This window comes from Elgaria multicarinata, chromosome 3 (genome assembly GCF_023053635.1).
Source record: "Elgaria multicarinata webbii isolate HBS135686 ecotype San Diego chromosome 3, rElgMul1.1.pri, whole genome shotgun sequence".
Taxonomy (NCBI): domain Eukaryota; kingdom Metazoa; phylum Chordata; class Lepidosauria; order Squamata; family Anguidae; genus Elgaria; species Elgaria multicarinata.
In genome coordinates this window covers 74945049-75066944 of record NC_086173.1, presented here as the reverse complement: position 1 = coordinate 75066944, position 121896 = coordinate 74945049, and the positions used below count along the sequence as shown (strand labels likewise).

Sequence of the window (121896 nt, the reverse complement as noted above, 5' to 3'; positions counted from 1 at the left end):
CTCTATCACACACTGGCCCTTCATAAATAATGGCCTAGACCAGCCTTCCTCAAGCTGGTGCCCTCAATCCAACATTCATGCTGGCTGGGGATGATGGGGATTTTACTCCAATACATCTGGAAAGTTCCGGGTCAGGCTAGACAGACTCTTGACCCAGCCAAAGAGGGGTAGCAGTTATGTCCTGACCCTGAAGAGATGAAAATAACAGACTGAGTAGTCATTGAGTTAAAAGTTTTATTCATTCAACATCTCACATTACAAATATTTAAAAATTATATGCATACTGGTATAAATAGTCATTTGCAAACTATTTAATAACATTAATTTTCCACTAGCACTTCAACAAATGAACTCTCTTAAAAAAGAAACTTGTGTTATAACTTAGAGTAGAACATACAAAAATATGAACTTAAATTGTGAAAATGACTTTAATAAAAAATGAATTACCCTTATTTAAAATGCTATAATAAATACTACAACCTCCCCATACACAGTAAAAACTATATGGAAATTCAGCCAAGTAGTACAAGTAACTGACATACTTAAATAACTTTTCCTTCTGATAATATGAGCATTACATTGGGGGAAAACATATTAGGGATTAGTAAAAACTAGACACCCACTTGCTAAAAGTTTCACTTCCAAAAAATATAACAAAAGAATCTGATGAAAATTATAAAAACTAATTATACTTTAAAATTTAAAAATATAAAAAATAAAACAGTTGAATACAATATTGTCCCAATTCTTACAATGCTATCAATCACAGTAGCTTTAAAATAAGATAATAAAATAAAGCAAATGACCAAAACCTCTTTTATTCCTTTTTTTAAAAAATAATCTCAAATTTACATTAGTAGAAAGATTGATTTCTGATTCTTTTCTTTAGAAACACCAGCAAGAAAGAGGATTTACTAGAACAGTAGAAAATGACATTTTTAAATGTCTGCAATTAAAAACAAAGAATTACACTGCAAAGATCTTCCAGAAGTCTGAAATAAGTATTGCACATAACTTGAAGTTAACTTGCCACAATTCATCACATTCAAGTTTTAAATCACCTTTTAAAACAGAAGGCTTTAACTCTTCAAGAAACAAAAAGGGGTGAATTATCAAGTCTTTCCAACAGCATCCTTATAAAACACTAAAGTCATTCACTGCAAGTTTTAGATTTGCTTTCTGCAGAGGTCTGTGTATGGAGAAGTAGATACTATATACCAAAAAAGCACGGGGCAGTGGGGGTTCCTTTACATATAAAATAATCAGAAACACTTTATTTTACATTGCAAAAATAACCATGTAATTACTCTGTAACTACATTGTAAGTACATGGCCAGTGCCATGCTTGTGAGAGAAAATTACATGCTTGTTTACACCCCTTTAAAATAAAGTGATACCCTAAGATTTTTAAACTAATTACATGTTAGTTATGCTTGGAGTGACATAGCAACTCCACCTCCCATGTAATCAGAAGGACATATTATATTAACACTATTTCGAGTACAGAGTAATATAGATAATCATTTATGCCCTGTAAATTGAAGTGTAACCAAATAATTTGTAAACACGCTTTTCACACAATCACCACAAGTGAATATTAGTAGAATAACATTTTCTTTAATATTAGTCATGCATACTAACATTACATGCCCACCACTGGGCAGGCTTGGGTTTATTTCTTTAAATATGATTTAAAAGAGCAGACACATCTCTGCAAACACCTAACATCAATTTGTTAAGATTAAAAATGGCTAAACATTCACCAAAAAACATCTGCATTTGTGTATTACTTTTAAAAACCTATTAAGAAGCGGTAGACAATTTGGGATGTTACTTTTAAACTTCTACTCTATGCTTATGCATTAAATTTTCAAGGGTCTAAAGACAAACTCTCTCATTTGTCACTTTCATGCTTTTTAAAAATTTCTTTTTAAGTCTCAACTTTACATATAAGTATTTCTTAAATTATATGTACACCAAATACCTGGTGCTGGGCTAAAGATGTTTAAGCAACATGCTTTCTTTTCTCTGCAAATTCTAAAATAGCATTGCCAGTGCACAACATCCATAATTCAAAATGTATGCAGAGCACTGAAATGTATAAAAAGCAGAATATAAGAAAATAAAATTTATTAAAATTATTTATATTAAAAAATGAAGTATATGAAGATCTCTCAGTAATAAAAGTACAAAAAGCTACTCTTTGCAATATGAAAAATTGAGGTATTGCATAAAGAGATATCCCGTCAGTGAAAAGTGTGCCTAAAAATGCTCACTGTTGGAAAAACAAGATATACAAAAGTAGTGCATAACAAATATACATTATGTGCATGACAAAATAAGTTAGCTACAAAAACACTGTACCGAAATTCAGCAGGTCATGTACAAAGGGAAAAAATTATTATTCAAAGCTACTTCTCAAACAGTGTTATTTCTTGTAATGGTAACCCATCTCACCTGTTCACTGGGTAGGATCGGCACAATAAGACACCCCAAGCCACCTACAAGCATTTTAAAAAATTAAAAGGAATATTCCAACTATAATTATGTACTTCAGAGAAAAAGGTCCCTGACAGTCTACAAAAGAGCACTCTCCATTTGCATTTACTGTTGTCAATATTTGCAGGGATTTCATTAAAAGCAGCTCCCTTTCTCTACTTGACGAGTAGACAGCAAATGTCTCCATTTTGACCTTTGGAAAATAACAAGGTATGTTTTATGTATTGGAAATCAAAACTGCTCCTCAAAGATAATTGAGAGGAAAGGAATGGGGAGGGAGAGGGCTTACCGAAGAGTTGCTTTTCTGTAGCTGTGCTAAGGCAAGTCTTTGGTTTAAGAGTCTATGGTGGTACCATGCCAGTTCAGATTGCCAATGGAGTGGGTTGTTTTGCACAGTGCTACAAAGGCATTCATTAAGAGCTGAACACATTCACTCCTCTTCATTTCCTCAGATTTACAGAGCATCAAGTGACTATTTCAAGCCAACCAACCCCACCCCTGTGCCTCACCTTTAACCTGTACTGTGTCCCCACTTATAGTTTAAAGCACCCTATGCATGACTCAGCAACTGGGTACTTTAATGCCCTGTAATTCTTAATTTTCTTTGCTAAATTCCAAAACCAATTCTTTGTTAAGAGTCCCTATACTCACTTGTTCTCTGCTGAAAGACACACATGTTCTTCTTTGCGGATATGCAGACCAATTCATTCAGCCAACAGTGCAAAACATCCCTGGAAACAAACTTCACGTTGCCCTCTTACGCTTTCTATGATACAGCTTCATTAGCAGATTAAAACTCATTTCGCATTCCAGAGTAAGCCCAATAAGCAGCCAAATTTTGATTTGTGTTTTAAGAGTGGATTACTAGTGTTTTAGAGGGGGGAATCAAAATGATAATCTTGAGGTATATCTTTAGGTTCTTGTATTTCATGTCAAAATGGAGAGCAAAAGCTGGCCCCTGATTAACATTAGTACATTAGGATATAGAGTTCTATATAACCATCAAAAATAAAATCTATACATTTGTTCTTCAGGAGAGGACATGCCAGTTCACTAGTTGTCATTACTTTAGCTTTGGTAGGATTTCTAGGGCTGTATTCTGATAATGAAGTTTCTTCTTTAAAAACAACAACAACAAGAACAACAACAAAGAATAAGTGCACTCCCCACCCACCCCCCAGAAGTAAATTGACCCAGGATTTACATTCGGGAACTTTTAAAATGTGATTGCTTGGATGAAGAACACAGATTTAAGCTCTGCCTACTCAATTAGTAAAAGTTTGAATGTGGTGGGAAGTCGGAGGCACGGTGAGACACACAGACTGTGCTAAAAAATTTCGCTTCGGAACCCTTAAATAAAAAATTAACTTAATGCTGCTTTAAACCTTGCTCATGCATTTTTGTTGCTTTAAACATGCTCTTTCCTGTTACTAGGTTAACGGCTAACTGTTTCCATTGCTATAAAATCATAGGCGGCAAGAAAACAGGCTTCCCAGAGGTTTGGGCAGGGAAGGGGAGTCAGTGAGGGAAGGGCAGTTTGGGCAAAGTGTCAGAATAGATTCATAGTGTTCCTATCTCATGGTTACTTTAATAAAAGTATTCTATTGATTTTGTTATTAGCAATAATTTAATTTAAAAAACAAAATACTCTGTCATTTCATTTCTCTTCTCTTAATATTGTTCTCTCTTCCTTCAAGAAAAGATAGCAGGAAAGCAGTGTCCTCTGGATAACTAAAGATAAGAGAACCTGGCTTCCATGCACTGTGTTATCCATATGAAAAGGAGTTCCCAATACAGTTTAATGACAAGATTCTACAAAATACCTATATGGTTATAGGTCATTCTTTTGTTACACTATTGTTAAGTTACAGACTACAACAGTAGGACATGCTATCTTGAATAAGAGAGAAAAGAGGAAGGGAGGGCAAGGGAATCAGGATAACAGAAGAGTGCACTTATTTTGAGGCCTGCATATGAACACGCTGCAGTCTTCACTTAGTTCCAGCGGAATGAAATATGTCTCGGGCGATCTCCTCCCTCTTTCACCAGGGGCTTGTGGAATTCCCTGCCAGCGCGCGAATGGATAGCAGCCCAGCAATATTCACAGTAATACTGCAGACAGGTAACGTTAGCACAGAAAAATGGAGCAAACTTTCCACCACAACGGGCCCCCTGACATTCATCACACAGCTGATCATCCAAGACATATGGCTTAACTTCCACCTGTGTTGAAAGAAGGAGAGAAAGTTTACACTCCTAATGTTTTTTCCTCTTTAGATACCACTGCAACCCAAATGTTAATACAGATGCCTCAATGAATATTCCATTGTGCTATAAGAGCCCTACTGGATAAGTATCCTGCTTGTAACAGTGGCCAACCAGATGCCTCTGGAAAGTCTACAAGGAGGACATGGAAGTCCTGTCCAACATCCTCTGGTATTCAGAAGAACCTTGCCTTTGAACATGCAATGTGTTTAGTGCGACCTGGATTCATATCCCCATTTGGACACAAAGTTAACTGGGTATCCATGCACCAGTCATTATCTCTTAATCTACAGGGCTGCTGTGAAGATAAAATGGGAACGGAGTGTGGGGGAAAGAAAACTATACACTATCCTGAGCTCTATGGAACAACAGGATGAAGGAGAAAAAAGAATAAATTGAATTCCTTTTACTAATAGACACCAACAGACCTATGCTCCATGAATTTACCTAACCCTCTTACAAAACCTAGTTAGTTACTATTACCACATCCTGTGGAAGTGTGCTAGGAGGCACAATATATGCATATAGGACAGGGATGGGCAGCTTGTGGCCCTCCAGATATTTTGTCCTACAACTCCCATGATCCCTCACTATTCACTATAATGGCTAGGGCTGATGGGAGTTGTAGACCCAACATCTGAAAGGCCCCATGTTGCTCACAGGAGATACTTTCCTGGTACTTCTTAGAATGCTTGCAAGCATTACAAAATTGGCTTTTGGTTTCACAACACATACTGTGCAGTAACTGATGTCTAAGGCAGGCATTTGATGAGGGAGAGAGGAAAGAGGAACTCCCAATTATGCAGCATGAAATTTGATTGTGTCCAATTTTTAATCACAATAATAGGGGAGTGTTGATATGCTCCCTTGGATTGGCAACATGTCAAATCAATTTTGATCATGTGAAAGTATTATTAATTAAAGGAACTGAGATGCCCATAAAAACAGGAGGTTCAAATGTTTTGCTAAAATAAAACCTATTCTCATTTAAGACTGGCTTAATTCTCACTACTTGGAGGAGTCTGGAGCTGCAACCTGAATGTTTGTACACAGTTTGTATGCCGTCATCCTCTCTTTCTTTGTATGTTGATATACCGTATTTCTTCAATTCTAAGACGCCATCAATTGTAAGACACACACTAATTTCAGTACCACAAACAGAAAAAAAAGCTTTGATTCAAAGAAATAATAAACACACCCGCGATTCTAAGATGCACTCCATTTTTAGAGATGTTTATATGGGGGGGGGGGGGAGTGTGTCTTAGAATTGAAAAAATACGGTATATCTATATGATTCATGTGATGTACTATGTTGAGCGCAGTGGATATGTGAATTTATAAACATTATATATTGTTTTATAGATTGCCCTGAAGAAGGACCTGTGGGTCTGAAATGTGTTGAAATTATTTTCATTGATTTCATTGCAAATGCCAAATTGTGGATTTCCACACAGTTGAGTGGTATGTTCATAAATTTTGAATTTCAAGAAGATACATTTTCATGAGGGATCAGGGATTTTATAAATATCATGGCAGACAAGCCATATTATGCCCCAAACTGGAACTGTTCATCTAGAGGTTTTCATGTACTGCAGCATGACTGCTGCTATATGCAAGATTCTCTGCATGTGCAACTGCCAAACAGATGACTGGCACTGTTAGCTTTAATGTTAGCTAGATTCATCCTCTCCCCACCCCCCACCCCAGCTGCCAACCCTTCACCCTGTGATTAGTGACCATCATCTGTTCGACCCTGCATCTTTGGCTCCATTCTCCACGGGATAACACACACACAGGTTCTGGACACAGAGATCCAGTGAGGGGAATTGCCTATTCAGCAGACTTCTCTGCACAGGACATAAACTAGAAAGGATCTCCATATGGATCATCCTTACTGAAGGATATGTGCAGAAAGGTTTTTATTCCTCACACAGATTTCAAGCAAGTCCCGTTAGCACCAGTAGGTCTAACCTGCAGGCCAACATTATGCATCAAGAAGTAGAACACAACAGCTCTTCTGAGACTGGAGAAGGAGCAGTCACACAATTCAGTATTCACCCATTGTTTATCCTACCTAAAAAACCAATCAGTTACATCATGACATTCAAATTTTTGAGTCACAGAACCACTGAGGACAAGTTGCCAAATGGCTAGAAAAGAGTAGAACGATGTAACTGTAACGGAGCTCACTTGCAAGATCTTACACAGTGGCAAAATAATGCTACTACCTTATTCCAATTCCTTCCTACCCTGCAAATGAGTATGTCAGTGAACTAAAGGGAAAAGCGAACATTTGTGGCAAAAATATTCTTGCATTTGTTGGCTTAAGTTCCTAGAAATTGTTAAACAGCTAGTTTTAGCATCCACATAAAACTATTACAAAACAAAGTATCTATCTATCTATCTATCTATCTATCTATCTGACCTACACTGAATTAAAGCAGGACTTGTGCAAGAGACTCACAAATCTGGTCAAAATGAATGGAAACAGTGCAACAGTATGCCTTTCACTCTGATAAACCAGTTGACCATTCTACTTCTAAGCACATAGGCGGGGTGAAAGAGAGGCCAGCAGCAAGTCATGCATAGGTAACAGGATAACATTAGGAACACAGGCTTATGCTGTGTTACAGGAAATGTCTCTGGAGGGAACAACTGGTTTAGAAGGTGCCAGCAAAAAGCAAATGTTAAACTAGATATCCCAGTCTCTGGGATGACTGAGCTGTTTTTTAAGTGTTTATCCCAGGAATATCAGGAAGAAAAGATTCTTCATTTAATAAAGCTTTTTCTCCTGCCACACATGGGCACTTACAAGGAAATAAGCTAGCAAAAGAATGCTGAGTAATAAATAGAATGTGCTCCAGCCCTTACCCGTTTATCTATCTCTCCATGTTGCAGCTGAACAAAGCGGGCACTGATAGCAGCTATATAACTCTGTTGATTAGAAAATGCAACACGCCCAGCTCCTTTTGGGTACTTCAGCTCAGGGTCTGTGTCAATTCCAGCATAGCAAACTCCTCCGTACAGCCGGTCCATGATCATTGCAAGCTCCACTAAAATAAAGTAGTAACAAACAATTTACCTAGATATTTTACACACATAAATCCCCTCTCTTTTTAGGCCCCGAGCAAGCATGTTTATTTGTAGTCTTGTATCTGGAAATAACTGGAGTGTCAGCAAAAGTTAAATTTAGCAAGCACTGGCATATTTCTATAACAGAAATACGGACACAATGTTCCCTCACAGCAGTAAGGGAGCTTGGGCAGAATCAACAAGCCATTTTCCTTGATCTTTGCATACTGTACCTGCTCGTAGGGGCCGTGGAACTCCTCCGACAAAAATGGTTTTCCGTGGATCCAGAGGCTGTGAGCCATCCATCACAAAGTCACTATCACTAAGATTCCAAGGCCGGATCTGAACCTATAAGCAGAAAACAAGACTTTATATTCACAATTCAGTTGACAGTTGAAACTGATTATATACACACACATGCACATTATTAGCCACCACACAGTTTTCCCTGTAGTATAGAGACATTTTTTATTCCTGTCTGGTCAACCCATCCACTGGCTTTTAAAGCCTGTTTTATTAGAAGCCATTTTAATCAAGCCAAGCACTAGCACAGTCAGATTACCACATTATGAAACTTATAGCAGGAACACCAAAGGCTACTGCAATGGGTTGAGGGCATGCATGAAGCAACCAGCTTACAATGCCTGCAAAACTGTTTAAGAAAGTGTCATTTCCCCATGCTCCTTACCCCTAAGTAGCAAGAAAAGTACTGCAAGGGTCTTCAGAGCAATGCCTCTCACAATACTGATCAGCTGTTAGGCAAGGTGCGAGCAGAAGGAAAGGGGGTTCTTGGAATCAGCCCAGGAATTTTGTCCCACAATCGTAAATATAGGATCAGTGTGACGAGGTTGGCAATCAGAAGCTCCTTAAAAACCATTCTGTTAATTGGGAAGAGGGTCGCAAAGCTGAGTCCAAGTACTGCATTGGCCTTGCCCTGCAGGAGAACTGATCAAGGCTGTGCTGCTGTCCAGCCTAGACTATTCTGTAAGAATTGGAATGGCGATAGTGGAGATAAAGCCTCCTGTCATATATCAGTGTTAGTAGCTTCTAGGTTTGGCGCAAACACGAATTGTAAGGCTCAAAAATAACTGAGGACCATCTGAGCCAATCCCTGTGTGTGTTTTAAATCAGAATGGTTTATAACTAAATATGCATGTCTTCCTCTTCTTCCTCCAGCCCTGATTAAGTCACATTATCTTGATGAGTGCCCACTGCAAGCAAACAGAACAAACAAGATGCCTGCCCAATTTGAAGAATAATTTAAAATTAGAAAATGGTTGATCCAAATTGTTAGCTGCCTTGAATATTTATATATGACGGTAGAGTAAAAACCTTCTTTAAAACCCCTAGCAAAAATAATCTAATTTGGATGGCTCAGATGAGTTAAGCCACACAATACATGAAAAGACCAAAAATAAAACTAGTCACTAACTAATCTTACCAAGAAATCTCTTCCTCATGACCAACTATGGCAATCCATTAGACCTGAACAACAGCTAAGACCTGTCTGATATTCACTTCTCCCTTATTTGTATCGTATTTTTAAGCCACCTATTTTCCTAAAGGGTATTATCACAATCTACACAAGATTCTATGTCAGTGCCAGCATTATTCCACTATCTCAGCAACACATTTACTTTTATTAAGAAATCATAACTTGCTCCTGGTAAGCAGGGCCTTATCCAAACCTGCAAATCGCTCTTACAGTTACCACAGCATAAGCCTTTAATCCGTTATTGTAGCCTTCCTCAACCTGATGCCCTCCAGAAGTGCTGGACTACAACTCCCATCAGTCTTTGCCAGTATAGCCAGTGTTGAAGCCCAACACATCAGAAGGGCACTAGGTTGGGGAAGGATGCATTATTGCATGAAGCCTTCTGAGCACTGGTATGTCTCCAAGGAGATCAAGATAAATGCAAGGTTGGTGGCTGGTGCCTATTGGGACCAGTAAATTAGAGGGCAGGGTCACCGAAGATCACACCACCTATCCACACATATACACCCACACATTCCATATCCATCCACACACAGAGAGACACACCCATATGCTAAATAACCCAGAATGGCATGACCAGAAGTACTATTATGACAACAGAAGTGGTTCACATTAACCAATGGCATCCACTCAAGTGTGTGGAACCATAGTGGCATAGGAGGTCCCTGAACCTGTAATTGCTTATTGTCTTCTGTATAATATCTGGCATTCTATACTTTAGGGAAATAATCACATATCTCACACTGTCAATCCATAGCAAAAGGCATCCAAGTACACCTTTAGTGAAAAACAATAGAAATACGTGGTCACAGAGTATGAGAATAGTACTTAAGCAGCCATTTTCTATCTAGATTTTCTACCAAATTATTGATATACGACCATTCCACCTACCGGTTTGTCTTTAATTGTGGGACTGGAAACACACAGGTAGAGTTTTCCATCCTCTTCAATACATGCATCAATCAAAGCCTGTACAGAGCTTTCATCTTGAAACAGCAAAAATGCATATCCTAGATAAAAAATGCAAAAATTCAGTGGGATTCTAGGAGTTGACATTATCTATTCCTTTTATAAAAAAAATATGTGCAGTTGGGCTGTACATAACTACGAAAATCTAAAGGGAAGTGAGCAGATACTTAGGATATATGGAGTCTTTTTGGAGGAGAAGTAGGAAAAGGTCTGATCTAAGCAAAATGCTGCTATTAACAAGGTAGAGAGTAAACTACAAGAGTCAAGGCTTTCTCCATAATGGTGTTTAATCTGAATGCTGCTTTACTGGTGAACTCCCTATACAATATATGTTATAGCCCAGCCTTCACCAACCTGGCACCTTCCAGATGTATTGAACTACAACTCCCATCATCCCCAGCCATCATGGGAATTGTAGTCCAACATATCTGGAGGCTGCCAGGCTGGGGGAGGTTCTTGTAGCCCATGCACTTTATCATTCACTATGAAAGATGAAGTGAAACAAGGAACTGAAGAGAGTAAAATAAAAGGAAGTATTGAGAAGGACATAGGAAAGGAAACTTGATAAAACTATAGCTATAGAGATCACTTTATCTACAACTTAATTGCAATGCCTGAAGTATAACAGGTATTATGGTGAAAGCAGCAACGTAGAACAGTTTCAAACAAAAACAAAGGTGACAAATTAAAATGCAAAAAAGGCATTCTAATCTACAACACACTAAGATAATGCACGTATGGCAGTAAAATCAGTGTGTGTACAGGACAGTGTGCTGGATCTGGACCGGAAAGAGCTCGGTTCAAAACCAAGCTCATCCATGAAGCTCACTAAGTGAAGTGGAACAAGTCACCATCTCTCAGCCTGGCTCACAGAGGGTTCATTTATTGACTGAAAAAGGTGCAAGATATAAAAGGTGACCAACAAAATGATCATCCTTACCTTTGGGAGGAAAATAGGACTTGCTTTCAGCCTTGTGCGGCCAATCCACAATCAATGGACCAAAGCGACGAAAGCTAGCTGTGATCTCATCTGCAGATTTGGGGGGGGGGGGAAGAGAGAGAGAGAGAGAGAGAGAGAGAGAGAGAGAGAACAAGCGGAAAATACCTTAACACACTGATTCAAAAGCAAACCCTGCCCTAAGTAAAGCTATTTCAGGTAATATGGTAATAATAATATGGTCTAACCTACAAGTATTTTAGGCCACCCTAACAGATTGAGACAGCTGATATTGTCCAAAGGAATGGCTTGTCAAGTCAAAACATAGGTTTAATAATGAAGAAAACAGTGGAGATATCAAAGCTGTGCCTTTTCAGTTACAAAGAAAGTTTTGCAGCAGCCCACTCAAAGGAATGAAATCACTAAATCTAAACAGCTACCACATCCTAGCTCGAGGCATTCTCCCACAGATAGCGTGCAGAGTCTGAATCAGAGTGCTGAGCAGTATGCTCTGCAAGCTGCCTTCCAAAAGGCTGGGAGAAAGGGAAAAGAGTATCACACGGTCTAGTCATGCCTACTGCTCACATCACATGCTGAAGCCACATCTGGGCACATTATCTGAGCTTGACCTCAGACTAGCTTCAGCAGTGCTTGCAGAAAGCGGTTATGTAATCGCTAGAGAGACGAGGATGCAGGCGGTATTGTCCACAGCACATTAGCAGAAAAGCAAATGCTGCAGCCATTTCAAAGCCTCCTTCCATTTCAAAACTCAGCTCAGGTGACTTGCACACTGGCTAATGTTACAAAAATCTAACTGCTGCATGGGCTCTTTTTATGAGCAGAATGGAATTCTTCCACTCAGACTAAACATGAAAGGAAGCTCACGATTAAAGCTATTTCAAGAAAAGGGAAATGTAACGCTCATAATTAACACAGTATCTGGACAATAAAAAGTACTTGATCTGCCCTTCCTCCATTTATTTACTGTTTTACTTAAATCCACATCCCACACCCCAAGCTAATCTCTAGATTTTCACACACTCTGCATTACTTTCCCCAAAATACTTCCGTTGGAAGACAGTGATCTTTGACCTGATCACAAGCCTCCCAGATTCCTTCATCTGCATGCAAGCAATAGGGTTGCTCAATGTGGGGAAAAAGAGGGAAGAGATTGTGCATGATTGCAGTTAAACAGGAACTTGAAAATACCAGAACTTGAAAAAATAATATTTTAGGGGTAGATATGCCTAAGAAATTTCTTTAAACTATAACATTCCTTTAAAAAGAAAGCCTTGTTTGTTCTTCTAGCTAATTGCCACAAACAATGTAAGGATAATCCATTTACCTAGCATAGTTTCAAATTAAAACATACACTGCAGTCACTCTCAGCTACCGGTCACCCACGGTGTAGTGGTGAATTTTGAAGTGCAGGCACTTATCATGACAGCTCTCATAGCCCCACACCCCAGGACAGTCCAACAAATCAGTTCTAGCAGTTCTCATCTCCACCAGGAACTGATCTTTTGTAAAGCTCATGGGTCTTAACTGCCCATTCAAGACCAAGGCACCCAATAATATTTTGCATTACAACATGGAACAATATATTATTGCTGGGGAAATTCCTTTCCCTCCAGCTACTCTGAGGATTGCAACTAAGCTCAGAGGGAACAAGGGACTGAGGGGTGTGTGTGTGCGAGTGGCAGATGATGTCAGAGACACTGTTAATAATAAAAAAAGTGCTGGTATTGCATCCCTGGGAGCCCTAGCTCCACTACGCCACTGCTGGCCACATCCCCAGCAGTGTTCCCAGGGCCGGTGCTAACAGAGGCCACTCAGGCGGCCGCCTAGAGCGCCAAGCTAAGAGGGGCGCCGGGCAGAGTGCAGCACTCACGCGCGTTGGCTGTGAGCTGGACCAGCCTGAGGATTCAGCTGGGCCTGGGAGGGCGAGATGGCGCCCCGCCCCCGCCCAGCCGAAGCGAAGCCAGGGACGCTGGGGTGGGGGTGGGGCGGCTCCACGTTTGGACTTCTGGACCGCGTCCGGAAGAGAGAGAGAGAGAGAATGTATGGGTGAATGGGGTGCATGGGGTCTTTGAGTGAATGCATGTGTTCATGCGTGTGTTTGTTTGGAGTGAGTGATGCTGAGTGTGCGTGTGTTGTGGGGGATGTGAGTTGTGGGGGATGATTTGGAGGTGATATTCCTACTAAATAATGCATTTTAGACCCATAGACGTTCCTTTCCCATTTGTTTGCTATAACTGGCATGACGTATTTCCTGCGCTTTAAAATAAATTTAGCAGTTTCAAGTTTTGTGCTTCTTATTTTTTCTAGGAAACATATGTCCTTAAAATTCAAAGTTGGCATTTTGGGGTGGGGGGGGCGAAAGTAGCTCACCTTGCCTAGGGCGCAAAATAGTCTGGCACCAGCCCTGAGTGTTCCTTATATTTAAATGGGCTTTTAAATCATTCATCCCCCTCCCCTTGAAATATATAGTGGTTGCAAAGAGGTATTGCTTCCTTAAATACCTGAAGCATTGCATTCAACTTCTAAGTCAGACACTGACCTAAATGTGTACCAATATTAATGTCTTTAACATGAAGTCTTAAGCACAGCCAACTCCAAAATAAAAGACCTTCATAAAGAGTTTTATGATGTCATTCTGCATAATATCCAACTAACTGAAGTAGGTGGAGAGGAAACTTATCACATGAACTGCTCAGCTCATAACTCCTTATCCTCACAGTTCATAACCCAGCAGCTTGTGTGTTTGGCAGCTCATGCTTTAGGTAATTATTTCCACAGGCTAAAAAAACTGCACAGTCAGGAGATGCGAAGGCTGCAACCTGAGATACTTATTCTTCTCCCCTCCCCCATGTCACAATTAACTCTGGCACTTGTTTGGTGTGGGGTGTTCTTGGCTATATTGCTATCCAAGTATACCTTCGTCAATATCGGGTGGCAAACCACCTACAAACACCTTGCGGGAGTACCGTTCCACGCGCTCGCCATTCTGGTGGGAGAAGCAGTGTGGCGATCCCAAGCCACTATGGAGAGTCTGATCCCCACGTCCATCATCCAGAAACCCATCTTCCATTGGGAACAGTGAGGACTGACCTACAACGGAAAAGACAACAACAAAAAATTCAAAACATACAACAGAAGAACATTTTATTTTTTTCATATTTTTTCCAAATTGCAATAATTATTTGATTAATATCAATTGCTACATCAGCAGTGTCACTGCATTTCCCCACTAAAATCATGAATAAAAATAACATTGACAACATGTTTTTCCTATTCCTACAGCCTGACATCTTGGTACACAAAGACCCATTATTAATTACGCAGATGCACATTACCCAATACCAACTAAATTACACTGTACAGGAGAACAGAATTTTATTATTTTTAAGGGTAAACTATTCCAAACTCTCTATAGCCAAGAATCACTTAATTCTGTTCCAATCACAGAGACTAATCTTTTACTAAATATGTGCCTTAGAAATACTATAGAAAATGCATTAAAAATCACTCCCAGTGCCTTTCCCCAATGTCAAATAAAAAATAAATAAATGTGACATTACAAGTTGTGGATTTTTTGCCACATCCATAGGGCTGCATAGTTCAAATTAAATATCGTGCACCTAGTTTATATTTAGATCTCACAGCCACCGTCTGACAAAAGCAATAAAGATATTCTACCAAACAAAAAACCACTCAGCAATAAAATAAAATCCTAAAATAATTCAGCCTTACTTCTTACTGAGGTGGCAAACTAGTGATGTCGCAATACTTGTACTTCATACTTATTCATAAGTTTCATGGGTCTCATAATACTGGGTAGCCACTGTGGTGTAGTGGTTAGAGCAGCCCTCCCCAATCTGGTGACCTCCAGACGATTTGGATTTCAACTCCAATCAGCCCCAGCCAGCAATGCTGGGAGTTGTAGTCCAAAATATCTGGAAGATACCAGATTGGAAAAGGCTGGGTTAGTGTCTTGGACTTGCTGGAGAGACCCAGGTTCTAATCCCTAATCTGTGTGTCCTTGGACCAGTCACTAATGATTGCTCAGCTTCTTATACTTCACAGGGTCGTTGCAAGGATAAAATGGAGAGGGGTGGAAGAACTAAGTATACCTCCTCAAGCTCCTTGGAGCAAAGGTGGGACAGAGATGTAATACTTGCCTCAACCAATACCTTAATAATTTTATGAATATTTATCTCCATCTTGGATTTTAAATCTGATCAATTCCACTCACATCAAACCAGCCCCCAAACTCCCACCCACTCTTCCCTTTCTAACACACCAACTGATCCCCACATACCATTCCCTTCAACCCCTCTGATGGTGTCAGCAAGCTGTAGGGCAGGGATACAGAGCCTCCAGCGAGGGGGCCAAATCTAGTCCTCCATGGTTCCCCTGATGGCCACACCTCCTTTCTGTGACCACCAATTATTTGGTGGTTTTACAGCTTTTATGCAGTTTTTTCCCCATCCTCAAAAGTTGACATGCCTCTCCTAAGGCTTAGTTTCTGGCAATAAGAGCTTTAAGCTAAAATAAGTTGGTATTTTGGGCCCTGTCCTTTTGCTCTGGCTCCACCCATCATTGGAAGGCGGCTCCAGAGAGCTTCCTCTAAATAGAACTGTACCTTCAAGCTGAAAGAGGTTCAACACCCTTGCTGCAGGGTACGGCAAGGATGGAAGTCTCTCCCTTTCTCACTCTGGCACCTACACTGTTTAGCCACCCCAGAAAACAGGGTGTGTGGGTTTTGTTGTTATTGTTGCTGTTGTTTCAAGGGCTACCAACATTGCCCTTGGGAAATCGACATTTCCCACGAGCTACTTCAGCCTATCCAGGCATCAGAAAAGGAAAAAAATTGTAATGTCTCTCTGCTTTCCCTCTCCCTACAACTTGCCGCTGCTACTGCCAGAGCCTGACGACCACCAGAATCCTAAAAATGGGGGAGGGATTTGTGGGCTTCAAGGTGGAGGGAATTCAAGTTGGCTCAGAAATGAGCCAGGGAATCCCCAATGTTTGGGTAAGTAGCTCAGCTTATTTCCAGTCTAACCTCACATGAGCCAGTGGGGTTCACCCATCACTAGTCTGAACTGTGCCACTGCAGACTACAGATGAGGGTAAGGGTCATAATCGACCCTCTCTTGGAGTCTGAAGTGGTCAGGCCAGACCGAGATTTACCACCTCAGAGAGAACTGGGCCATGGGTGGCTTTGTCTTTTGACAGTAACTGTTACCCCTGACATTACACAAGCCTAGTTCATGGATTGTCTAGGAAAGTCATGTTGCCAGTACTCTTCCGCTGTTTATTCTGTAAGGTGCCCCTTGCTATGGTACTTATGTAAACTGCTAGAAAGATGTTTGTTTTACACCCAATTAACATATATATGGACAAAACTGATCACAGAGTAGAAACAACTTACATTTCCAGCTCGTTTCTACTTCAATTTAGATTAATGATCACAATGAAGAAAAAATGTGTTAAAATCCCTTAAAACTTTTTTAAGAATCACCACACTGTAGTTTTATTTAGAGTACATCAAGACAGTTGAAAATATATCAACTTAAGAGTTTTAAAATGTGGCTTTGCAAGTCACGCCGTATATATTTAATATGGAAAGCTGAACATGTCACCATTCTCTAGTAAAAGTAGGCACAAACAACTCTGAAATTCTGACACTATATATAGCATGGTGACACTTTCAGCGTGCACACTCAGTGTGAGCATTCAACAACAAGGGCAGCAACAAAAGTGCCACAGGCTCCTTTCCACATGCGAAGCGGCAATTTCAGGAAGTCATCTCCTGAAGTCATAGTGCTTGGCTGAAGAGCTAATGGGCAGTAAAGCAGAAGATCCCTCTCCTCCTGCACAAGCCCGTCTCTCTGAGAAAATAGCTAGGACTACGAAGGGCTGAGACATGTCTCCCCCCATCACATCTAACATGACAACATTCAAGTCTCTAATACAGACTTTACAATTTACCAGTTTAACCACAAACTACCAAAAACAACTTCTGCTTAGAAGACGAGCACAACAGTACCAACCACACTTTCATTATCTCCATTCTAGAACACTTGTGTTTTCCTCTAAAATAATGGTCTGAAAACCACTGAGAGGGATCAATCCTCAACAATATCAATATTTTGAACCAGAGCTCCACAGAACCCCCTTTTTTTAGTATTATCGCCCTTAACGATGCTCCCCTACTGTTGGAGAATTTTTTAAATAGCAATTTCCCCACCCCAAGCCAGGCAGTGTTGAGGAAGCTAGCAAAGTGGTATGTGTCTATGGTTATTGACTCTGCATGCATATTTACAGGATGCATTCCTAGCAATGTGGTTTTAGCATTCCATAGATATTAAAAAGCACCTAAGTGACTTAATTGTCAGGTTCTGTTTTCACAAATGACATAAAACTCCCCCAAACCTCAAATTATGATCCTGCTAGCACCCTCAAGACAGCTCCACGATGAAGAGCCCTTCAAAACAGACAGGTATAGTTCTAAGGCTCCAGGCACCACTCAGATGCAGAGAGCTGTAGCTCAATCACAGAAGAGAGCCAGATTAGTAATCCAACTCCACAGGAGCACACTACTTTGGCAGTATCAAACCGCCAATGTCAGAGTGCTCAACAACTCAACGAGTGTGAAAAACATGGCCTTCCCCAATAGCATGATGGAGCTTTGGAACAAAGCTAATGCTAACAATTGCAGTGGATCATGGAAAAAGTCACCTTTAGAGGTGAAAAAAAGACCTGGGAGTCCAAGTCATTTAGGTGCTTCTCTAGATAACACCACCACCACACACACTGTCAAACCTATCCTAAAGAAGAAGAAGTTCCAATCTACTTTGTAGAAAGACTGCTTGATAACCCCTTGCTCCCATGATGTGATATAATTATACCAGTTCTGCCTTGATGGTCTTATTTTGGGAGACACTACATTCAGTTATTAAAGGTTACCACAGCATGCAAATTGAGGAAGCCTGGCTTTTAAAAAAAATGCTTCTAGTATTCCTAACAGAAGCAGCTTGTGCATTAGCTGTGCCATGAGACATTTTAAACATCAGAAAATTAAAGAGGAATGTTGTTACCTCGCCTTCTCCCATATGTCCTTGCTGCATGTCAAATAAGAAGAAAAACAACCTTTCAAAACATTGTTAAAAGTATATATTGTTTCATCTCCTTCATGGTAGCTCAGTGGTAGCTCAAGCTTCAGTGCACTGCAGATCATGAAAAAACAAAAACAAAAAACCTTCCACCAATACCACATCTTTTGTTATTGGGTATACAACAATGTAATAGAAGCTAGCAAAGAGATCTAATATGGAAAACTCTATCTTTAGCTGCTTTGTGCTCAATAGTGCACCCTGTGGATCTGCAACTTTATTAGTAATTACTGTTTCTCTCACGTTGCTAAGACACTGCATCCGTTGACTCTGATCCTACCATTCTACATGTTTTCTAAGCATTGTGCATTTTCATTTCATGAACCAACCTCTTCAGTTAAAAATTTACACAGGGAAAACTATTACCATGAAGCCAAAGGTAGGAAGGTCAATGCCTAGGGGCCTACAACTCCTGGTTTAGCCAGCATCTAGCAAGTCCTTTTGTAAGCACATTATCCATAGGGCCATATCATTAAAGAGCTCTGTAAATTAGAAACAATGCATCAGAACTGGCTGTTTTCTAGCTACATCTCTGGGACTCCCCTTAGTTTGCTACTTCTAAGCTTTGACTGGCCATGGAGAATAAATTGCTCCTACTCTCTAGCTGATGCCCCTAACTAATGGGCACACACTCAATGATGCCAATTAAGAAAAGAAAGGGGAAAAAATACAGAGATGCTACAGCCTTGTTAAAAAGCTTTCAAACATCAGCACATGCTTCATGCACAAAGCAATACCCAACAATGGTTCTCTTTTACCTACGAAATTCACTAACAGGATTTCCCCTTCTAATTTGCAGAACAAGTGATTAGCACCTTATATCCTAACGTCCTCTCTAACTATGAGGAGCTATACAACAGAACTCACAATCTACTATTTAAGAATGACTTGCATGAACTTTGAGAAATTATAAGCATTTCAACAACAGAAAGAAAAAAGAATCCCCTCCAACATCTTTTCTTCAGATAGCTTGGGGCCAGGCTATCTGAAGGAACGCCTCCTCCCATATGTACAAGGTCATCCTCAGGGATCCTTCTCCATGAGCCCCTGCCAAAGGAAGTAAGGCAGGTGGCTACCAGGAGGACGGCCTTCTCTGCTGTGGCACCCCGGCTGTGAAATGAGCTCCCTAAGGAGGTTCGCTTGGCATCTACACCATATTCTTTCAGACGCCAGTTGAAGACCTTTTTATTCTCACAACATTTTAACAGTCTATAAATTCAATTATAACTTTGCTGTTTAAAATTTGTATTTAAAATTTGTATTTCTACACTGCTGCTGATTTTATCCTGGTTGTATTTTTATATTGTATTTTATATCATGTTTTATACTGTTTGTTTTATACTTTATAATGTTTTTAATTTTTATGAACTGCCCAGGTAGCTTTGGCTATTGGGCGGTATAAAAATGCAATAAATAATTATGTAAATAAATAAAACATGTGTTGCCTTCATTCCAAACATCACTGCTCCAAAAAATTTATTTGTCCACCTCTCCACCTTTCTCTTTCTTTCCACAGACCTTCAGACAAAGTGGGATGCCCCTCAGCCTGTGATGTCTGATTGTACAATCAGGGGCAAAACAGCAGTGTACACAGAGGGGCTGGAGCCAGAGAACTATGAACATTTTGGCTGATAGGAGAGTTTAAACCTCAGGATTGACCTATTGGAAGGAAGGTTCTTAACAACAATTCCTGTTTCACATCAAGTAATCCATTGTTTAGAGATGCAGAAAGGCCTAGGGTTTTTCTGTAATTCCTGAACAAAAAAAACTAGCTACACTACTCTGCCTTGTGTGTGCCTGACAGAGCCTCAAGTGTTTTCAGAGTGTTCCCTGCCTAAAAAGCTATAAAATCCTGCTTGTGGTCTATAACTGGCTAACAAAACCAAATATACAACACAACTTGCCTTGTTTGGTGCACTGACAAGCTGGTCAACATAGCTGCAATTCCTATTGAGGCCCACGAGGGTGATGTTAAATTGGCAAACTCCCTGTTCTGTCACTGGTGTGTCACTACAAGTTTGCTTTTGACAGAAACAGTACCAAAAATACAGCCTTGTGGTTGCTTTTCCTCCGGCAGATTTCCAAGCTGCCTCAAAACGAGAGTTCTCAGAGAAACTGCAGCCAAACACCAGAACTTTAAACACTTTATTAAATATATTCTGAACTATTTATCTGCTTGTTGAAAATACAGTGACATCTACGTCATCCACATTTATATAACCTAGACACGCTACATGCAGTTTTCAAAGCATTCCTGAGATTGGAGGGGAGTGTGTGTCATCCCAGTTTGAAATACTCAAAAAGTTTTAAGCATTTCCAATTCAAATACAGGTTGAAGTTTCAACTGCTTGGCTGGGCTCAAAGGCAATCTTGCCCCACCGGTATTCTTTGTAGGATGTTAACAAAAGATTTGAACAGACTAGGAGAATACCCATCATATTTATTGAAACATTTTTAGTATTTTCATTATTTACCAGAGAGATGTTTACTATTTTAAAAGTGCCCTAGTTCAGATTACATTAAAGAATGCGTTTCTTCAAAGAAGTGGTCTACAAGTAGGGAGGGAGGGATTCTAAAATCCTTGCAGAAAAGAAAATCCTGTCTGGACAAAAATGAAGCCATTTTAGTGCCTCTTTCTACAGCATCCTTTGTTGATAAGCCCAGCTTTCATTTCTAAATTTCTCTCAATCCTAATTTGAAACTACATGAATCACTTACAACTGAGAAAATGGCCTGTAATGTCATCCTTCCCTATTCATTGTGCCAAAAAATTGCAAACCTGTTCTACTGAATGTTAAAAAGCCACCGCTCTGAATCTTCCCAACAAAAAAACATTTCATTATCTGCACACTGTGTAAGCAGATCTACCATGAGAAACATTTTTTGACAAAATTCAGATCTACGGGGTTTTGTTTGAGTTTTAATAAAATCTTTCATTTTAGAAAGTCCTTATGTAAAAAAATACAAATACAAAACAACTGCATTTCTACAGAATGCCACATTAAATCAGGAGGTTTCAGAAAGGAGGGCTTTGTAGTCTTCAACTTATACATGTTTGGTTATCCCTTTCCCTCCACTGGGCAGAGCAATTCCACTTGTACTGCGAAGACCTCCAATGCCAGAGTTTCCAAGGAATCCAAATCCTGCTGGTGTGAGCCTGGCAGGACAGGACAAAAGGAATCGCGGCATCAGGGTAGTCCCTCCCCATTTCCTCTGACTGAAACCAATGGGAGGGAATGATCTATACCAGCTCCAGGGTTGATATAGATCAGCAGCTGAGCCAAGAGAGATCTGGATACTGCAGACCCACAGACTTTTCCAGCATGCCCACTGCCCACCCCTCATGCCTCCCTCGCCCTGATTCATCTCCAACTCTTGAAACGTAAAGGCTGTGGAGCTCTCCCCCTTAAGAGTGGATCTATTTCTCCAGAGCTTCCAAGAAATCACAAGACTACAACCTAAGACATTTAAATTATTTTAATTTTAAGTCTACACTAAGCCTTGAACATGTAAATATCCACTCACATAATACATTTCCAGAGAGTCTCTTCTCATTTATTAGTCCCCTCAGTAAGTCAATAGGGTGACATTAGCATATTTATACTTTGCTTGTAAGTCCTGGTAGCCGCCATTCCAAAAGAAAAGGTGTCACTTGCACAAAGATAGGCTAAAAATAATGGATGTCAAAACTTAGAAACCCAAGTCTATAATAAGGGGAACTTTTAAGAAAATTATTTCAAATGACATTAGCTATGTGTGATTGATAGGCCTGGGTAGTAACTGAAACTTGTCCAGAGTGTAAAGATGGATTTTGAAAAAAATATTTTTACTACTGAGCATTTTACCACTAGTGATAACACCTGCTCCACCTGCTACTTTTCATTTATTTAAGATCAGCTATTAAAGTACGGTGCAGAAGGAAGTGGTGACTTGAACCCTGTTTATATGACATATAACCTGAAAAAGACAGACAGGCCAGAGCTGAAATAAGTGAACAGAATTTGAATCAACAACTAAAGAGAGATGGAACCGCCCAGAGGAATGTGCCTAATGGGAGGTATAGAAATGTAATAAATTAATTAAATAGTAAGGTGGTGGTCGGTGAGGTTATGATGGTCCAAGAAAAGCTGTGTAGGAGGAGGAGGAGGAGGAGGAGGAGGAGGAGGAGAGATCTTGCATAAAAGAGAGGGGCTGTAGCAGGCAGCTGGAACTCACTTCCTTCATTACCCAATGTAATACTCTGCCCACTTATGCCTTTGAACAGTTCCACACTTAACACAACACTTGCACTTGCCAGGAATACACCAGTCTTACATCAACATTTCCTGCAGCAAACACAAAGTGTGAATCACAGACATGCATCATAAAACACCTGTATACACACGCCGGGGCTCCTGATTAGAGCACAGTTCCCCAAGACATGGAGAGCAAATCTTCCGCATGCCAAGTTCCCAGGTTAAATCCCTAGCATAAGATCCCACACAGCAGAGCTGGAGGGAGGGGAGGAAACCTTCTGTCTGAGACCTCAGAAAGCCAATGCTGTCAGCGTAGCAAATACCCACCTCAACTGACCAGGGATTGGACTAAGAAGTCAGTTTGGTTTGTTAGCAAACATTTAAAGCTGTGTGTCAGTCCTTCAGAGTTTATTTTTACATTGGGGAAACCTTCGAGTACCATAGCAAAGGCGGCTGCTGTGTAAAATGGGGAGCAGACTGTGTCCTGGGTCAAGAGCATGCTGTTTAAACTGATAGAAGAAACTATAAAGCACGGAGCTCCATTCAATCTATGTAACATTTAAAGGTGAGTCCACCCACCACAATCTTTCTCTATTTAAAGTTGACTGAGTATTGTTAACTTTCAGATATTCAACAATGTCTGTGGGACAGTGGCTCAGTGGTAGACTACATGTTTTGCATGTAGAAGGTGCCAGGTTCAATTCCCAACATCTCCAGCAAGGGCTGGAAATTTTCCTGCCTGAAACTTTTGAGAACTTTACTGGCAATCAGTGTCAACAATGCTAGACTAGATGGAGAAGTGGCCTGGATAAGGCAGTGTCCTATGTTCCTATGTGACAAGCAATACATTTGTTCTTACAACAAAAAAATCAAGTATAGCTAAAAGGTTGTAGTTCCCCCCCCCCTTTGTTTTACAGGTTTTATAGAAACAAGTTTCCCAACTGGATCTACTAGAATGTGAGAAAGTAGGAAGGAGTTAACTAGATCACAGCAGATCCATCTAATCCAGCTTTTTTGGTCAGATGCCATAAGAAAGTTCACAAACTGGGCATAATAAAGGCAGCCATCCCCTGTTCGTTATTATGTCAGGTTTCATTAGTAATTATGACTAATAGTCACTGACAGGTCTAATCTCCATGAATTTGTTTTGTGTTTTTTTTTCTTTTTAAAAGCCATCTAAACTAGTGGCCTTTGCCACATATTGAAACAAAGAATGCTCTGAGATGGAACATGTGTTAAGAAATACTTTCTCTGGTTTTCTCCGAAGCTTCTGGTAATTTAACTGGACAATCAAGTTCTAACAGCTAGTGTAGCATGTTTGCAGTAAAAGCTAATAGATGTAGAGCAAAGTTTTTAGATACTATTGGTGTGAGTTATAAAGATTCAGAGATATAAATGAAATGTCACTGAGAAGTAATTAAAGTTTTCTGTATGTCTGCTGTGCTCCTATTTTACTATCATTTCAGTAATACATGTTATGTATTTGATAGCTCTGTAATTTTAACCATATGTAATTTTTACCATATGTAGTATAGTAAAACGTCAAGTTTGTATGTGCTGCAACGATCTGTGGATTGACTAATAAATGTATTGTTGTTGTTAGTGTAGCATGGTGGTTAAGAGACTAAGCTATGAACCTACTTCTTATCTCACCTCTACCATATACTCATTAGGTAGCCTAGGAAAGCCACTTTCCCAGGGCCAAAGTAGACAATATGTTTTCGTGTCTGGTGTACCCACTCAACTTATCTGGTTTTTCTTATTTAAACAGCAGCCAAGGGAGAAGGGTGATCATGACTGAGGCCATGGCATGGGAAAATCTCTCTCCCCCTTTTCCTTCCTAAAACAAATAGCAACTTTGGGAGAGGGGAGTGATTTTCATCCAGACCAAGGTGTAGGTGAAAATGTTAAGAAAACACTTCCCCATGTGTTAAAATTCAGATTCTGATCAGGTATCTATGCGGTTTCTATCTCAGTAACAAACATCAGATCTATTAAATTACATACATTTAACATATCTAGTTTGAATATTTAATCTGGTTTGGCCCTCAGATTCAGCCCAACAACCATCTTCAATATGAAGACAGAAATTGTCCTACCTTACAGGATCATTGTATTTATTAAAACATTTATTTTCTGCCTTTTTAACTAGAAAGATCGACAGTGTGGGTCACAAATTTAAAACTAAGTCATTTTTAAAATGACAATCAAGTAGCACACTATAAGCAAAACAGCAGAACAGAAGCAAAACTAGTAGCTTCTTATTAAAGTAGCAGAAAAAAACAAAATTAAAAACAACAGAAACAACCAGATAAAGCAATCTTCTCAAACTCAGAGGGACCCAAAGGCCCTCAGGAAAAACTTGCAGGCTTTTTTTACATGAGGCTGTTAAACTGTTGCTGTTTTCAGTTTCATCAAAGAACTAAGATACAAGCACTACATGAGCAGCACTTCTTTTCCTGGTTCTGTGCTATATAACTTCTAGGTGGCACTGTGGTATAGCAGAATAGTGCAAATACCCAAATGGAAATAGTGTTTTCTTTCACTTTCAGATATAATACACCATTTTTCCTGCTCTAAAAAACTAGCAGAAAGTGCTGTTGACAAACAGAAGTGAAACTGGAGGGTCATGGCATCGTTTAAAGAACTCATAAATAACTATGAGAAAGGGAATAACAAGTGCACAATGAATGCCATCTGTAGAAAAGCTTTGTTTGGAATCCAAAATCCAACAGAGAGGTGGGACAGAATTCCCAGGCAGGAAGTTACAGGGCCCTCGTGCCACTGTTGAGAAGGTCCAGTCCCAAATAAGTCTTCATCACCATTGTACCCCAGGAGGATCCAGAGCACACCATCTGAGGAAGATCTTAAATTACAGACAGCATAATATGAAAGTAGCCCTTAAGCTACCATAGACCAAGACAGTTTAAGCTTCTAAAGGTCAAGACCTGCACTTTTAATTAAGTCCGGAAACCCACTGAAAGATTATCGATCTTTTAAAATTGGCATCCTATGATCTCTGTGCCTGATTTTCCCATTTTCATTGGCACAGTATATTGAACTGACACTTTCAATCAGCTTTTTACTGAAGGGAATGCCATATGTTTAGGCCATGCTGTACTGGAATTACAGCATGGCCTGGTTACAAATTTGGCCAATGATCAAGTGGAAGTACTGAGAAGTATGTCTGAACTGAATTAGCTTCTGAGCTCTGTTTGCAAAATATTTGCTGCTGGTAAAGTTGGAATGACTGAATTTACAGAATAACACAAACAATGAGGTATTTGTTAGCATCATTGGTTTGACTTTTCCCACTATCCCTCTTTTTCCACCAACCTCCATTTTGAAAACAATGTTTTCAACGTATATACTAGAAAGTATATAGGCCCTAAAATAAATACTAATAATAAATATAATAGATACTAATGTGAAAGAAAATAAAACACAAAAATCAAAAAGGTAACTCGTAAAGAAAACAAAGGGAAAGGACAGCCTGATAGAAAACAATCCCACACTCAGCAATATATCCTGAAGTGGGGTTCAAGGAGGAGAAAGTTCTTCATGAGGCTACCAACATGGCAGTCAAAGAAGAACTGAACAGGAATGGGAAGAGAGTCAGTCCTGAGCATGCATGTGGGGGTGCACTTCCTGGCAAAACTTCCCAGCTATAGACTGTTCCCAAACCTGGCTCTGTACAGGCACAGGGTCTGTCTGTGTAATGCACAGACACCATGAAGAACCACAACTTTGCGTAACAGCCAATGAAGTTCTAACCCCTTGGATGCAGGCATATGCTTGCTTATTGCACAAAGACTATGATGTTAGACAATCCTCTTCTTTATGGTTACAGTATCACAAGGAGAATATGAAAAAGGGCAAACACCAGGTGGAGCGGCAATATTTTAAGCATAGGCTGAAAGATTAAAAAAAACAAAAACAAAACAAAAATAGAGCCAGTGCTTCTGCAACTTTCATTAACAACTTTTGGTAATCATTGGGTAGCAGTCTGATAATGAACTTTACTCAGATGAGCAATAAATGTATTCAAGATGGATGTAAAAAGGTACTTAGACATTCTTCAAACCCACTCATCAACAGGCCAGGGGCAAGAAAGCTCAAGGAGGGAAGCTGCATTACAGAAGCTAAATTAAGTTACCAGGAAAGGTTTTTTTTCCCCAGAGTATGTCTGTGTTCCCTAGTTCTGAATGGCATTGACAAAGGTTTCTTCCCTTTCCCTCCCTTCCCTGGGGATACTGCAAATCTGATTGATTGTTGGGTGGGTGAGGAAAGGTAGCTGGTTACACCATTTGCAATCTCTGATGCTGTTCAATATTGTTCCAGTCTCTCTTCCACTCCAAGTCCAAACCTGCTAGCCCCTCTTTTGCTTCCTTCCCCCAGTACTATCTTCCACCTTTGTAGTACCAGTCTCCACCCCTCACACTGAGAATCCCCCCCCCGTAAATACCTTCCAGTCAACAAGATCCTGCCACTTCATTCCAATTGTAGGTGTTGTTTTTTAAAAGAAGTTGATCAAATTACTCGATGGGCGAAGACAGGGAATTTCACATCTTTATTCCCCCCCCCCATTACCCTCAATAGTTCTGCTTCTACAACCTTTCTCCATTCCCCAATTCCACTTAATTCTCATTCCCCCTTTTCACACCAGAAAGGGGGGAAAGGACCAATTAAGCTAAGAAACAAACAAAATTGAGTTGTGAAGAGAAGCTGCTGTAGGGAAAGAAGAAAAGTCTGGAGTAGATTTCTCTTGGAGTGAAAGAAGGATGGTGTTTCCCAGTCTTTTACACCCCAGTTTCAAAAACAGATGGTTGCTGGGCTGGAGTTTGACAGGAAATGGGAAAGGCGTGGCAATATTTAATGTTCAGAAAGCTGCTAGGGAATTCAGACTTCTGGGAACAATACCATTTGCACTCTTAGCCCTTTGGGCAGTCACTTTCTGGGCAATAAGGGAAAGGCACTCTACATGTTTTCAGGGGTGATTACTATATTCTTGCAGGTTAGTAGAAAATGTGTTGGGTACTAAGCCATGACATTATTTGTGAGTCCATTTATTTTAAAAAAAATAAAGCTTGTATACACATAAGCCAGGGTTTGGATGTTGCATTCTAACTTGTGTAGACTTCCACAATATGGATTAGATGGAAACCATAGTTAGTAATAACTAGATTAAATCACATTTATTTCAGTGGGTCTACTCTAAGCTGAGGAGCCTTATGATGAAGGTGAAAGAAGAAAGTGCAAAAGCTGGGTTGCAGTTAAACCTCAAAAAAACCAAGATTATGGCAACTAGCTTGATTGATAACTGGCAAATAGAGGGAGAAAACGTGGAGGCAGTGACAGACTTTGTATTTCTGGGCGCAAAGATAACTGCAGACGCTGACTGTAGCCAGGAAATCAGAAGACGTTTACTTCTTGGGAGGAGAGCAATGACAAATCTTGATAAAATAGTTAAGAGCAGAGACACCACACTGACAACAAAGGTCCGCATAGTTAAAGCAATGGTATTCCCCGTAGTAACCTATGGCTGCGAGAGCTGGACCATAAGGAAAGCTGAGCGAAGGAAGATAGATGCTTTTGAACTGTGGTGTTGGAGGAAAATTCTGAGAGTGCCGTGGACTGCAAGAAGATCAAACCAGTCCATACTCCAGGAAAAAAAGCCAGACTGCTCACTTGAGGGAATGGTATTAAAGGCAAAACTAAAGTACTTTGGCCACATAATGAGAAGACAGGATACCCTGGAGAAGGGGCTGATGCTAGGGAAAGTGGAAAGCAAAAGGAAGAGGGGCCGACCAAGGGCAAGATTGATGGATGATATTCGGGAGGTGACAGACTTGACCTTGCGGGAGCTAGGGGTGGCGACGGCCGACAGAAAGCTCTGGCGTGGGCTGGTCCATGAAGTCACGAAGAGTCGGAAGCGACTGAACGAATAAACAACAACAAAACTCTAACCATGACAAAGGGGACAGTCCTATGCATGATTAGACAGGAAAAATGTCCTACAACCCCTAGTATTCCACAGCCAGATGGCTTGGGAATGTATGACATGATAGATTTTTAAGGTGACTGGTTCTCAATTTTATCATGTCATAATGCAGTAAGAAAATACAATAACAGATTTTTTTTTAAAAGGAGACCTAAGGAATTTGGTTGAAAATTTGAATTTATTTCCTCCCCCCTTCCTCCCTTCCAATCCCCTTTCCTATTGTGTCATGTTTTTTAGGTTGTAAGCCTGTGGGCAGGGACTGTCTTAAGAAATATTTTTGTAAGCCGCCTTGAGAGCCTTTTTGGCTAAAGGGTGGAATAAAAGTGCTCAAATAAATAAATAAAAATTTCCTCTTCGTGCCAGCATTTAACACCCAAGGTTCAATGTATGTATATAAAATATCCTGAGCTCATGGGATAGGGCAGAATAGAAATTTAATAATTTCTTGGATATTTAATTGGGCTTTTGTGTGTATCTGTGTGTGACGCTTATAGCTTTTTACCCAACATAAACCCTTGATTGGGGTAAGGCAGAAACCAAACTGAATAAATTATTGCATGGTAATAAATAAATTTATTTTTACTTTTTATATAATCATTTCTATCCCAACTTTTGGGCCCACGTGAAATTGTAGAACTGAGGATACAAGAAAGAGATAAAATGCCGTTTATAAAGAAATATAGGCATATTTCTGTGGCAGAAAATACCTAGAGCAAATGTAGTTATTAAATGTTTGGAATATCTGTTAGACCTTCAGGGCATATAATATAATTAACCCCAGAAGTAAGTTTTATGTAACTCCTATTCTAAACACAAGTCAGTCTGCCAATGATACCTTGATTCTGTGTATAATACCAGAAAACACATGAATTAAGCTTCACCCTACCCAGTGCCTGTTTACACTTCCCTGTGCCTGTTTGCATTCTCTTTCCCTCCTTATTGTTTACTACAACTTTATTAGATTGTAAGCCTATGCGGCAGGGTTTTGCTATTTACTGTGTAATCTGTACAGCACCATGTACATTGATGGTGCTATATAAATAATAATAATAATAATAATAATAATAATAATAATAATAATTGGTGTGATGCTCTCACTCTTGTAGATGGTAACTTGGACAGAGTCCAATAAAAAGTTCACATTGTATTTACACTTTACACCCTGTTTGGCAAATCTGAGGATTAAGATATTAAGAATATTTTCCCCAGGGAATGACTGCACTTCCAGCTAATTAAATGAATTTTCTGTAACACATGGCACATCTCACCTACAACACTCCCCATCCATAAGGAAGCAAATGTCATATGCTTATTTCACAAATATTTCAAAGATGCACATTTCTGAACAGAGTACCTTTCTGGAGCTGTTAAGATTTCAGTTTTAACTTTTCATTTCTCTTGAGATACAACTAGAAAAGACTGATAATCCTATGGGGTTTTTACAGCACCACTAATTAGTGTTATTGCATTGCAGGTTGGAAAAAAGCTTCCTGCAATAGGAAGCCCCATCTGCTACTCATGACCTAACAGGGCAATCATGTTCATGTCTACTAAAAAGGAAGTCCCATTACATTCAATGGGATTTAATCCCAAGGAAGTGTGCACAGTATTGCAGCCTAAGAATGTATTAGCTAGCTTGGATTCTCTTAATTCCCCCATGCCATTGCAGCCCCATGTCCCATCCCACACTGTTCCAGAGGGACTCTAGAAGGTGCAGTGGCCTGCAGCAAGGAGGGGGCAGAAAAGCCAAGTTGCACAAGCAGAGTTTTGCTTGCACTTCTCTGAATCCAACCCATTATTTCCCTACTGTATATTATATCTAAATTTCTGAACCTAGCTGATATGCTATATAGAATGGAGACAACTTTTTATTATTTGAATATCATGAAATGTAGCTATTGAATGTGAACAATGTGGTGGACATTATCTTGTTCTTGTGAGCAGAACATGGTCTTAAAAGACAAGATTATTGCCAGAAGAGCTCTCTAGCAGATACGGTGCAACACTATCTGGATCCTCCCACAATGCAAAAGGTGGATGTGGCAAAAGAGTGCGTGTGAAAATAGTAACATCTGGAAATGAACAACACATGTCCATGTGACATTAGGGAAATACTGTTTAAATCTCTCTTGAAAGTGGCCAATAACTTTTCCTACCTGATTAAAATTGCTGCTTCATTCTTTACCTTACCTGTTGCTGTAGTCATGTGTCTTGAATCCCCCTATCCTTAGTACATTGCCACATTAATTTAATGATCAAAAAGTTAAGGAATCAAGGGGGTTCATCTTTCACAGCCAGTACAATTCTGTTTTCAATTTGGTGGCTTTTTTTGTTTTTGTTTTTTGCAATTTATCCTTTTAAATGTCACATCTTTGCTTGAAGGTAAGGCATCAGAATGAATTTAATGGATTGCTGCACTGAACTGAATGCTACTTTTTCTTTTCACTGTGGAACTTTCTTTACACAAAATAACCAGTCCTACATTCAATTCACTAAAGAAAACTCTCCAACAGACATGAAGACATTTAATAAGCATCAAAGCGAACACTGCTAAAGGTAGATAGGTAGTTTCAACAACTAATCCCATCATATACCTTAATACTTTACAATTTCTCTAGAATGCAAACATAAATTTCCTTATTTGTATATATGAAGCAAGCATACGAGGTCTTGTAAGAAACACTTTGAGAATTAATAGAAACTGTCATTGTGAAATATTTTAAACATTAAATTTTCCAAGATTTTCAACCCTTTATCTTTGTGAGGACCTAAGTTAGCCCTTCACAATGAATTCTCATCAATCCAATTACTTCTAAGTAATCCAATAGAAGCCAGTGTTTGAGATGCAATTCTGGGCTACTTGCTTGCATCTCAACTATTAACCACTAATAGTCAATTATTTCATATTCATATTGTGAATCGCCCAGAGAGCTCCGGCTATTGGGCAGTATAGAAATGTAATAAATAAATAAAATAAATAAATAATATTCCTATAGACTGGAGTGACACATCAGTAATTTCTAGCACCTAGATGAATAAGTATATTCCACATAGTGATACGGGCATGCCAGTGCACCCCTTGTGAATAATTGTTCACAATAAGGTTTTAAGGCAACGATTATGGACAAACCAGGTATTCCCACTGATTTTAGGACACTACTGTGGAATAAACTGGTCATGGATTGGAATCACTTAAGGCAGGTAGACTGGGGAGAAAAGCTATAACTTAATGGTGGAGACATGCTTTCCATGAGTAAAATCTCAGGTTCAATTCTTTAAAACCTTCAATTAAAGGGTCTTAGATAGCAAAATTGCTGCCAGAGCATACAATGCTAGATGGATCGATAGTCAGACTCTATACAAGCAAGCGTCATATGTTCACAATGCTTCCAAAAAAGAGAAGAGATTTCCCTAAATTCACCACCCATCTATGCTCTATCTTGGTCAAAGGACATTAAAGGTTCTTCAAGTATTCCATTCCCAGTGGAAAAAGAAGGATAAACATACTAGTAAAAACTGCATTTTAAAAATTGGATGATTTCAACTCAATATAAACCAGATCCTGACCAGAAATTAAATTTTGGCAACACCTCAATAGGTGATCCGGGGGCGGGGGTGAGAGGAGTAAAGCTTTGAAATACAATTGTAAAGTCAATTTCCAGTCAGCTAGCTTTAATTCAACGCGGCAACTCAGCCTGGCACGTTTGGAGAGCCTAAGAAAATGAATTTGGAAAAACTTTCAGGTTGGTTTACAAAACCTTACATTCAGCATGATGTACAACTAAATGCTTAATCCTCAACACTTTATAAGAGTATTTCCCCTCCAGCAGGTACTGGCCTCTTCCCATACTCAACAATTTAAATGCATGGGAAGACTATGTTCTTCAAAAGCATTTGATAATAACTGCAAACTCAGTTCCTACACATGATTCATTCACAAAGCCTGTTGCAAGATTTATACTGGCATGTACAAGCATGCCACAAGATTTAAGGTAGTGTGAATTTCTTTTGGAAAATACTAATATATTCAAGGGACACTTGTTTTTTCACTTGTTAACAGCATGATCTCACAGCAATCAGGTCTTTTGACCCACTTGCTTTGAAAGCAAGCATTCTCTCATATTGAAAGCAACAAGAAAAAAGAGTATCAGAATTAAATGCTCACCAATTTGCAGCTAAAGCTCCTGATTAATGACCTAAACATGGTTATTATATCATTATGGGAACCCATAATGATATAATAAAGGCCATGAAACACCCTCATTCAAAGAAAAAAATAATTGTTAATGTTAATTTGGTGATCTAATCTGAATTCAGTTTTATACCTTTGCAACCCAGTAGGTCAGAGGGATGGGCAATTTGTAAGGTTAAAACATCTGGAGAGCCACAACTACCAACAGGCCTAGACAGGATAGCCAATGTGAAAGTTGTAGGCCAAAACCATCTGGAGGGCCACAAATCGCCCACTCATGACAAGAGTAAATTTATGTTATTTTATTGATTGCTTTCGTATGCCATTCTCTGTCCATTTCAATATTATCTAAGTATTACTGCTATCATTAATTATAAAATTTCATAATATTATCTTCTCTAAGAAGGTAATTTTTAGGCATTATATATCAATATATTATCCGTTTCAGTTAAAATCTTATTGTAAGTCTGTGGTCTTTGACACTGGTTATGTATTAACTTCTGACCCACTGGATTGCAAAGGAGCAAATTCAAACCCAGATTAGACCTCCAAATTAACAAATAAGAATTTCAGTAGCTTCATGCAAGAACAGTATTCCTATATACGAAAAGTCTAGTGTTTTAAGATTCGATTTTGCTGGTTTTCTGCAACAGCTCTAAAATACAGATCTCAAGCTGTTATTGAGGGCCAAACAACTCAAAGTTAGAACCCATGGTTTCTTGTGTTGTTGTGTTAAAACTCTACGTGGTTTGGCCCTCAACAACCCAGAGTTCCACAAGACCCCACTAATTCATTGGTTGCTTAACCCATGAATTGGACTTATGTAAGAACCAGGGCTCGGTGTAAAATCTGAATACATCCACCAAGGTTCGATAGATGGCACATCTTCCAACTAACATAAGCAGAGGTTTCAGCAGAATCTTTTTAAATACTCTCTCCATGCCTCTCTCCATGTAATAGTTCCACCTTAGACCACTCCCCATGTCTAAACACAGGGGCATGTCAGCAGGGATTAGAAAGCATACATATGGCTTTTGGCCTAATATTAGTACATTATTATCAGGAAACTTTGCTGAGTTTGCCCTTAGAAGACCTATGCTGATACAACTCCAGGGATTAGATAAAAAGCTGGAAAACTTACTTTAATTTTCATATGATTTGCTTAGTTGTTGGATGAAAGGAACTTCCTCCTCAAACATGTACATTCCAACATGAAAACTGACAGACTGTAAACTTGACTCAGCTCAATGGTACACATGTAGCCTTAATACAACCAGATTGCTAGAAAAATCTGGAATATGCTTACATATTCTTACATATGGTTGAATCCAGCCTTAGTCATGCTTAGAACAGACCCATTGAAATCAACGGGACAGCGGTTAGTCATGACTAACATGTCCCATTGATTTCAATGAGTCTACTCTAAGCATTTTTAAAAATGATTTTAATGTAAAATCTCAACAAAAGAAAAGAAAAAATGTGGCTACATACATTTGAATATATTGATTGCAATGCTTGCATATGAAGAGTGTGTATGCATAGATATGAAAATACAGGGTTGTAGGAACTATACATAAATTTCAACAAAAGCAGACTACATATCCGAATGAGTATCCATTCGCAGGTGGCATCTATACACCAGCCATTGAAATGTTGAAGCATTGTAAGATCTTCAATCCATTGTATTACAGAAAGTGAGAAATCCTTCTAATGTTGCAATATCAGTCTTTTACCTAACAGAAGGACATGGAGAATGCATTTGTGGTGACCATGTGTTAACTTCCAGGAAGCAGGAAGATGACTTAAGACGGCATGTACTTTGGTATATATTAAAGAGTGTTCCAATACAAAATGTATCCATATAATAACTTGCTCCCAAAAAAGGGGTAACTACAGGACATTGCCAAAACACATGCTTAACAGAAGCATTAGCTGTGTTACACCTCCAACTTAGGCAAACCCTTATTAAAGAGACGTTGTGATGTCCAACAGATGGGAAACAAAACTCTATGCTAAGTGAGACGCAACCCCAAATCCACAGAATTATCAGATACAGGCACCAATGTAGCAATCCATTGATTATGCAAAATGGAACAATCCAGTTCCGTATTCTATTCCTGAGTAAGACCCTCTATATCATATTTATTCACTAATAAGTATTCATAGACATAGATTGTAGGTCAATTGGCATGATCAGCCTTAATAAGTGCTTCTAATAGCAAGTGATATGCTAAAGCTATAAAATCAGCAAGGCCAAACCTAGATACATACAAATGTTGCAGCTGCAACTATTGCTATTCAGCCATAGCCGGCAAATCATATTTGGCTGCAAAATAGATGACAAAAACTCATCAGCAGCACCCATCAGTTGTTTCAAGGTAAAAATCGCCTTATCCGTCTAAGCATGACTAAGTCTGGATCCAACTCATTATCTTTTTGCACTCCTTACAATAAACCTGTATGGTAGAGCGAGTATTATTATCCAGATACTGCAGAGGTGGCTGAAGCTAAGAAACAGTTGGTTGCCAAGGCCACGCAAGATTGTAGTTCAGTCTCTTCACCATTACACTATATCTCTTCCTGCTCCAACTAGGTTCAGCTCTTTACTATGCAAACACAAAATTGATTACAATAGAGAAGTCAAGAAAGCAAACGTCAAATTTGCCAGGCAAGCATGGATTTTTCAGAGAGAAGTCAAAGGAGTAGCCAAAGTCAAACACATGAGATATCAGTCAAGTAGAATCAGAGTCTAAAAGGCAGCATCAGGCAGTCAAAATATTGATAACTGGAGGTCCAAACTTGAGTAAAATCAGGGTACAAAATACTAGAGCGGAAGAATGGCATTATTTCCAGCAAAGGCTAGAATGAAAATAGAAAAGCTTCTATAACCAGAGCTTTCTGAGCCCCACCCAAGGCTCAGCTGCAGTATATTACAAGCCTTGTTCCCAAGAAGTTCCCTCCTCTTCATCAGTTCTTTGGAGTTGGGTACTCCTTCTCAAAGAAGCCATACAGATTTGCCTCTTAAGGCAACAGCATTCTCCAAGGTGGTGGTAACTCATCCTCTGTCTCTGAAGCAGAACTCCCTTCTTCCTGTCGGGATGGACCCATGGTCCTCTCCCCTGATAGGGGTAATTCCATGTCACCATCTGTCTCTGGGAGTTCTAGCTCCTCAGATGATTCCTCCAGCAGGGGCAGCACTCCAGCAGAAACTAAGTCAAACCTCACCATGGATGAAGGATTTGGGGGGGGGGTATTTTCCCCTTCACACACTTGCACCAGTCTCAAACTGGGCAGAACTTTATAGCATCCTAACTTCATCCTATTCCAGTAAAGATGAACAAAGGTAAGTTTGGAGAGTTGAAGTAAATAGATACACGGCTTAAAACTAAACTGAAAAATAAAGAGAAAACACACATCAATGAGTGACACATTCAACAATGTGTATAAGGGTTGCTTGACAATTATGGAGATAATAAAAGGCCATTTGTTTACTATTTGAGCAGGAGGAACATAGTGTTTGAAGAAACCTACTATGTAGCTAGACAGAAGAATCACCCTTACTAACTCTGGAAAATGTTATTTATGATTAATGAGATGCAAGTACCATGACTCAGATCAGAAATGGAGTGTCTAGAAAGATGGAAATATTTCTTTTTTGATGTTTGTTTCTCATTTTCTTTGTTCATCCTCCTACACAAAGGCTGCTGCAGGGCAATGCTGGCAGAAGATGGCACACAATATAGTGCTCACAATATGCAGCTGAACAATACCTTGGTGGAATGGCTGACATTACTCTCCAGCAGCAGTGTTGCCAGAAAAGACAGATGGATAGAGCGACCAGCAGGCTTTGTAGCAGTCCTTGGCTTCTTGATAGGTTTGTGTCTGTAGGATGATCCAGGATCACAGCACTAAATTCCAAGACCTTCGCCTGGGTTCCTGTAAACTCCTACTGCAATAAAGTGCATCTTGCAATACCCAGCTTCTTCTACCAAACCATAGTAAAATGTACAGAAAGCAATAAGTGAACAGGAACAATAAATAAACTAAACACTTTGTTCATTTTCTAACGACAAAGCAGCCAAAATCACTCACCAGACAAAGGGGGGAGGGCTCTGGTGAGGGCCTCTAGTGAGGCGAGCGCTAAGTCCCCTCCTGCAGTTCACTTCTCCATGTTCCTATCTCAGTTTCCACCTTCTGCACTGTATTCACCCAATACTTGCTCATGTTGAGGTCATTAGCATGGCCAGTAGAAAACAAGGTGGCGCCAGAGTGAGAAGAGGGTGGGAGTAGAGTTGCCACTACAAACACTATGCTTGCCCAGCACCCACAGCTTCAGGCTGAGCATTCATGGCTCAGCACTGATGGCACCTGTATGCCTGAAGGCACAGGGACATATTATACCAAATAAATCCCTTCAAGATTATGTATACTGATTCATTTTTGTTTTCAAGACTTCAGTGTTGACTATCTGTAAAACTAAACTTTGGATGGAATGTTCAGTATACAGCTTTGCTTTGCCAGTAATCAGCTTACACTATGATTTATTTCATAAACGAATGCCTATTTAATATGTTTTATTTTACTTAATGCCTATTTAATAAAAACAATCCAGACAGGATCTATCAGGAATTGAAATGCATTTATAGCTTTGGAATGCAAATGAACCCTGTCATCCTAAATCTGATACTTGGCTTAAAAGGGGAATAAACTGAGTTTGTATTCAGAACATTCCAAACTTGATTTTCGAAGTTTGATCTTGATTTGCATACCTAAGGAAAGGAACCTCGCGTGCAAGCACTTGAGTCATTGCTGACTCTTAGAGGGACGCCTGCTTTCATTGATGTTTTCTTGGCAGACTTTGTAGCGGGGTGGTTTGCCATTGCCTTCCCCAGTTGCAGTTACATTTCCCCCAGCTAGCTGGGTACTCATTTTACCAACCTTGGAAGGGACCTGAGCCGGCTGCCTGAGAAGCAGCTTCCGCTTACCACTCTGTGCCACACGAGGCTGTTTTTGCATACCTAACCAACATGAAAATTATATATATATATACACATACACACACACACATACAGGTTAGAAACATAAGAACTGTGCTAGATCAGACCAACAGCTGATCTAATCTAGTATTCTGTTTGCACAGTGGCCAACCAGATGCCTATGGGAAACGACAAATAGGGCATGAGTACAATATCATCCTCCCACTCATATTCCTCAGCAAGTTGTATTCAGAGCCATGCTTTCTCCAATACCAGAGATAATATATAGTCAGCATGATTTGTAGGCACTTATAGCTTTATCCTCCATGAATTTGTCTAATCCCCTTCTAAAACTATCTAAAATGCTAGCCATCTCTACAACTTGTGGTAGCGAATAGTGTGCAGTACTTCCTTTTATCTGCTCTGAATCTCCCACCATTCAACTCCACTTTCTCCACACCATACCTAATTTTATATATCTGTATCATGTCTCCCCTTACTTGCCTTTTTTCTAAACTAAAGAGTTCCCAATGTGGAAATTGCTCCAGCCTTCTTTCTGATCACTTTGGTTGCCTTTTTCTGAACCTTTCCAGCTCTATATACCCTTTTTGAGGTGCAGTAACCAGAAGTGTGCACAGTATTCCAAGTGAGGTTCCACCATAGATTTGTATAAAGTTTTATTACATTGGCAGCTTTATTTTTTTATTTGTTTCCCAACATGGAATTTGCCCCTTTCACAGTTGCCACACACTGGGCTGACATTTTCATCAAGTCCCACAACTCCAAGATTCGTTATCAGCTTAATTAGAACAGAACCATGAGCTCTCCAAGTAGGGCAAGTTAAAACATGGACTTACAATTTACAAATTCATTTACAGTAAACTCAAATTGTAATTCAGGTTAGAACAGAAATCTAGAGAGAATTTCAAGTCTATGTCAGGGAACACTACTGAATGCAGCAGCTGAAATTTTATTTCTCCATCTAGAGGGCTCTAGTCATTTTCAGGGCAGCTCCTGCCATTTGTCTAGTGCCTGTAGTACTGCCGAGCAACTGATTCCAGGTTTAGTGCTTAAGGTAGGAACTTGGTATTCAGCCAGAAAGAAAGAGAAAGAAAAGGCTCAAAGTACTCATCAGGTGGATTTGGGGTTTTCAGAACATTTCTACTCATAAGCAGTGACACAGTGGTCAAATATGTATGCTATGTGAGATAGAGATTCTGGAGAATTTCATTTGGTCTGCGTTTTAAAACAACCCGACCTAATTCACACTTCCCAGACTATTACGTGGATTGGAATGCATTATCCTTCGGACTGTACACTTCTCCAAATGTTACAATGCAGTTCTTGGCTTAAAAATGCATATTTTAGGGGGAAATGCATACAAAATATGTATTTTAGGAGGAAATGCATATGATTTAAATGGATTTTTTGTGCAATTACTTTTTTAAAAAAAACGCAGAAAATGGAATGGACTTGTGATTGAACACATGCAAAATTGACATGGACTGGTATAGACTGATACACTCATCCCTAATGCGAGAGTAGGCATTTTCAAAGAGGATGCTGGGTAGGTTAAAGACACCCCAAAAAGCCAGTAGAGTGGTAACCATTTATTTTGGTAAACTAAAATGGCTGACAACATCACTCAAACCTCTTCTAGAAAAACATATGTTACATGACTGATTCATTACCTTTCCTATCACTTAAAGATATACTATAAAAGCAAAGTGTTCAAACATTGTTACTGACATCTCAGCAGAGAAAAACTGGTTATACATCCCAAAATTCTCTAAATTCAATTTCTTGGAATTGGGTTTTGACAAGATCTGTAATCCCATAAAATGTCTCCCTTATAATGAAAAACATTTCTGAGGAACTTTTTTTGCCACAGTCCAATAGCAACAACACTTACATTCAACCACAGTCTAATTCTATGACAGGGTCCCGGTGAGGAATTTACTTGATTCAACTCACAGAATGTCTTATTTTGATGGTGCATATGGAAAGAGTTTGTATTAATAATGCAACTATTTCTAGCATACATGTGTCATGAAGTTCTTCAGTGAGACAAGGAAGTTTAAAGAAATACTGAGGAGCTGTGGAATTTTACACAGTTCAAGATGAAGCCTCTAGTTCTGTTTCCCACAAACCTGAGCCAATGACAGTTGTTTCCAAAGTGTGTATCAGCCAGGCAGATAACAGAGAGGGGAGAGGTACTTCTAGTGCCTTCATCTCACATTTCCCCCACTGTTTGCTTTAAACAAACAGTTCCCTCTGTTTATTCTCAATGGAAAGTTCCCTTACCAGCTATTCTTCCACACTTTTTTCAGAAGTTGGACCAGAAAGATCAAGGTGTTGAACATCAAGGTCTCTCCACATCATCCAAATAAATAAATGTGCTTTAATTTAGTTTCATATTTACTATGCTGTACCCATAAGACTTGGTTAAGTAATTATACTGCAGTACCTTGTCTTCATGCAATGGATGGAATAACCTTGCTTTGGGAAAAGAGGGGAATACCCTGCTATGGTTTATGTTTTAAATTATTTTCTCTCTGGCTTTGGATAACAATAGCTGATATTTAAAAAGTTAAAACTAAAGGTCCCTCAGCTTCAAATAATGTAGGAAAAAGGGTCGCTGATTTTTCTGTCTTTCCTTCAAATACAGAGGCACCACTGAACAGATAATGAATGAGAGACTTGCTCTGGTGCTGTTGAAAATCGTTAAAATCTTTAATAATTCTTATCCGTATGCAAAATGCTCAACGTTTCGTATTAGTTGTAATCCTTCCTCAGGAGCTACAATTAATGAAAGTAATACAGTTTAAAATATATTTGAAAAAACAAACAGGCATGGAACACAACACCTTTACCAATCCAAACTTTTAAACAGCGGTTTGTTGCTATAGATAAATTTCTATAGATAAAGTTTAATACCCAAACAAAAACCATTTGCTGCAAATTCCAAAAAAATCAAATCTTGATTATATAAGCAACAAACCTCTGACACCCACACAAACATAATCCACCTGGCCATTGCAACAGCAATAAATGCAGCTATATAAAGCCAATACATCACATTCAAAATCAGTTGTGAGAAAAGGAAACGCCCCTGAAATAGAAGAGTCACCAGGAAGAAACAAGTAAGAACCGCCCAGAGAGCTTCGGCTATTGGGCGGTATAAAAATGTAATAAATAAATAAATAAATAAATAAATAAGAACTGCTCTCCAAATTCACCTAACGAATCATTTAGAATGACAAACATCCTCTAAAACTTCCTGTACCAGGCACTCGGGCAGGTACTGGAGAAAACGCCACTTGAAACAGATTGTTTTACCTTACCACATGACAGCCCTGGCTTTCACTTCTCTAGTTGGAAATGGTAAGATTCCAGGTTATAGTTATTACAAAAATAGCAATCTTTAAAAGCCCTGGAGCTTAAAGTATCGAGCCGCCTTCTCCCACACGGTGCTCTTCAGTTTTTGGACTACAACTCCCATTATTCTTGACCATTGGCCATGCTGGGTGGAGCTGATGGGAAATGTAATCCAAAATATCTGGTGGGCACCAGGTTGGGTTGAACTGATATACAGGGTCTGCAGAGCTTGCTTTAAAGTGATATTCCTTATCAGGATTACTTCGTTTAATTGTCTCAGTTTCCATTAAGATCTTTGTTGTTGTTGTTTTCCTGTTTGAGGACCTTTTCAACAGACCTAAAGTGGCAAAACACAAGGTTTTTTATAGAAAGGAACAACTACAACTGCCACACACAAACATCAAATCATACCAAACCAAACAAGGAAACCACCGGCAGAAACACAATCACATTCATTTTAGCTAGCTTGAATTGCTATCCAGAAAGGTAAAGCAGACCAGCATGAAAAACTAAATGAAATTAATTTTGAAAAACAGACGCTGTTCTTAATTCTGTCATTTCCCACCCACCATTTCTAATGGCCTTATATGAATATTGTTACACGGGGAATTCCTTTCTTCAGACAGGAGCATCCTCTGGCAGGGACACGAAAATTCAGAAGTAGGTTTCATCATAGCAGCAGTTCGTTAGCTCACAGGCAATTGCACAGCGGTTATTGCTCAATGAACTTGGGAGGATTCTTGGTTTTGTTCGTTTTTCTGAGAAATGCCACTTTTGAAAATGAGATACATTTTCTGGTTTCACCAAAGTGAAATATTATAGAGCACCTCCTATGTCCCTTCATCGAGAGTCCTCTAGACAGGCAATGTTGAACAGAACTTACAAAACTACATTTGTAGCCAAGTGAGAATTCAACAGGAACATTGACTAAACATTATCCAAGCTACTGAAAATATACTACCATTATGTAGCAATCCCATTTATAACAGCAAATCACCATTTCACAGGTGCTATCTCAGAGTTAAAGTGAAGCTTCACCTAGAAGATTCAGTGTAAGGGCCAATTGTTACACAAGCACTTTGACTCTGGTTTTTTTTTCACTGTTTCTGAAAACAATCATCATCAATTATACTACATATTGTAATTATAATTATTATTACGACTATTATTAGTATTAAAATCTATTGTAAATCTCTTGAGTCTTTGTTTTGAGTAAGGTGTATATGAATTATTGTTGTTATTGTTATTATTATTCCTGACACCTTTCTCAAAACGAGGACTCAAGGGACTTACAATAGAATTAAAACATACAAAGTTTAAAACAGTGATAACAATCATCCATAAAATACAGCCAGCCCATAAACATATTCTGCTTAGCTGTGACTAAACAATTGCAGACTGAAACTAGAACAATTACAATCACAAAGAAGTTGAAGAAGAGTATAAATGCTAGTGTATGCAAAAATTATGTAGACATCAGTTATGCTATATACACACACTATTTCATGAATAATAGTAGCCATTGTTCAAAGTTCTGCCCTTCATATTAGAAGTTTGATATCAGAAACTGAAATTGAATAGCTTGTTTCAAGATGATATGAAGAACGAAGCTTCAGATGATTTCATTTAATTTAATGACGATAATTGTTTTGAAACCCCAAGGTTTGTTAAGACAGACATTTTTCAACTTACAATAACCAGTAATCGTTCTAGTTCCAACTAGAGATGGGAAGGCTGGGGGGCAGGGTTGGACCTGCTACATAGTAGGGCAAAGTGATCCAGTTCAGATGGTACCGTTGTGTGTGTGGGATGCGTGTGCATGTGGGATAGATGAAGGCAAGGATGAATGTCTGAATGTTGGAGCAAGATTTCAAGTGTTGGCCTGTGAAAGGTATTTGGAACTGTGCTTCTGGCAGCAAAATGTCTTGGATCAGCACTGCAGGGTCAAAGTAAGAAAACCTCACCACCACAACCTCATGCTCCCTGCAAGTCCTTAAATAGACAAATTAGATACTTTGGGGGTGGGGAGGGGTTGAAAGAATGTCTTAAGTATTTTATCTTCCACAGTGAGTGAAATACCTTTAAAAACAATGTTTTAAAGAAATATTATTACAATTCACACTCCTGCAAATGTCTTAGATCTAAGATTCAAAGTTAGCGCTGATAGAGATGAGAACATTGATACTGCTTTTGACTGGATTACCAAACAAGGAACAGTTTTAGGATGATATTGGATGAGTACTTTCAAATACTGCAGAATACAGAACATCTTCAGGTATTTGGTGAGATCTGCAGCTGGTGGCAATGTCTTTATAAAACCTATCTTGCTTCTCACTTACCATAGATTCCTCCATCTTCTGCTTCTGCATCGATAGAATGTTTGAGAATACACACAATCAGTCATGAGACAAAGATGTGAAAGAATTGGGAAATTTATTTTAAATTCATGCTAATCTTCCATTTTCTGGAGTCCATGAATATCACAGTGTAAGTTCAGAATCAGAAGCTATAGTTTTTTAAAACACTGATTCTGATGAGAGACGCTTGAGTTAACCTCAGATGTTCAAAAATATATTATTTACTGGGGGGAAGACAAAGAAGTAATATATAAACAGAGGATAAGGATAACTCATTTGTTGCTTTGACACTTGCACCCCAACCTTATCATTTTACTCAGAAACAAGCCCCACTATGTTCAATGGGGCTTACTCCCAGGTAAGTGCACATAAATTTGCAGCCTGTATGTGATGATATATTACAGAAGAGTACAATGTTGTTACAGAGTCTAACTGAATATCCAAATTTACTGCTACACCTCTGATTACATTCTAAGGATGTTTATTTTCTCAGCTTTTCCTCTAAAAATAGAGTATGCTCTGTTTCCTCATGATAATGCTGAGGCCTACATACTGGCCAGGATCCAAAGAACTACTTTAGGTATTCCCAAAGGCTTTAGTGTGCAACATGGGATCCCCCCACTCCCCACTCCTTTAAAATGGCAGGTTGCAATGCCATATCACAAACTGCTTTTACAACTCCTCTGGTTCGAAAGACATTTGCCACAAGACAAGTGGGGTGGGTGGGTGCTGCTGCTTGAGAACAACAAGCCCAAAGCTTCTTTGGTATGCAGAACAAATCACACAGTTCTTTGGATCCAAGCCACCCTCGCTAAGCCCAGATAATAAAACCTTCCTTTTGTTTACTGTTTTCTATTTTCAACTTTTATTTTATTTTTCATTTCCCAGCTGACTAAACCAAAGACATACATTTAATTAATTTATTTAAACCATTTATATCCCGCCCTATATCATTAAGATCTCAGAGCGGCGTACAGATAAAAGCATACAGTATAAAACAATAAATATGCACAGTTAAAAACGAGTTAAACCATGAACCAAGTTAAAACAATATATAATTTAAAAGCAGTGTTTTTAAGGGGCAGGGCAAGCAGGTTGCAACTCCAACACAGAGTATGTTTTTAATTGTTGTTGAAAAGCATAAATGTCTTTAGTTTTATTCAAAACAGTATAGTTTTATGTGCTAAATATAATATATTTCATGTTCTTACAAGTGGTAAAATAAGTTGAGTTTGAGAGATATTACATATATTCCCATTGTTCTCTGGAGGACAGGCCACGGTTTCACAAATTTCCAAATTAGTACATCTCTGTTTCTGACAGCTGTAACCACAGGTGTCAATTCCACAATCAAGCTGCTTCTTCACTCTCCTGAAGTTCTTGAGAGTTTATCCCCTGCCAAACCCTTCTTCTAGCTCAACCCCCTAATCCAGTTTGCACCAATGTGCAAGACATGCTATGCCATCCACCTCCCTCAAGCCACAACGGTCTTCTAGTTCAGCCATTGCCAAAGCCATTTTTCTTGTTTCTCTGCTCACACATTGCAGAATCTACCCAGTACTCTTCTTTGTCCCTGCAAAACATATACCTCTGACTTGAACTCTGACACATGTACCCAAGTCATCTGTGCTCTCCCAGAGAAGCCACCTTCCACTGAAGAAGGTTAAGATGGGCAGAAGATACAGAGGAAATTACATTCCAGAAACATCGTCAAGAAACAGTAGTGAGGATGGGGAGCTCCAAAATACTCAGTTATCTTCTACTGCCTGAAAATGCGCAAACCTAGGAACTGATTATCAGTCAGGTTGCTTAGATTTTTCCTGGGCATTGGGTTTTTAATTTAAATTATCTGTAGTTTTTGATACTTAGTCTATTGTTGTAAAATTTCTAATGTAATGCATGCTTAGTTTAACTTTAATCCCTGAGGTGTAGAAATATCTTGAGAAACACATTTAATGCTATTAGTTAATAGTTAATGTTAATAGACAAGATCAATTTGAAACTTTAAGAATTTGGCTTCCTCATGTTAAGCAAACAATGGGGAAGTTCACAACCTTTCCTGCAGTAGAGGTCACTTGCCTCTCCTTCATCTCTGAAAACACGTTCTCAAAGAATAATCAGCTAAAGAAAGCAAAGTATTGTGTCTTATTTATGTCACTTTAGAACAGGGGTAGGTGACCAATTGCCCTCCAGATATTTTGGACAATAACACGTGTAGTCACTGACCACTGGCCATACTGGCTGGGGCGATGGGAGTGGTTGTCCAAATCATCTGGGAAGCACACCATGCTTCCAAACCCTGTTTTAGAAAAAACACCTGTAGATAAGGTTGTATCTTTAAGCAGAGTTTCGGTGAGCTGTTGAATAAGCCAGGCATTTGCCTTTCACGTCACACACAGGTGGCTGTGGCTTTCGAAAAGCCTGGCGAAAGGATGTCAATTGGTCTGTGGTTGCTGTTTTGCTATAAAGCCTGCAAATGGACACATAGTTCCCCAACTGCAAGAGAGAAGTTATTCGACCACACAACATCTATACACAGATAAGACTGCTGCAAGTATAATAGACACCACAGGGAAACAGCAGCAACTCAAAACATCACAGAAACATCACGGTAGTAGTTAAAGCATTCCTTTACTCCAACCACACTACTCCAAATATCAGGATTTAAAGTCTAAATTTCTTCATATTACAAAATTATTACAAGGTGCACATGCTGCAATAGTTGCAACAGCCTCCCTCATTCACATAGAAATTCCAGAAATATAGGCTGGGAAAGCATGACACATCTTGGAGCTCAGAAGTTCCCTCAATCTTTTCTGCAAGGCAACCTTGTTGTCACCAAAACTGCTCTTCCCAGGGCAGGAAAGATGGACCAAGAAAAAAACTAAACACAAGTACAGCATTTCTGCATCCCTCTGCCCCCAAAACCATTTAAGGATTTGCTTGCTGATCCATGAAATCTACCACTGTTATTTAGTCTGTTGTTGTACTCTGTTCTTTCCCTAGATTGATGCCCTTTCAGCGTTCATGTACAAGTGGCAATCTTTTTACTTTCATGCTGGAAGAGAAAGTAAGGTTGAAGGTAATTTTGTGCTTGATGAGAAATTAACGTACACCAATGCACTTTCTTGCATTTTATCAGTTTAATATGATACAACTGATGGGGCTTAAATGATATATTAACAGTGTGATTCTGTTCATATCTACTCAGAAGTAAGTCCCACCTGTAAATTCCATTGAATTCAGTAAGGGTAAAAAGCCATTGCAAGTAAGCATACAAGTGATCACAGCCAACATGTGTCTCCCCCAATAGCCTAATCTGCTCTCATTAATTCCTTGACCTCAAATGCACATCTTTCAGGATAAATAGAAAAGGATAACCGAAGTGCCAACTGAGCATATATGAAAATAAAATAATTTCATCTATAATGGAATTGCAATATTTTATTCCTCAGCAAATGGTTGGAACACCTTCCCTGCAGGGAATGGAGAAAATGTTTTTGGGGGGGAGGGTATCAGTTTAGAAACACAAAAAAGCAAAGAAGGGTCTTTATGGAAGAGGATTATAAAATTATGCATGGTCTGAGAAAGTGGATAGAGAGAACTGTTCCTCCCTCTCATAATGCTAGAACTTGAAGACACCCAATGAAACTAAGTGGCAAGACATTTAGGACAGACAAAAGTGTCTATCCAAACAGAGGCATGTGGTATGTCTTTATGAAACACATAATTTCAAGAAGATGTGATTATGGCTAGTAGCTTAGATGGATTTAAAAGGAGATTACCTAAAATCATTCAAGATAGGTCTCACAGCAGCTATAGGGAGGGAGAAGCAAGGGAGGGCTATTTCAGTGCTTTCTGAAGGCATCCGATTGGCCACTGTGAGAAACAGGATGCTGGACAAGACAAGCTTTTGGTCTGATCCAGCAGGGCTCTTCTTATTACTCTACATCCTCCTCCTTCAATTAATCACTTTCTTCCAGCACTACTTTCAGGTGACTGATGTTCATTTCAAGGCCACTGTGCAACATATTTTATTCTAGAGAAATAAGCAAGCATATGGCCTAGTTCATCATTAACTTGGCAATGCTGAAAGTGCCATCTCAAATAACTTGAGTCAGGAGGAGGGGAAGCAGGTCCCTCTGTGTTAAACTCAGCCCATGAAAGTCAAACTTCTCATAAAGGAAATGCAATTAAGTCTCTAGAGAAAGACTTACGCAGAAACTCTTGTAGATATAAATATCATAGTGAAAATGACAGCTGCTCAAACCAGGCAAATGAGAGGGTTCAGGAAGATGGTCAACAAAAACAAAGTCCATAACAATTGACAGTGGTTTAGTGGACTATTGTTGGGGCATTGTATGTCTTCTGCCTCTGCCAAAATAGAAAATGGCCATATTTAACAAAATAGTACAGTGCAGAAAAAAAAGCAAAGGAAACTAGCTTGTTTACACTATCAAGAATACATGAGATTGTTTATGCAGGGTTATCCTGAAATAAAACCCATCTACGCAAACCAAAGGTCTGAGATATCCTGGAGTTATCATGCTACCAATGCTGGAGTTTAAAGACACAAGAGTTTAAAGCAAATCACTCCCAATGCTCTTCAAAAGCCACCACTCAGACACAGCCTGGATCCTTAACTCCACTTTCCTCTGCAAGATGACTCTTTAGCTACTGTCACTTACAGCACACATATGGGAAACCAGCAGCCTCTAAGCCACATGCAGCCATCAATGGCTCTTCCTGCAGCCAGTCAATTTCAGAGACCCCATCTCCCCAAATTCTCCTTTTCACACCTTGCTCACTGTACCTCTGTCCCCAAGACAGATTCTCTTGCCGCTATAGCCCACTATAATCCAATTTCTCTCTTAAGAATATTCTTGAGAGGAGAATTACCGAGTATTCTTGAGGGAGAAACCACGGACTAGGATGGGCTTTCAGAGCGGGGGAGAAAATAGTGTTTCCTGAGCAGGGAAGGAGAATCACAGAAGCAGCTAAGAACATAAGACGAGTGAATAGTTGTATGGTTGTATTTGAAAATCTTGATTAATCCTAAGCATCATGACCAAGATTTGAAGCACTTCTGCAACCCCAACATACAATGGGAACTTTGGTTAGTAGTGCACGTGTAGTCCTTAACCATTGATTGTTAAGGGACAAGGAGGAGAGAATTCAAGAAAGACACAGTCTGTAGCCCACTCCCCATCTCTTACTGTGGTGGTATAGTAAGAGAGTTACACCTGAAGCAAACCCTAAAGTTTACCATGCTTTAAAACCAGGGACTAAAACAACATGCAAGTACTTAACACTGCTCAAACATCATGCAGCCATTGTTACAGCAATCATACCAGCAATTAGTGTGTGCTCATATTCTGCCTGGTTCTTACTAGCCAATTGCCAAGTCAGCAAAAGCCAGTCAACTAACCTGCGATGGCTAGGCTGATCACAAAAGTTCAATGGCACATCCACTGCATGCATGCAGAGAGAGAGAGAGAGAGAACTTTGAAGCTATTTTCTAGGATGTGTCTCATTGTCCACCCTCCACTCCACCCCCTGCACTAAAATATTAAAGTAACCATATACTTTCAGTTTTCCAGGAATCCATTCAAGCTCTTAAAGGGCACAGACTACAATTATTGCTTGCAAACTGCAAAATCTTTCTTTTTGCACAACAAACTATTCCGAGGAAATCATTCATTTCGGGTAAGTTTTCCCATCACTAGTCAAAAGTAGCCACATGTTGAATTCACCTGTTGAATTCTGAAGTCCCATCAAGAGAAGCAAAAGAAGCTTGAGGGAGTGGGGGGAGTTGTAGGGACACACACAGGGGAGCAGGAATATCTTTGCTTATCTATCTCTTTAGTGGCTAGTTTATTACTCCCCTCCCAACCTCTAGCATCAATAGTTGTGAAAGGAAAATGATAAGATCAGATAAAATTAGAAAGGCAGCCACTGTCTCCTGCTTTCCTCTGTTTGCCTACAATCCCCACTAGGGAGGTTCAGAATTCTGACTTTACAGGTGCCTACTGTTGATGTGATGAATGTAACACATAGCCAGGCACTCTGGCCTTAGCTAGACCTAGGTTTATCCCGGGATCGTCCCGGGGTCATCCCTGTTCATGTAAATGACACACAGCATATCCTGGGAGCAGGCAGGGACAATCCCGGGATAAACCTTAGGTCTAGCTAAGGCCTCAGTCAGATGTTAACTGTGCTACTTTTATCCAGTGTGCCAATCCTATTTTAAAGGATTTAGAATGTTTTTTAGGGTTACAGTGTAATCAATTTTTTAAAAACTCACAAACAATAATGTCTTCTAACAATTGTCTCAGATTATTTTAAGGGAAACACCATCTTGAAAAAATCAGTTGTAGTATATGGAATGTAGTATTTCTATTACTGTTTACCCACTAATTAATTGATTAACTAATAAATAAATACCTTTACAGAGCCATATCCTACATCTCTTTGGAATGGCTTTTTTAAAAATTTACGCCTGAACTACAGTAAATGTAATTTTACATTTACAGTAAAAGCTTGCAATGGCAAAATAGCAATAGCACAACTGAAGTATAATGTACTTTTCACATTAAATAGCTAACACACATGCACGGAGCCTATATGGTTAAGAACCTTGACAGCAATTCCATTTTAGATTAGATTTATTTGGAAGGCTATTAACCTAGATTGCTTGTTTATGAAAGGAAATCATGTCCATTTTCTTGAGCTCTTTTGAGGATAAAGCAACCACCAAAAAATACATGGGTTTTTTTCTTAGGCTAAGCAGTTCTGATTAATGTGACCAGCCATCCACAAATCCATTCCCCACCTCAGGAGAGCTGACTGCTCCTGGTCCTTTGGAGAGCACGATGCTCAACAGCACACAGACCCCTTTCCCAGAACTTTCATTGGTGCTATACATCAAAGAAGGTAGGAAATAATCTCTTCTGAGCAGTGGAGTAGACTCCTCCTAATTCTTACCTTCTTTATATTGCCAGTGCAAATGAGAAAAGATTCTGCCTCACTCTCAAGTACTCTGATGATGCCAGGAGACTCAAGGGTAGGAGGAGAAGAGGGTCAATGGCAGCCACTGAGAGCTTCAGCTATATGGCAATTCATAAATTGAATAAATAACAATGGCAACCACCACAAGTAATGGCAGACTAGTAATATGGGTGACCTTGCATGTGGCTATATTCTAGACTGTTGTTTCCCAAACTGTTGTCTGCAGAACTCTGTTGTTCTACATGGCATGAATAAGGACTGTGTGAGAAAATTCCAATGCCAGCAATATTTTCCCCTCTAAAATACTATGAAATTATGTATGTAGCAAAAAATACTTAGATGAATAGCATTGAGATTGTAATAGCTGCGTCTCGGACATGGCAGTCACAAAGCCTCCTGGAGCCAATGAGGAAGTCAGAGCAATCTGCACCCCTCCTCAGGCCATTTTGAGTGACCTTAAGACAGGATGGCCCTATCAGATCACAGCATCTGCATCACAAAGCTGGTGTACACAGCTAGAGCGAGGACTCTGGATAACATCTCATAGAGCCCTGGACTACAACTCCCAGCATTCCAGACTATTTGCCATGCTGGCTGAGGCTGATGGGAACTGGTCCAACACATCTGAAGGCACCAGATGGGGGAAAACTCCATAGATAGTGATCTAACTTAGAATGTTTATTTTACTTGTATTTAGTAAACAAAGCTAAAAAAAACAACACTCACCCTCATGTTATTTTTTTGGTTCCAAAACACCACAAGTACTTGACGTGAAATTCTTGAGGGGGGAAAACTACAGCGCATTTAATCAGCCTGTTCACCCATCATGACACTCTACCACTGTCACATCAATGCTGGGCACCTGCGGGTGCCATTTTTGCCTTGCCCCCATGGTGGCTGACTTGCTGTGGCTTGTTATGTCTGCAAATAATACCCAGGGGTATCCAGCACAACATGACAGCCCCCACAGGCAAATGAAGCTATGGTGGGCTGCTGTGTTGTGCAAACCACACTGATGTGATTTAAGTGTTATATTATGCAGAATTTTTTTATTACAATACTTGTACAAATTTAAAGACAATAGGTTGCACTTCCTTTTCATTGCTTAAATTTAAGAAAAAATACAAAGGTATTGAAAATGATTGTCCCAAAGGATATGCTACAAGTTTGAAACTGCCAATCTTGTCTAATAATTGTATTTCTAACTGCCATCTTTTCATTTTCTCCAGAAAAATAAAGCACTGGAAAACATTCTGCCCCACATTCCTGATCAGAACCAAGCTTCAGTTGACCAGTCAGATTAATCTATTTAAAAAGTCTCCCTCCCCAAATAGCCAGGCAGCAGATCTTAAAAACAGGTTTAATACACATATACACACCAATCATGAATGCCAGAGGCACCACCTGACACATGAGGGAATGCCTTCAAGGTGGCTCCTGCTGTGACACAGATGGGCATTGTCCAAGAAACAAATTATACTTTTCTCATCAGCACTGTTATTTATTCCTATATAAATTCAGTTAAAACACTGATTACAGTCAAGTGATAAACTAAGATTTCCTTTAATCAAGTGACAGCTATACCTTTAATGTGCACAGAGTTGGCCTTCCAGTTGAAGATACAGACATAAAGATATAAATATTAGCCTAACACTATATCAAGTGGAAAAGCAAGATGTCATTTCTCATTTGTAGAAGGGGAAGAGCTGGGCATAACTGACACCTTTGCATACCCTAAAATTCTGCCTGTCTAGAAAGCCACACATTGGCCTGGAATTCCTCCCCACTGATCCCAGATGCATGGGTGCTAAATGTGGGTATTCAGTGACGAGGGGTGAATAATCTGCACATGCTTAGAGGTACTTCCCAAAAAGAAAACTAACACACAATATGGGACAGTAGAGTTCAGGACCTTGCATCTCCTGAAAAGTTCAAGGACTCAACGCCAGGAATATCCAGCTGAAAACAAAGGTATCTTATGCTCAGTTATTATTCAATCATGGAAATTGCCTGGTTACAACACACAACTCGATTATGCTGGGTGGAATCAGGTTCTGGAAATATTAAGTTATATTCTTGATTTCAGTATATGTCTGATAAAGGAAGTATATGCCTGATATACAAGGCAACATGGTAATATTATTATGAGTATTCCATCTCACATGTTTTAAAGGTCATGGTACAAGAAGCCAGCTGAGCTTCCTTGTAGAAAGCAAATGCCTGCTAGTCAGGTCTCCCCATAAGTTTCACGTGAATAATTGATTCCCCACCTTAAATCGTTATATGGGATGGTAACAATAATATCTATTGCTTTTCACTCCAGAACTTCAGTCTGTCACGCATTTTGGAATTCTTGGAGACAAGGAGCACTATTAAAGTGTTACATTTATTCCATTACTACCAGCAACCTTGACAACAGAAGAAATGTACTTTCAAGGAAGACCATAAATCTGTTCTAGCCACCCCAAGGTCAGTAACGAGCAAGACCAAAAGCCTTGGGCAAACTGGATAAATAAAGAGTCAGACACATGAAACCCTGGGACATGTAAGCTAAGATTATTACTTAAGCACTGACCCCAAACAAGACAAATGACTTGCATAACATGCTGTTTCTAGGGAGTTGAACATTAGAATCTTGCAGGTATGTTTTGATTTCAAACCATTTTCAGGGCAGAAAAAATGGTTATTTATGTGGCTTTATAAATCCCTCAAGCTGTTAAATTTTCAGTTATTCATTTTGTGAGATGGCAGACATTAACTCATTCTCTGCATTAAGAGTAAAGAACAAATGCACCCACTAAGATTTTTCTGTCACATTTTCTGTAGGAATGGTGCCAATGTCAGGGTTTACCAGAGTTCAGTACTGGGGGGGGGGGGGGGGGGCTAGGAGGCCATTGTCCATTTTGGATCAGACCTGGATCTAATGGAGCTAGCAGGAATATGAACCAGCCAAAAGGTTACTAATGGGAATCAGCATTGCCATTACATGTGCCAAGGCCTAAGAAACAACTACTGAGCAGGTCCAGACTGATGAATGGGGAATCAGACCCTCTGTTACCACCTCCAAACCTCAAATGACTAAATAACAGTGGTATGGATTTCCACTGTTCAGGCTTCAGCCTACTCTGGGGCTTGGGTGCTGCTGGGCTACTCAACATTATCGGAAATGCAGTTTCCAGGAGCAAAGAGGAGTTACCCCACTCCCAGGCCTTGGAGTAGGGATGCCTCTGGGCACGAACTATATTTCCCATAATGCCAAGAAACACTCAAAACAAGTTAATTTATGGAGTGGCACCAATATGTTTCCCCTATCCCTAGTTATTTGAAACTCAGACTTCCATTCAGTGGCAGATTCTGCATCATATTGTACCTCAAGCTATGTCACTGAATACAGAAGAGCCACAATATATTACAACATTAACTAGAATCTTCATCCAAGCCAAAGTTGGTGACCTCTATAAGAGATATATGCCTGGCCCACTTCTTCCTCCAGTTTACAAGACAGACATAACCAACATAGCCCAAGGGCTAACTCACTTGGTTCTCTTATATTCTAACAAAACCGCTAGCATTCTAAAACTCTTGTAAGTTTAACTGTAAGTTTGGTAAGTTTTACCAAAAAGGAAAAAATTGTCCAATGTATAATAATTGTATACATAGTATTTTAAGAAAAATATGTCAACTGGATAGGAAAATTGCATGTAACAGCCTCAATTTTAAATCTTATACTTTAAAATTTACTCATTTGGAAAATACGTCTTGAGTTTTTAAATTGTATTATTCCAAGGAAGATATTAGGCATACACAAATGTGTGATAGCTTCCTCTTAAGGTAAATGAAAAAAGAGGCCTGGAATCTGGGGGAAAGCAACTGTTTTAGCTATTCTATAAATACTCGAACTTCATACTCTGTGCAACTATGTCAGCCTAATTATTTACTGCAGCAAAATAGTAATCCAAGTTTACCTTTCAGTGAATCACTTTCAGCTCTCATTATGTCAATTAGCGAGTTCTCCAGTGAATGCATGTCAAAGGTTCTCGTGCGATCCTGCAAGTAAACATAAATACGAGTTTAGAAGATTTTTGAATTAGATTTCCAAGAAGAAGCAATAACTATATATTAAAAAACAAGACTTTGAAGCAATAATTAATTAAAGCAAACTATTCAGGGCTCAGGGAATGGCTGAGGAGCACTAGAGACTGCAGCAAGTTTAAGTGGGTACATGCCTGAGTCTCCTTGGACAGGAGACCACTGGTAGCCCCATGACAAAATAAGATTATAAATATGAAATGTTTTATAAAAACCAAAGTGCCAGCGAAGTAAAGGTATCTCATTTTCAAAAAAGTGTTTCATGTTTCGGATAATTATTATTCATATGCAGCATGAGGCTCACTACAGTTCAATTTAGTTTGTTCACTAATTAAGGCAAATCAGGACCAAATAAAAAGTACTACAATATATACTAACACAAGACGGATGAACTTGCATGTATGTATTACGTATTTTGGAGAAATCCTTCTCCAAAATGAACACCACATATTTGAAATCTATTCAAGAGGCTACCCTTCCAAGGAAAATTAGGTATATACAATAGCCCGATTAGCACGGAATGACAACCCAGTATTTATTTAAACACTGTATAAGAACGAGCAAGTGTGCTGGTAAATGCTGCTTAGTCATTCCTGTTCCAAGCAGGAATCGTTAAACAACCCAAGGATGGAGCATTTGTTTGCCATGATGTGCAAACCAGGAACTATGTTTTGCCTCTCCCCCGACTGGCTTTTCAGGGGAGAGACAAGGCGGAGTTCCTGGTTCACACATCACACTAAACGTCACAGAGCATCCATGGGTTGTTTAGTCAAGCAGCATACACCAGCCCACTTGCTTATTCTCAATACCCCAGGACTTTATACAATTCTAGGTGGCTCTGATGTGTGAATCAGGCCTGTGTGTGACTTTTTGCAAGGCCAGCTGGGCTTCATCTTATGGCTTTAAATGCCAAGTAAAACATATTCATTGTAGAAAACACTTTACTTCCCCATTTCTAATAAGGATAGGTTTATTGTCATTCTATATAGTTTATATATTGATATTGTGTACGTCTCCTGTCTTATGCTAGTTTGGTGGACTACTGCGACAACACAGACCTCACTTTGAATCCTACAAACGCTACCACCAAATATGCGATGATACCAACCTCACACAGAAGGCCTTGCCTAGCACACCCTTCTCAAGCCAAGTGCCACCTCTTGAAAAACTTGAGGAAAGGGTAAAAACAACACAACCTTTCCCCTATATGTGAGGGAACAAGGTAAAGGGTTTTGGAAAATAGGTTCTATTGTTGAGGTACTGAACTGCAGGTGTATTGTTAGATGTTTTTACACTGTGTAATATAGCAGATAATAAATCCGTGCTGACACATGGTTTGTGGTAACAGAACACAAAGTAAAGTTTATTGAAATTTAACAGATCTTTGATATTTCAATTTAGATCAAACTGCTTATTTTTATATTTAAAACAATATTAAAATCCTATCTCTTCTCACTCCTCACACACACCAAACTCATGAAGCACAAGCCATACTAAAAAACCCAGACTAAAACCAAAATCAAACTAACTCACAATCCCCTCAGCCAACTACTTACACTCCTCCCTCCCCCTCTCTCATCGCATCACTAGCCACACCCACTCAGTCAAACATTCCGCACTCGCTAGACATACAAACTCAGACATACCTAAGGGACAGAAAGGTGGGTATCGCCACAACTACCTTATGCATATTAAGCTTAGAAATGCAGTTTAGAATTTTTTTAACATATATTTTGGAACAAATGAATGACACTTAAGAGCCACAGCACAAGCATATGTCCTCCAAAGTCTCATTTGCCAAATGCAATCAGTTTGAGCCATCAAATCTTGATTTAAAATCAGACCTCAAGCTTTAGTGTAAGTTGTTTCATACAAAATTAAACACAATTATTAATATAGGAATGCATAATTATATGAGGGCATGAAAATGATATATTTTCATGCTCTCATATATTTATATACACTGTGATATATCCCAAGCGAAGTGAGTAAGGTATTCACCAAGTTAAGCTTCTACTTCATTCCTGATCTTGCTGACTGATGTCTCTTTTTTATTCTAAATATATTGTGTTTTTCCCCACAGTATACACAAATAAAAATAATCCTTTTAAAATTTGAAGCATTTTAAAATCATACACAAAACAATTCTTTATGGTAGTAAACACAAAGCTACCTCACTCAAAGCCGAAAGAGCTCATCTATTTACTTTGCCTAAATAGTGACTAAACCTTTATTACAGAATTGCAGTACAAAATGCCATTTGCTCTGTGCTATACTGTTATCAGTAATTTCAGATGCTACACAATAAAAATGGCAAATCTTGGAATTCTATTTCCTGCAAATATTGGTATTCCAAATTGCCTAGTGTTCCAGATAACAAGATTACATTGCACCCTGTGAAATTTCATTCAGGGTAGTGAGACCAACGTTACAATTTACATAAACATTTAACTGAGACAGGATGACTTGCATTTCCGAAAGTAGCATCTAAGTCCATCTGTAACACACTTACTAAGAATTTCTCACATATAGTAGTTAACAACACCTTTTAGAACATACTTTCATGGTTTACCCTTCCTTGAGCAAAACAGGAAATGCTCAATCAAAGAAAAAAATCAAGGGGTACATATATCTTCCAGATTTATCAAGGCATACACATATCTTCCAAATTTATCCAAGTGTTTTACCTTTCATTATTGCAATGTAGCTTGGGTTGAGAATTAACACTAAGTATTACCAAAGAGTTGTTATATTTAGATTATTTTAATTCAATAATGTATATTTACATCAATACATTTTTTTCAGAATGTTAGCACTTAGTCACTCCTAAAATCAACTCCCCACATGGGAAGAACACATCTCTAAGATGCATTTAACAATTTTAGATTTAATGCTGTTGTTGTGTTTTGTTTAAAATGAGAGTAATATTAGTCCCAGATATTCTACTTAGCTTACCTATCTAAAATTAAAAGAAGCTTGGTTTTGCCCTCAAGGTAAGAATTATGAGCTTACTCAGGACATTGGATTAGCAGTAAGGCTTTGTTTAACTATATACACACAAGTCTTGCCTGAAATTCTTGACTCTCTACACTTGAGGTCAACTTGTAATTTTCCAAGGTAAGTAGAGAAATGCTTGTTTGTTAATTGACTAAGAAATAACTTTTACAAGAAGGTCGTATAGGGAATACTGTTTGTAGTTGAATACAAAAATCTTCTCTGCTACACACAGGGGTGTGGGTGACTGATACTACTAAAGATGCAGTCTTTATTAGCTACAAAGTATGTTTGCATTTAAATTAGTTATAACATTTTTAAAATAAGGCTTCAGTTTAGAGAATTACTTCGAGTTACAAAATTTAATTGTGTTTTTATGACTGTACTATGCATTGTCTGAGTTTTTAATGTAAGTTGCCATGAGAAAAACTATAGAACAGGATATAAATAAATTACTAATTATTTACTATTACTTCCCTACTGGTACTAGTCTTTACTATACCAAAATGGGATTTAGTATATCATTTCCTATATGGCATGGATGAAACAACTTCAAGATCAGGTAGGACACAAACAATCCTTGGAAATATCAAAGCAAGTTCAAAAGTAGTAGTACTGTAGATTTCCAGTCAGAATAAAATAATTGCCGAAAAAAATGGAAAAAACAACAACACAGTAGCATATGTTGGTTCTCGGTTTCAGTGTGAATTCTCTATCCATTTGTTAGCTGGAAGACCCAATGTGCAACATGATCCTAAGCACATTTACTAAGAAAAAAGTTCCACTGAGCTCCATGGGACTTGCTTCCTAGTAGCCATGCTTAGGATAGATAGCAGCCTTGGACATTTATCAGAATCAGGGGGTGGATCTAGACTTCAGCTTCACGGAGTTCCATTCACAATGGAGGAAAGGGGGTGGGGTGGCAATTTTTGCCAACTTCTACTTTCATTGGAGTCCTGTGCCTCCTGAAACGCTGCTCTAGAGTGATGTAGCGCTGGGAGCTTCTCCTGCAAATCACCTAAAAAAACCCGGCCCCTTCCTCCAATAGGAAGCCTCTGCTGGATCCTGATTCCATCTGCAAACAGAAAAAGACCTTCTGTTCATGGAGGGGCATGTCTGGATCCAATCCAGGCAGTTTAGTGGGTGTTGGAATCAGCTCTTATTGCATGGGCAAGTATTACCTTTTAAATTTTTAGTTTCATTATTTGTTTTACTATTCCTACTGATCCACGGCATTTCTGGTACTAAATGTTCTCTTAAGTGAAGTATGAATTGCTTAAGTCACCTTGGCATATATATTTATGTACAATCAAAAAAGGCACCTTCACTGATGCCATCCATGCACCAAGTCTGAGTACTTGACAATTATGGAACTCTCTTCCCCTAGAGATTCTCCAAATGCCACACATCTTTCTGAAATGACACATAGCTCTATCCAGAATAACTTGTGACAAGAGTTATCAATATGGGCCAAAGATGATTTGACCAAACAAAGGGAAGCATTTGATTTCGTTACCCAACTAGCATTCCATTTGTTTGTTTATAACATGCTAACTCTTGAACACTGAAATATCAGAATAAAATTTAATGCATACTGTTTGGGACATCATTCTACCTGTTTGGGACATCCAATTCAACTTCCACACCTGCTTTCAGGGGCCAGGTAAGCTACTAAAAACATTGCAATCCAATACCTGCCTTGAGAACCGAGATACAGAAATGAGATCTGACTTATACGTTTATGACATACATCTCAATATGATATTGAAAACCTGCTTGATGCCCACAAGACAAGGAGGATGAAAAGTAAATTGTAAGCTGTCAGCTGAAGCAAGACCTCTCCAATGCTGAGCTTTACTAGTGTATTCAGTTTTAAGTTTGAAATGTATATTCATAAATGTTTACCCCCAGTATGCTAACAATCCAAATAAAATCTATTCTAACAATTAAACATGATTCCTACCATTCTAGTTTGTATACTAATAAATATTTATATGTGCCAAAGTATCGACACAGGTCTAGAATCCCAATTTAGGCCTTCCTGTTATTTCTCTCTAGCCTGTCAACACTTCACAATAGCCTGATTTGCACATAATGCTAACCCATGGGTTTTTTAATTCATGAGTTGCCAAATTCTGGTTTGTCATGATGTGCAAACCCGGCCATGCTAACAAACCATTGTTTATTCACTATGCACCCTGAAAGAGAATCCATGGTTTGTTAACTTGCAAACTCTTGGTTGTTTAAACCATGGGTTGTGGTTATGAGCAAACCCAGAAGCATGAGTTATTCCTGGGTTGTTTCCCCAGGATACAAGTGCAGCAGTCAAGAGTGGTAAAATCAATACTGGCTGTTCTACCTGCCAGTACTATAGTGCTGCAAAGGCATTTGCAATACAGAGACGGAGAAGGCAAAGTAAGAGGGAAACAAACAACCCAGAGACTGAGATAACAATTGTTTCTTCAATCATCTGCCAGACAAACCCCGGGTAAGCTAACAAACCCTGCATTAAATAAACCATGGGTTAGCATTATGTATGAACCAGGTCTATATCAAATCTAATCTCCCCTATGTTCAAATGCAGTAGCTGAATAGTCAGTACCGTGAACCTCACCTACAGACGTCTTTGGTTGCCAACTTCTACCAATATGATATTGAAGAATGACTTCTGTGCCCAACAGCTTGGCTGAGAGATTTTACTGTTTCTTGATAGTATGATGGTATTCTTTAAAAGAATATTTGCATGGCCAAGCATAGCAGTAATTATCAGCAGTTGTTGTTGTGTATGAAGAATTTCCATAGCTACAAATATAAATCCTTAATGCAGCATTTTAGCACCTTGTATACTATCTTACTAATACAAACTTATTTATACCCTAATCTAATAGTGAAAAGGAGGAGCCCTGAATCTGGAATTGCTTGGTTGAAGCCTAAAAGTCGTCACAAACAGATTGGCAGGGTTTTACCAACCCGCTTCACATCTGCAATAAGGATTTAACCATATTGCCCTACCATATAAAGTTGCTTTAAGCACTTAGAAAAATAGCTACATAAATATCAAACCTGGCCTTGAAGGGTGCTTGAGTGTCCTTCCTATAAGGGAGAAAGTTACCAAACAAGCCTGATTCTATCACTGCAGTCTCCTGTGACAAAAGAAGCCACACCTACTTAGTATCCCCTGACCACACAACTATGAACAGCACAACAGACTTCTCCTGGGGGGAGAAGCTGACACACTGAAGTCTGGAGTTCAGTCTGCAACTACCTTACTACCTTGCATGAAAAACTGCATAAAACTGTGACAACCCTTGATGTGATATCTTTAAAGGTTAGGTGATCTCAGCTTCCATGGTCCTGCAGGCTATTTGAGGAATAGTGTGCCTTTGAGTAGAACATCAAAACTCTTAACAAAGCAGACCCAAAGCTTCTCATCTGTTGAATGGTATCACATTAAATATTGGAGTATGGATATGCACCCTTTCAGAACCTACTTGCCACCTCAAGAATTGTCCAACTGCTCTTTAGAAAATTCCCGAGCTCAAAAAGCAGTTTGGGACTGGGCACAAAAACATACTACTGTTAAAGGCATGTTATTTTCTCTGTATCCTCTTTTTACACCAGCATTTTGTACCCTTAAGTACTGTGAACAGTTCTGGAGGCACCGACTGAAATCTAGTAGGCACATGACTGTGCATGTTTGCTCCTCAAAATTGCATCCTATATGTAAACAAATGTAAAGAAATTTTAGAATGTTTTTTAGGATGTTTTAATCATGTATGCTATGTTTTTAATCAGTTTTTAATGTGTTTTATATTCATTGTTGTTCACCGCCTTGATCCAAATGGAGAGGTGGGTAAAAAATATATTAGTAGTAGTATTACGCCATTTTCATCCAAAACAAAAGCACAGGAAAGATAAGCAGGCACAAAGGCCTACCTTAAATTAATAAGGCATTGTCCTATTTTATATTCACTTTTCTCTTGTTCTCATGATCTCATCAGTTATATACAGGGATTAAGTTGTGTTTTGCACACACTTGAGGTCTTTATGGTAACTTCACAATGATGCCAAATGCTTTTATGGCCATCGAAAGAAAGTACACATGGGGCAATATACTGCAATTGCATATCAGTAAAGATTTTAAAAAGTCCAAGGGTGAACACAGCTAAACATATTTTGAGGATTACACAATCCTAACAGAATGATGAGGGGGCTGTTTCCCATAGAGTTCTTCATAATTAAAGGTGAATTCATAGCTGGAAAGCAAGTCAGTGGAACTCAGCTCTCACATTTCCATTAGAAAAGGTAATGTGGCCATTTTAGACTGACTAGAATGCAATCAATCCAAAGGAGTAAAAAAGAAGAAACAGTCAAACGTTTGCGAAAAGCAGAAAGTCCAATTAGTCCCCAAGTAGGGAACACTACATAGCAGGGGTGGGCAACTTGTGGCCCTCCAGATATATTAGCGTACAACTCCCATAATCTCTCACCATTGACTAGGGCTCACAGCTATGGTTGATAGAAATTATAGTACAGGCCAAAAAAACATGAAGGGTCACACGTTGCCCAACCCTGGTATAGAGGTTCCATCCTCTTCCTCAGCCACAGACTTAACAGGAGGCCTTAGGCAAGACACTTTCTCCCAGTCTCTTCAGTTCCCCAATCAAAATGGAAACAAGTTTCTATCTGACAGAGTTATTGCAAGGATTAACAAAGAAGAGACTGTAAAAGAATGGTGCACATTAGAAGTGCAGTGTGTAATTAAGTTTTAGTGTATTCCAAGAATGATCATTTTGCCCTCCATTTTGGTAAGAATTCTACTTCTCACAGTATTGCAAAGTATTGGTAAAGAACTCCAATTAATCCTATGGGCTATTAGACTCATTACGTGCTACTACTGATAGGCATTATCATTTTCCTATTTAGCAGAAGATAGGTGCCAACAATTCTATTCAACCTAACAAGATTTGCAACAACATAGCCATTTTAGACAGGAAGGGAAAAAACCCAAACCCCACATACAATTGAGAAAGAAAAGCCTATTTAATTTTAGGTGCATCAGGACATGAAGGAAAGGTTTTGAAACTCTTTGGAATTAGTCATCCAAGACGTCATAATTAAGGAGATGTTGGCATGGAGTCAGTGCAGTGCCAGTTTTAGCCCTGCCACATCTGCAAAGGATGCTAACGGATAGCATTCAGTAGGTGTCTAGAGACAAAAGGAGACCAGGGACAGCTGAAGACCCATTTTTTACATCCTATTAACTGCAAACATATTCTTAAAAGCCATGGGACTCATGAAAGAGTCTGACCACTCTGAGGAAACTCCAGTAATTCTTAACAAATATAACCACCCTTTCTCCAAACTTAGCTCACATATGCACACACTGGCTGGGTCAGAAGATGGAGGTTGTGAAAGTTCTCTTTATCTGACTGGGAACAATAAATTATTCCTCAATTTCTTTACATAATTCTTTTACAGGGTTTTGATTTCACACAGATCCTTCTTTCTGAATTTAGGGCACAACAAGCCCAAGCAGATCTCTTCCCATTCCTTTTCTTTCTTTTAATCTCCTCATATCCAAAGCTTTTATTATGGCATCACCATCTATGGAAACAAATAGCCCATTTTCTTTTCTTGGCATAGTGAGGCTAACCAAACTAGAGTTATTCCATAATGATTCCACCCTTCCATAATGCTTTCTAAACATTATTCATAGACAAAATGTATCTTCTCAGGTGGATCCTTCATATTTTAAAAAATATCCTGAAATTAAAACCTACATAGGTTTACTAGGAAAATCATTAAACTGCCATTTGCAAAGTTCTGGAGTAACATACATCTTACTGCCAGGAAGTAATGTGTGTTCTTCCTACTCCAGTTCACTAAGAACTGCTTCACACACGCAGAGAATGGGCCCATGCATTTCCAGCACAGGTCTTCATACTTTCTGTAAAATCAGAAGTGAATTCATATGTCAAAAGAAACACAGTCAACATGCAGCCTGGAGCTTAAGCCAACTGCCACTCCCTAGGCTGTGTTTACTGCATATTTCAAGAGTTAGAGCAAGTTGTAGTGGTAGAAACCTGGGCACCTAGGTTTGGCATAACATGTGAAGTGGCTTTTAGAGGTCAGCAAACCTGGTTAATAATACCAATGATATACCTTTAATTCCCAAAGCAATTTGTATTTTGGCCAACAGAAACTTAGCCATAGGAACCCGATATCAAGTAGGTTCACTGCAGGAGCAATTAAGGAACACAGGAATCAAATCAACCTCTTCAACAGAAGTAGATTTCCTCTTTGGGGGAAATTTACCTTGTGCCAGTTACAAACCATTCTCATAAAATTGGGTGACCTGTAGCAGGACATTACAATATGCAGCAAAAAAAAAAAAGATGTGCAAGTCAGTTGCAATTCTGTTTTTGTTTCATGTTTTAACATTCAAAAAGGGAACCTGCTTATCTATGTGAAACAAATGTTTGCTTCATTGTGGGAGGGACAACAGCACGTGCCTTGCTGGGAGATGGAGCACCTTTCTTCCATTCTCAGCATCTGTGGTTTTAAAAATAAATATCAGATACTGCCAAAGGACAACTTGGAGAGCTGCTGCTAGCTGGAATAGAGAGAACTGAGCTTGGGGGCTCTATAGTCTGATCCAGTATAATGTAGTGGAACAATCACTTTCTTGACCACACAATACCTACACAAATGAACCCAGTTTGAAAATAAGTAAACTGATGCCCAACATCACAATAAAGTACGAGTACTTGGGATTTACTTCAGTTTGCTAGAGCATATCTGAAGTTTTGCTTTAACAGATGATTCAAAGGAGAATGAATTGGAAAGCCTACAAAGTACAAACAAGTAGTTGTGCTAACAACAGCCTGGCTAATAAAGATTATATTAATAAATAACCACATTCTCCCATTAAAGAATAGAAGACTACCAACAGATAAGAAAATGGCAGCTGTTTTTTTGGAGACGTACAGGGATCACCACACTATTTTGTACATTTAGTCAAGATACAAGAAGCGTATAAGAAATTAATTAAACTGCACAGTTCTTAAAGAATTTTTGTAAAAGAAAACACTGTTGGTGGTAATAAAGAAATATTTATGTAATATATAGCAAAAGGCTTCAATTATTCTGCATCTTTCTACTTGAAAGAGAAATGAAATTGTTGTTTTTCTTCTCAAGTCTGCTAAGAAATCATTTTGAAACATGTAACATTGCTTATCACAGATCCCAGAAGTGCAAGAAGACATCTATTTTAACTCACGGATTTCACAACTAATTCTGCCTCCAATTTCCATGAGTTCATTTCCATTGGTACCAAACCATAATATAACTTTATTTTTATATTCAATGTAGTTGCATTAAAAAGAGACAGACAAATCAGTTAGGAATCATAAAGACTCTTTTCAAAAGAGAAAAAAAGGAAGTACTGTTCAAGACTGCACAGACCAAAGATTCGCTGCATACAGAGCATGCATTGCAATATTCGTGAATGCATCAGAAATGAGAGGCACAAACAATTAGGCCACATCTTCCACTTTCAAAAGCTTTGTTGTAAATACAACTTTGCAGCATAAGCAGCCAAATATCCTTGTTCTGGATACAGCCAGAGTTCCTGCAAATTGCACATATTCCCACTGTACTAACAAAACTGTAAGCTTTTCATCTGCTTCAAAAGCATACAAAATTTAAAATGGAAGAACTAGTGCTTAAATTATGGTGGGAGGATAAGGTGGGGGAGAGGCTTCATAAAATCCACAAGCCTCGCCCTCTGACCACCCCATTTTAGCCAAATTATCTCCTCATAGCTTTTAAAAGCAATCACTAAGAGGCTGTCACAGTGTTTGGGCCCCTGTAAATTGAGAACTGAACACATGCCCTTTGACAGTATAGCAAAGAAGCAGATCAGGAGCACTGGCACTGGATTTTGGAGTTGTTCAAAAATTCAGTGTTGTGCAAAAGAGCATAAAATTATGACATCGACCTTTTGCATAACCTCTTGCACCACAATAGGTTCCTAAGCTTGTGTTTCACCTTACTCTTAACCTAGGAAAAGCATACATACACTCAATCTATAGGCCAAGGGTGTACAAACCCATACAGACTGAGCAATAACTGCTGAAAGTTTCCACTGAAAGTTTCTATATTATGTTACCATAAGGTGAGGCAATCTCATCCCTAAGTGCAACAAGAACACCAAGCACTGTAGAATCAAAAGCCTATCTGGGTGTGACAAACTTGCTTGTAGCGAAGGCTGGGGTGCATCTTTTAAACTGGGAAGTCTTTGAAGATTAAGGCATCAGTAATGAAGTTGACTGATGATGCAAGCAATTTAACTGAACCATTGTTTATAGGACAGACACATTATGTTCACACACCATGTTTTATGAACTGCATCACATAGTAATCTTATATAAAGTAACACCTAAATATTAAAGAATGACCTTTAGAGTTCTGAAATGGTCACCTTAAAGCTATTATTTAAAGAACCCTCAGAGTTGCAGCTGAAAAAATATTTCCAATGTATAGATGTCAATTTATAGGACAACCAAGGAGCCAAGAGTTTTCAAAACGTACTTTTGCATTAAGAATGTACTTATTATGTTGATCCACCTCTTTAATCCCTGGTTCTAACAAAATATAAGCACCATTTATTGCAGTTTTAGACACAAACGAGAAGATTCCATACTTTCCCCATTCTGAGATAGAATTATTTGCTTTCTTCATTAACCCAACTGGACACATTAGGATGTAGACAGGTGTAGCACTACAGAACTGGGACTACAGGATCTTCTTTCGTAGTTTGATTCTAGAGTCACAACTTCCATAAATACGTTGTTGTTGTAAACGCACATGCATCACTGGAAAACCAAACAATAAATTGGCCACCAGGCAGGCTATATGCACTTCCTTTAAAACAGAAAAGATTGTACATCCACATTTATGCGCAGTTACTTTAAGCCTTACAAAAGATGTTGTAAAACAGCACTTCTCAACCCCCACCTCCTTGCATTGCTTGGAGTTTCAGCAACATACTTAAACTGTTTTTGCTCTACAAATCACAGCCCAGATATAACTCATAATTTAATCACCGTAGTCTTGCCTTTCTAATGTGATGGATGTGCCTGTTTTTGTGAGCAGAGTTCCATAAAGCTAGATGTCATGTTTGCCAGTTTTCACCTTAGGCCAGGCTCAGCATTCATCCTGCTTCTGTTTTAGGGCTTGAGCATGGCAAGAGATGAAAAGCCACTCACAGTTATACGCCCTGATCAGCACAGTCTCAACCTCCATTAACAGAAAAAACAAAGCAATGGCAGGGCCAAGTACAGATATTCCCAACTGCAACCTTTCTACAGCCCATCTGAACGGAGTTCATGGATTACCAGTGGCTCACACACTACGAGTTGAGAATCCCTCCTCTAAAATGCTCAGGGAATTGGAGGCAGGGAGGCTCTCGTGAAATCTGAGCCAACATCTAACAGGCTCCTGTCACAAGTGAATCATCCCCATACAAGCTTCACCATGCTAAAAATCTGCAGGACTGGGGCAGGAGGATTCAGAGTGATGGGGGTCAGAGGACAGAATATGTATGGCTGTTTACAGAGAAACAAAACTGCCTCAGCCACTCTCTCCCAATGATTCATGATTTTAAAGAGAGGTTCTTAACTCCGCTATCAATTTTGGTTACATAAAAATGAGGGAGTGCAAAAGAAATGCCACAAAGGCCCAAGTGAAAACTTGGTGCTACAGGTCTAAGCAGTCATGATTCAGTTCTAGAACACTTGACAGTTGTACCACCAGTTTGTTTGTTTTTTTAAATGTGCTGAATATCATCTGGGTCCAATTGGGCAGCATAAAATACTGCTCATAGCTCCATGCTATCCCTTTAATGGGTAGGGTTTTTTTTATAGCCTTACAAGGTATCCTTCAAAAAGCTTCCTAGCAAAGGGGATTTTAAACCCTAGAGTCCAGGGCCATAGTCAAGGGCAGAATCAGATCAGATTTAAAAAATTCTAAAACAGCTGCCACAACTCCTAATCCAAATTATAGTATTTTATTATCACAGATAGAGCAGGAGAAAAATATCAAGCGGAACAAAGTCTGCTTTTAAGGCAAGACCCTCTCCAGGTAAGATTTCCTAATATTGGGAGAAATAGGCCTACTGGAAAAGTCCAAAAGAAATTATTTTCTCCAGCTACCCCCTGCTTATTATTTTCATAATCGATGTCACACCCCACATATCTCTAAAAAATATAGCTCAATTTTGAATTTCCTTGAAAGCATGGCACTAAGGGCATGAGGCAAATGAAAATAGATGTTGAAAACAGTTTTTAACACGTCCAGTTAAAATGCAATTCTTTAATGCACCGAAATTATTAAAATCCCTTCAAGCAGCTTCCAATAGCACCATTAATGCTTTGGCTTGTTATGGAGAAGCTACTTATGTACAAGTATTCTTTATTGCAGAACAGGCAAGGTGTTCCACTTCTATACAATACACAGCATGAAGCAATGCTTTGCAAACGCATCAGCAAACACCAATCGCTATGAGAAAGCCCAATATATGCTGCTGGTCTCAAACACTGCTGCTATGAAAAATAAGGCAATGGAGTATTTCAGAAAGAAAAATAATTCTGGGCAGTATCCAACGCTGCCCTTGCGCTACGGGGGAATGACCGCTAGGACAATGGAAAGTTAGTACTTCATAATGCAACAGGAAACTAGCCCAAACTAGCACTTACAGAATGGAACAAACAGCCAAGTTTGCAGAAAGAAGCTCCACCAACTTTCCCCACCCTGGAAGTACTAGTTTGGGTTAATTTCCAGGGTTGTGCTATGAAGCACTAGCCTCCCATTGTGCTAGCAGTTGTTCCCCCTAGCATAACGCCCCCTCTTTTTAAGAGCAGTTTTCTTCATAGAATGATTAGCTGGATACGGCACTCTGATCTGGAAAATAAACAGTATCATTGTTTGCTGATAAAAAGATTTACAAATGGACTTTTTTAAAAAACAAAACAGATGTGAAGTGAGACTAATCTGTAGTTGCAGCACTACGCCTTCATTTTCTCTGATCTGATTTGACCTCATGTGCCTTTTAAGAAAGGACTTTTTTTTTAAAAAAAACCTAGCATTTACATTATAATTTCTATCCTGCTTTTCCACATAGCCAGATACATCGGAGGTAGTACAGGTGGGGAAACCTGCCAAACTGGATGGAGGTGCAAGACCGAAGTTGGATGAGACTGCACTCCCCTGGAAGGACCAAGTGCACAGGTGGGGGTTCTCCTGGACTCAGTGCTATCCATGGATGTGCAAGCGGTGCTGGTTACTTGGGGTGCCTTTTTATTAGCTTTAACTGATTTGCAGGTGATTTGCAATGGAGAAAACTGACCTTGTTACAGTCATCCATGCTCTGGTTACGTGCAGACTGTAATATACTCTATGTGGGGCTGCGTTTAAAGAGGATTCAGAAGCGTCAGCTAAGACAGAATGTAGCTGCCCCATTACTTGCTGTAGATAGGTGATCAGATTTTGCACCAACTGTCATTGCCTTTCTAGGCCCAATTTAAAGTACTGATGGTCACCTTTAAAGCCCCCAATAGCTTGGGCCATGTTATTGGACTCAATGGCCTTACAGGCCCCTTCCAACTCTACTATTCTGTGATTCGAAGGACAACCAGCATCTATATGATTCTGTCAGAGCTCTAAGATCAGTCAGTCACACGCACACTGTTAAGTTGTTTTAGGTTGATGGGCACAAAAATAGGGTCTTTTCTGTGGTGGTCCCATCCTTTCTGCGAGATATATGCATGGCTCCTTCACTAACCATTTTAAATGGGCCTTAATAACCTGAATGTTTCAGTTGGGTTTTAAATGCACAGATTCCCAGTTTTATTTTATAAACTGGAATATATCATTGTTGTTATTTTAAATGTTTTCCACTACTGTTTAAGATAATTACATACTATCTTGTAAACCATTATCTCGAAAGGCAGCATAAAAATAGTTTAAATAAGTAAATCATGTTTCTTCAGCACTTTAAAGTATTCAAAGCAGTTTGCAAACACTTCCTCAGTAAAAACATAATACAAAAACATAGTATTTTGAGAATGACAAGCAGATCATCTCAAAAATAAAGCCAATGTGAATATAACTTAAATGTATCAGGCATTATTCCTACAATAGTAAAATTATTTTTGCTTTTACAGTAGCCCTTGCAAACAACTATGGAGTGATCACCTTCCTCTCCAACTACTAGGCCAGAAGTATCATGTACTGCCATGCCAGATGCATGCATGCTCTCTGTATCTTTAAAGACTACTGGCCCTTTAAGGCAAAAGGGTGCATGAGCCACATACATAGCTCTCATAGATCTACACTGTTTCAGTATTGGAACTGCACTGCAGGTTACATTGGCTCTGCATGTACTTTCTTCTCTCTTTAGTATCTTAATAATAGCAGCTTCATTAAGGCAGGAGGTGAACAGAAAGAGCTACAAGCACAGCTCATACTCCATTACTTTGTATTGTATTTCCGGTTGGGAAACCATGGCAGGACAATTCAGGCTGCTATGCCTGCCTTTAAACAGATGCCATGTGGGTAAATGAACAATAAGGAAAACAAACCGGTGTGCAACTGCCGTTTTCCCCTTATTTTTTCACTAGGGGGCAACTGCTTATGGTCACAGATAAGTAATCCGCATAGCCGTTCTACAAAATAATGTGTGTGTGTGTGTGTGTGTGTGTGTGTGTGTGATGTACAATCAAAGCCTATAGATCTGATTCAATTGCAGCAGTCCAGCCACTGGTTTGCACTACTGCAGCGAAATGGTGCCCTACTGTAACAATCTTGCCCTAGCCCTTTACCAGGGATACCTTTAAGCACCTTAATTAGTAGCATGCATTGTGCTAGCATACATAACTCCAAGGACCCCCAAAGGATCCAGAAAATGCTGTATAATAGAGCTGGTGGGGCTGGTATCTCCTTCCCAACAGCACAGGACAAAAACTCTCATGCAGCACTGCAGTGGTGCAGCAGTCCCAACAGCTAGGGACAGGACTGGGTTCTGCCATTGGACATACATTTTGGCATCACATCAACATCCGCTGTCAAGCATTTGGTCCAATGTACTGCCAAGCCAAGTTACAGTGTGTAGCATTTGTTTTATCCTCAGCTATCCTTAAGCATAAAATTACAATAGAGGAGCTGAGGCATTTGCACAAGGACCAACTAATAAGCCCCTAATTCTGAGATCCAAGTTCACCCCTCTAGCCCACTGGACTTTTAGTGAGAGTTCATCTACGCAATCAATTACTATACTCTTTTTAACAAGTCACAGTTTATGCATCACATCGTAATGAACAGAAGTATTGTGGTATAATTACATTTAAAGTCAGTTCTTATTAGTTATGTATATAGACATTAGGCAATGTCCTCAAAAAACCCAAAAACACACACAAAAACAAAAAACACACAAACCAGTTCTGTATCTCGAGCAGTAGATTTTGATTATAAGATGCAACCCCTCAAGGATATTTTAAAGAAGCCTAGCTTCTCTAAAAGGAGATCCTGTGATGAATACATTTACATAAAGACTGCAAAACCCCTCTTTACAAAAGGGCCAACTACTTTTACATTAGCTACTTGTACAAGGATGTGTTAAGATAGTAAACGGTCAGTCAGTGAAGGGGATTAATCAGGAGCAAGCAATATTGCTATCTACTTGAGCATTCTGTTTGTTACAGCTGCCAAGTGCAGTGATGCTAAACATGGACCCAAGTAGGTTCTAGCAAATTAAAGACTTCCAGAGACAGACTTGAAATGCTGCATTTAGGGTCCTTCATTTCTGTAAAGCGTCATAAACAAATTTATACAAATTTTGCTTTGAACTACATATATACTTTGCATATTCACTTGAACAATAAGGGCCAACTCATTTGTTTTTAGGTAATTTTAAAGCAACTATTTCCAAAGTATTCTATGTGAAAGTGGGGTGGGGGAGCATTGTGGATTTCATATTGTCAAAGGCAAATACCCAGATTATTTTGAAATACACAGAAGAATTTTCTGGAACTGCAATGCTGAGCTCTTCTTTTGATGCAGAACACAAGCAATACCAAAAACTACGAAGTATTTCACTAAACTATTTCCCTTTTGCTAGGCACACAGTTGTTCATACAGCCTTCAGTTTACTGCTTAGGTAAACAGACATCAATGTACTGCCCACCCTTTTTTTGAACAATGATAAAATATCAGAGAAGCATATGTCAAGATTGGGAACATAATTCAAAATGTACGAACCAAGAAATTTTGTGCCATGAGAAAATACCCACTTTCGACATGAGGCCTTAACTATAGGATCAAGGACACAGTTTTATTCTATCACAGTGTAGCTCCTCTATAAGGCACAGAATGAATTAAGCAGGGAACCAAGTCTTGCTGCAGTGAGGTTTAATGCATGTACACCCACCCCCGCCAGGGACTACAGCTGATTCCTAGTGCTAATGGTTTCTGAGGTTAAATTTGGTCTTCTGTATGAACCTTTATATTGCTTCCAGACTTGAAAATTATTTCAAGACTCCTGACTATGTAGCATGAACTAAAAAAGCCTCACTAATGAAAGTGGTCTAACTAGAAAGCTGCATAGGCCGGACAAGCAAGATAATACAAGAAATGTCAGTTCTCTGTGCAGTATAACTAGATTATAAAATGTATTTAGAACTTTAAGACTGTATTTAATACAAGTATGGGTTTCTTCTGATCTACTAGTTTTTTCATTCCGAATTACAAGAAAACTAGGTCACAACCTTGCCTAAAAATACAGCAATAATTTTGCCATTTTTGCTTCTTCTTTTTAACACCCCACCCACAAATCCTAAGCTTTCAAGATCCCATCTATAAAATAATTAAACCCACCGTGGTTAATCACAGATAACACAAACACACACGTTTTCCAGGTTTTCACTGTTACTACCTGGTTGGCAATTTTTAATGGCAATTAATCTATACAAAATGGAGAATAATTCCCAATACATTTGACAGCCCATTTCCTGACAGCATATGGACACATTTGAACAGAACAGGCCAATGCCTCAAATGAGTCCACATCTATTTTTAGTAATGGCTTACAATCTACTACTAAAATCTGTTGCCCTTGCTGGAGGAGACCAGCTCAACATTTTATAAGAAACCTGTAATTTCAAATGGATTAAAAATGGTACATCATTCTAATTAAATGAATGATAAATTTTGCAATACAAAGCTTTAGACATATATTCTAACAGACCAGTTTTAAGGTCTAATAATTGTTTGCTGCACACAGAACACTATATTGCCATATATGCCATAAGGCCTCAGACTTTCAGCTGTTCCGGCATTTTAGGACTTATTTCTTTTAACCCACTGATTTTTTCAATAATTGCTCTTGCAACTCGTTTATTCATCAGGTGGACAAATTTGACAGCAAGCAAACTATATAATAGATGTGCTATTTGGCTATAGCTATTTCTCTGACAAACACTAAACAAAACAACCAAGATTCAGAGATGATCAGTCATAATGCTTGAAATGAACTCTGTAGATGTGTATTTTAAAATTAGAAGTCCTAAATTGTGCAGCTCTAATCATAGAAGCAATACAAACAAGATATAGCCTTGTTGTTCATGCAACCTTTCAGCACCTTTATGTATAGTCATCTAGGTATTAGTAAAATAATCTCACCTGAAAAGGAAAGATATTGTCAGCTCTGTTCAAACTGTCTTCCATCCAAGACTTTGGAGCAAACGCAGAGCTGGGCCGTGCATACTTCTGCAACTGGATATGATTACTTGGGAAATTCTTCTTCAGGGGCGAGATGGAGTTCAGGGGTGGTATTCCTCCATTCAGTCCCCTGCGGTGGTCTCGCCCTTGGGACCCACCCCACCCACCATATCCACCACCGCCACCGGGACTCCATGAAGAAGATGGTGTAGGTGATGGGCTTTGGTAGCTACTCCATGGAGAAGGTGGTTTGTTAAGATTATTAGCAAGATGAGGCAGTTGATTAAAAGCAGCATTTCTATGTGTAAATGGAGGTGGATGAGGGCTTGCAGGAGACCTCCTCTGTTGTTGATGCTGATTGTGATGATGCTGAAAATGGGGGTGATGAGGGTGGTGCTGGGAGAGGGGTCCAATCTGAGGGGAAAAACTACCCCCAAAACCAGGACTGACATGATGTGGAAAATTCTGAAACAGCAGAGCACCATTATTAGCCGAAGCAGGAGGGACTCCTCCCTGGTGGAAGAAACTCGCATCTTCATTGATTATTGTTGACGAAGAAGGAGCTATAGCTGCTGACCAGTTACTGAAACCAGTCAGAGAAGATGCAGTAGATGTCAAGGGCTGGTTTGACGTACCTAGCCCTGTAGCCTCTTGATAATCAAATCCTGTTAACACTGGAGATTCTATTCTTATTTTCTCCTTCCCATTGCCATTCTCAGAAGAATTATCCCCCTGGTTTTCTTCAGATTTAGCTTTCTCGGATTCAGGCAGCATGCCTGCTTCCTGACTTTGACTAGGGGAAAGCTGCTGTTTTTCTAGGGAGTCTTGTTTTTCCTGTTGCTGAGTTTTAGATTTTTCTGACCCCAGAATCTCATCCTGAATGTTATGGGCAGCTGGAGCAGGAAAGAGCCAAGCTGACCCAGCACTACTGCCATTGGCAGCTGTGTTATTTATAAAAGCAGCAGGGCTGGGGGTTGCATTTTGATGGTGGTGTGGAGGCTGCAGATGTGGATGAAATCTGACTGGAAAAGCTGACTTATTCCCAGTGTTGTTTTGCACTAACACGCCAAACCCGTAATCCCCCATTTATTTTATTTAGGATTTGAATTCCGCCTGGAAAGAAAAAACAAACAAACCTTAAAATATTTTTCTTCCTCTACTAAAGCAAGAGAATAGAAAAATATCTTTTATCAGAGATCTTCCACCCCTTTCTTTTCCACCTACCCACTTGAGATATCTGATTTGGATATTATTCCTGGATTCTTCTAAGTGAGATCACTTAAAATATTGACATGGGTCAATTGGTGTTAACTTCCTTCCGATAGCCAGAAGGAATAGAAAGTAAATCTTTGGTTAACAAAATAAGAGGTTTCCTTTTCCTAAAAGGAAATGCACAAGAATGAAGTGGGGATGAAAGAAAGCTCCTGGAAACAAAACAAAAAAGAGATATTTTTTTAAAAAAAACTTCTTGCCTTATCAACCGCTTCAACCTGCCTACGTACACTTTAATGCAAAAAAAGATACCATGACATCTGGCACTCCTCACTCTTTCACAGCTCCAAAAATATATTTAAATCTGGAATAATTTAATAAATTCTATATAATCTAATATATATCTGTGTTCTATTCTAACAGTCTTTGCTGTTGAAAATGTAAAGATTTTACCTCAGGATTTCAATGGGGTGCAGGTTTTACAGGAGAGCTTCCCCCCACCCCAATCTGTGCTGCTACTGCCTTTGCCTTGTTGGACTCTATGAATAATATGCTCTATGCGGATGCCCTTCTAACAAGGCCTTTCTACATGAAGGGGGGAGGGGGGAGGATTTTTTTCCCCCTTTTTTAATCTCTAGACATCGGCATTCAGTGCGCGTTGCGCGTATGTGTATAGAGTGAGTTGTGCAGAGAAGGGTGGATTCTTGCTGCTGCTGCCGGTTGGGTGGTTCCTGCTTTTCCAAGCTCGCCTCCTATTATGATCCGATATTTGCGTGTCCTTCAGATGAATCCTGGCTGCCTGCAGAGGAAAATTTTCACCTCAGAAAATCAGCAGTCAAGTGTTTGGAGGGGGGGTTGGAGGAAGAAGACCAGGGGAGTAGAGGTTAGACATGGGGTGGTGTGTGTTTTTAGACCCATCAGCAAATAATTTATTGTGCGACAGCGAGGGAGGGAGACAGGGCTCAGATCCTTGTACTGCGAATATTTAGGAGAGGGACAGCTTCTTCAAATGAGCCCCTTTCGAAGGGGGAGGGAGGGAAATGAGGGTCTAATGCCGCCCTTGCTCTCTCAGAGGACTGGGCGGTGGGGAGCATGGAACAGAGCAGGGATTTCACCCCCACCCGCTCAGAGGGAAGGACTTTACCTCAGGAGGGAAGCAGTCTCCGTCGGGGAGGGGACGGCGCTGGCAGGGAGCCGGGCTCCTCTCTCCCCCATGGGAGCCGGTTTCTCAAGGGAGGAGGGTCACGAGGATCGCTGAGTGGCGAAAGAGCAGGGAGGGGCGGTATCAAGCCTGCTGGCTCTTGAGGAGGAGAAGGAGGCGGAGATGGTGGCGGTAGCGGCTCCCAGGGGTCCTGCTTTTCCTCCCGCTGCCGATGCTCCGGGGCTGCTGCTGCTGGGGCTGCTTCTCCTCCGCCTTGGCTCCTCCCGGCGTCGTTCTTTGCCCCTCATGTAAAACAATCGTTGATCGGGCGGGAGGCGGAGGAGGGGGGGCTCCTATCAAATCGTGGGGCGCTGGGCACTCCTGTCAATCCGCCGGTTCGCCACTCCGGCCCGGACGCCTCAGCCGCCACCGCAGCCGTCGTCTCTACAGGACCAAGCCTCCGATCGAAATGACAACCAGCTGGAGAGAGGCAGCACGGCACTTCCGGTTCAGAAAAGCCACGCCTACCGCTCTCTTCCTTGTCTGGCAGAGGCCACGCCCCCTTCTCTGTCCCCCGGCCGCGGGCAGAACGGTGATGGCCTCTCACTGTCGATCCTGAGGGTTCTGCTTAGCCCCGCCCCTCTCTTCTCTTTCTAGACTGTACTGGTGCAATGGAGCCCAGCGCTGTCCGCTGCCTATCATTTCCATACACCCACCCACCTCGCTACCGCGATTGGACTGCCGTCCCCAGCAGCTCCCGCATGCGCACTGCAGGGGCACGTGAGCGGGAGTTGCCGGGCGAGGTAGAGCGTCATGAGGCAGAACATGTCGTTTGCTTAGGGCCGTTGTGCGTTCGTTGACTGGCTAGCTGGGGGGAGGGGAATGAGGCCTCCGGTTGCTGTGGTGAGGAGAGGCTCACTGGGTCAGCGGTGTGGCTGCTGATTCGAAAGAAAGGTACGGGGAGGGGGATTCTTAGTGGAGGCCATTTTCTTGGGATATAACCCTGCAGGGTGCGTTGCCTTGGTTTGATTTGCTGGGCTGCTTCTAAAAGTTATTATTCGAAAAAAATTAAAATTATTATGTAAGTGGTGTGCCTGGCCTGTCAAGCTGCTGCTTTGGTCCTTGCAGGTTGGTTGGCTGGGATGGAGGAACAGGTCGAGATTGGGGCGTGTGCCTGGTCTGGTGTTAGTTAAACTGCTGCTGTGGTCAGGTTCACTTTGGAGGAGGCATCCAGACTGGGGTGGAATGGGGACAATTGACCCATGAGCCATAATTTCCAAATTCCCAGCTCTCATTAAAAAGAAAACGTAGGCTGCTCCTGCCTTTAACTGTTTTTAGCTGATGAATAAAGCTGTAGTGATGATTGACATACTACTGTCTCCAAAAGAAATTTCCTGCTTTTTTTCTTTCTAACTCCCTTTCCCACCCCCCTTGGTGGGTAGTAAATGCTGTCTCATTGAGAAATCTGGTGTTTTAGTGTAGTTGTAACTGGCCAGCTGTGACCAGTTTGGACAACACCCTGTGTCTGGTCATGGATTATTTAACTCACAGTGAGTTGGTTGCATACACAACCCATGCTAAACCAGACCACAGGTTATGTGAGACTTGTTTAACCCTCACATAACCCATGCTCGCCTGGTAGAATTTTGAGTGCAGGGACGCTGAAAATTGTGTCCTTGCATGCGCCCCAGCCTCACCAAAGCCCCAGTGAAAACAAAGTAGCAGCAGAGGCAGGCCAGTGTGGTGTAGTGGCTAGAGTGTTGGATTGGGAGTCGGGAGATCCTGGTTCTAGTCCCCACTCAACCATGGAAGCTCACTGGGTGACTTTGGGCCAGTCACAGACTCTCAGCCCAACCTACTTCACAGGGTTGTTGTGAGGTTAAAAAGGGAGAGGAGGATTAGGTACACCACCTTGGAGTTCCTTGAACGAAAAAAGGCGGGATATAAATGCAATAAATAAATAAATGTGTCTGTGATCTATATATTTCTTCTGAGTTTGTAAACATTTTTAAAATGGGCAAGAGTACCAACACAGAAGAGTGTCAGGTAGTTGGCACAGTGGAAAATCCTGCACTTTCCCCAACCTAGTGCCCTCAAGATGTATGCTGGGACAAAGCATGCAGACATAATCCATCGTTATTATACCCTGTGGGTGGGTCTCCTGGTAGGCGAACATCAAATACACCTTGTCCATATTTTCCATAATCACATAGACCAACAAGTTAATAAATAGGTCTAGTATTACAGGTTTTCCTCTAAGTTATGTCACTGAATGGGTCTTGACTCTTTAAGGTAGGAATTATGCTTCCCGCCCAAGGTTCTCTCAATCTCAGGACTTTGGATAGCTTTTGCCCCTCCTTCTCACCTCATGCTTCTCTTTGTGGAAGTCCAGTTTCTATTAGTATGCAGTCTTCACCTCATCCGCTCTCTATTGGTAAATCTTTCCTCAGGGTACATTGTCTTACTCTAGGGACATAGGTGCAGGGTAAGTCAGCTATTGGAACATCTCTGGCTCTGCAGAAAAGAAGAGACCAATCTCACCCAACCTGATGCCCTCCAGATGTTTTGGACTTCAATTCTCATCAGTCCCAGCCAGCATGACCAAGGATTAGTAATGCTGGGATCTGTACATCTTGAGGGCACTAGATTGGGGGAAGTGGGGGATTTTCCACTGTGCTAACTACCTTGCACTCTTCTGGGTTGGTATTCCTGCCCAGTTTCACCTTAAGGTGGTGAATGCACCCTGAGTTCTTTATGCCTGGAGCCCTTGCCAGGGTTGAGCAATCTAGTATCCAAGTGCATATTATATTATTGTGATTTGTGAAATATCCAGGCCTGAAACTATATTTTTTCAGCCCTTTTCAGAACCCAAGAAGAAAGAAGGGAAAAGATGAGCAATGAGGCAGTATGCAGAGCAAAAGCCTAATCTGTGAGTTGGGTCTTCTTTGGCTTCCTAATGAATTTGCTTTGTCAGGGTTCCTAAGTGCATTGGCTCCCATTGAACAGTATCGGACCATGCACGCAATCCACCCATTCACACATACATACAAATACATGCACACCTATTCACATTCTCACATACTCGTAGATCCTGCAGTTCAAACCACTGGGAAACAGGGTGCACAGGGATGGCTCTCCCCTGGGGGGAGGGGGTTGCTTCAGTTTGCCATGTCATCCAAATCCGGGTGGCAGGGATTGTTGGAAGGAGAGGCAACCCACCATTGTAGGGTTACTGGAGGGTTGCTTCCTCCTTCAACAATCCCCGTTGCCTGGGTTTGGATGACATGGCAACCCCTTGCCTCTGTGTTTTATGGCACTGGTATTTTTCACCTAATGATAATTCCAGTATTGATGAAGTGGCAATATATTTGGATTCATTTAAATAACTTTTTACACAAAGTAGCTAAATTCACGTAGAAATCAACCAATATAGAATCAAGCCTTCACTTTGTTGCAGCAGATAACTGTGTTCCAAGCAGTATGTTGTGTAGGAGTGTTGTGTAAGAAACTGATTCTCATATGCTCTGGATTCTAAAAATTATAAAACCAGACCACAGAGCACCCCCTGAATCTAGAAACATTGGCGCAATAAACTTATTTTGCCTATAACAAGTGGCTCTGTAATGCAATCCTGTGCACATTTCCATGGGAGTAAGTCCCACTGACCTTAGTGGTATTTACTTCCAAAAAATTTGAATAAAAGGTGCATTGGATTGGATTGCACATCATTGCCATCAATAGCAGTTACCTGTTGATGTCCAGCATATGCAGCCCTTCATATTAAGCGTAACAAATGAGAGAATGTAAGCCTATGCGGCAGGGTTTTGCTATTTTATTGTTTTACTCTGTACAGCACCATGTACATTGATGGTGCTATATAAATAAATAAATAAATATAATAATAATAATAATAATAATAATAATAATAGTAATAGTAATAGTAATAATAGTGAATGTAAGACATCATGTCCAACATCATTTCTATGTTTTGCATGCAACCATCTTGCACTAAGCAGTCCCACTTTCCCCACACACTACCTGCAATGTGCAATTTATTACTGATCCATTTTTCAAAGGTCTTAGTTTGTATAGAATTGCCACAACATAAGTAGATTTTAAAATAAATCATATTTAGAATTGGGTCATAATTCTCATTTCATTTTTTCAGAACAAGGTTGGTGATAGAAGGGAATAGGATTAGATGTTTATGAATCTCAGTGTGTATTTTTGCCCCACCCCCGAAATTCCTTTTCACCGTCTCAGCCACTGCTAAAAATCTATTATTATACATTGAATTGGTCTAGCACAGGAGTGGGCAACATGGTACGTTCCAGATGCTTTGGTCTTCCAACTATCATCAGCCCCCAGCATGGTCAGTGATCTGGGATTATGGGAGTTGTAGTCCAGAATATCTGGAGGGCACCACATTGTCTTCCCCTGGTCTACCACTATGGTTTTACCTGAAGTGTTTGAATTTGGTGAAGAGTGAGCTGAGGTTTGGCTGGAATTGGTTAAACTGAGGTGCACTCTTAAGGGAGGGAATGGAACAGCTGCTCTCTGGAAATCTGATCCTGCCTGCTAGAGAAGTGCATGCCCTCTACTTACGCTCTGTGTCTTTGTAAATCAAATATTACAACTGTGGTATAAGTCTACAGCACTCTTCCTTTTCCAAAGTATTGTGCAAATACCCAGGTTTTACAACTAGAATAAATGAGGAACACTATGTAAATCTATGGAAATGTGGGTGTTCTAGTTGAAGATTTGATTTGGTTTCAGTGCAGAAATCTAGAGCCCTATAAATTGAGCAGGGGGTTGCACTCGATGGCCTTACAGGCCCCTTCCCACTCTGCTATTCTGTGAAATACTAGTGCTAAAGAGACAAAGAAACTTCCGTGGCAATTTTGAAAACAACCAGAAAAAAGAAAGAAATACACAACCATAACCGATAATCCTTCAAGACTTTTCTCAGGCCCTTCCCAAAAAGCTTGCAAGTGTAGGTGATATTGCAATATGCCTGGAAGATTAGTAAACAAGAGTTCTATTATGCAAAGTGAATTTGCAAAGCTGAAGCAAACCACTGCTACACCTTGACACTATGCTAGATGCATTTTTAATCCCTTTTCCTATAAAACCTGCTACCCCGTTCCACTTCTCCTCATTCCTACCTGCTCCAGCCCACTCCAGCTTCCTTTTATTCTCCGTTCCCACTCCCACCAGCATATAAATCTTTCAAACTACTCTGCAAATTTTCTGTTCATAGTTCTGCAAGCACACAAATGAGACATACACGCAAATATGATTTGTTTTGTTGGCCAGGAATGCTAGATCCAATTCTTGAATGTTTATTCAAACCAGATACCCTGCAACATTTCTGAAGTACAGTGTTGAAAAGGATGGATTATGTACCTTGGGAAATGCAGCATCTACTAAAAATAACATTCAGTGGTCAATATTCATTGAATATTGTTAACACTTTTCTGGATTCATACTCTTTCTTCACTCCCTCTGAAGTAAATCTTTGAGCCAACCTTTTTGGGCTGATGCGCACATGTGAAATTTCCTACACACACACACATATATATATATATAATTTCCATCTAGGAAATTGTGTACTCCATTTTCACTGTCACATCTCAAGTGCACTCACATCAGGACACCCTGATTATGAAGGAGATATGTACGCACACTGTATTATGCCCATTGTTATTCACATGTGTTTATTTCATGTAATTTCCCACACAGAAGTAATACCCATATAAGAAATGCATTATACATAAAATTGCCCTGCAAATTTTAAGATGGAAGTGGAATGCTGGCTGGAGAGAAGAACAGATGGTCCCAGGCTTCTCCCAGAAACATAAAAAGCACAATTATATCAGGTCACACCACTGGTCCATCTAGCCCACTACTGTCTACTCTGACTGGCAGTGGCATCCCAGGGTCTCAGGCAGAGGTCTTTCACATTGCCTGGTAGGTGATTTTTTTAAAAAAAAAACCTGGTGATTTTAGGGAGGAATTGCACCTAGGACCTTCCACAAGCAAAACACTTGCCACTGAACCTGGACCTTTTTCCTATATGGCCATTATGTTCTTATTAGAAGGAGAGTTAGCAGAAGCCTCAAGAAAACTACTCCAACATCTATTTGTTACATGTGTACACCACCTTTCCTCCAAGGCATTCAGAGTAGTGTTTTGGCTTCCTGGGAGCATAGGAAGCAGCCTTTTGTGAGACAGTAGACCTTCGTTTAGTATGAGGGGGACATCTATGAATGGGTTAACTTTCCCTTCCCAGCTACCCACACAAAGCAAGGATCACATTATTTATTATTTATTTATTTATTAAGTTTTTATACCGCCCAATAGCCGAAGCTCTCGGGGCGGTTCACAAAAATTAAAACCATAATAAAACAACCAACAGTTTAAAAACACAAATACAAAATACAGTATAAAAAGCACAACCAGGATAAAATCATGACGATAAATCTGCATGAGCCTCAGCATCACTCCCAGCTTGTTCCCTGCTTTTTGCCCAGGATAGAGTCTTCCTTCTGCTCTAGTCATTCAGTGAGTTAATCAGAATTTCAACCTGAATTTCCCATATCCAGAACCTATATTTCCACAGCACCACTAGCTGCACCACACTGTCTCTCACATATGACAACTCCCCAGAAGCAGTCAGCCTAAATAAGTGCTTAGGCTTTTGACTTCAACATGAGTGGGCTGACCCGTCTTATGTGGCCTCCATTTTGTTTGTTTTTAAACAGAATCTAGGGTTTTTAATAGAAAAGGCAAGAGTGCATAGAAAGGATCTTAAGCATCATGTAACCTGCTTTAAGAGATCCTAGATATGTACTTTTGGTTAAGAACATAGGAAGTGCTTTGCTGAAACAGACCACGGTCCATCAAGAATTCCTTGCAAGAATCTCAACAGAAATTGGCTAGTGGAACATGACCGTCTTCCTTCTGAACTGGTGGCAAGCTCTAGGGAGGAGTGGAAACTTATGGCCCCTCCAGATATTTTGGTCTACAATGGTGAAGGATGATGGGAAGCTGTAGGTCAAAACATCTCGAGGGCCACAAGTTGCCCACCCCTGATCTAGGAGCCCATCTCCCCTCTATGTTCCTCTGTTTTGAAGAAAGTCAATCTCTGGATCTAACACATTATGAAGCAAGAAGTTTTATTAGAATAAAATACTATTTCTGCTCCCTTTTGAATGTTCCACAACAGGAGGATATTTTATAAGAAGCAAATATTCCTTTCCTTGCGAAGCCACAGGGCAAACTCCGCTGCTTTACTGAACTCATCCAGCAAAAGACCCGCTACTACTACAACCCCCTGCCCTGCCAAACTAGGAGTCATGACACATGCTCATCAGGCACCATTTGGTGCCAATGCAACGGGTTTATATTTTCCTAGCAGACAGCTACTATGAGTGGGATAAAAGGCAGAGCATATACAGTTCAGTGATGTCTGACACGTTACCTCAGTTTCAAACAAAATAAAATATAAAGCACACCCACTGAAATCCACTTTACAAATATATTACTTACTCAGACATTTCCCACATCTCTGTTTCAATGACCATACCTGTCATTGTTCTACTAATACCTGTAGGTTTCCACTAAAATTTTCTAATACCATCTATTTCCAAAAGGGAAGGGCTGTAGCTCAGTGGTATAGTGCTTGCTGTGCATGTGAGAAGTCCCAGGTTCAATCCCTGGCATCTCCAGTTAGGGCTGGAAAACTGCCTGTAAGCCTAGAAAGCTTGTTGCCAGTCAGTGTTGACAATGCTGGTTTGATTCAATATATAGTACGATTCAGTATAAGGCAGTTAAATATGCTCCTATGTTAGAATCATGAATATGATTTCCTGCAAGGTGTTTTTCTTTTAAGACAATGTACAGGCAACAAAAGTACCTTTTGTCAATTACAACTGTCAGAGTATCATCTGGCCAGAAGAAAGCCAAGCCCTCAGCCTTGTCAGCCAGCACACAGCATTTTAAACAACCCCCTGACTTCTTAATTGCTGATAATGGATAGGGGGAGAGAGCTGTCAGCCACATATGCTTATTTATCATGGTTGAGATACTATTTTACTGAAACTGTTTTACTTGTTTTTATTGATGTTTTTATCTGATTTGTTTTTAATTTTTGTATTGTTATTCTGCCTTTCACTTTCTTTGCTATCAGCTGCCTTCAGCACTATTTGGTGGAATGTTGGGATGCAAATTCAGCAAATAAATAAATGAAATTGAGGAATAGCCATAGCACATTCTTTAGTCCAACATCAACCCTTTGGTCCTGCAGCATCTATTTATAGTCACTGAAACTAAATTAGCAGCTTCAAATAGACTGAATTGCTGTGAGTGGGGAGGATAGATAATTAGAATAGAAGTCATACAGTGCAGCTTGGACTAGGAGGCCAGTAGGGTCAGAGGGCCAGTGATGTATATTTCTGACATTTACAACATGTCACATACAAGGGGTGGGTGCATGGGTTTTTCATGTAGATTGGTAGAAAGGACTACTGATGGAAGAAAAGAGTCTGTTAAACATCACTAAAGTATAAAGTCAAAACAGTATGGGTCATTGCTTATTTTGGTCCACTCCTCCCATCCCCTTGTTTTATCCAAGATCTATTTGCTACGATTGAGTGAAATGGGAGGCTTCCATGGAATTAATTGCCAGGCTTTTATGTACATTGGTGTGAGTACTACCACTCTTAAAATGCTACCTATTTCTGATTCTCAATTATTTATACATTTGTTATATATTACATGAGCCGTTAAACCTGGGGCAGTTTTGCAGCGTCAGGTCATTCTCAAGAAGCACATTATGTACAATGAATCTCTTCCACCACATTAAAGGCCTTGCAAATACAACTGCATGTGATACCGTTCATTAATATTACATAATTACTACATCTGAAATAGTTCTTTGGGCAGTGATGTCTTAAAAGAGAGATAGAGAAGGCTCCAAGGCAGTGAATTCTATTAAAAGCTTGTTTAACATATGAGAGTATGTCAATATGTAGTACCTTAATGCAATCATAGGAAAATAGCAAAAGTGGCTTTATTAAATGGCACTATTAACACATATAAATGTGCCTTGTGCACAATTTAAATGGTTTACTGAGCTTATAGAACTAGCCTTTGGTGTTGCAGTGGCTGATCAGAGAAATAACACAATGCAGGAAACAGGAACTGCAGTTGCAGCTTGCTTCAGACAAAGACTGTGTGTGTGTACAAAAGAGCTTGCATCCTGTTGTTTGGGGTCTAAAGCTGCAGTCCTATACAAACGTACCTGGGAGTAAGCCCCACTGAACACCCTATCTCCAAGTAGACATGTATAAGCTTGTTCTGTAAAATTTCCCATGGGTGGCATCTGAAACAAAGGTACTCTCTAAATTTGGTCTATTCTGTATTAACTGCTGCCTGGTTGCCTGGAGATAACTCAGTTAGGGATGGCTGAAGAAGACCAAGAAAATATATGTGTGTGTATATGTTGCTGCTGCTGCATTTACATCCCTCCTTTTTTCCTCCAAAGAACGCAATGCAGCGTACATAGGGCTCCATCACACCAGCATTTTATCACACTCTTGTCATGCCTGTTTTGCAGCGCAGTACTCAAATGTCACCATGCCTATCCTGCAGTCACCCCGCCTCTTCCCTTCCATTTTTCATGTTTCCTAGAGCGGGGAAAGTCCAGTTTATTTCCTCCATGCGGGATTAAAGTGCTCTTCTGCCCCCTGTGTATTGCCTTTCTCGTGCCATGTCCTTTGTTGGGTGTGTGTGCCAAATTTGAACGAGATCCTTGCAGTTGATTTTTTACATTTTTTTTTAAAAAAAAATGCTTTCAAACCATTCACTCACATAAACACACCCACACACCTCTCTGATTCTGTGTTAATCCACTCCAGCACGTTCATGAAGGATAAAAGCTCCCTCCATAAATGCACTGGGGTGGATTAAAGCAGAATCAGAGGTGTGTAGGTATTCATATGGGTGAATGGCTTGAGGGGGGGGGATTTAAAAAATCGTTTAAAAAATCCCGATGAAGTGATCCCATTCAAACTTGGCATGCCTAAAGCCTTGCGTAAGAGCTATCATGGTGCAAGTTTCATCTCTTTAACTTTAAAAATGTGGGACCTATAAGCATTTTGGTTACATCCATCACTTTGGCTGATGAGCCTGGGATTTTTCACGGTTACCTACAAAGTTGTTGATTGTTTTGTTGGGACTTTGGCTGAGAAGAACAGGTGCAGTGATCCTATGTTAAATATTATTAATTGGGATTGGGAGAGGTGGGATAAAATAACTGGGTTGTGGAGCGTGAAAATGGACACTGCGCTGAGATCTTAAAACACCAAAGAAGGGGCAGGGGGCAGCTTTGGTGATGCTTTTCCAACAAGGCATGGGGAAAGGAATGTGTGAAAGTTGGGAAGCTGGGCTTGACATTAAGCAAAGAAGTGGTGAAGAAAGTCACCCCTGTGCTGTCAGGAGGACTGTACGCATGGCTTAAAGTCCTCCTCGCTCCCCCCCACCCCTCCCAGCACTTCCCACTTTGGGGACTTTTGTGACATAAGGAAGTCCTGCATGTGACTCCCCAAACTTTAACGGTTGTGATCACTCTGATGTATAAATAAATAAATCAGGTCCTGAGTGGAGGCACCCACGTCCATCACCAAACAAGAACCAATGAAATGGAGGTGGAAGGAGAAGGGGCGGGTGCAATAGCGAGAGAGCAAACAAGTGAAAGTAGAGTCCCCCAATATAGCTACAATTGTGAAAGGGACCAGTGCTTGCCGTGCTAATGAAACAGAGGTCAAAATCACGGGTACATAACGGGGAAAAAGTAGGTGTGATGGAGCTCATAATCTTCCTCCTCTCCATTTTAATTCATTTCATTTATATCCCACCTTTCTTCCTCCTTAAGGAACCCAAGGCGCCATACATAATCCTCCTCCTCTCCAATTTAACCTCACAACAACCCTGTGAGGCAGGTTGGGCTGAGAGTCTGTGACTGGCCCAAAGTCACCCAGTGGGTTTCCATGGCCAAGTGGGGACTAGAACCCAGATCTCCCGGTTCCCAGTACAGCACTTTAGCCACTACACACACGCATGCATATGTAATTCACATGATCAAATAAACCACAGTGACATATGCCAGTGGCCATTTGAATGTTACAGGCAATGTTACAGCAGGCATGGCTTGTCTAAACATGGGCATTGGAGGTTCTGTGAAGGTTAAACAACCTTCACATAACCCATTGACTGTTCAGATAGCATGACAAGCCACAGCTATAGCTTGAATATCCAAAAAAAAAAAAAATGCCTGACGTATGCCGTAGCTTACTGTGGCTTAAACAAGTGATGGTGGGCCACCATGATCTTGTGAACCGGGTCAGTGTAATCCTATGCATGTCTGCTCAGAAGTAAGTCTCATGGAGTTCAATGGCAGTTACTCGTACATAAGTATATATAAGATTGTACCCTACATAGACCTGTTTGGGGGGGGGGTATAGGGAATGATAATTTTCTGCAAATGTGCAGCAAATGAAACAGCAAACAAATATAATGTTGCATTTTTCTCAAAGTACATTGTGGTGCGACGTAGGAGACAATTGATTTCATCTCTTGCAATGAATTAAGGTCCCATAAATTCCAAATGTATTATGACCTATTTAGCCCCATGTTTTTCAACAAAGACTTTAAAGAGACTCCAATGTCAGATTTCAGGGCTGGAGTATTCAGAGGCTATGTGTATGAAACCCCTAGATTCTCTTGATCATATTGAGGCGGCTGCTCTGATGAAGATGGATAATTGCTTGTTGGGACGGGTAGTCTCTAGGCTGTATTTCTGCATTAACAACAAGAGCATCTGCAATCTGCTATGTTTTATGCAGATCAGGTGCAGATTTTTCAACTCCTGGCACGTTCCCATTGCAGATTTTGATCTAGTATAAATTCGCAAAAACCAGAGAATTCAAATTATAGTTTACATTTTGTAATCACCTATTGCCATGCCTTGCAAAATACCAGAGAGCTGTAGTTCAGGAATGGGACAAAGCCTTATAAAATTGCATAATATTGGTATATAATAGTACATAATGCCCTGTAAGCAGCAATTCTTCATTATAATTTGGAAGGACAAAATGAAAATCTTACGTTTAAGATTCTGTATATTATGGCTTGCAGGATTTGCTTCATGCAACAAAGGCTACGCTGTGGAAAAGAGATGTTGCATATTTGATATTCCACTTTCTCCTTCATTGCAATGGGGGAAAAGGAGTTGGGGCATCTGCTGGGGTGGTAGAAAGAGCACATGCATACTAGTTTTTCCCCATGCTAGGAAACGAAGCCTGTCTCATTACTGGCGACAGCACATATTGGTAGGTCATAGAGCAAGGGGACAGCCCTACACAGAACAGCTGGGGCCCAGAGCCAGCAATCTCATTAAAGTAAGCTGCTGCTATTTCCAGCCTGTAATAGAGCTTTGCAGCTTGATTATATTAAGTGAAAGCAGGTCATTACAAACACAGTGCTTTTTTGCATATTATCTAAATTGAAATAATAATATGTTCTCTCCTTTCATGTGCTATATTGATAAATCCCAACTTATGAATGAAACATGTTGATTAGTTAGTTAAAAGGAATTAGTTCCGCATTACACTTCCAAGTTTAAAGCTTGATGAGTGCAAACAAATAACTTTTCTTGATAATAAGTCATTTACAGATTCTTCTTTTAAATGGAACATGCAAGCATCAAAATGATCTAGAGAGACAAGTTAGAGTGCCATGGGATTCTCCCCACCCCACCCTGACTTCCCAGCCTCTTTACTGTTTGAGATTAAATTTAACATTATTTTTAGAACCTGGTAAAATGAAGCAAATCTACATAGTACCAGATCTTCTTCCTTTTATACAGCAATACAAAACAGTGGAAATCCATTAATAGCAATCTACTTGGGACCAAAATATGACTGATAGAGGACAAATCTAACCTCATAAATTATTTTTTGTAGTAAAGAGATGGGAATATGCCCATCAAATGCTGTAGCTGGTTGACAATAGATTTTTCTGTAACTGCTTCCTCCTTAATTAGCAAATAAACAGCCAGGCTTATGGCGTGATCTCAAGACTTGCTATGCCAGTTTATGCATATTTAGAATAGGGCGTGCCTACCTCTGCGCAAAACAGCACGCAACTATTGCAAGAATGTGGTGCAAACCATTTTTGTAGATACGTCAGCAAAGTCATTGAAGATTGGGAGGAATCAGAACCTGTATGTCTTTTACTTATTATTATTTATTAATTACATTTCTATACCGCCCAATAGCCGGAGCTCTCTGGGCGGTTCACTTATATGATTAACTTATTTGAAGGGCACTTTTATACCTGCATAATCCCAGGTTGTATTGCTGCAAGAAACCTTAGTCCCAATTGTAGCATCTGAACCTCTTTAAGTCACTTTGGGGCATGCTGGGATGCTAGTTGTTTTGCTGTAGAAGGATTGATAGTTAACCACAAGGAATGACAGATTTAATGCAAAAAAAAATCCCTTAATTCCCCATTGTGAAACAACAGTAAAGGTGGCATACCTATCTGGCGGAAGGGGGAAGAGGAAATTAACAATGCTAAAAGTGTTTCCTTGACCTGTCAATGGCATGTGTATATGAGATCATCTGATTCTAGTTAGTGGCTGAAAATCTGGTTTGTATATGAAATATTTTGTTACTGTAATGCAGGAGATCACCTCTTAATTTGTCACTTGGAGAAAAAATTCAATGCCTCTGTTGAAGAATGAATGGGTTTAGGACAACGTTTGCTTAACACACAGCAAAGTTTCTAGAATTTTAATCTGTGATTTAAAACCATTTAGTGTTTGAAATAGGACTTTAAATTTATACTTTATTACACCCCAATCCTATGCATATTTTAGTCTAAACCAACTTTTACTGAGCTCAATGGGTCTCATTCCCAAGTAAAGGTGCCAAGAAGTACAGCCTTATGCTATGGCCCTAAACACAGTTACTACAGAGTAAAGCCCAATGCAACCAGTGGGACTTACTTTCGCCCACAGTATTGCACTGTGAATTAGTTACACTAGTCAAGTTCTACATGGCTTCCATTAAATATGAAGCCTGGCATTATAAAATAGACTTCAGTAATTTTAGACCTAGTAAATAATAGAACATTGCTGATAAGTATTTTTGACAACAGGTAAGTAAACCTGGAGGACCACAGATGTCTCCATGATAAGAAATTACAATAGATGATAATGGGCAGATGCAGAGGAATTCTGCCTTGACTCTCACTGCCTTGGCTCTCACAATTTTCCAGTGGTCATTCATACACTCCACATTGTGCATAAGGTTGGCTTTTAACAAATGAACTGGAGTACAAAATCCTTGTCATCATCCTGTATTTCTCTGCCTCCCCTGCCCTCTCTTGTAAAGGGAAACAGGAAGGAGAGAGTAGTGTAAGTTTCAATCCTCCTGGGACTTATTAAAGTGAGCCTTTTCCTCTTCTATGTCCTTTCTGGGGCTTCTGATGGATCCTAAGTTTAAATGCCTGATCCTGAGTCTAAAAGCCTTAGAGGTCCTGTGTAGCAACTGGTAGAAGAAGGCTCTCAGTACCTAGGATGGCATATCCTGTCTGGTAGGTCTGGTCTTGAGCACAAGGTATGAGTGGCAAAGATGGGAGGGGGAGTTAAGCACTTCTACATCAGGCTTGGTTACTAAGAACATACGAAGAGCCATGCTGGATCAGACCGAGGGTCCATCTAGTCCAGCACTCTATTCACATAGTGGCCAGCCAGCTGTCGACCAGGGACCCACAATCAGGACACATGCAACAGCACCTTCGCACCAATGTTCCTCAGCAACTGGTGTATATAGGTTTACTGCCTCTGATACTGGAGGTAGCACATAGCCATCAGGACTAGTAGCCGTTGATAGCCTTCTCCAGGAATTTCTCCACCCCCTTTCAAAGCCATCCAAATTGGTGGCCATCACCACAGCTTGTGGTAGTGAATTCCATAGTTTAACTATGCACTGTGTGAAGACGTACTTGCTTTTATCTGTCCTGAATCTCCTACCAATCAGCTTCATGGGATGACCCAGGGTCCTAGTATTTTGAGAGAGGGAGAAAAAAGTTTCCCTATCCACATTCTCCACACCATGCATAATTTTGTACACTTCTATCAAGTCTCCCCTTAGCCTCTTTTTTTTCTAAGCTTAACAGTCCCTAATCTTCCCTCATAGGGGAGATGCTCCAGTCCCTTGATCATTTTAGTTGCCCTTTTCTGCACCTTTTCCAGTTATGCAATATCTGTTTTTAGGTGTGGTGACCAAAACTGTACAAGACTGTACTGGAATGAGCTCCCCAGAGAGGTCCGCCTGGTGCCTACACTGTACTCCTTTCGTCGCCAGCTGAAGACCTTTTTATTCTCTCAGTATTTTAACACTTAATTTTAACTTAGATTTAAATTTTACTGTTCTAACTCTGTATTTTAATCTTATATCAATTTTGCTGCGTGGTTTTATCCTGGTTGTGCTTTTTATACTGTATTTTGTATTTGTGCTTTTAACATGTTGGTTGTTTTATTATGGTTTTAATTTTTGTGAACCGCCCAGAGAGCTTTGGCTATTGGGCGGTATAAAAATGTAATAAATAAATAAATAAATAAATAAATATAAATAAGTCACACCATAGATTTGTATAAAGGCAGTATGATACTGGCAGTTTTATTCCCATTTCCTTTTCTAATTATGCCTAACATGGAGTTTGCCTTCTTTACAGTGGCTGCACACTAAGTTGACATTTTCATTGAGCTGTCCACCACAACCCCATGATCTCTTTCTTGGTTGGTTACTCCCAGCTCAGATCCCATCAGGTTTTATTTGAAGTTGGGATTTTGTCCCAACATGCATCACTTTACACTTGCTTACGTTGAACTGCATCTGCTATTTGGATGGCCACTCCCAGCTTAGAGAGATCCCTTTAGAGCTCTTCATAATCCCTTTTTTGTTTTAACCACCTTAAATAATTTGGTGTCATCAGCAAACTTGACCACTTCACTGCTCACTTCTAATTCCAGATCATTTATGAACAAGTTGAAAAGAATTGATCCCAATACCAATTCCTGTGGGAACTGCCTTGTGTCTAAAGACGAAGATGGCAGAGACAACCCAGCTAATGTTCCCACTCAAAAAGGACCTTGGTTGGGTTGGCCAACTGGTGTACAAAGCCAGCAGTTGAAATCATATTTTGCTGCATCAGTGAAGGACAGAGTCTTTTGAGCTCTTAAACATTTGGAGATGGACGTGACTAGGGTTCCTTGGCCACATCCCTATCTTTCAATCAAAGTCCCTTTCTGTTGCATCTACAGTTGTCTGTAGCTAGAGGATTTGGATTGAAGAGGGACTCTGGGTACAAGGTTTGTTTCCTATTCTAGGCAGTCATTAATAACTGGACTCCGTTCTAGAGATACCTTGAGATCAATAGAAAGTGAGGGTTAGGGTTAGGGTTAGGAACCCTAATGGAGTCCTTTGATTCAGTATCAGAAATACCCTGCATGTCCATAAGAATTCTCAGGGTTCAAGACTGTCAAGATCAAAATCCCCTGAAACGCTTCTCCTCTCCCTCCTGAGATCAAGACACTCCAGCTGCAGTCTTCTAATGGGGGGGAGGAGGAGGAGGAAGGGATGAAAGCCATTTGTACTCTGCTTTGTTTCAGAAACGTCTGCATCTAATAATAACTACAAAAAGTACTTGCCTGAGCACCATGCTCCACTTCCAGGAGCTGCATGCATCATTTGTGTAATAAACAATCCACTTAAGTTTTGTAGTTCTTATTAGATGCAGACATTTCTGAAGCAAACTGTAGTCCTTGAATGTGAAAGAACTCATTTATTGAATATTCCTTCCCTTCTCCTGCCCCCAATACACTTTCTTAGCTCTTTAACTATCCTAACTGCTATTCAAGTCATCAAAATATTAGTAAGAAAATTCTTGTTCAAATCACAGATGACAGATAAGGAATATGAAAATCATAATTAAAACCCAGGTTCCCAAAATTATGGAACTTTGCTGCCTCTCTACTATCAAAGTATTCAGATCCTAAACATTTTTATTTAATTATTAATAATTATATATTGCTTAATATAATGAAATCCTGAGTGGTTTACAGATGACACGTGTGCCTGCAATATTGGTGAAATGTGAAATACAACCAGAAGCCTTAGGATCTGACTATTAGTTTTCCTTCTCCCTTCATTGTTTCATTCATTTATTTAGGAACATAAGAAATTGCCTTATACTGAGTCAGACCATTGATCCACCTAGTTTAATGACTACACTGGCAGCACCTCTCCAGGGTTTTAAACAGGAGTCATCCCAGCCCTACTTGGAGATGGATGGAGATTGAACCTGGAACTTCTGCTAGCTAAGCATTTGCTCTGCCACTGATCTATGATCCTCCCCATTTTTTTTGGTGTTTCTATCTTATTTCTCTTTGAAAAAAAGATAACTTATACCAACATTAAAAAAATATTTTTCAAAAATATATGTCACATTAATTACATTTCTAAGTGCTCCATTGCTAAAGCTATATGGATGGTGAAAAAATACAGGGCACTTCCAGACAAGACTTTTATTGTGCCATTGGCCTGCCTCATTCACAGAACTTTACTGTGGGGACCTGAGGGAGTCCAGATGACATTGTCTTCAATTTGTAACCCTCCGTCCTTGTACTTACCAGGAAAAAAAACCCTTAAGGAGAAAGAGGTAGTGCTAGGACCGTTTGGTCTCAAAGAACCCTCAAAATATTAAGATAATACTATGGTTCCATCCACTGATTAAGTTAGGTTCCATTTTAAATTAAGATTACTTTTAAAGTGACAAAATACTTAAGCAAATGGAAATTGAGTGAGTCTGAAGGAGCCTGTGTGACTTTAGAGGTCAGAATGCTGTTGTCAGATGTTCAATGAGTATAGGAAACAAATCAGTTTAAAGTGCAAATGGTACAGGTCAGGTGTGGGAAGAAACTGTTGCTGAAATCACCAGACCAGATGTACTTGAAAAGCAACATTATTCACTTCAACAACAGCACTGCTGCCAGAGGCTAAAAACTGGTTTGGATCCTGTTTTATTAGTGAGGTAAACAATAGATGTTTTATAATTTCTACCATATTCCTCCCACATCTCCTACCCCACCTTTGCAATTAACTATAGACAAAATGTCATGGTGTACCTCTCACCTTGTAGGAAAAAAATGTGTCTGGCCATGTATATATGTAAAAAAAGAAAAAAAAGTGCATATGTCAGTTTTGTGGTGTAATATTTGTTTGGAAGCCACACAACACCAAGCAAGTTCCAAACACATGTAATCTGAGCATAATTTAGATGCTCACATGATTTTCACACATGATGGTGGCCATAGGCATAGACATTTTTCTTGCATTCATATGAAAAATATATGTGAAGAGGTTCTGTAGGAATGATTTGGAATCTGAATTCAGTGAGATTACTTGGTTTCTATGTTAGATCAGAATGCAGCTTCACTGGCCTACAGTTATTATGAAAATGTGTATATGTCTATTAGAAGTGTACACTGATCACAAAATTCAACTCGGTACTTTGGCAAATGTCCCAATTTTGCTCAAACCAATTTAGAAGCCATCTGTTTTAACTTGGGTATCAAACCCACATCAAGATTCAGAAATCCAACCAGTTGATGAAATTTGCAGGAATAATAGCTCTTCAGGAGGGGATTGTGTCTGCCAAATGTCAGGAACAGGTGCAGTGAGGTGTGTGTGTGTGTGTGTGTGTGTGTGTGTGTGTGTTAAAGAAACTTCCAATAACTTTTTTATTTCTTGGCAGGACTAGATGAAATTTCCAGGGCTAGTTGCCCCTTCTGAGGGGATCGAGTCTGCCAAGTTTTCAGATGAATATGTACAGGACTTTTGTGCAAGAGCAGAATTTATGTTTTGAAGGTATCCAAAAAAGAACACGCTTATCTCTTTATGTTTCTTGTGGGCATAGAGATGGCCCTAATTTAAAAAACCTGCAAAATTTCAGAAGGATAGGTGCAGTAGTTTATGTGGAAGGGGAGTCCTCAGATTGAGAAGGGGTGAATGACTCATATTTCCTCCCTCTTGTTTTTTTTTTGGGGGGGGTAGTTTGTATGAAAATGACAGTTTCCTTGCTTCCAAGCAAGGAAACTGCAATGTTTCAGAAGGATAAGTGCAGGGGCTAGTGGGTTATAATGATTGATGTCTGGTTGCATTGGAATGGCCACCTCACAATCCCATCCTTGCCTTCCCCCAAAGCACAGAGAGTGGAAAGCCCCTGGTTAAACATGTCCTATGATTAGAAGGTGGACCTGTCAGTCACTCAACCTCACTACCTCGCCCTCGTTATCAGCATTTAAAGAAAGAAAGAGCAAAAGGCACTATTTTTGGAGACTCAAAAGGGCCTGATTTGGCTTGGAAAGGCAGCCAAATCCAATGCACATTCCTAACATCTATGGGTTTGAGCTGCTCGTGAAGCAAAAATAATAATGAGGTGTTAGCTTCCCTTTTGAACATATTGGCTGGCTCTGCTGGTTTGTCATAATTTGTAGCCTTTCAGACTCTGCCTACACATTCAATAGGGTGTGCCTTCAAAATCTCGGGTGGTGCAGATTGCAGTAGACGGGTTATAATTGCCCATCTTGATCCAACTAGGCTCTGCATTTGCTCAAATGACTAAATAAATATTCCTTACACTTGGTTTACTGTAAAACAATGAAAGAGAAAGAAAGAAAGAAAGAAAGAAAGAAAGAAAGAAAGAAAGCATGCATCAGGAAGGTTTCTGCAACTGTCATTATGTGTCAACAAGAATGTCACACAAGATCTAATTTGGAGAACCTCTTCCGTGTATTCCTTCTAGATTTGTCAGGTTTCAGTTCTAATCACTCTACATAGGAACATTTCTCAGATTGGTAAAGGATAAGGATTTTCAGAACTAGGATTTATAGAACAGCAGGCAAGTCTACATCTAGTTCTAAGGGGAAAATAAGGGTGGCTTAATAGTAAGGTACTCGTGACCATTTCTCACTGCAAATGCAAGCTATATTGTTCTCTGATCCTGTATTCATTCATTAATGTTGGTCTTAAACCCTTTGCCAAGGCACAATTTATATTCACGTAGGAGCCTAAGGAAGAGGTGCAATCATTGGAGCTAGCATTCTGTCAAAGTTTCCAAGTAGATTTGTTTTTGTTTTGTCTTGTCTTTGGAAATGCAATGGTCAGGAACAGAAATTGGTGGTGGAAGCAGAGAGGTAGGAAGGAGAGGCACTGGAACCACTAAGTCCCTGCCTTCGGGCTTAACTTGACCAGGAACTCAGGGCTCATTTTTGAAAGATGTCAATAAGTCAAGACAGTATCTCTGAGTATGTGTAAAATACCTCCTCAAGAGCATGGAGTGGGCAACATGTGGGCCACATACACCTTTTTTGCAGCCCCTGCCATCCCCAAATCACCTTGCTACCAAATTGCCACAGTTTTTGGTGGCATGCAGCAACAATGAGAAAAGTGGTACATTTTCCCTTTAAAGAAAGTCATGTATGGAGCGTGCACCAAGCTGGCTAGAGAATGCTAGGAATTGTAGGACTTTTTCTGTCTAAACATGCATAGGATTGTGCCCTTTGTTATTCTTTTCTTTATCAAAATGCCAAGCAGTCTGAAAGTGGAATTGAGACAATTGGCAAGAGCAATCCCCTCGCTTGACAGCATCAAGCATATTGGCATCAGCAACATGCTGACCCTTACAACGTGCATTTATTTATTTATTATTTATTTACAATATTTATATACCGCTCCCCATTGAAAATTTCGTGTGAGTGTACAAGATAAAATAAAAATAAAAACAATAAAACACTTAAAACAGATTTTAAAAGAAGCAAATACAGTGACTCATGGCTGGACATTAAGGAAAGGCTTCCTGGAATAATGATGTCTTCAGGACGCACCGAAAGGAGTACAAAGTTGGCGCCTGCCTGACCTCCAGAGGCGGAATTCCACAGGACAGAGCCACCACACTGAAGGCTCTTCCCCGGTGGACTCCAATCGGAGGATGGGTCTATGTGGAACCACCAGGAGCAGACCCTCGGATGATCTCAGTGACCGGGCAGGTTGGTAGGGGAGAAGGCGCTCTCTCAGGTATCCTGGTCCCAAGTTGTTTAGGGCTTTGTACACAAGTACAAGAACCTTAAACCTGGCCCGGTAGCGAATAGGCAGCCAGTGCAGTTCCCTCAGCAGAGGAGTTACATGCTGGAAAGGAGCAGCTCCAGACAACAGCCGAGCTGCAGCATTCTGCACTAGCCCCAGCTTCCGGAGCAGCTGTTATGGCTGCTTTTGCTCCACGGCACAGCTAGATAAACTTAGACTCTGGACTTCATGGTCTTATGGGAAGGGGGCTTTTAGAAAAGCCCTGTGAATTACTTCAGTTGTGAAAAGCCCAACTCATGTTTCTCTTCTCCCCATGCCCTGCCCCAACCAACTGCTTCTACATTCCTGATACGCTAGAGGGTGGGGAAACCCACTTGACCCTGATATCAGAAACCTGAAAGAAAGAAATACCCCTCGAGCATGTGTGTGTTTTAAACTTTCTTATTACATAGCACTATCACAGGAATAAAATTTAGTTTGCTTCAGCTGCTTTGGTGCTAAACACCTCTATGTGGGAATAAGCACTATTTCATTGTAGAAAAGGAGAGAGAGAAAGCGAGCATCTGTACATTTTTGCACATACCTGGCTGGCTGCCCCAACTATATTTGGTTTTTTAAAAAATATTTATTTATTCATTTATTTATTGTTTGTTTGTTACATTTATATCCTGCCTTTCCTCTGAGGAGCCCGTGACAGCAAGCATGATCCTTCTCCATTTTATCTTCAGAATAACCCTGTGAGATAGGTTACGACTGAGCATCATGGCTGAGTAGGGACTAGAATCTGAGTCTCTTCAGACCCAGTCCAACACTACTGCACCATACTGATTCTCAAAATAAGAAAGCAAGCAGCATTACCCCTGGTAGGTCTTTGCATGTCTATGCTGCCCAAGGTGTTGATGTTAGGCCAGTTTCCCAGGGCTCCCATTATCTGCCACTCTCTTCTGGTCATTTGAGTGTCCCGTGGGCTTTAGGGCCCTGGACTTTTGTCCCAAAGTCCAGCTCTAGCTGCTTCTACTTCCATAGCCACTGACTCCACCTGTGTTAGCTCCATTTTGATTTACTAGTGTAAACAAGGCACATATGATAACAACCAGAGAAGAATGCATCATAACATAATGTCATCATGCACAGAAGAGATGGCAGACATCATACTGTGCACATTACATTACAAAAGTGTCCGTTCCACATTGTTGACATACATGTGCTAATATTTTCTTTAGCTGTCCCACAAGCATATGCATGCTATAATAAGAATTATAACAGGAAAGTTCATTTCTTTAGTGATCTTGTTGGATTATTATGTTTGTTCTTTTTTATTGCCTTTATTTTTAACTTTATTTCAAAATAAAATAAAATTCCATAGGGAAAAAAGAAATAAATATCCATAATAGAACTGATCTTGCAAATGGGTGCTAATATTGAAATATAAGGGTGACTAATTGAATATTAACTTGGTCAATATGGGGCGTTGCTAGACCTACCGGGTGTTCCGTCGTTGAGGAGCGGTGAAAGCGGCTTTTCCCGTTTAGCCGTGACGCCTCATGATCCACACCTGCCTTCGATTTGTGGCGGAAGTTTGCGCCGGTTGTGCTGCTGCCGCCGCGAGCACGGTTGCGCAGCCACACCGGCCTGATTGCCGCGGCTTTTTTTTTTCGCTCGCTGCACAGTTTGCGCACGTCCGAAAGACCGCAAACTTGCGCAGCCGTCAGCGATGCCGCCGCCGGCCCTGGCGGCGGCAGCGGCGGCAGTGCCAGTGCCAGCTGAAGTGCTGCTGGTGCTGTTGAGGGTCAACATTGATGCGCTCACTTCCTGATGGGGGTCGTGGCGGGTGTCATATGACCCGAGGTCAATCGTCTGCATGGCCACTCTGTGCCTACATCTCCCATCATGCCTCTGAGGTGTCGCCGCCGATGACCGCCTCTGTGCCCTGTGCCCCATCCCAAGGAGCCAACCCACATCTGGCCGTAGCCATGGCAGCAGCCCACAAACAGCTCTGCCCTCTGCCAGCCTGGTACCCACACTAACAGGCAGCGTACAGCACCGCCATTATGCGGCCACGGTAGCTGCCCACCGCAAGGAGTCACCAGCCACTTTTCCGGTCCTCCAGTCCTGCGCAAACTGTCACTGGGGAAATAAAAAAAAACCACTAGAACAGGCGCACATCCCCCACCCATCCCCCACACACCCCAGCAGCACACTAGCCACTTTTCCGTTCCTCCGTTCCTGCGCAAACTGTCACTGGGGGAATAAAAAAAAAAAAGACGCTCCGCCGCGCTGCCCCAGCTGGCGGACTGCGCGCAAATGGCGGAGGCGGCTTGACCGAAGCCGCTGACCACTCCCCCTTAGCACGCCTTTTCCTGCCCAGTGCGGACCGCAGTGACCTCACATCCTCCCACACGTACTCCAAATTACCGCGGGACGGCAGGAAAAGGCGCCCTAAAACTCACTTTTTTAAAGTCGGGAGAAAGAGGCTTCACCGCAGGATAACGGCGGATCCTCGTGAACGTCATCTGGAAGCCTCGACGTGACTGCGGAAGGTAACGCGCGCTAGAGCCTCGTCTAGTAACGCCCATGGTTAGGCTTTGATACACATTACAAAGTTGGGATATGCTTGCTACTTAATTATAGCACAACTCGCCCCCTTCTCTGCAAACTCTTTTTTCTTATTTATGTGTGATAACCCACAGAGTAACACCAGAGAACTTTTTTCTGTGTTCATAACGTTGGATTTGTAATTTGGCAAACCAATTACGAATTATGACAGGGTCCATTCAACCATCACTAGTTTTGACCCATTTGCATCTCAAATACAAGAGGATCTTAGTGACAGGAGTCTCATTGCTGAATATCTCATATAACACAGCTTCAGCATAGGAAGCTCCCCTCAGAAAGAAGTTCTTCCCTCCCTACACACCCCAAAGTCTACCATGCTGTTTGTTGTCCTCTTGGGTTTAGTAATTTATTTTTCTTGGCAATATCGAACATGGTAATTTTTTTAAAAAAAAACCTGTACAAATGATCACATTGGCACTAAAAACCACAGCTTTTGCTCTTCCTTCAGTTTTATATTCTCAGTGACCAGCGTATGCAAACAATAACGCACATCTGTAATGAATGCTATATGCAATTATCTGCAACGCCACCTCTGCTAATGCCAGAAGTGGCTCTTTCAGCAGTGCTCTAAATTTGCTGTTTTCTGCTGCATTCATTATCTTGTGTATTTTTGTGCACATCAAGCTAGGTTTTCCAATTTAACTGCAACTATCTACAGATTAGTCTTGGTGGGAATTATTTTCATAGCATTCTGCATGTGCTGCAGCATGGTTATATCCTCTAAAGCAAAACAAATACCAAAAAATAAATAAAAATCAGATTCTGTCTGAGGGATCAGAGTTCAAGGGGAAGTGGCTAGCACTGATACATGCCGGTCAAGTTCTAAAGTACTGCAGGCTTTCAGGTATACAGCTATCACTGAACAATCCGATACATGTCTAGTCAGAAGAAATGGCCATTGTGATCAGTGGGGCTCACTCTCATGTATGTGAGTGGCCCAACCTCAGGTGGTGAATTTTGAGTCTAAGAGCTAATAAAATTGGACACATTTTTTTTTTTTACCCCCAACCCACCCATTCAACCAATCTCATCAGCCAGGCTTCTTGCAGTGCTAGCAGTAGCAGCAAGGGAAAGTGCTTTCAGGATGGCTGGCACATTGCTCAGAGGCTGGGGACTAGATCCACCGAACAGCCAGGGTGCATTCAAATTCAGTGTTGCCTTCCTTTTGACTACAGTCCAAAAAGGGATGTGTAGGTCTTTCAATCTTGCTAGGATTGCATGGAAATTACTGCAGCAGGCTTTTTAATGCCATCTCTTCAACAACAGTATGGGCTTTATATACTATGCTGTGTCCAGATGGCAGTTTGAATCCTTTCAGCTTTGTATCCACAGCATTCTATCCTTAGTAGCCATGTCTAGTATTTTACTCTGTGGGTTATCAAACATACATAAGGAAAAAACAGTTTGCGGAGAAGGGAGTGGGTTGTACTATAAATAAGTAGCAAGCATATGCCAACTTTGTAATGCGTATCAAAGCCTAACCATATTGACTGAGTTAATATTCAATTAGTAATCCTTACATTTACAAGATCATTTCTATTACGGATATTTATTTCTTTTTTCCCTATGGAATTTTATTTTATTTTGAAATAAAGTTAAAAATAAAGGCAACAAAAAAGAACACACACAACAATCCAACAAGATCTCTAAAGAAATAAAGACATTTTCCTGTTACAATTTTTAGTATAGCATGGATATGATTATGGGACAGCTAAAGGAAAACAGTCTAAGTAGAAGCTAACTATCTAATCAAAGACTGGATAAATTAGTCATAAGGAGTGTGTGTTTATAATGGATTCAGACTTACTTAGAGTAGACCCACTGAAATTCATATGATTTAAATTAGTCAAATCTGTTTATGTCATTTATTAAAAACAATTATTAGGCTGTTTTTAAGGGTAGAACATTACACTAATTTAACTTCGGTCCCATTAGCCAGAAAAATATAGGCATCTGTACTTTACTGGAATTTAATCAGAGGCTTGAAGGGCTTTAACACAGGAAAGAAATGACAACTATGGTGCCTAATATCTATTATGGATATTTCATAGACAGTACTATGATTTTGAAACCAAGCTTCTCAGCTCAATTACTTATTTGCTTATGAAGGGAACTAGCCATTGCTCAAGTAAATCTCAAATTAAGACCAAGGTAGCTTCCACATGAGTCCTTTTCTCTGAAACTACCATACTTTGTTAACACACAATTTAATTCTCCTTCAAGCTGATTGTAGAAAAGCATCAGCAGTGCTAAAGGAGCCCAGTGTAAAAGCAACCCTTGTTTCTTAATAAAATGTCTTCCTTGACATGCCTAGAATTCTGCTCTTTGCTACTTGCTCCTTGGTTTCCCCACCTCATTTTTTTGTTCACATCATATCCTATCCTTTTTGTGGTCCTTTATTTTCCCTTCCTACCTTTTCTGCCTTCATGATTTTTTTCCCATCTTTCCTGGTTCTTCCATGTGGATCTCTGTTTTCTGCCTGCAGCACAACACAAGCACAGCAGCCCGCAGACATCTTATTCATGCTGGCCTTTCCATCATTTGGTTTCCTATCCTGTTTTTCCTCCTTTCTTCTGTCACTTCTAATCCTGCTGTAGCAGCTTCTCTGCTTAGTCTCCTAGAAATGGAAGAGGAACTGAAATTAATAGTGCCAGAGAGAGAGAAAAGAAATGAAACTGAGTGCAGAGAAAGTACTGATTTTAGAGTGGAATGCATATTGCTTAGAGGTAAAACTAAACATGACAGTAGCATATCCTTGGGATCTGCTCTAAATATATTTAAAATGGGGAGGGTGATTTGATTTAACAGGTGATACGGATGAGGAGTACAGAACCCTTCCCTCACCCATGAGTTATCTCCTCTCCTTGTGCAGTCTTTCTTCCAGCCATGCCTAGCTCAGCTCTGCCAAGCAGAAAATTGGGGGGGGGGGGGACTAACTGTGGGGAAATCAGCTGAAAGCAGGGAGAATTTACCATACCTCACCCATGTGTTCCCTTTGCTGTTAAAAATGGATCCCATCCCCCCTTTTTATGTTTAAACATGGGGCAGGTCCGTGTTTAAACACATGGATTTGCCACCATCATATCTACGTTTGGTCTTTAATAGTGTATGACAGTGAAATATTGTAACAACATTAGTCATAATCTTCCATCCAAATGTGCTTATAAAATAAAGGCCATATCCTCTTGCTCATGTACATGCAGTAGTCTAGTAATAGAGTCTGGTGTGTGGGCTATCATTCACACAGGGAATGTCTTTGCTACAAAACAAGTCCAACACTCTTGAATTCATAGAATGGGCAATTTACAGCCTGAAACTAAACTAAGAAATTGTGGCTTATCAAACTTCCCTGTTGAGTTTGAAATCCAAAATCCAAAGCTTAATTCTGCCATCGAGGATGTGATTTTTAACTACAGATTTTTCACATAATTCACATTGTTTTTATTAAGATATTTAAAATCTTTAAAAAAACTTTTAACAAAAATACAAATAAAATATGCCATTGCAGTTATAAAAATCAATAAGGAGGAACTCTTTCAGTATGGGTGAAACGAAATAAGAGTCAGGAAAGCAGAGATAGGAAGATTAACTCAGTAACAGAGGAAAGAGCAGACAGAAGTAAGGGAACAACAACCTGGAAGTGACTCAGCACATTAGCAGAATGAGAGAGAAAGAGAGAGACTGATTGCAGGAGGGACACAGCAGAGGATGTTTAGTAGACTTGTTTAAAAAGAAAGACTATTTTATATATCTCCTGACTGACTCTTAATTGAAACAACAACAAAAAAACACTATCAATACCGTTTCCCCCTTCTAGTTTTGCCACTGAAAATTAAAATAATCTTCTATTGAACTATGTATAAATTCCCCTTTTATAGTCATGACTTTCCATGTTTTCATTCTGTTTTTAATTTACCTTTATTACAAAATGCACATTTCTGCAGCAGCATTACAATAAGTGCTGCTTTAAAAAAGAAGGGGAAAAAACGAGAGGGGGGGTTACAATGGGGAAAGAGCCTACTAACAGAAACATGAACAGGCAGATGTTTGAGTAGCTAACCTGTAACAAGATGAGCTGCCTCAAACATTATTAGCCCTTGGCAAGCCAACATAGCTGATAGTCCTTAAAAGGCAGGGATGTCAAACCCGTTTCAGCCCAAAGACTGGATTCAATTTAGGAGAAACTTGCCAGCCACCTTACAGTGCTAGGCAGGACAAAAGAGGCAGGGTTGAAAATGCCATCTTATTTCAGCTTAAACCTCCTACTGCTAGTAATGAAGCCTTAGGACAGGTATTTCAACATCTTAGAATGTGAGGGGAGGTGTATGTGTGTGTGTATATATGTGTGTGTATGTGTGTGAAAACTGCAGAGATGCCCGGAAACTACTACGTTATTGGCACTCAGGTTAAAGAGGTGGGATCAGGTGAAGGGGGGGGCAGAGGGCTGGATTGGGACCCCAAGTGGGCTGGATTTGGCTTGGAGGCTTGAGGCCTGATATCCGTTATAAAGATATGATGGGGTGGTGAGAGCTGAGATGTAAGTATTTCAACAAATTCCTGTTTCACACTCTACATTTGGACATCAAGGAGGTAGGGCCAACAGGGGGCACATCATGGGCAATGTCAGCAGCACACACCTATTTATATTGTACTCGGAGCCCTTTCGCATGTAGAAACATGTGAAAAGGGGATAATGTGTCTGTGTAATATGCATTTGGGCACGTTTTACGAGACATGGTGTGCTGCAGTACATAGACTAGAACTGAAGAGATCAGAGCTAATATCCTCCCTCTCTCATGAGGTTGGCCAGTCACTAGGTGACCTTGAGCCAGGCCAGTCAGTCACTGTCTCTCCATCATCGGCTTATGGTGTGGATAAAATTGTTGTAAAATACCCGGAGAGTTTCAGCTAGTGGACTGTATACAAATGAAATTAATTACTGATGAAATAAAAATAAATACAAAATAATAAAACGAGATAACTGCTCTGAGATCTTTGGAGGAATTGTGGGATAAACATGCAGTAAGTTAAACAAGTTTGGATTCAATGTTTCTCACATTAGCTGTTCCCAGCACAAGTCTTCTATACAATGGAAGGGGTTGATTGATTGATTTAAAACATTTATATCCCGCCTAGGGTGACCATATTTTGGAAACCAAAAAGGAGGACAACATGGTCGCCCCCAAGGGGGCGTGTCCAGTACCAAGGGGGCATGCCCACCCGAACATAGCCTTGGTCACATATCTGATTTTACAGCACACATTTAAGACAAACCTGTTCTACATAACATCTTAATGTTAAAATCACTGAAATAAAGAACAAGTGAGAGATTCAATGTATCTGAAATTAACTTCACTCACTCCTACTTTTGTAGGTTTTGCTGTACTTTGAAGCTTTTGCTATAGTCTCTGTGTTACATTCTCCCCTTCCCTCAAATATCTTTTCTGACTGTATCATCACTCATTGCAAGCTGCTGTTGTTGTTAACAGGGTTTGCTACTGCCCCCAGATCTGTTTCAAATTTAGTACGGCTAAAGCTCTACCTAAAATCTATCATGGTGCCAACTTTCAGCTCTTTATCTTTAAAAATGACAGTTTTAAAAATAATAATTTTAAAACCTCATTTTTAAAAAAATTCCTAAAAAATCAATGGATGAACAGATCTGTTTCAAATTTGGTGTGGCTAAAGCTCTACCTAAATCCTAACATGGTACAAAGTTTCCTCTCTTTAACTTTAAAAATGACGATTTTAAAAATAATAATTTTAAAACCTCGATTTTTAAAAAAAATCCTAAAAAATCAATGGATGAATGGATCTGTTTCAAATTTGGTGTGGCTAAAGCTCTACCTAAATCCTTTCATGGTGCAAAGTTTCATCTCTTTATCTTTAAAAATGATGATTTTTTTTAAAAAAAACCTCAATTTTTAAAAAAATCCTAAAAAATCAATGGATGAATAGATCTGTTTCAAATTTGGTATGACTAAAGCCCTTCCTAAGAGGTACCATTGTGCCAAGTTTCATGACTTTAACTTAAAAAATGACGGAGTTATAAACATTTTTGTTAATTCCCATTAGAGCTGCTCTTTGGAAAAAAATCCGGATTTCCCCTCCCCCTCCCAGATTTGCCATCAAAAACCCGGGCAAATCCGGTCATATGGTCACCCTAATCCCGCCCTATATCAATAAGATCTCAGGGCGGCATACAGATAAAAGCATACAGTATAAAAACAATAAATATACACCGCTAAAAACGAATTTATTTGATTTGATTGTTTGCTTTTGAACATTTCTGTTGCAAACCTGGACTCTGTCCAGAGCCTTTCTGACAGTTTGAAAAGCACATGGTCAGCTCTTGGTGTCCTGTCAGCAAAAGTTGTGACGTACAAAGTGAAATTCCTTAGCAAGGAAATATATTTGTTATCTAGATGTTAGTGTCTCAGCTATTGTCTCCCTTCCATAGAGCCAGCTTGCTTGATCAAACAAGCCACCGTAGCTTGTTTTAATCAGCCGCATGTGCTATCTGCTATTTTCCTAATTACCCTCCTGGGCCCAGCTTGGCATGTCATCTCAACCCGGACAGCATGGCTTGTTTGAGGAGGCAACAACCCTCAAATAATCCTACAACAGGTCATGGATTATTTGAGGTTTTCCTCCCCTCAAACAAGCCATGTCATTCAGGTTCAGACAACACAACAAGCTGCGCCCAAGTGCGTAATTATTTTATTTATTTATTTATTTATTTATTTATTTATTTACATTTTTATACCAACCAATAGCTGAAGCTCTCTGGACGGTTCACAAAATTAGGCACACACTGCAGCCTAAACAGGGCACTGTTGCCTATTTTAGTCATGGTGGCTTAATTTGATCATACAAACAAGGTCATAGAGAAACTGGATATACTTTTAGACTGGATGCAATGAAATATTCGGGGAGAGAGGCTGGGAACAGATGTTCTCATTGTTCTGTCTGCAAACCTACAAATACTTTGCCTGATTAAAACTATTGTCCCAATCGTATAGGTTGACCTCTGCCCTTGTACTAATTTGGCTGACCCTTACTGTGCAATGAAAACATGACAGATTTCAGGAAATCTTTGCTTTATTCTACTGCCCAAAGTATTTCTGTGTTATTTGCTGCACCCACAAATCACTCTTAGCTGTCACAAATGGCTGTTACCCTCTTTAGACTGAGCCTGTGGACAGGGACATAGTTTTCACTAATGATAAGCCTGTAGCTGGGCCATACCACTTACAAGACTACAGGTGGGGGATTCTCTGTTCAAAAGAATTTCTGCACATCAAAATTTTACGTATCAGGAAGATGGTTCTAGCTTAGCCATCTCTCCAAGTTCTAGATTTCTATATGCAGTCAAGTTTTAGTATGGAGAAGCATTTGATCATGCAGTCTGAAATAGTACACCCAGAGACATGTCTTTACTACCCTAGTGAGGACTAGGCCAGGAACAGTCTTTGTACTTATGCTTGCACCACATCTAGCATTATTTCTACCATGATTTTGTGAAGGTCTACTTGGAAGGAAGATTCACTGTGTCTAGTGATATTTATGCATTCTCAGTTGAGTGCATAGAGGATTGCAGCAACAATTGCTATGTATTACTACTACTGATGTAATCATTCCTGGATCCTCCACAAATTCCTTGTCCATCCTTTCAAAGCTCTTCAAGGCCTTTCCCACCCAACTCTCTCCTCTTGAATCCTGATACCTCCCTGCCCATGATCTTCATTCTTCCAACGCTACTGCCCTCAGCTATCCAAAATCTCCTGCTCCCTCAAAAGTATCCACTTTTTTCCCCTTGTCTGGCTGTGAGAACTAGTTATGCATCATCAAAAAAGAGGAAAGAGATTTGCATAACATTTGCATATGCTAATTTATATGTGCAGATGCACATTTTGGAAATAATGACTATAATTTAAATAGAAATACAATGGACTTCATCATAATGGTGAAGAGTGTGGTGAGGTGACCTGGGTGCTAATGTCCAGGCCCCTGCTCTTCCTCTTTATGGTTCTTTGACTTGGCCTGGAAAGTCCTTTAAACAGGATACCTTCAAATAGATGACTGTCTTCTGACAGCCATTCAAATAGACAACTGTCCCATGTAAAGTAGGACACGTAGCCACCCTGCCCAGAAAACCTGTGTGATGCCACATCTCTTCTAAAAAGCTTTCCCCAGAGGCCTTTGGAATGACTCCCCAGCCCTAATCACCTGCTGTAACAGAGCCTCAGTACATGTGACTGAAATAGTAGCATATTCTTCTCTTGTTTATCCTTGCTTCCATTTCTCTCCCTTTCCTCTGTTCTTGTGCTGAATTTTAGATTGTAAGTCCATCAGGGTAGGGACCTGCCCTCTCATCCTTTGTAAAGTGCCATAGATTGTGCTATATCATTAATAACAATATTAATACCATCTTTGTTACCATTAAGCAACACCATTGGGAAAACTCCCCTCTTCCTGACATAGAGCCACACTTCAATTAAAACAGCCAGCCCAACTATACAAATAGTCCAGTTGCAACAATGCATGCATTGTCCTACAAGGAAGACCTTGACTGACACAAAGTGGACAACCTTTAATTAAACAGGTTCCTTTGAAGTGCTGGATCAGAATGACTAATAGAAGGCTCCAAACAACTAATATCTAATACTTTACCTCTCTTGAACAAAGTCTTTTAATGGATCCCTCAAGTAGGCAGTTGACCGACCCATTTCCCTGAGAGCAAATGGGCCATTCTGCTACTCCTACCATCAAGTTTATTTAGCAAAACAATTAATGAGAGGGAAAAACACCCTGCTCTTCTAGCTGAACGTATCGGTATTGTTCTTTTACCGTCTGAAAGATGACATGGGATGATGGAAGCTACTATAGAATGACCTTGACCCAATTTACATGGAAATGGAATGAGAAGTGCTTTCTGGTTATATCCAGATTTTCATGAAATCGCTTTGGTCCCTCAGTAGCATGCTAAGCAAGAAAAGTGGAGTATATACTACCTAAAAACAGCTTTCACAGATCACACACCACTTGAAAAGGCCATGCTTCACGGTTGGGTGGATGGAATCTATTGAATATAATTAATCCCATAGGTGTGGCTCAGCAAACTTCATTCAGGGAAGTTTACTGGAAGCACTGAATTAAGCCCCCCCACCTCTTGCTTCCACCATTGGGATATTGTGAAAGATTAAAAGAGTGCTACTGTGCTATTGTGAATGGCAAAAACAAGGCCAGAGCAGCAATTGCACTATTGTGAATGCCTGAAACAGCGCTACTGCAGTATTGTGAGTGGGGGAAAAGAGGCTTTGTGTTCTCAATGGGTAAAGCAGCAACTGCGCTATTGTGAATGGGGAAAAGAGACTGCATATTGTGAATGGGGGAAGGGGCAACCTCACCCCTTGGCCAGATCACTGTCAGGTCACAGAAATAACCACACCCAGGATTTAATTTGATGGTATGGGGCACACTGCTGTGGAACTGCACCGAAGCTGCATTTAAAGGGAAAAGATGCACTAAAAGAACTTTCTGAAAACACACCTTTACTAGAGGAAAGCTGCATGGTTACTATGAATTGATGACAGCATCATCTGCTGTGAATGTCCCTGATGTGTTCTCCTTCCACACTAAATCGGCTGTGTAGCTTGGTTGCAGAAAGACATTTGACAATGACAGCTAAAATATTATTGGCTGAAAACAAGGAAAAAGAAACTTCAATTGATAGTGTTTTTCAACTCTCAGCAGGCCCTACTTCAAAAGAAGAGATAACTCACATTTTTCAGATTTGAGAGTAACAATTTTGGAGTAGCAACACTGTCGATCCTACACATTTGACAGGGAAATAAATTTCTTTGATCTGAGTGGAAATTACTTCCAAGTAAGGGGTTCAGGATTTCAGCCACCAGTCTACCAAATGTAGGCTTGCCATCTGTTAGTGAAAAGTTATTTACAAACTATCTGTGGCTTTCCACTTCATTAAATAATTCCAATATATACAAAAGATCAAATTAGTTAAAAGGCATATTCTCTGATGGCTTCTTTCCCTTGAAGCTTGCAGTGGTAATAGTAACATGGCTGGCAATAGAGGTTTTTGGCAGACCAATAAGTTCATTTCTTTAAAATTTCTTTATCTGAGGTTCTCTTGTAATGACAGCTACAACTTGTGTGATAGGACACACATGGAAACAAATACACTATCTTCAAAACCTTCTGAGCTGACACCAGAAAAATACCCTGAGTGAGAAAGAGGTGTTGTGGAATTCTTCCTGCTTTAGTGCAACTAAATTACAGAGCGCTGGCTCAGACGTAATTATGTGAAGTCACAACAGTACTCTCCATTTCAGGAAAACACTGATTAACCTCTAAACTGACTGAAATAGCCATCTGAAGTAATGAAAGTCCTTTCACCACAAGCGCATCTTTGATTTTATTTATAATTGTTATAATTGGCATGATTTATAGATCATGCCAATTATAACAGTATTATTTGCTACATTAGAGCCTGTATTAATATAGTGATGTGTTTTCTTGTATTCCACATTTCCCTACAAGCATATCTCACTCAGGGTCCATGTGGGGTTGGATCCATCACTAACATTGCACAAGTGGAATGATACCGCTTGCAGAATGGGACTTCCTCATGCTCTTTTCCCTCCCGCAGGCCCTCCAAATCTCCTATGGCGGGTCCCCATTCCTCTCAAGCAGAGATAGAAGGTCGGGGGCTGCAGGGGTAAGGATGTTGAGATCCGGTTCCACAAGTGGTATCCTGCTTGTGCAACGGTGCTGGATCCAACTCACCATCAATAGACAGAAGCAGGGCTAAGCAGCTGTATGAGCTCTCTCTCGCTCTCTTTCTCTTTTTCTTGAATCCAAACCATGCCTGTACTTTCAAGTGAACTTAATCCTGTTTTCCAGAGCTCAATGCAGACCATAAAATGTGAAAGACTGATGGCAATGGGGTTGAGTGGGGTGGCTTAAAACCTCTCTTACTCTCTACTGACTCTCAGTATACAGCATTGTCTGGTCTATCTTGGCACAACCACACTACAAATTTAAACCAGTCTGAAATAGTTTAAAGTTTTGTGCTTCTTGAAGATAACTTTGAGAACTTTCATTTTTGTCTACGTTCTTAATTAGTATTATTTACTAGAAATCTCTAGGTCTATAACTGAACTACAGCATTCTCATGGACAGCCATAATAGTAGAACAGGTTTGAAATTGGTTTACATTGGCAGTGTAGGATTGTCCTCTGACTGAAGGAATGACTTACTGAAAGAAGAACAAAGGTTATATTATACGCAATGAGCTTGACCAGCATCCACAACCTCTTCCCTCTCCCAATAATATTTTTCTGAGAAACCATGTTCATATGTATGGACTTTTGTTATGCTAAACTAACTCTCTTACTGACCCCTTCCCCAATAATCACTTGTGGTTATTATAATGAAAGACCTGAATAAAGGCTACCATTCGTACTGCATGCAAAGAAAATGCATCTCTTAGACAAAGCAGCAATTTACACGGACTCACCATTGCATCCCCAAGAGCAGTAAAATGCAAGTAAGTCAGTCTATTAATGACAGAAGTCAACTCCTTTTCCTGTTACTTCCATTTGAATTCAAATCCATTGCCCACCACTGATGTGATGTGAAAAGCAATAGTAGCAATAGCAAATCCCTCCACCCTTTACTCCAAATCGTTCAAGAGATGTTATTAGCCCGTTTAAATAAAGGGTATGGAAAATTATTTTTTAGCATTCTTGGAGAGGCCATGCAGCTGTGGATCATCCAACACACATGTGCAAATGTGTGTACATACATCATGAACCCTTATATAAGAGACAGAGTCAAGTAAAGGAGGGAATGCAGAGGAGTGGCGAGAGACCTGCACATGGGAAAAGGGGAACAAAAGGCCCCACTGCTGACTGAGCTGCTATCCAACGGTAGAGATGTCGGATTCAATGGAGTTTGGATTTCTAGAATCCAACCTGCAGATTCTACAGCAGACTACACACAATTCTGCAGAGGTGAGGACCGGTTTTTCACTTTTTGAGTGAGGGGGGGAGTTGCACAAATTCACACTTGCATCAATGCACATTAGTGCTAAATTACATTTGCATTTGTAGCACAAGTGTGAATTGGCACTAATGTGCATTGATGCAAGTGTGAGTAAACGACAGAATGAAAGACATCTGGCAATCTACAAAACACAAAGAATGGATTTGTTAAAAACCATACATCCCTGTCAAATGGAGATTTTTGTAAAGGAACTCCCCTTCCTGTACCACAGTTGTGAGGAACCATTTTTTATCTGAGGGCTAAGTTCCCTTGAGGGAAACCACCTGGGGGCCATGCCAGTGGTAGCTGCAGCTGAAGCCAAAACTGGATGGAGCCAGACCACTCCACACACTCTCAGGTTGGAACCAGCATCTTCATCCTGCCAGTGGAAGGATACCACTGGTGGAACAGGATGTCCCTGTCTTCTCCTCCCTCCAGCAGCCCCCCACATATCCGTGAAATCTCTGGAGGGTCCCTCAACCAAGGTGAGAATGTAGAAGTCCCAACGATGCTGGATTCATACCCTCATCTACAAGCCCCATTTGTATATAGAGGAGATGTCTATACATAAACACACTCAAGCATGCAAAATTAGTCCCCTATCTTTTGTTTCCACAATTTCCTGATGCCCATTTCCAGAGTTGATATTTAATCCCATTCCAATCCATAAATCTGGCTAAGAAATATGCTAACTGGAGAATCTGGCATGCCTTTTTTCCTCTGCATAAATTCCTCAGAGAAACAAGGAGTTGGAATTGGGGTGTAATTCCTTTACAGGGTTGTATATAAGAAGAGGAAGCCAGCACTGTGGGCACAGAACATTCTTTTCCTGGCCCTCTATGATGTGTAGGATTGCCAACTCTTGAAATAAAAAATTCCAGTACCTGAGTAGGGCCTGGGACCAAGTGGATCCAAGGATCGAGCCCTGAAGAGAGGAATCAGTCCTGCACAAAATTGATCTATTAACCTAGGAGGTACAGCTAAAAGGGCAGGGGGTGGGGTGCAATGTGGGATCAAGCTGTGTCCCTTTCTTTGCAGAAAAGAGTCTGAAATTAAACATGCACAAAACAGATCCGGGGTTTTGTGGGTTGTGTTGTTCTTTTTTTCTGGTGTATTGGCAACTCTAGCTATGAGCAGGAAAAAGTGATGTCTTCTGTCTGGTCCGCTGCCTCATCATTATTTGGCACTGGGAAGTTATATTTGAGTTCTCCCTGCAATGGCAGGCATAGAACCTCTTGTTTCCAGTAATAGCTGTGATTCATTTGCCTTCTATTGTGTTGAAGTTCACTTAGACTAGGTTTTGTGAGTGATTCTAATCAGAGATATGATCTCTGAAGTGTATCACGAAGCATCACCATCTGGAGTTTCTTTTAGCAGGGCAATGATTTTATGGTTTGGCCTTTTTGGCATTTTAACATCCTTTCTTATTCCACTTTTTATGAAGGCATGGTTATTTGCTGCCACTTATGTTTGTAGGTTAAGTAAGTTGGTAGATCATATTCTAAATGCACTACACCACAGTAGGACATAATCCAAAGCATGTTTGCTCAGAAGTAAACTAAGTCAGGTTTATTTATATACCCCTTTTCAGTTTTCTGCAATTGCTACACTCAAAGTGGGTTTCCAGCAGATATAGGTACAACAATATTGTGGTGGAAAGCTCAATGAAAATGTCCACCAAGTGTGCGGCTGCTGTAAAGAAGGCAGACTCCATGTTAGGCATTATAAGAAAAGGAATTGAGAATAAAACGGCCAGTATCATACTGCCCTTATACAAATCTATGATGCGACCACACTTAGAATACTGTGTACATTTCTGGTCACTACACCTAAAAAAGGATATTATAGAGCTGGAAAAAGTGCAGAAAAGGGCAACTAAAATGATTAAGGGGCTGGAGCATCTCCCCTATGAGGGAAGGTAACATCAACTGGGATTGTTTAGCTTGGAAAATAGGAGGCTAAGGGGAAACCTAATAGAGGTGTACAAAATTGTGCATGGTGTGGAGAATGTGGATAGGGAAACATTTTTCTCCGTCTCTCAAAATAATAGAACCCGGGGTCATCCCATGAAGCTGATTGGTGAGAGATCCAGGACAAATAACAGGAAGTACTTCTTCACACAGCGCATAGTTAAATTATGGAACTCACTACCACAGGATGTAGTGATGGCCATCAATTTGGATGGCTTTAAAAGGGGGTTGGATAAATTCCTGGAGGCGAAGGCTATCAATGGCTACTAGCCCTGATGGTTGTGTGCTATCTCCAGACTATCCTATTTATTAGGGCATCAGCTTTCCTGGACTTAGGATCCGCTTCCATCTGATTCATGAAGTGTTATGGTTGCGTGCTATCTCCAGTATTCGAGGCAGTAAGCCTGTGTGCACCAGTTCCTGGGGAACATGGATGGAAGGGTGCTGTTGCACCATGTCCTGCTTGTTCATCCCTGGCCGACAGCTGCTTGGCCACTGTGTGAACAGAGTGCCAGACTAAGTGGACCCTTGGTCTGGTCCAGCATGGCACTTCTTATGTTCTTAATATAATAGTTACAAAAACAAAAATCAACAGAGTACTCAATTCCTAATAATTATACTAGAACCAACATAACTATAATGACAACATTAGCTAGGATAGTCATAATTGCACATTTTGGGGTGGAGGTGACCTAATATAGGTATTGCTCTAATATGAATTTCAGATAGTCACAGTTCATTTACCCAAATGAGCAAACATTATTGACAGAAATAACAAAAATATTGCCTCAATATGTAGCTTGCAGCTAATTATCCAGTTTCCCCTTAATTAATTATAGAGAGGAGGATCTTACAATGTGTTTTAATGGAAAGCTTATCACTTCCCTTGCCAGTATGATTGGTGTGACACCCTCTCCCTATGTACAGCTAGAACGCTTAGATAAAAAGGCCCCACTAGTTGCACATCAGGTTGGGGGTGTCACAAGTGAACAATATTATTTTGAAAGGCAGATTGATGACAGCAAACAATTGTTTTACTTCCCAGCTTTTACTCAGGGGTCCATCTATATGGGAAGGTCCTATGCCAAAATGTAGCAGTGGCACTGAAGCCTCCCCAGCCTTTGGATGAGAGGTTGTGACATCACAGAACATCCATAAATATGATAAATCCTGAGGGAATGGAAATAAAAATGGAAAATATATCTGCAGTTCAGCTTCTATGAGATGGTGGGGACCATAGTTTGGAGGGTAGAGCATATGCTTTTCATGCAGAACGTTCCAGGTTCAATCTGAGATATTTCCACTTGCAAAAGGAGCAGGTAGCAGGTGATGATGTGGAAAACCTTCGCTTGGGACCCTAAGAGCTGCTGCCAGTCAGAGTAGACAATACTGGGCCAGATAGGCCTGTTATAAGACACTTTCCTACGTTCATAGGGGGGGAATTACCTGTGGGGAAAACACAATCCTCACACAGCTCCTACAGATGGGAGGAATTGGAAAGCTGAGAAGAAGCAGGTCCAAGACCTTATGATGCTTGTGAAAGAAAAGATTACATCTCTTCCCACTCCACAGGTGATCAGTCCCTCCTCATAGTAGGGATCAGTCCAGGCATAGAACCATAGAATAGTGGAGTTGGAAGTGGCCTATAAGGCCCTCGAGTCCAACCCCCTACTCAAGGCAGGAATCCAGTGGGAAGATGTTCTCCTGCACAAGCCTCAGTGAAATGAGCAGGAGTTGCACAACAATGGGAACTGGGCTCTGGAACAACTCCCTTCACTTAAGTGAGGCTTGCACAGGAACGTTCTGCAGTACATTGTGTCCTGCGTGAATCAGGTCTTCTAAGCATGTCACCTGCAAGAACAGCCCTTGCTCAGAGGGAACATATTTGGGCCTCAAAGACTGGACAATCTAGTGACTACTAACAACTAGAGTAATGAGATGGCATTCATCAATGTTTGCAACATATAAGAGCACTATGGAGTTGGGAACTTTATACAACCATAGGTACACATATATCAGTCTACAATTTTCACTCAGAAGCTGTTATTAGCCATGGCCAATAGGCTGGCAAGCACTTACAACCAATTGTTGCCTCTGTTGTTGATATTGCAGTGTAATCCTGTTCATGTTTACTCAGAAATAAGTCCTATTGAATTCAATGAGACATTCCCAAGCCTTTCCCAACTTGGTACCCTCCAGATGTGTTACACCATAACTCTCATCATCCCCAGCTAGCATTGGGGAAGATGGGCCAATCCACCAGGAGGGCACCAGGTTGGAGGAAGTTGGATGTTTAGGATTGTAGCCATGCAGTCTGATGCTAAGCATGTCTGCTTGGAGGTAAATTCCAATGGGTTCAATGGGACTTAATCCTAGGTAAGTATACATAGGATTGCAATCCTCATTGCATTTCTGCCCTATCTTTTGCTAAGGAACAGTTAGGTCGGCGCTTATGTCATTTGAGACACAAACACATGGAAGACGGAAGGGTAGAGGGAAGAGTAACGCAACTGGCCCAAAGTCACCTGGTGAGTTTCGTGGCAGAGCAGGGGTTTGAATGCAGGTCTCCGTTGGGCCATGATGACACTGACCCATCCTCATGTGCTGTGACTCCCACATGACCCAGGACAGGCAAGAGTACACACTTTGGATGCCTACATCAGAAAGTGCTTCCCAGCCTTGATGAAAATTTAATCCAATAATAAAGACACAATAAGAATGCAGACATCTATTTCAGCAGAGACATCTGACCCGTCAGTTACAGAAGCAGATTAATCTAATTAGAGCTTCTCATTGGGATAAAGTGCTCATTGTTTTAAGAATCGGAGGGACGGAGAAAGAGAGAGGGGAAAGCCTGACCTGAATTACAAAATGCTGCCAGATAATTGTATTATTGTGATCTAAAACATCACTGAAGCTTGTTTAAATAAACACCCACATGGACTGTTACGGCATTTTTAAAAGCCTCATCATGGCATTCTTGTGCACTATCATCATCATCATCATCATCCCCAAAACTTTCAGCAAAGAGAGGCATCCACATTGTCAAATGCTCTCAGTTCAACATACCACATTGATGAGAGAACTGGAAATGCAGCCAATAACCCTGTCACTCTCAGCTATTATTTATAACCATCATGCAACTTTTATTGTTAAATGGGGGAAATGGCATCAATCTATCAGTAATGTGGACTATCCGGCCTTAGCTAGACCTAATGATTATCCCAGGCAAATGGAGGGGTCGTCCCTGCCTGCTCCCGGGTTCCCCTGTTTGTCATTTGGATGCACAGGGATGATCCCAGGACGATCCTGGGATATAGGCCTGGTCTAGCCATGGCCTCCATTGATGCAACTTTAGTTAGGTTTGAATTTGCAATATTTTAAAAACATCGCACACAATTTTTCACATACAAGGTTTCTCAGTCCAAGGTTTTTAGCACCTGCTTTTTCTCCCATGTGGAACCACCAGACATGCTCCTGGTAGTTCCACATGGACCTTTGGCCTGACCAGGGTCCACCAAGAGAAGAGCCTTTAATGTGGTGGCCCCTTTTCTTTGGAATTCCCTGCCCCTGGAGGTCAGGCAGGCACTTTCTGGGCCTCCTGAAAACAGCTCTTTTCCAGTAAGCATTCCTTAACTGACCAGCCACAGTTTTTATTGGTATCCTATTTTAAAATGAACAATTTTAATATGATGTTTTTATCTTTTTACTGTCTCATTTCTTATGTTCACCACTCCAGAATCTATTTTAGATATGGAGCAGTATATAAATATTGTAAATAAATAACTAAGTTTTACTCCATGAAGTTATCCCATTCAACATGCAATGATCCCATAATACATTGAGACTCAAATCTTTCAAGTTTGCACCACCCTTTTGAGCCCTGTTTACAGGTTTGCATGTGATCTTGATAAACCAGTTGGCATTCTATCACTCAGGCCTTCCACCTCTACATCAATGTTGCAGCTGACATCACTAACATTATTCCTGAAGATGTGCTATGTGTTTCCTACACACAGTGCTCCAAGAACCATTGCCAATGGCCAAGCGGCCTGGACAATGCCTGGAGTTAATGCATTCTCGAGGCATCTATGATTTTATTTATTTACTTTTGGTGACTTTGTGGACATGTACTGTAGTAGACAATTAAATGTTGTGTTCTTTGAAGTTATAAGACTTTCCACATGTTAATATAGACACCAAAAATCAAAGAACCTTGCCATAAGGAAGTTTCCTTTTCCTTGCTCAGACATCCATCATCATTGTCATTATCATTAGAATATATATAGATCACCCCTCCACTCAATGAACATTTGATGTGATGTACTAACTTCCCTACGGAGGGAGTTCCACAACTAGGGTTCTGCTACATAAAAAGCTCTGTGGTAGAACCCCCGCTTTGCATACAGAAGGTCCCAGGTTCAATCCCCCACATGTCCAGGTAGTGCTGGAAAAATACCTGCCTGAAACCCTGGAGAGCTGCTCCTGTCAGTCACTGTCGACAATACTGGGCTGGATGGACTAATGGTTTGACTCAGTAAGGTAGCTTCCTATGTTCGTATCTTTCTAGGAGGTGGGACATGCAACAGGGCCTCTGATGATGAGTGCACATTTTGGGCAGGCTTATGTACATACCAGATTTCTCAAATGCTAACAGTAAAGCAGGTAAATATTTCAAGTCCTATACATGATTCTTCTTCCAAATTAATGAGGCACAGAAAACTAGAACATGATAGTCACAGCAAATGACCAAACCGACCTAGAATGTGTGAGTATTCGAGGTCTTGAATTTTCACCTGAGATTATACTCCAAAAAAGAATGCCTAAAAAGCCACAGAAATGAGGAGGAAAATTACTAAAGCTGAAGCAGCAGGAGAAGGAGATAACCAAAAGATCTCCTATGTCCAGAACTATAAGAGCTGAGGCAACAGTTTGGCATTCTTTATCCCTGACTTGCCAAAGCCTGAGCCTGGATATCTGCCAGACAATATTTCATTTTTCGTTTATTAAATTTCTCTACCCCTACAATAGCCAAAGCTCTCTTTGACAATCACCCCCTTTCAAACACTCTGGAATGATCAAGGCACATAGACAGTGGGGGCAGGCTCTGCCTTTGAGCTATGAATGTTCGATTTGCCTTGTGCACGTAGGATTCTTGTCCTGCAATTGGTAACTCTGCAGAGTTCCCAGTTGCATGGAGAAGTGCCTAACCACATATATGTGTACACATGAACGCTAATTTCATATGGTGGAATGCATGCACATACATCAGGATGGAATCTAATGTCACAATGTGGACTCTACCTACCCTGGCCCTGCCATTGATCTTAGTAAGAATGACTGAAAATGGCTTGTTCTTCAAATTGGCTCTTGGTGGCTGAGAAAAAAATGTATGAAGAGGGGTGTGTGGGTGTGGGTGTGCAATATAATTTTAGAAATCAAGGTCACTCAATGAAATTGGCAGGCATTAGGTTCAGGGTGTGTAAAATCAAGTACTTCTTCATACATTGCATACTTAGCTAATGGAGTCCACTGCAATAAGTTGTGGTGACAGCCATTGTCTTAGATGGCTTTTAAGGGTGATTGGACAAATTAATGGAGAATAGAGCTACAAATGGCAGTCAGCCATGGTAGCTAAATGGAACCCCCAGAGTCAGAGGTAGAATGCCTCTGAATACCAGTTGCTGGGGTCAAACCATAAAGGATGGCTATGACTTCCCATGCTCTGCTTGTGGGCTTTCCAGAAGCCATAGATGGATTGCATTGTTGGGAAAAGGATACTGGAGTAGATGGACTCTGGGTCTAAGCTGTAGAGTATTTTGAAATGTGCTTAAAATACTTCATGGAGGATAAGGCTATCAATGGCTACTAATCATGATGGCTATATGCTATCTTCAGGATCAGAAGCAGTATACCTCTCAGTAGCAGCTGCAGTGGAATACCAACAAACCAGGGTTATAGCCCTCAGGTCATGCTGGTGTATTGGCATCTGTTTGGCCACTGTTGGAGTGGAATGCTGGGCTACATATAGGTCTCTGGTCTTATCTAGCACAGCTCTTCTTATATTCTTACTTTGTTAAGTCTGACAGCTGAGATGATTGAGGGTTGCTGCCTCTTTGCCTGCCCTTCCCACAAAAGATAAGGATGTTCAAAGCCCCATGGTCATGAAAAATGGCCAGCTCTCGTTAATCTTGTGCTTTTTGCCCCCATATATTTAAAAGACTCCATATCCAGTGTATGTTTCAAAAACATCATGTCCAAAGGGTTGGGCCTAGAAGAAAACAGGAAATGAGATGGAGGGAGATTCCATTTTAAGCTGCTAATGAGATGAGAAGAGGTTCTTCAGGGTGGCTGAATCCACAGATCTGTAGAGAACAATCCTGAAACAAATGGACATGTTTCTTTCAATGTTTCAGCACTGGCTTTTGCTATCTGGGACCATGAAAAGAGTGAGGGGGGAAGCACAGCTCTCTCTAGTCACTGATACTACTTGAGACACACAGCATTTGGAGAAGAAATTTAATCCGTCAATATGTTTGCGAATCCTGCATTGAAACACTGCCCCTGGTTTCATTTTACAACAATCAAGCTCAGTTACATGGGAGTTCAGGGCGAAAGGAGTCTTGCTGACTTAATAAATGTACCATGAGCACAAGGAAAATATTGATGTCCTCTTCAGAATGTGTGTGAATGAACAGAGTGTGTGAACGGAGTGCTGGACTAGATGGACCCTTGGTCTGATCCAGCATGGCTCTTCTTATGTTCTTATATATACATATGTTAATGGAGACTCAAACTGTACTTGAGGTTCCACTCAAGCCCACTCCCAATAACATATAGGAAGGCACATTAGGGTACAACTATAGTCCAAGTCAAACCATTGATTCACCTAGGTCAGGAGTGCCCATACTGCCTTGTGTTGGCTCTCTAAGATTTCAGGCAGGATTTCTCTCTACCTGGAGATACCATTCCTTTCTATATTTTCCCCATTGGTTTCCTAATCCATTTTTGCTGACCAGGAATTACATTTCTCGGTATGATTTGGATGCTTAAGTCTCTATGTTCATCTTCAGTTGGCATCACCATCATCATAATGGATAGTGAGAGTTCTGTAGAACTGCCCATACACCTACAAGCAGAGTTCCCCTCTTAATGGGGAGCAGTGATTTGTGGAGACGTGTAGGCCAGCAACTAGGGGAGAAAGGCTGGTGAAGAGCGTTTGCACTGCTTCAGCAGCAGCATCTCCTTCCCAAGGGGGGCCTGCTGAGCCAATCAGTGCTTTGATGGGTGGGGGCAAAGAGGCGGACCCACAGAGTGAGATTTCTCCTTTGTTCTGCCTCCAGTTCAGCCTGAGGCTCCCAAAGCCAGACCTCCCATTGCAGCATTGGGAGGTTAAGGGCTGCTTAGAGGAAATAGTTCCTTAGCAAACAATTCCATGTATGTTTAGACAGAAAAAAAGTCCTACAACTCCCTGCATTCCCCAGCCAGCCATGCTTGCTAGGGCATGCTGGGAGTTGCAGAACTTTTTTCTGTCTAAACATGCATAGGATTGTGCCCTATGGAAAGGAATCGGAGGGGAGAGACTTTGTGTTCGCCGTTAGAGCTTGGCTGTTTCCAACTGTCTTGCCCCACCCCTAGCTCTGGCAGCCTTCAGAAGGGAGCTGCTGCTGCATTTAGATGTGGGTGTGTTTGTGTTTTTGCTGTTTTGGGGACATTTAGAGGGCATCTGCCCAGGGCGAGGCTTTTCCCATCTCATTTATTATTAATAATAAGTGTTTTCTTGGTAGAAAGACAGGGTACAAATCAAATCGACAAATGATTTGATGTGCATCTCGCCTCTCTACCAAGAAAACAACACTCAAGGCGGCTTGCGACCATAGATAAATAAAACCTTTACTGAAACAGTAATAAAACAAGTACATTAAAAGCACAATTAAATTAATTAAACAATTAAACAAATACATTAAAAGCACTATTAAAATTCTTGCTTCTCCTTGTGCTCTGCTACAGGAGACAGCCCAGAGGGAAGCTGTTATGGGGATGAGGTTCCCTTTCTTGGCTCAGGGCTTAGGACCCTCATGAGAGGAGGATCTCTTTCTGCTGCTTGACGATGGGCTGATTAAAAGGCTCTGTGGTGGGGGGAGATCTTTCACTTTTTGCTGTGAGTTTGGTGTGGATAAGGTATCTTATTGTTATGTCTCTTAACATGAAAGGCTTAGTGAATTGTTTAATGTGAATATAATGTTGACTT

General features: G+C 40.3%; 1 protein-coding gene across 1 annotated transcript; it reads right to left on the bottom strand.

Annotated features, from left to right (window-relative positions):
* Nucleotides 1–220: 220 nt before the first annotated feature.
* On the bottom strand, nucleotides 221–76414 carry CPEB4 (cytoplasmic polyadenylation element binding protein 4). The gene is made up of 9 exons (XM_063120617.1): nucleotides 75779–76414; nucleotides 73384–75433; nucleotides 54528–54609; nucleotides 14175–14348; nucleotides 11241–11330; nucleotides 10223–10341; nucleotides 8070–8184; nucleotides 7636–7817; nucleotides 221–4722 (listed from the first exon to the last, which is right to left on the bottom strand). The coding sequence occupies exons 2-9, from the start codon at nucleotides 74506–74508 to the stop codon at nucleotides 4495–4497; spliced, it is 2115 nt and encodes a 704-aa protein (XP_062976687.1). The 5' UTR covers nucleotides 74509–75433; nucleotides 75779–76414; the 3' UTR covers nucleotides 221–4494.
* Between the last annotated feature and the right edge of the window lie 45482 nt (nucleotides 76415–121896).

Coding starts and splice junctions, on each gene's coding strand:
- CPEB4 (XM_063120617.1), bottom strand. CDS start 74,508: ATGGGGGATTACGGGTTTGGCGTGTTAGTGCAAAACAACACTGGGAAT. Junction 7,818..8,069: donor TCCACGGCCCCTACGAGCAG/GTACAGTATGCA, acceptor ACTTTATTTTAG/TGGAGCTTGCAATGATCATG. Junction 4,723..7,635: donor ATGGAGAGATAGATAAACGG/GTAAGGGCTGGA, acceptor CTTTCAACACAG/GTGGAAGTTAAGCCATATGT.